Below are 144,179 nucleotides of genomic sequence, written 5' to 3'. Positions count from 1 at the left end.
GTCGACCTTTCTGTACCCGAGAAGGGATCTGTCAGAGCTGGCCTGGGGACGCAGAGCCGTAGCTGTGTCCCCGCTCGGAAGCGTCAGGCACTTGTGACATCCCTGACAGTCCAGACTCGCACTGTGTTGCTGGCATTGCACCCAGGAGGCCCTGAGACGGGCAGGGTCCACAGCTACTGTGCGGCCACGGCTGTGCCAGCAGGAGCAGGGGGGGGTGCCAGGGGACGCGCCGGAGCCAGTCACGGCGTCCTGCCACAGATTCAGGCCCAGCGCTGTTACAGTGGGGGTGACGGGGAACGTAGAGAAGACTCCATAGTAGGCGGTTAAGTAAAGGGTGAAAATAAAGGAGCCTTCCCTCCTTTAAACAAGCCCCTTTCAAGTCTCAACACAAGAGTTGAGCAGAGGAGTGTGTGAAGAAAGTGTGGTGTGCCCATACAAGCGGGGTACCGTCGGCTTCTAAAGACCAGAGATTCTGCAGCGTGCGACCACACAGAGGGATTCTGTGCATAAGCCAGATACAGAAGGACGGATACCGCATGGTTCTTCTTACGGTCAAATTCGTAAAATCAAAGACTGGAATGGCGGTCAGCAGGGGCTGGGGAGGGGAAGAGGGGAGTTGCTAATCAAGAGGCAAAAACTTTCAATTAAATAAGATGAAAAAGCTGTAGAGATCTGCTATGTGCCATTGTGCCTATAGTCAGTGATAATGTATTATGCTCTGAAAATTTGTTAAGAGGGTAGATCTGATATTACGTGTTCTCGCTACAATTAGATTTTCTTTTTAAAAGGAGCTGGGGTGGGGGAGCACATATCTCATGACGCGTGTTATGGGCTGAATTGTCACCCCCTCCACCGCCCCCTACAAAATTCATGTTGAAATCCTAACCCCTCATAGCTCAAAATGTGGGTGTGTTTGGAGACAGCGTCTGAAGGAGCCTGGGACACACTCCTCAAAATGTGCGGCTGTGGCACGTGGTTATTTGAAAGGAAGGCACTTAAAAGACAGCAGGTGCAGGGAGAGGCTTCCTCTGAGCTCCCCTCAGGTGCCTGAAGACACATCCTCCAGAAGGACCTCGGGGTCCTCGGTCCCCTCCCTGGGAGCTCTTGTCACAGAAGAGGAACTGAGAAGTGGGTCCCACACCCAGAAGACTGTCACCCTCCCATCTGTCCCTCTGAGGACCCAGCCATCCCCCCTAACCCGTTCACTCCCCCTGAGATGCCTGCACCCCTTCCCTCCTGTACCCGGATGGCGTGTGAGCTCTCAGACCCCACTGCCCTTTGGGGTATTTACCTTATGTCCTGGGATGCCCCCGTGCACATAATAGTAAAACTTAATAAATGTGTATACCTTTCTGCTGTTAATCTGCCTGTGGTCGGTGTATTTTATAGACCCAGTTTTCAAACCTAGGAGGGTAGAGGGGGGACGTCTTTCCTCCCTTGCACGTCTTCACAGAGATAATCAAGCTAAAATGAGGCTAGTAGGAAGGGTCCTAATCCAAGATGGCAGATGAACTAGCAAGAAGAGGAAATTTAGACACAAAGATATACACAGAGGGAGACCAAGTGAGGACAAGGGAAAAGACAGTCATCTGTTCTCCAAGGACAGAGGTCTCAGAAGGAACCGGTCTTGCCAGCCCCCAGAACTGGGAGACAGTACGCTGCAGTGAAGTCACCCAGTTTGCAGCACTTTGTCGCGGGAGCCCCAGCAGAGTGACGCGCCCTTCCTCCCCACGCTCCCTGGTGTCAGGGTGGTTGGGGGAGCAGAAATCCGCGCACACGCCCCTCTCTCCCCTAAACCCTGGAACTCGGGGCCCCCTGTGTTAAGGGGAAGGAGGCAAGGGTGACAACCAGGTGAGATGAAAATCACATACGAGATGGGAACTTGCAGGTGAATCCACTTAAAAATGACTAGAAATGTTTAAAAGTTGATAAAAGGCAGCAAAACACAGAGGAAAACCATCACGTTATTAGCCTCTAAGAGTTGAGGTTGCAAAATATACCATAATCGTAAGTTATCTTAACGTGTCAAAACAGTGAGAAACCAACGGAAGAGTGATGACTCCAGAGCTGTGAGTCCCAGGGCCCCAGGGCCCTCACGTCAGAGGCGCAGAGTGTGCGAGCGAGCAGGAGTGGGCCTCAGCCTGACCCTGCGAGTGAGCTCGGGCCCAACGAGAGAACCCGCCGCATTTCTTGGTTGAGGCTTCTAGTGCGTATTGAGACTTGATCTGTTAGTTTTTGTTTTGTTTTGTTGAGTAGGATACATGTCGGATACATACGTATTGGCCAGGCTCACTTCCTCTGACTTGTTCTCAGGCTCGGAAGTTCTGCGAGGGAGAACACAGTGGCCCGGGTCGGGTGGCGGTACTGACGTCTGTGTCAGAGCCCCGACCTCCTTCTTTCCCTTCCTTGGCCATCTTCTCAATCTTCGGCTCTCTGGACGTGTTCCTCCTCAGAGGCTTCCCTTTCTGCCTGTTACATGTCGACCTTCCTTGATTAGTCTTAGCAAGCCATTAAAAGTGTAGTTCAGAGCTATGTTCCCTGCTCTCCTTCACAGAACGAGTTGGCTATCCAATAACCTGCTGGTTTTTGACTTTTGTTGTTGTTGTTGTTTTCCCCCATCCTCTGTCTATAATTTGTTCATTCCATTACTAGTTCTCGCACCTCAACTGATCTCTTGTCAAATTGGTCAATGGTTCTTGGTAAGAGAAAGCATACGGTCTGCATCTCAGATATGTTGACCTGTTCCCCGCAGTGTGCAGTCATGTGCTGGGGACGCTATCAGATGTTGCTAATAATGCGGTGGCGATGCTGTTCCTTCCCCGTCTACGCTCCAGTGGAGCCTGCACATGCGTTTCCCTGAAGTGTTGATGATAGGATGTTTGCGGTTGTCGTCGGTGGCTGGGGGGGCAATTTGTATTCTTTCAGAGGGAAACTCCATAGGTCTCTTTCTGTTTGTGTTCCCGAGCAGGGCTCCCTGACCTAACTTTTTTATAGGATTTCTGCCAACTTCAACTTGTTGGAAGGAGTGATTTACTATTCTAAGCATAAATGTTAGCAAATTGTGGTGTGAATCTACACTTTTCATGACATTTGCCAAGAACATGTTTATACCATGAAGCTCTGTCTCCACCCATAAAAGGCCTCCAGGGAAAAGCCATTTCACTTCTGGAACCAATTTAGAATCAAATGTCGGGCTGGAACTGGTATCTCTTCCCTTAGCTAGTTATTTTCTTCTTTCTCATCACACAAATCCATTAATATTCTAATTTAAGAGCAAAATGAATTCTCAAGTGGTAGCTGACGGTTTCCAGCTAAAAATATAATTCTGCCCTAGCCAAATTTTAGGTCAGCAAATAAAGTTCACTGTGTTAACAATTAAAAGAAACAAAACAGGCAGGAGAGGTGTTTGATTGGATTAGGTTCAAGGCCTTTTAAAACTAGTTTATGTTCACAGGACAGAGTTATAATGTACTGGGAAATACATAAGGTCTAGGGCAATTGCTGAATTTTGTTTATAGTGGAGAAGGAAAAATGCTTTGGTGAATAAATGTATTTTAAAAGAATCAGATATTCTAAGCTTCTTCCTTGGTGTTTCTTCTAGAAAAGAAGTTTAAGATGCAAGAAGCAAGAAAACACAAGTTTTACATGATTTTCTTTCTTTGGAAGAATTTCCTAAGTTTCTCAAGTAGATAAAGACCCCTTCCTCCCCCTCTCCCTTCTTAATTGTTTATCTAGTTCTTTATTCTCTCGCTACTCAAGTTCATTCCACATCACAGAACAAAATATGATGCTTAAGCCCAGAGTTCCTGCTAACAGTTTGGAATTGGCCTATTTTCCTTAAAACATAAATTTGGAATCTCAACAACAGTACCTGGGAAATTTATTGATAATAGACAAAAGGGAATCTTATTTTCATTCGCGAAGCTCACGATATAGATTCTCACCTTTGTACACGGGCATCTAGTAATTTGCTTCCCTTGACCACGTGCCCTTTTTACTCAGTTGCGTGTCTTCTGTGGCTTGAATCTGAACTCACCAGAGAGCTCCGCTAACGGTTCCCAGGTCGTTTCTTAGCAGGTAGAGCAAGAACAAGAAACTTGTCTCTGTGGGCACGGACAGTTTTTCCCACCTAAATTCTGTGTGGAACTTCTGTATTCGCAGCAAGATGGTGTTGTTCTCCACTCCTATTGACTTCCTACGCTAATATCAGCAGCCAAGACGCTCTAAAGGACAGCACTCTTGAAGTTATTTATAAAAACAGCATAGTGTTCCCTGAAAGTGCCACCCTGCCCCCTGCTTATTATTTTGATGCTCTTCTTTTTAAAGCCTTGAAAAAAACTGCCTAATTTGAGGCTCTTGCTGGAAATGAAACAAGTCTTTTGGACTGGCCCCCCTCCTGCCCATTCCTTTCCTGCAGGCTTCCTGAGGGTGATGTCATCTGGACACATGGAAACTTATTGTTCCAAGAAGACTCTCTGAAGTGTCCTTTGTTGGGATGCCCAGGCCCACGGTTCACAAGCCAAGGAGATTGGGTGGTGATGGCATTCTGCCATTGGACCGGCTTCCTGGGCTGAACAGGACCGCACAGAAACATCTCCACGGGACACTGCCGCTCAGGAACCCCATGCATGACACCCAGCCACGGTTGTTTTGTTCGGTTCCATTCCCATAGATGTTACGTGAACCAATATTACAGCAAACACCATTTTCCCCTCCCTCGACCACCACCCCCAGCCCCATGCAGCTTGCCACATGCTGGCTGCGCTGTCCGACCCTTCTAATCCCCGGAGGACAAAGAGAGTCTGTGTGGTACAGACACAGCCTGGCTCCCTTCCTCCTCAGACTCACACCCATCTCCCCATAGGTGCTGCCCTGTCTCACAGCTACTTCTGCTGTGTACCTTCTTTGTGTTTTGTTTGGGTTTTGAAAGAGGTAATCTGTTTCTTAGAAAATTATCCTCGGGCCGAGAAAGGTGGTGCTCTGAGATCCTGCCTTTTAGCAGGGGCCCCGGGAAAGAGAAGAGCCTTGAGACTCTTCCGTGGAATAATTGCGGATGGGAGTAGTTTTTACTTCCCATGCATACTTGAGAAGTAGTGGCAGACCGTGAGGGACAGGCGTTAATGGCCCTCCTTGAGGTTGAAAAGAGGCTGAGTGGCCTACAGAGATTGGAGCCTCCCTCACCCATCCCGTTGCTCAGAACACCCAAATGATACAACGACTAGCAAAATCTTTAGGTGTAAAGGGATTTTCATTGTTTCTCGTAGTAATTTTTTTTTTGTTTTTATTCTTTCAACTGGAAAATTATTCCCACTGAAAATTTTCAATCATTACACATAAAACGATGTTTAACAAGGACTGTTCAGCACTTGGAAGCTGTGAAAATCTTCTCACACTCTCAAAACATCTGTAACCCCCCAGTGGAGTTTTGGCTCTCACTACTCTCCTCGCTTTCCAGTAAAAACACAGGAGAATGGCACTTTCCCACCAACACTGTGGTGCACAGCCATCATCTTGGGAAGAAACGAGTAAACACATTACTGAACGGCAGCATGAAGGAAGAGACACAGTTGCCTGGTTGTTTCAGCAAAAAACACAGGGACTTGGTGGACTGTGTTCAGGCAGGTTCGGGTTTACGCACCCCCACATACACACATGCGCGCTGACAAATATCTTTAAGAATAAAATTTATCGTTCTGTTTTTAGAGAGGAAGAATGTTAAGCTCAAAGAAGTGAACAGCTTCCCCAAGGTCATGTGCGTTTTTACAAATATATATTTATATTGTATCCGTATAGCCCGGTTGACTGTATGTTGATGGGAGGAATGAGTGGGGGACTGAATTCACATGTTTTGTGCTACTTAGGACTGCTTACACTTTGTCTGACACACTGACGACCAAGCCTCCATTCTTTATGATTTACCAATCAATGAGTTTGCTAGGAAAAAAAAAAAAAAAAAGGCAATGTAAGAAAGCCTGTCACATTTAAAATACTACTTTTCTGGGTATTTTAATGTAACCACATATTAATTTTACAATTTACAAATATTTTAAAATATAACTTGTTGTTAGGTAATGAATATTAACTTTGCATCTATTGCTTAGTAAGGTGTTTCTGCAGCTAACCCTAGCTGTAGAAAGCCCTAACTTTACCATATAGTTGAAGCTAGTATCTTGTTAAAGTTGTACACGAACAAGTAACAAAAGGATTAAAAATAGCCAGTTGCAGGTTGATTGCATATGTTTTTGTGATATCCTCTCATAATCTACCTAAACAAGAATTAATATTGTTTCATCAGATGGTTTTGCTTACTATGACCAAAGCCAGTTAATGCCTCAGAACTTCGACAAACAATGAAATTGTTTGCAAACACCATTGCAGGAGAAAACTGTCTATGTCTCCGACGCTGTGTTTGTCAACAGATCAATTATTAAAAGGAGGTGTACCTGAGGGGCTCAGTCGGTTAAGACTCCGACTTCGGCTCAGGTCATGATCTTGCAGTTCGTGAATTCAGCCCCCCATCAGGTTGTGTGCTGATAGCCCAGAGCCTGGTGCCTGTTTCGGCTTCTGTGTCTCCCTGTCTCTCTTTCCCTGCCTCTCCCTGACTAGCACTCTGTGTGTCTCTCTCTCTCAAAAATAAATAAACATTAAAAAATTGTAAAAAGGGGAATGCTCGGGGCACCTGGGTGGCTTGGTAGGTTAAGTGTCCGACTCTTGATTTTGGCTCAGCTTGTGAACTCCTGGTTCTTGAGTTCGAACCCTGCATCAGGCTCTGCACTGACAGCGTGGAGCCTCCTTGGGATCCTCTCTCTCCCTCTCTCTCTGCCTCTTACCCACTCTTCTCTCTCTCTCTCAAAATAAATAAATAAACATTTAAATGTTTAACTGACATTCAAAACCTGCATCGTGCTAACATTGGGAATCCACAATGAAGCAAATCTGAGGTGCATTTCACGAAAGGACCTTATGTCATTGGGATTCTGTCTGGGATCGCCTAGGAGCTGGGACCTGTATGAAAGGAAGCACATTCATCTCAAGCCTCCAGCAGCTTTTCAGGAAATTTCCTTTCTCATCTTCTTTCTCTTCTGGACTATTATCCTGCAACCGGATTCTTCTGCTCAAGAAAATCATACAGGGATCTAGTTCATCTTGTAGTGGAGAACAAGAGAGGATACACACATTCATCAAGGACTCTCTTTGTAGCAGGCATTTTATATACATTATCCTACTTAGCAACAAAACATACCTGAGATAATGGATAATGTAATAGTCTCCCCACCTTTATGCATGGCCCAGCCAAGGCTGATGTCATTTATATATTTTCCTTAAGTTACCGTCAAGTAAGCACTAAAGAAACCCTTTAAAACATATCCTATTTTTTTTCTCCAATGCTTAACTTCTTTTCACCATATCACCTAATTCGACATAAAGAATTTAATACAGAATTTTTTAGGACCACCTGGAAAGAACAGTATTTAACCCAAGGGAAACCATTTTGCAGAATGAAAGTTCAGGCTTTAGGACAACAATCTGGGGAGAACTCCTTGGAGGTCAGAGATTTCAAGGCTTTTTTCATGCAAATCATTTGTCAGCTCTCTCTCCTTTTATACACCATCATTCTCAAAATGTGTGCCCTGAAAACTCCTTTATAGTCTTTAAATTTATAGAGGACCTCACAGAGGCTTTGTTAATATGAGTTATATCTATCGATATGTACTGTATTAGAAATTAAAACTGAGTATTTAAAAATGTACTTATATAATAATCCACTTAAAAATACCATAATAAATTCATTATGGGTTAACATAAATAACATTTTCATATAACTATTTTCTAAAATACAAAAAAAAAAAAAGATGGTAAGAATAATGGCACTATTTCATGTTGCAAATCTCTTGAGTAATGGCAGATAGCTGGATTTTCATGTCGGTTTCAGCTTCCACCTGTTGAATGTGTTGCTTCTGTTGAAGTATGTAGAAAATTATGTCCCCAGAGGCACATAGTTGGAAATGTAAGAAGTGTTTTATTTTATTTTTATTATTGTTTTCTTAAAGGGTTTTTTTTAATGTTTATTTTGAGAGAGAGAGAGAGAGAGAGCAAGAGCAGGGGAGGGAGAGGGAGAGAGGGAGACACAGAATCTGAAGCAGGGTCTAGGCTCCAAGCTGTCAGCACAGAGCCCGACGCGGGGCTCGAACTCACGGACCGTGAGATCATGACCTGAGCCAAAGTCGGATGCTTAACTGGCTGAGCCACCCAGGCACCCATGCAAGAAATGTTTTAATATATTTGTGAATATTCTTTGATAATACACCAAAACTCAACAAGTGGTCATTTCTTAGAGATTAGTTCTGGTGTGGAAACTGAAACCATGTCAATGAACTTTTCACACTCTTTTCTGTGAAAACCCACTGATTCTTGCTGGTTTGATACCATGCATTGCTCGTTTATAAAACATTGACTCACTGGCTTGTAAGGATCTTCCTGGAGTTGAAATGCTTTTGTCCGTTAGTCATTCCTCAAGTAAAAGTGGCGTCCCATAGAAAGTGGCTGCCGGGCTTGCCACCAGGTACACAGAGCCTTTCCTCAAGGTGACTGCTGTGTTTTGGTACAGGAGAAACGCTTTCTGTGCACTTCCTAGTTTTTATTTCCAAAAAAGGAAAAGACGTTTTCAAGAATGAAGATTTAATTAAATTAATATTTTGTACAGATTCAGCAGGGGCATTCTTAAATACAACTGGCTTTTTATTTTTTCTTTTTCTGAGAGCACACCAATGGAGAACCCATCAACTACCAATAGAATTCGATGCCAGTGTCTTGATTTTACTCACCATTGCCTTTGGATTCTAGCGAAACTTTGTAAAAATACTGTGTCAGGTGCTCAATGTCTGTGTGTGTGTTTTTTTTCTTTATGAAGGAATGAATACAAAATATTTGTGTGTGCACCTCATCCAGTTATCTGACAGAATTACTGTGGGATCTCAAGGAAAATGCTATTTATAAGTGGCAAAAAAGTACACAAATGTAAAATACTTGAAAGTTGTCATGTCTAATCCATTTAAGGTCCTTTCAGTAATATTCAGGAAATATCTGGGATCAAGGGTATCATATTTAATGTCGCTCATTTGTTTTATATGTGACCCCTTACCTGCCCCTTATTTCCACTCTTGCCTGTGTGGGCTGAAGTATTTGTCCTACTTATTCTATGATCTGTTTTGAGCATTGAGTGAATTCAGAGCCACGAAGGCACACTTGCAACATCACTACGGATCCATTTATTGAATGCAACATGTTGTATGATCTTAGACAACGGTAATAATGAAGAGTAACGCTCCAATTATGAGGTTGGGGGGAAAGGACTCATAAAAGATAAGGCATTTGAACTTTTTGAGACTTTTTTTTTTTTAACTTTTTGAGACCTAAGCAATAATACTAACAAAGTCAAAGAGGTGTGATCATACGGAGTGCTGGGTAACAATGTAGGATATAGATTTTATGGGTGATTACACCTAAGTGGTGTCCATCAAGGGGAGATTTAAATTGAGGCAACCTGGACAGATCTAGAACAATCATGGAGAAAGGATGATATGATCCAATGTCTTTTTTAATCATGCTTCTTTTAGTGGCAGTGTGGGTAACAGATTAAAGACATTAGGCAAGAAGGAATAAAGAAACTATATTCCATACATGAAAGGATGGAGACACTTGTAAATGAAATAAACTAAAGTATTTTAACTTAGGTAGAAAATTATTACTGTGGACCGCTGAAAAATAGAAACACTATGGTAATACCCTTTCTAGATGATATAGGAACTGGTATGTTTAGGGTGTTGGACTTATGGGACTGCATTACACACATCTGGGCACAGCTCTGATTGGGTTTTGTTTTTGGTTTTTGTATGGTAGGCTAGAAGAAGAAACAGAAGTAGCGGTTACTTGGGGCACCTGGATGGGTCAGTCAGTTAAATGTCCAACTCTTGATATCAGCTTTCAGCTCAGGTTGTGATCTTGCTGTTGTGAGATCAAGCCCCATGTCGGGCTCTGCACTGATAGCAACAGAACCTGCTTGGGATTCTCTTTCTCTCTCTCTCTCTCTTCCTCCCTCCCTCTCTTTCTCAAAATAAATAAATAAACTTAAAAAAAAAAAAAAAGCAGTTACTAGTCACAGATGACAGAATCTTCCAGAAGACAAATGGTCTAGAAATCCTGTGTCTTTCCAGCAAACACCTTCATTTACTCACTAGCTAGTGAGAAGCGTGTTCCATCCCTGTTCTCTACTCCTGCAAATAACAGCACTGATAATTTCAAGATGTGAGGCTTCGTACTGGGGGATCTTAATCCTTGCTAGTTGTTAGCCCAACGTGTTCCCTCACTGGATTGAGAACTCTCCTGATTAGCACAACACTCCACAGCATGCTTTCAGCTGCAGATCACTGTCAGGTTCAGAGTAATTGCAGCAGCTATTTTTAAAATGCTGTAATTAAAAATAGTCTGGCAATAGGACTGCTGATTGTCCTAATGCTTCTCCCTTTTAGACATCCATCAATGTTGCTGTTTAGATTGCATCTATAGTGCATTTATGATCATGAAATTTTAAAAATATCTCATATTTATTGTTTTGTAGACATTAGGCAAGGGCTGAAGACTTTAAAGCCATTGTCTTATATGATGTTCACATGATGCCTAGGACCTTGCAGATGAGGACATTTGCAACAGAGAGGTTAGATGACTTTCCTGACGGAACACAGCGTAGGTGATGGAGCTGGAACCATATTCAGGTTTCTGATTCCAACAACCATGATTCCAACAACCTTCCAGAGAGGATGTGTCTACTATTCATGACTAGGCATGTGTGCAAAATGCAGATGAAGTAATGTGTAAATCTCAAGAACATGGAATACCTATTTTCACATTATTTTAAATAAAGTTAAATAATTACGTCTATTCAATGATTTAGACCAGTATTGCTCATAATAAAAAAAGACTGTATTTAGAAGCCACTGAGGACCTACTATGTGCCAGCCACTGTGGGGAGTGACTTTGCCTCTTCCATCTCACTTAATCCAGGAGCAGTAGAAATCTTTGCCAATGTTTTCTGAAGAGGAAAATCTACACTCAAGTGCTCACAGCAGAGCCAGGATTTGAACACAGAGGTTTCGACACCAAGTCTCAGTCATGTACATGATGTGAATATCAGCCATTTTAGGAACCCAGCGTATTTCTAGAACCATTCTCATCATCTTTAAAAAATGCAACCATGTAGGGTTGCCTTTACACATCATCAGAAACGAAGTACTCACCTCCTAAATATAAAAGTTTATGAATGAGAAAGCCAGCCAGAAGATCCAAAGCCTTCTCCAGGTGAGGACACATGGAACATGTAGGGTCCCCTTATGCATTTGCCCAAGTGGCCTTTGCAGATTTGCTGCAAATGATCCATGTTCTTTGGGGGCAAAAGGTAAAGAAAGAGAGATTAGCAGCTAAGTTAATGATTTCTCTGGAAAAAGTGCTCTTCACGGTAACCCTGTGAAGCAGAAAAAAAAAAATTCTGTCCAATTTACAGTGGAGGAGAATTACACAAGTCAATTCACCAAGCTCCCCGGACACGCCACTGACGAGGAAGTCCCTCACAATGGTGAATTGGGCCTCAAAATGTACATCTTGATTTTGCTTAAGATAGGCTTTGCATTTTATTCACCAGAACATGTAAAGTTATTGTTAAACATTAAACATAAGCGAGTGAAGTATATTGAGGTTTGCAAGAAGAAAGGAAAGAGTGAGAAATAGAAATCTCTCCTCGTTGGTTAAAATGATGAGTTGTGCTAGTATTTTAGAACTCGGCCTCTAGTGCCTTCTGCTGGGACATCTTCCTCTTCTGTAAAAGGGATGGAGTGGTTGAGAAATTGGGGAAAATACTGTCATACAGAAGATTCAGCCACAGCTCCAAATTTCCAAGAAAATTAAAAAAAAATTAAAAAGTAGACGGTAGCGTTGGCAGAGGCTCACCCGGCCTGCTTGGTGTCGTTCATCCTTCTGATGCAGTTATTTCATACCATATACCTCAGTTCTCTGTCAACAATGCCCTGAATTCCAAGCAGATGAGAGAAGTACATTATGTACAGTTTTGCTTCATATGCCCAATGCATTATTTATACTTCTATTTTCGGAACATAAATTATTTGCATTTTGCTACATTCTTTTGTCTACACTAAAAATATTTGTGGACTCAGGGTGCTCTCAGACAACAAGGAGGCGGGCTCACTCTACTCCAGCCTGGCCATCTGTACAGAAATCTCCTCTTACCTTGTGTTAATTGAGAGACATGTGCTGCCTCTCTCATCACTTGGATCTTCAAGACCATGGATTTTTTAAAAAAATCCTCATGCAGCCCTGTGCTGCCTGGAGCTCACCGTAAAAGTCCCCACCAAGGAGGGTGGTTTTAAGGAAACCACAGGAGAATAGAATTAAATTTTAATGATTTAAGTCCCCAGGACTTGCACACTTATTCACTCGGCAGGTGGTGGTAGGTCCTAGAATCAAGGCAGTTAAGAGTTAGGAGTAACACGGAAGCAGATCAGGTCCTCATCCCCATAGAACTTACATCCCGTCAGTGAAAAGAAGCTTCGTAACAGCTAACTGTGCATTTGCTTGCTTAGGATTGCTGTGGGTTTTCTAGGAAAATGAAGTGTTCTTCACAAGTGTGTATCAGGAACCATGGGGAAGTTCTTGACTATGAGTCACACATGTGACAGTTGATCTGAGATCTGAAATAAGAGTAGACATTTACCAGGAGAAGGTAAAAACATGGAAGAATGTGAGGGTTGTGTTCTGGATTGGGGAAGTAGCTTGTTTGAGGCTATAAAGGCTGGAACTGCACAGTGCTTTCAAAGAAAAGGGAAGAAGTATGGTTTGGGGGCCTGTTAGAGACTGAATGTTCATGTCCCTCTAAATCCATTTGTTGAAGCCTACCCCCCCCCCCCAATGCGATGGTCTTTGGAGGTGAGGCCTTCAGGAGGTATGATGAGAGTGGGACCCCCATGAATTGGTTAGTGCCCTGATAAAAGAGACACCAGAGAGCCCCCTCATCCCATCCACTGTGTGAGGACACAGTGAGAAGAGGTGGTCTGTGAACCAGGAAGAAGGTCCTCCAGGTCTGCAGGTGACTTGAACTTGGGCTCGAAGGCTCTAGAAGTGTGAGAAACAAGGGTCCATTCTTTATAAGCCCCACAGTCTACGGCGCTTCATCAGCCGATACCAACTAAGACGAAGGTCACAACCATAGAGCGTAAACACACAGCAGTTGGTTAAGCAGGCCTAGAACACCCAGTTATGGTTTCCTTGTCTCTATCTAGCAAGAAATGAGCACTCATGGAGTTTTCTCAGCTACGGCGGGACGTGGTTTGATTTCTCGTTTGAAAGCTTGCTCTAGTTATAATTGGAGAATGAGTTAGTGAGAGGCAAAAGTGAATGTAAGGATATATGTTAGAAAGCATTTGAAGAGGGGCGCCTGGGTGGCGCAGTCGGTTAAGCGTCCGACTTCAGCCAGGTCACGATCTCGCGGTCCGTGAGTTCAAGCCCCGCGTCGGGCTCTGGGCTGATGGCTTGGAGCCTGGAGCCTGTTTCCGATTCTGTGTCTCCCTCTCTCTCTGCCCCTCCCCCGTTCATGCTCTGTCTCTCTCTGTCCCAAAAATAAATAAACGTTGAAAAAAAAATTAAAAAAAAAATTTAAAAAAAAGAAAGCATTTGAAGAGGTGCAGCTGAAGAGAGACAGCTTGAGTGATGGTGGATATATTTGGAAATTACCTGTGAGAAGCGGCCGACAAGCCTTGGCGGACATATATACGGGGGTGAGAACACGGTACTTACAGGAATGACTCCCAGATATATGGATTGTCGGATGAGAATTGGGAGAGTACTGGTACCGATCGGCAGAGAAAAACTGGGGAGAGTTAATTCAGGAGAGGTGTGAAGGAGGACCTAACGAATGAGCTTTGGACAAGGGGAGTCTGATATGCTTATGAAAATTTATGAGGTAAAATGAGCCCAGAACAGTGGGATTTGAGTATTTGATACTGTGTTTTCAAGAATAAACTACAATTAAGTTTGAGTGTCAACCGAATATGAGGATACTTCATAGATCCACAAACTCGTATCAGTGAAACATTTATGCCAATGTTGTCAATAAAAAATAAAAGTAAGTTTAGGGATAAGTGCAATAATTTAAAAATATCCCTTCTTCATTAAATGAGTCTGGATGGTCATATTAGTTGGTTTTAAATGACATTCGTAGTGCAAATTTCTCTTTTTTAAATAAAAGAGAATAATGTGTCCATTTCATAAATTGTCATTGGATGGAGTAGAATTCTGTTCTGGTTTGAATTGTGTCCCCCAGAAATATATGCTGACGTGCTAACTCCCTGTACCTATGAATGCGACTCCCTGTACCTATGTACCTATTTGGAAAGAGAGACTTTGCAGATACAATCAAGTTAAGATGAGGTCATTGGGGTGGGCCCTAATGTGGTCTGTCTGACCTGTGTCCTTATGAAAAGGGGAAACGCGCCATGAAGACGGACACACAGGGAGAAGACCACATGACTAGGGAGGCAGAGACTGGGGCAACCCTGGGAGCCAAGGATTGACAAGCACCCCTGAAGCTATAAAGACGTAAGGCGGGATCTTGCTGGGTCTCCGAGGGACCATGGCTCTACCAACATCTGGATCCAGGACTGTGGGAGAGTAAATCTCTGTTGTTTTTAGCAACCAGGTTGTGGCCATTTGTTTGAGAACCCTAGGAAACCAATATAAAATCTATCAATGTTACAAGGGATTTGGGCTGTATTCTTTACTTCAGAGTACCCAGAAAGTCATCATGAAAGAAAAGAAAAAAAGGTGCAGCTCAGTAAAGTCTCAAACAAAAAAAAGGAAAGGAAGGGAAGGAACAGGAAAAGGAAAAACGACTTAGCTCCATTCTTGAAACTCGGCAACGAAGCCAGTTTGAACATGTTTGAAGCGACTTGCCATCAGTGGGTTTTTCCCTGGTTCTCCTGCTTCAAATCAGGGAGATCCTCAGAAAAAGAAGATATTTTAAATACGCTGGAAGTCTTAATTTGCCTCCTTTGGAGGTAGCATCTGAGGGCTTCGGAGTGCAGAATGATTGAATGAAGATCGAGCCATCTAACTCTTGGGCTTGTGAAGAAACATGTCACTGATAAGGAAGGGAGTCATGTCAACTCAATAAAATATTCAAACATTTTTGGGAGAATCAGTGCCATTTTAACAAGACTGTTTTTCACTTAGGAAGTAAAAAATACACTTTTTTTTTTTTAATTTTAAAGAGTATCTGAACTAAAGCTGGTTTTGGAAGAATGATTTCTGTTTCTCCTTAAAATGCTCACACTGAAAACTATTAACTAAGCATAATGAGCCGTTTAAATAGCTGTTTTTCTTCAACTAAAGGCTAGTATAGGAATGAAAACAAAATCATGAGAATTCTGTATTCTGTCTCCAACGTTATCAGTGTGTTTTATATTAGGTGGTAAATTGTCCCATTTAAAATGAGCTATGACTAAAAAAGAACTTGGTGTTGGGAATGTTTACTGTCTAAGTCATTCTCTAAACCAAATCACAGTTGTTTGTTGTGCTCTGGATTCCTAGCCCACCCGCGTGAAACCATTCCCGGTTCTTCCAGCAAAAAGCTCTTTCTAGGAGGGGAGTGCTGTCTCTTTAACGCTTCTCCATTCTAAATCTTCATTTATTATTTATCAAGCATCAAGTGTAAAATTTAGCAGGGCAACCTGGACCAAAACGCGCAATTCATTTACATGAGAGTAGGCTTCTTTGTAACTTTATCCCTTCCGAGAAAATCATAGGAAGGAAAAAAAAAAAAAACCTTTTAGAAATGAAGTAGCTGACACATCACCTTTATTGAAGCTACAAGGCCTTCAGAGTGATGACTTATGATTTTTCATCCTCAACAATGGCTTTTGCCAGAATGCCGCTAGACTTGGAAAGGCTGGTTAACAGAGCAGACACTCTGTGTCTGTGTTTAACAGCAGCATGCTACTAATTCGTTTCAAAATAAATTCAGATTTGCTAGCAAGAGGAAAGAACACAACAAGAAGACATTCTCCAAGTCATCTTTCTTCTAAAATCATCCGTTTTCCATATAATCCCAAAAGCTCAGACAAAGTCTAAGTCAGCCCCAAAGGGTCTATAAGTATAAAAGCTGACATATTGTAATAAAAATATAAACATTTCACCATGAGCCTATAACGCTTCCAACTATAGGACTCCGCATTTTCACCCAAACTGATACAATAGGTAAGCCAAAGCAAGTAAAAAATTGCTTAATGTGTGTAATTACTCCTCATTTTAATAGGTTGTTCTAATTTGTAGTTTAAAATGAGAGAGATGAAAATAATTACAACTGCAACAATTATATTAAGATGCAACCATTGTAATGCTATCAGTGCTGGACTGCTGATACCGTTTTCTAAAACACAGACCTTGATTAATAGGACAAATTATCCTAATGATAATACTGAAAAAGCCTTGACCTTAGGAAAAAACGTTTAATGACAGTGTTGGGTGAGTGAGGTTGCTGGAAGATCGATTCCAAAGGAAGAAAGTCAGCAACAAAGTTGTTGGGGAATGTCCTGATAAGCGAATACAGTCTGTTTCTAAATCACATGGACTTACATCTTAGAGAATCCAAGATGTTGGGCCAGTGAGCACAAATATTTGTTTTAAAAACTCATAGATGGAGGCACTGTTATCAAATGATAGGCTTTAGATGTGTGAAATTAAGAGACTAAATCTAATTTGAAATTAGGGGACTGATTCCGCTTTTGGCAAAGATGGAGTGACAGGGACCAAAATTACCTTCCTTTGTGAAACAACTAAAAGACTGAAAAGAACGTACAAGCACTGGACCTCAGGAAATGAAGCCACCCCGGAAAAGGAAAGACATTCAGGTGAGCCCTATAGTTTCTTCATGGGCGAGCATCCAGGCCAAAGGGCGGGGGTGGAGGACCCAAGCATAGCACTGGGCCTTCCCAGGGCTGAGGAACAGAGCTGAGATTCTGGGGGGCCAACGTGAGTCTATGGGGCAGAGGGTGGAGGGGGGACAGCAGTCCATAAAGAGAGTCTGTAGATCTGCAGAAGCCCCCTGAATGTCCAGCTGAGTCATAATGAGCTCACACGTGTAGAAAACTGCACAAAAGGAGGAAAGGAAATAATCCTTAGAGGTATCACAGGGCCAGGAAGACTTTGTATTCCCACCAGCAAAACTGGGAAACGCCATAGTGCATGGGCATCAGGTAAAGTTTTCAAAAGCATTGCCTCAGTAGTAGAGTAAAATTAGCCTAGACTATAGGCTGCCTGACAGTTTGGAATAAGACTTCAAAAGGATCCAATTCTTTTAACGTAACTCACCTGCATTCCAGAAAAAAAGGCTGTGAATATTACAGAAATAAAACAATAGCTAGGACCCAATAAAGTAAAATTCACAATGCCTGACATCCAGTAAAAATACTGGACAAACAAAGAAGCAGGAAGATATGACCCATGAGGAGGAGAAAAATCCTTCAGTACAAATAGATGCAGAAATGACACCAATGATACAACTAATGGATAAAGACATTAAAACAATATACAATCAAAATTATCTTCTGTTTGCTCAAGAAAATAGAGGAAAGATTGAGCATGCTAGCCAGAGACACAGAAATACAAAAGAGAACTACATTAATCATCTGGAATTGAAACTATGAGTTCAGCATTACTCTGAAACTAAAGACATGATAAGACAAAGAGACAAAACAACTGACCTCTATCCCTCGTCAACGTAGACGCAAGAATTCTTAATTGGATTTTAGAACATTGACTCCAACATTATGATCAAGTGGCTCTATCCCAGGAATTCAATTTGGTTGAACTTTTGAATAAATCCATCCATATACGTCACCATGTTACAGATTAAAAAGAAAAAAACGTAAATAGGATCATCTCAATAGATGCAAAATTCAGTTTGCATTCCCGATACAGATTTTCAGCCAACTGTAATAGGGAGGAACTTCTTCACACTAGTGAGGGAATCTATGAAATGTCTAACACTGATACCACACTTGACAGTGAAGCACGGAAACTAAGCACAGGAACAAAGATAGGATTCTTGCTCCTGCCACTTTTGTTCAACAGTGTGCTGGCACTCCTAGATTAGGCAAGAAAGAAAGAAAAAAAGGAACCAGATTGGAAACAAAGGCATCAAACTGTTCTTTCTTTATACATAACTCATGATCATCTACATAGAAAATCTTATGAAATCTATGATGGATTTGGCAATGATTTCTTAGACGTGACACCAAAGGCACACCCAACTAAAGAATAAATACACAAATTAGACTTCATGAAAATTAAAAACTTTAAAAAGAAATGGTTGTCGAGTTTTAGGAATTCTCCATATATTCTGGATATTAATTCCTTATCAGATATATGGTTTGCAAATAGTTTCTCTGCCTTTTCATTCTTTGACAGCATCCTTTGGTGCATAAAAGTTTTTAGTTTTCATGAAGTCCAATTTGTGTATTTATTTTTTTGTTGTGTGTGCACCCCAAAATAATATTGCATTGCATGTTAATTAATGAATTTAAATGAAAACTTAAAAAAATACCTCAACAACCAAAAGTAACCCAATTCAAAAGTTGGAAAAGGACCTGAATAGTCATTTCTCTAAAGAAGACACACAAATGGCCAATAAGGATGTGAAAAGATGCTCAACGTCACTAATCATTAGGGAAATGAAAATCAAACCTGCGCTGAGATACCCCTGCACACTCCTTAGGACAGCTACTATCAGAAACCCCAGAAAATCACAAGTGTTGATAAGGATGTGGAAAATCGGAACTCCTGTGCACTATTGGTGGGACTGTAAGGTGGTGCGGCCAATATGGAAATACTAGAGTGGTTCCCCAAAAAGTTAAAAGTAGAATTTTCCCCCCAGAAATTCTACTTCTGTGTATATAGACAAAAAAAACTAACAACAGGGTCTTGAAGAGATGTTTATACCCCCTTGTTCGCGGCAGCATTGTTCACAGTACTTAAAAGGTGGAAGCCACCCAAGTGTCCATCACACATGGATGGAGAAACAAATGTGGTCTATCCATACAATCAGTATTCTTCAGCATTACACGGGAGGGAAATTCTGACTCGTGCTACAACATGAATGAACCTGGAGGACATGATATTAAATGAAACGAAGCAGTCGCAAAAAAGACAAACACTGTTTGAATCCACTTAGACGAGGTAATTAAAGTAGTCAAAATTCTAGAGACAGAAAATAGAGTGGTGGATGCCAGGAGCTGTGGGGAGAGCACAACGGGGAGTTATTGTTCCATGGGTGTGGCGATTCGGTTTTACAAGACAAGAAGAGCTATGGAGCTGGCTGGTGGCGATGCTTGCGCAACGCATGACCGCACTTGGCACTAGGACTGCGAACTCAGAAGTGGCGAAGATGGTAAACTTTATGTTATGCCTATTTTACTGCAGTAACGAATTGGAAAGAGATGGTTGCATTTTTGTATACTAGGATGGAACATTCCAAAATAGGAACTTGGGGCACCTGGGGGGCTCAGTTGGTTAAGCATCTGACTCTCGATTTCAGCTCAGGTCATGATCTCATGGTTTGTGAGTTCAAGCCCCGCATCAGGCTCTGCGGAGCCTGCTTGGGATTCCCTCTCTCTCTCTCTCTCTCTCTCTCCCCCTCTCACACTCTCTCCCTCTCCTTCTACCTCTCAAAATAAATGAATAAACTTAAAAAAATAGAACTTAAAAAAGCAATGCCACAGTAGAATAAAAAATATGAAAACACTTAGAGATAAATCTAATAAAGTATATACAAGTGCTATACCCTGAAACAAAACATTACTGAAACAAATTAAAGAAGACCCAAATAGGGGCACCTGGGTGACTCAGTCGGTTAAGCGTCCAACTTTGGCTCAGGTCATGATCTCATGGTTCGTGGGTTTGAGCTCCGCATCGGGCTCTGTGCTGACAGCTCGGAACCTGGAGCCTGCTTCGGATTCTTTGTCTCCCTTTCTCTCTGCCACTCCCCTACTCATGCTCTGTCTCTCTGTCTCTCTCAAGAATAAATAAACATTAAAAAAATAATGATAAAAAGAAGACCCAAGTAAATGGAAAGATATACTCTGTTCACAGATTGAAAGATTCAGTGCTGTTAAAATAGCAATTCTCCACAAATTCATATTTCAACCAAAATCCCTGCAGTCTTTTGTTTTGTTTTTGTTTTTAGAAAATGACAAGCTGATTTTAAAATGTATGTAAATTACAAAAACCTAGAATAGCCAAAACAACTTTGGAAAAGAAGAAGAAAAATGAAGGAATTATAATACCTGGCTTGGAAAATTATTCTATGGCTACAGTAATCAAGAGAGTGTGGTTTTAGTAACAAGATAGGCTGATAGATCAATTCATCAGAGCACAGAGTTCAAAAGAGACCCACACACGTATAGTCAGTCAAATTTTGACAAAGATACAAAGGCAATTCAGAGAAAGGAGAATCTTTTTAACAAATGGTATTCTAGAAATTGGATATTCATAAGGGGAAGAGAAGAGAGAAAAAAGGCAAAGATTAATTCAAAATGTGCCATAGGTCTAAATGTAAACTTCAAACTTCAAAATTTCTAGACTAATGAAGTAGAAAATTTTTATTTCCTTGAGTTACGCAAAGATTTCTTAGGAAATCAAAACACAATACACACACACAAATCAAAACTTGGTGTTAGAATTGAGCAAAATTAAGAATTTTTGGTTTTGGGGGCACCTGGGTGGCTCAGTCGGTTAAGCGTCTGACTTCGGCTCAGGTCATGGTCTCGAGGTTTATGAGTTCAAGCCCCACATCGGGCTCTGTGCTGAGAGCTCAGAGTCTGGCTCTTGCCTCGGGTTCTGCGTCTCCCTTTCTCTGTGCCCCTCCCCTGCTCACGCTCTCTCTCTCTCCAAAGTAAATAAACATACAAAAAAGAACTTACGGTTTTTGAAAGATGCTGGGAAGATGGGAAATAAGCACGTGAAAAGATGTTCAACATCAAATAGTCATTATAGATGTGAAAATTGAAACCACATTGATATGTATCTACATATATGTGTCTACATACACACACTAGCATGCCTAATGTCAGAAAGACCAACCATCCAAAGGTTTCCAGGGATGTGGGGCAACTAATAAGTTGCTGATGGGAATGTACGATGGTATTGCTACTTTGGGTGACATTTTGGCAGTTTCTTAAAAAGTTAAACACATACCTACTCTATGACCACACTTATTTCCTCAAAAGAAATAAAAGCATAAATTGAAAAAAAAGAGAGAGATTTGTACACGAATTGCTAGAGCACCTTTATTTGAAATAGGCAAAAACTGGAAACAACCAAAGCCCCCGAATAAGAGAATGGATATATCCTGTATCTTTTCAGTGAATATTATTCAGCAATAAAAACAAATGAACTGATAGACACCAAAATGAGTAAATCTCAATATAGTTATTGAGAGGGAAGCACACCTTCTCCCCACCAGAGGAATATATACTCTGTGATTCCTTTTACACAAAATATATCAAATTCTGATTAATGCAAAGTAATCTTTACTGAAAGGAAACAGATCTGTTGCTGCCTGGGTATGAGGCATCGTGGGAGGGAAGGAGTGATTCCAAAGGGCACAGGAAATTATGGGAGTGATGGGTATGTTTATTACTTGATTGTGATGATGCGTTCATGGATTTATTCTTATGTCAAAGCCCATCAAATTGCATACTTGAAACACGTGCAGTGTATTGTAGGTTAGTTATACTAACACATAACAAACAAGTTAGCAAATAAATTAGGTAAAACTACAAGAAAAAAGAGATCTGACATCCAGTTGTGTGTATATATATATGTATACGTACATATATATATGGTGCGTACATGGCTTACACACTCACTGCATCATTACACACTCACATACAAATATAGAGTTCTCTCTGCTGAGGGGCCCTTTTCGAATGAGCAAATAGCAGGAAGGAAGTGAGGAATCTTCTGGTTGCTTTTAGTCTTGCTTCTTTCTAGCTACTTGACTCAATTTAAGCATTCATAAAATTGGAAGGAGAGGTTAGTTGAGTTCCGAAGCCACTTCTAGACCTGAAGTCTCTGTGTCCCACTGCTGAACACAATCCCTGATTTTGGAAATATTGAGGAACGAGAGAGTGACAAACCATAGGCACCTTCGCGTTTATGCAGTTGCTCACTCAGTACATAGGTCTATTCCGTTCATGAGGGTGAATGACGTGTAGCTGTGATATCAAGGAATACATACGCCAGCTCAGGAGTTGATCTGTTGGATCATTCTAGCTACTCTAAAATGTTAACTCGCAATTTTAGTGGCTTCATGCGTTTGACTTTTGTTTCTTGCTCCCATTATAGCCCACTATGTGTGTTGGGTCGGTGTCTGCTGATTCAGAGACCTTGACGCCTCTAGATTCCTTCACTGATGTTCTCTCGACGGGAAGAGCCACGAAAGATTGTGTGAGGGAGATTTTTATACGAAGGAGCTTTGCATCTTTAGCTTCAGTCTTGCAGTTCTGCTTTTGAGTACCGGCTTTATGACTTCATATCCTTTATTTAAAGAGAATAGTGTGGGGAGGTCCTCATTAGCTGCATGCTCGTAGCCCACGTTCCCAGCAATTCACGGATGTTTTGGTGAGATGTAGTCCTGTCTGCCACAGAGTCAGCTTTCACCACTCAACTCTGATTTCTCGTCATGCATCGTCAGGAATTGCGATTGCCTTTATGCCCGTCTTCCTGTACGTGCACAGCAAATGTGCACAGCATGCCAGAGGACTGCAGAGGAAATATTAGCGGTGGCATTTTGGTTGAGAAAGGCAAACATGTTTGAAAATAAATTTGCTCGTATTTTCACTCCTGCTTGGAATGTCCTAAACGCCCTAAGAGGAGATCCCCCCACAGGATCTGGCTGAGGCCCCAGCCTTCCCGAGAAGCCTACCTCCTGGCCGTCCCTACTCTGCTCTCCATGTAAATGCCTATGGTTTACTGGGTTTATTGTCCTTGGTGTTTTGGGTTTGTTTTGTTTTGTTTTCTGAGGCTTAATCATAGCTCCTATCACCATAGAAACCGCCTCGTAAATACTAATATTGATTCTTCCTGGGAATGTACTGCACACCAGGCCTTGATCTAAACACTTTGTGTTACTTTATTTAATTCTTGGATTCTCACAATAGCCTTGTTATTTTTCTTATTATTACCATCATTCTGTTTTTAATGTTTATTTATTTTTTTTTTAATTTTTTTTTCAACATTTATTTATTTTTGGGACAGAGAGAGACAGAGCATGAACGGGGGAGGGGCAGAGAGAGAGGGAGACACAGAATCGGAAACAGGCTCCAGGCTCCGAGCCATCAGCCCAGAGCCTGACGCGGGGCTCGAACTCACGGACCGCGAGATCGTGACCTGGCTGAAGTCGGACGCTTAACCGACTGCGCCACCCAGGCGCCCCTTTAATGTTTATTTTTGAGACAGAAAGAGTGTGGGCAAGGGTGGGGCTGACAGAGCGGGAGACCCAGAATTTGAAGCAGGCTCCAGGCTCTGAGCTGTCAGCTCAGAGCCTGATGAGAGTCTCGAACTCAGGAACTGTGAGATCATGACCTGAGCCGAAGTCGGACGCTTAACCGACTGAGCCCCCCGGGCACTCCTACCATCATTTCTAACTTACGGAAGAGACCCTCTTTTTTAAAGAGTTGATTTAGTTGAGATTGTGCATGACCAGGATTTCAACATGTAAGATTACTTTTTAGAATGAACAATACCAAGAGTTTGTAAGGGCACAGAACGGTGGAAACTTTCCCCCACTACTGAGAGTAAAGCAAACTGGCCCAGGCTTTGGCAAGCAGTTGGATGTGATCTAGAACTGTCAAAGACTCCACACGGACCCAGGTCTTCCCCTTTCGTTATGAACCCTAGAGAGACTCTTGTCCTGTGCGGCCACAGAAAAATTACACCAAGATTAATGCTAAGCAAAAAGAGAAGACAACTTAATAGGACAGAAGTTACTAAATGGATAAGTTCATTGTGGAATATTCCTGTAATGGAACACTATACAGAAATCAGGACCGAACAGGCAACAACAGGTTGTATATTCCACACATAATGTTGAGTGAAAGTCTGGATGTGGATGGAAGCAAATGCACAGTATGATTTCTTGCATCTAAAGTTCGAAAACAAGCGATAGTAAGAATGCTTATGTAGGTGGTCACTAAAAGGTAAGCCGAGGTGAAGGAGACTCAAGGTCTTTCTGGGCTCGTCATGCTCTGTACCATGACCTGGCCACACAGGGGTTTGCTTAACACTTGCTACTGTGTCCACGCTGTGCACCTGTTCATGACATTATATTTCACAAAGAAAAAATCGTAACTGGAACACATGCCCATCTAGTATATGGCACAATGCTAAACAGTCCTTCAACACCTGGTTGATTTAATTAAAGACAGATTGATGATGATCAGTGATTAATTGCAAAGGCAAAGTTGATTTTGAAGTAAAAACTACAGTTTTAGGGGCACCTGGTGGCTCAGTCGATTAAGGATCTTACCTTTGATTTCGGCTCTGGTCATGATCACACAGTCATGGGATCAACCCCTGCATTGGGCTTCATACTGAGCATAGAGCCTGCTTGGGATTCTCTCTCTCTCTCTCTCTCTCTCTCTCTCTCTCTGCTCCTCCTCTGCTCATGCTCGCCTCCCTCCCTCCCCCTCAAAAATAAATAAATAAGGTTAAAAAAAAACCCTACAGTTTTAGAATCTTGGACTGGAAGGGGACCTTTTCATCCCTGGTTGAATTCTCTATCTAGTCATGAATTCCCTCTACCATGTCTTTGACCAGAAATCATCTGACTTAGATAGGAAAATGACAAACTAATTCGCTAAATCAAGCTTGATTTTGGATCAGAGCTAATATTTAGAAGATATTCTTTTTTCCGTTAAATTAACTCATGTCTTGTAATTTCTTCACACTAATAGAAATTCTTCCTAAGATACAGGAAAACTGTTAAAAAAATAAATAAAATGAAATTTTACCTATATATTATTCTTCTGCCTCAAATTTGGGAAAGAGGAGGGTTTAGAGTATGGAATGTTGTACTGCAAAACAAAGAAATCAGATTATGGTCCCAATGTTTTAATAGAGACCAATGGGAATATATATGTTGGCCAAACACTATGCTGTAGGCTGAATGTTTGTGCCTCTACCCCACCCAGCCCAGACTCATATGTTGAAAGCCTAATCCTCAATGTGATGGTATTTGGAGATGGCGCCTTTGGGTGGTTATCAGGTCATGAGGGTGGGGCCCTCATGAATGGGATTAGTGCCCTTGTAAGAGAGACCAAGAGAGATGATCTCTCTCTCTCTCTCTCTCTCTCTCTCTCTCTCTTCTCTCTCTCTGCCTCTCCTTTTTGTGAGGATACAGCAAGAAAGTCACTGTCTGCAAACCAGAAAGAAAGCTCTCACCAGGAACCCAGTGTGCTGGCACTTTGATCTGGTACTTTCCAGCCTCCTGAACTGTGAGAAATAAATGTTTGTTGCTTAAGCCATGCAGTCTATGGTATTTTGTTAGAGCAGCTCGAGCCTACTAAGGCAACAAATGGCACAGTGTTAAAATGAATACACAGCTGACGTCAAGGTTAAAGGCGATTCTTCATCAGAATGAATCTCTGGTACACAAGTATAAATCTGAGCCTGCACAATCCCAAAATAATCACCATGGCAATTTTATTATAATTTTGTACCCAAATTTCCAAGTTAGATATTTTGATCAAGAATGGTAATACCCTATCCCGTCAGCTACAGATTTGTTCCTGCTGACATGCTTTTCATATTTGCAACACCAAATAGAGGCTCACTTCCAACTGGAACATTTATTGATATTATGAGCCTTTTGGTGCACAGCTGAGTGTAATGCAAGGGGTTTTCAGAAGAAAGTGATTCGGTGTTCATAGCAATCATTTAAAATTTATTTCATAAACTACAAGGAATTTTCTTATTATAATGATTGAAATACCATATTTAGAAGATTAATTGGAAGAATAAATATATTCCTCTTTTTTCCCATCATTTTGTTCTTTTTTTTTTTAAGTTTATTTTTTTATTTTGAGAGAGAGAGAGAGAGAGAGTGAGCGAGCAGGGGAGGGGCAGAGAATGAGGGAGAGAGAATCCCAAGAAGGCTCCGTGCTGTCAGCACAGAGCTTGATGAGGGGCTTGATCCCATGAACAGTGAGATCATGACCTATGGTGAAATCAAGAGTTGGACGCTCAACCAAATGAGCCATCTGGGAGCCCCTGTTCTTTTTAATTTTTCTTTATAATTTTTATAAGATATGCTTGATACTTGTGTTATATTCTTGCTATGTCTTTCCCATGCTAAATTTATCACGTATGGCATAAATTTTGGAATTTTTCTTCATTGAGAAAATTTAATGTTGCATACTTGTCATGTTTTTAATTTATCCTCATAAAATGTAAAACATTCCTTAAAGGGGATTTTTCCTTTCCTTTTTTTTTTTTCTTGGAGAGATACATGTCTAAATTAGTCAAATTCAGTATAATTTTTAAAGGTTACTTAATTTTCCACTATAAGTGCCAATACACCAAATACTTCTAAAGAGATTGGAATTGTAATTTAACCAAATCTCTATTACTCTACTTTGTATCATTATTCTAGGTATTTGATTTAAATATTGTAACTCAGAAAGTTATAATGGTCTTACTAAGGGAACATTCCAAAGGATTGTCCATTAATACTGCATTATTTTAATCTATTTTTCTACTCAACTATTCAAAAGTTCTTACAATTGTACCTATATATACAATTAATAGTTTTCACAAACATTATTACAGGTAGCAATAACAAATACATATTTATGCCTTAAATTCTCAGTGCATATTTGGATATAAAACACATAGGAGATTTTTCCCTAGAGGTTACAGCTGCATTTGACAGTCAATATTCAAATACTAACAATAAATCAGAATGACGTACCTTGTCTAAACCACTGATGTGCTTACCCTGTTTGGGTAGGGTGGAAACCTACGGGCTCACAGACATTACTCAAGCTCAGAGACATGAGAAATGATGAAGTAAGAACTTACTCTATGGCCTGAACAGCCAATGAACAGTAGCAGATCTTGGCAGAGCTTTCAGACTGACGCTGGACTTAGGTATTTCTTTATTTTCACGTATTTTAAAATACCTACGGCTCAATGAGAAAAAATAGTTGTGAAAACTTACATACTATACTGTGTAGACTTTGTTTTTAACCAAACCGAACCGAACCATAAAAACCTCACATTGAAACAATAATGAAATAGTGAATGTGGTCTGTGCTTGCCTTCAAAATGCTGCCAAGACTGCTGAACTAGAAGGAATGATTTTATGAAGATTTTACTCATAATGGTCACTAAATACTTTTTAAATAGAATCAATATGTATTAATTCATCCTAGCACTAGGCACTGCAGTTAGTCTGGAGGATGTAACAGTCACCAAAACTAAAACCCTTTTGCAATATTATCAATAGACTGATCTCCAGGAACCCCTAGTGTCTTATTGCTAATGCTTTGCTAGAGGGAAAAACAACCTTAGCTTGACAATAGCTAGGCCTCCAGCATCCTGGGAGTCTTCTTTAGCCTATGAAAATCTCCCTGGAAACTTCCTCTTGACTTTACCTCCCCCAGTTCCATAGTGTATAACCACTCACTCTTCACAACCCCAGTGCAACTCTTTCTGCCCTCGGGTCCTGTCCCTGTGCTTTAATAAAATCACCTTTTTTGCACCCAAAAAAAAACCCTAAATAAAACAAAACAAAAAAAAAAAAAACTCAAAAAAAAAAACCCCTCGAAACAAACAAACAAAAAACCAAAAATACAAAAAATAAAAACAAACAAAAAAACTAAAGCCCTTTCTTCAAGGAATTTCAAAATGGCAAAGAAATTAAACACTCTTAGTGTTTCATAAGCCATAACCCCAGCATTCCATTAGTTCTATAAACACATTTACGTAACATACAAAAGTAGAAGTTGCTTTCTGGATTTTTTTTTTAAATGCAAATAAAGCTTTTTGTTGGCAGCCATAGACAAATCAACTTTCCCTAAAAATAAAGTAGATTTTTAGTACGTGATTTGGAACCCATGGTGTAAAATGACTCAAAATTGGGCATCCCATTCCATGGTTCTATGAAAACAAAGTAACGCAATGAAGAAAGAGAAAGGGACAAGCACATGTTTCATGTTCCCCCTTCTCAGCGGGACCTGAGAAGGAAGCCACACAAGCACATGTTTCAGTCTCTAATCCTCCTTCAGATTCTTTGCTTTCTGTTTTGTTCTGTTCTATTTTACCTGGTTTGGATGTCTATCATCCCTGGATCTCCATATAAAGATAAATTCTAAATTCATTAGTACAGTGGGTGTGTACAAGCACAAACTTATGAATGAGTGACAGAAAAAAAGACAGCGAGAGACAGATGCTCAGTAATCTTAATTGTATTTCGAGAAGTATTTTCTCTTTTTAAAACGGATTGTTTCATGTATTAACTTCATATAGAAAAAAATCCATCCAGCTCCACATGTATGAATTTCCTAACGCTGCAATAACAAAGTACCACGAACTGGATGTCTTAAAACAGCAAAAATGTGTTCTCCCACAGTTCTGGAGGCCCGATGTCTGCTATCAAAGTTCAACATGCTGGTTCTCTCTTGGGGGCTCAGAGGAAGGGTCTGTTCCTTGCCTCTCTCTCCTGGCTTCTGGTCTTTGCCAGCAATCCGTGGCATTCCTTGGCTTATTGGTGCCTCCCTACAGTGTCTGTCTCCGTCTTCAGATGGCCTTCTCCCTGTGTGTCCATGTCTCTTCACACCTTATAAGGACATCGTCATACTCTAGTAGACCTCATCTTAACTTGACTATCTGCAAAGACCTTTCTTCCAAACAAAGTCACATTTACAGGTGCTGGGTGAGGGTTTCATCGTATCTTTTGGGAAGCACAATTTGTCTTAGTCCCTTCAGACTGCTACAACAAAATACCGTAGACATCCTGTTTAGATTTTAAACAACAGAAATATGTTTCTCACTGTTCTAGAGGCTGGAATTCTGCAGATCTTGTATCTACTAAGGACCCACTTCCTGGTTCCTAAATGGCATCCTCTCAGTGTGTCCCCACATGGTGGAAGGGGCAAGGGAGCTCCCTGGGTCTCCTTCTATAAGGATACTAATTCATTCATGAGGGTCCCTCTCATGACCTAATGACCTCGTTAAGGCCCTGCCTCCTAATACAATCACATCGTGGGTTAGGTTTCGACATGTGAACTGGGGGGTGGGGGGCACAAACGTTTAGACTATAGCACAATTCAGCTCACTCATTATAACTCAGTCAAGTCCCATATTATTAAATGTGTGTTACTTGCTGAAGTATTCACTGAAACTCAGATAATTAAGACCAGAGCATAGCAGGGGAACCACCCAAGATCAAAGGCAACCACTGATCAGGCATGAAGCTTGATGTAGCCCACATTCTGTGAGAATACTCTTATGTGAAACACAAGCAATACTCAAAAGATTTCACCCATTCAGAGACATAGCCATACTTCCTATGATACGTGGACAAATGAAAGTCACCTTGTTTTGTCCTAATGTTCCTACTCCAGAATTGATAAGATTAGTTCTTTGGGTGCTACCGATGAGATCATGATAAATAGCTTGAACCGTTTCAATAACCTGCCATAACCTAACGGTTTATGCATAGAGAATTATAAATGAATCATTTGTGCTACCACTTACCATGTGAAAACAATGATATTGAAGAATCAATTTCTCTTTGTTTGGGGACATAGTGAAGCATGGAACACCTTTCGTTGGATAAATTAATCGTTGGACTCATTCAGAGTCGAGCTGTGGAGCAGCTTGGAAACCTTTTGTTCAAGGGAGGCATTAAATGTCACGGGAAATTGTTTTAGTTAACTAGCTGTCCTCTAGATGCATCTCCAGCGAAAGCAGTTTGTTTTTCCTTTTTTTTCGTCCTATTTTTCTTGCCAAATCCTGTGAAGACAACCATCCCAAACATTTTGAGAGATACAGTCACCTTTTTAAAATGGTGCTAATATTTTAGTTTATTAATCTCCTTTCAGAAAAGCAATGATCATCTAGGAAATTAATGTCCCTTGAGAATAGCTTGTTGTACTTTCAAAGCTTAACCCATACTTTTTGTTAGTATTTTAGCTTCCACTGCCAACTACAGATATCCGCCCCCTTACCTACTTGGGGATGTGTTCCAAGACCCCAGGGGATGCCTGAAACCATGGACCCTACGTATACTATGCCTTTTTCCTATACATACCTACCGATGAAAAAATTGCATTTATAAATTACATTAAGAGATTAACAGTAACATCTGGTAATAAAGAAGAACAATTATAACAATATGCTGTAATAAAAGTTATCTCCTTTAAGCTATCTTCTTGTGTGGTGGTCACCCTTCTGCCTGTGATGATGTGAGATGATAGCATGGCTATGTGGTGGGGCGGAGGAGTGAGGTGGGTGACTGGGCATCGTGATGGAGGGTTAGGTTGCTCTAGGATCGTCACTTCTGGAGCCTGGTTAAGTGTGACTCACTGACGCCGTGGGAGGCAAACCTTCAGATGAGGGCGGCGGGGTACTAGTGCGTCTCCTTTTCTCTGAAGTCCCAGACCCAGTTCCCGAGAGGAGAATCTGTGTAGAAGTTGTAGGTCACACACCAGCCTGTAGCTTGCTGGCCTTGGATCAGGTCCTCATCCTTAATCCCCAGACCGTATATAAGTGCTTATGTGTAGCAGATATGACTGCCTTTGGGCTTCACTTCTTTTGAAAATGTTGTTTTAAATGTTTATTCATTTTTGAGAGAGAGAGTACAGCGGGGAAGGGGCAGAGAGAGAGAGAGGGTGACACAGAATCCGAAGCAGGAGCTGTCAGCACAGAGCCCGGCGCGGGGCTCGAACTCACGGACTGTGAGATCATGACCTGAGCCGAAGTCGGGCGCTTCACCGACTGAGCCCCCCAGGGGCCCCTGGGCTTCACTTTCAGTAGAACCATATAGGCATCTTGATGAACACATCTAGGACAGTTAGAGTTGGTGTTTTGTGTATGCTCTTAGAAGTGTGTTTTAAAAGATTTGTTCAACACGTAAATCTCCGGGATGGGACATAGAGTTCTGCGTGTTGTATTCATGCAAAGTGTACGTAAGGGGTTCCAGGAATGGTAGGTGCTTCATCAGCATATGGCGGTGAGGGCAGGGGGCGTAGTCACAGCGGGACCTGAGAAATACATTTCGCGTGGTATGTGTGAGAAAACTCAGTAATAGGATCACCTCAGCTTTTTCCCCATGTTGGACTCTGATAAGAAAGAACTTTTTTCTTTTCTTTTCTCTTTTTTTCAGTAAGCTTAGGAGGAAAAAGTAGAAACAGGAAAGACAGCATTTGGAAGGGTGGCAATTGCACTTTGCCTATTAAATCTGAGAGTCTATCGCCGCAGAGTAGCAGCCGGGCCCTAACAGTTAGGAAGATGCCCCAGCTGCCGGAGCAGGAATCTGAGGCTACAAGGAAGCCACGGTGCTGGGGGGGAAGCGGGGGAAAGAGTGAGGGGCCCTGTAGTTCTGTTGGCTGTGGGGGAAACCAGGAGCCCTCACGTCTCACATCTCACAGTCTCACGGAAAGAGAAAACCTTACCGTGCACGAGCACAGCTTACCTTTGACACAGGAGACATTTAAGAACGGTGACCTGATCACGCATGGGATGAAGAGGGAACAAGGTGGCAGTGTGGAGAGGTGCACGGCGTGGACATCCCAGGCCAGGTGCACGAGGACAGCCAGGAAGCCCCCGTGGCCACCGCCCACCCAGAGATGGACAGTGCCTGACAAGAGCTCACATCACAAGGAATGATTACAGAGGGACATGTCCTCGGGGTCCCGAGAGTCTCCCGGTGATGAAGCAAGCCTACTGCCCAGGAGGCAAAACCGCGCCGAAAACCAAGGAAGGACACAGCCAGCTGGCTACTGCTGGTGGCCGCGGGCACCCGTGAGCCCCGTAGGCTGTCCTCAAGCTGCCGGACGGACAATCTGATTTCCTTTCTTTTTCCTGCTCTTACTGTGCCCACTACCTCTTTGACCTTGCTGGCTTTGCTGGTGGTCCGTGGTTTACAATCCTCTGTGCCGACTGTTAAATTGAGTGTTGGGGTGGGTGGGAGAAAATCCCCTCCTGCGTTTACGATGAAAGGACTCATAGTCACGGTGGCATAAGTAAAACCATCATATTCTCTTATTATGAAGTGTTTCTGTTTGTTTGTTTGTTTTACCCTTTTCAATGCTAATTCAATTCTAGCTCACAAGTTAAAATGCAACGCAAAATAGTTAAATGTATAATTTGGAGGTTTTAAGGAACTAAGGAAATCATCTGAAAGCAACTAGAAAATAAGATTCCTACCAGTGATAAGAGAATATTAAAACCTTGATTGTCCTTCCATTCCATTTAAAGAATTTTGTTAGCTGAGGGGAAAAAAAAACAAAACAAAACCAGAATTCGTCCCATGGCACAAATCTCTTTTCTAAGGAGAGAGAACATCGTAATCATTTGCAGAGACATCTCTTTCGAATTACGCTGAAGCAGGGAATTATTACAGACTCAAGACCATTATCACAGCATCACCGTGGGCAAACTCAAAGGGGACACGGGGGTCGGCGTCCCCAGCTCTGCTCAGTGCCCCACGGAAGCCCACATTTTCCTCCGGCCACGTTTACGGAAGAAACCACGCAGTCACCACGTGAACCCCAGCATCCCAAAGCCCTTCTTTTCTTTGTAGTCACAAAGTACCTGTGACACAATACTGTTTATTATCAAGCATTTAAAATAAAGGTGTCACAACCCACTCGTGGTAAGGATTCAACGTAGAACTGAGTTTACATTCGCATCTGTTTAGACCCAGAGACATTTGAACAGATCCCTCACCACGTGTGGCCGCGCCCCAAGGAGATTTTCTCAGAAAGACAGAGTCTTCTGGAGAATTATGAGGCACTCCATTTATCATGCTAATGAAAGGCAATTGTTCTGTGTTGATTGGTTCCCATCAAAGCAGTAGGCGTTGTTTAGATGTCCAGTGTTTGCTAAAAAGTTCATACATTCCCCTAGGAAGCAGGTTTGGGGCGAAGAAAATGCAGAAAATGGATTATGAACAGTGAAGCCTGAAGATTTTGTATTTTTTGGTGAACCTAATCCTGATTAGAAGGAGAAAATGGTAGAGCGAGAAAGTATTATCTGGATTTTCAGGAAATTTATGTTTATTCTGAGGTTGTAACTTGAATAGTTGAGCACATTCTGTTTCCCTTGGGGACACTTCCACATGCTCGCCTCATACGAGAGCTGAGCAGCACCCAGTCTGTGAGGGCTCACTAGCAGCTGTGGGAAGGCTTCCATAGCTTTTTTAAAAATATTTATTTACTTTTGAGAGAGAGAGAGAGAGAGAGAGAGAGAGAGGGAGAAGGAGGGGCAGAGGGAGAGGGAAACAGAGAATCCCAAGCAGGCTCCGTGCTGTCAGTGCAGAGCCCAACGTGGGGCTCGAACCCACGGAACCCGAGATCACAATCTCAGCCAAAACCAAGAGTCGGACGCTTAACCGACCGAGCCACCCAGACCCCATTCCTAGATTCTGTATCTTAATTTGGTGATGCTTTTCTTGTGGACCGTCTCATCCTGGTTAATACACTTCCCGATGAACACCAGCTGCATGTGTAGTAGTAGACAATTCAGCCACCTCTAGAGTGTCCCTGTCATGAGCTCAGTGCTGGCCGTGCCTCGGTGCCATAATTGCCCACCAGCCGGAGGAAACAGGAGTGGCCACGTCGGAGTCTGCTGGTGATGGAGCCCTAACAGAATGCAGTAATTGCGAACACTTATTCCCTTGGTGCAGCGGGGGTCAAGGGCAGAGTTCTTGCACGCTGTTTATGTTGCTGCAGGAATTCTCTGTTCTCGACATTACCAAGGTTCATATAAATGGTCATTAGGAAAAATTGACTACACTGAAGAAAAGTACATTCTGTACTTGGAAGTGTTTTGCACGTATTCCAGAAGGGTTGAGAGGAAGGAGGAGGAAAGGCAGGCGGGGTTGGGGGTGGGGAGTCTCACATTTTTGGAAAAATCTCTCAAACATAAGGCTTTCATTAATGTTAAAAAAAAAAAAAAACCAAAAAACCACCAATCGTAATTAATATTTCACAGTTGTGAGCATCTCACACACTACACTGAGGGCCTCAGACCCAAGCATGAGAATGTGAAAATAATAAATTCCACAGGAAGAAATTCCCTCTATCTGGGATTTTAAGAAAGGATTCTTTCCACCACGCTGCCTCTCGTGATGACCTGACGGTTATTTGTGTTAATGATCTTCTGTGCAGTTTTAGCAATATTTAAATCAAAATACAGCAAATATCCATTCCATAGTCCAAGGCCACAGTACGCTGTTAATATACTGGTGGCTTCAGTTCTGTACAAGTTAACCGTGTCATGTAATCTGCCCCAAACAGTGTATCTGCGTTTCTAACTGCTCAGGAGGAACTTCCTGGCTCTGTGTTCTCACAGTACCGTATTCCTAATGGAAGCTCCAGTGACAATATTTGCTTTTTGTTTGTTCGTTTGTTTTAAATTTCTAGTAATTAAAGTTTAATTACCCTGAATAGCACTTTCAGGAAGTGTTCTTCTTTATACTAAATTCTACATGTAACTTGAACTATTTGGTGTTCCCGTGAGTGTTAATGATTTTAATAATGTTAACATACTACCTAATAATTACTTGCTTCCCTTAGAAAGTAATGAAAGAATAAATATGCCCGGGAAGCCTAAAAGGCATTGAAAAGAATCTTTGTGATATATATCGAAATACCGCTTTTAATTTTTTCAAGAGTACTACGCAGTGTCAGGGCGCACGGGTCTCAGGATCAGAAGGGCCTGGTGCCCGGGGCTCAAGGTTGCGTGTCTTGCTTCAAAGTCCTGCTGATTGTGCCTTTGAAGTGGTCCCTCCCAGAGGACCGTCTGCCTACCCTGCGATTCGCTCCCACCTGCGCCCCTACCCAGTGCCCAGAGCGAGGAGCCCCGGTAGGGTGGGGGTCTTGATGCCAACGGGACCCATTCGGAGGGGTTCGCATCGTTGAGCTGCTTGGACGGGGCATAGGGACAGGGGCGTGTAAGTGCCTCACGTGGTCTCTGAGCCTCGGCTGCCTCAGTTGCTGATGGAGTCCCCTCCCCGCCTCCTGGTGCTGTTGGGAGAAAGGGACGTCAGGTCTTCAGCACCAGGCCTGAGCCTGAGCAGTTGCTCAGTCACCATACCATACCACCATACCAGAGACTACCTCTGTAGTCTCACTTCCACGGACCTGGCCACCTCCTCTTACCTGTTTAGTTCACTCCCCCCAGGTAACAGTTTGGGGAAAAGTAATTCACATCTCTAACTCACAAGAATAATTAAAATTGTAATTTCAGTACTGAGCTGTACAAGGATTGCCTGCTTGGTGACAAGAAATCAAAATATGAATTAATTCACTCATTAAACTTTTTTGGGTGACTGCTCTGTGCTAGGTACCATGCTAAGCTCTGACAGTCCCAAAATAATTGGGACTTGAAGTCTGCCTACAGGAATTCGTGATCCAACCAGGGGGACAAAGCTACAGACAGACTCTGGGGGAGGGCCCGGCTTGGCATGCAGACGGGACTGAATACACGGAGAAAACCGGTGCCCTGGACCCAGACTCAGCTTCTCTGAGGCCCAGTCACGTCCTGTGGATGCCCAAGGGCAGGACCAGATACTGTGCAACAGCCTGGCATTCACGGCTCAGATCTGCCCTCAGGAAGCCCAAATGTCACATTTGTGTTTGGAGAAAGAGGGCAGTGGTCAGATCAAAAGCGTCCTTTTGCTAACATTGAGATATTGGGACCTGTGGAGGAAGAAAAATAATTCCTCTCTACTCTTTGGAGCTCTTGGCTCAGACTCCTGTAATAACAGAAAGATGAACAAGAAAAAAACAAACAGGTTCATTAATATGTACACCCCATGTATACATGAGAGAGACCCAGGAAAATGAGTAACTCTCCAAGTGCTTAGATTCAGGCTTAAATCCCATCCTAATGGGATGTGTGGGTATCTCAGGGGGGGGAGTGAACAGGTTAGGGGGGATGGCTGGGTCCTCAGAGGAACAGATGGGAGGGTGACAGTTTGTGACAGTCTTCTGGGTGTGGGACCCACTTCTGAGTTCGTCTCCTGTGACAAGAGTCCATCCTCCTGGTTGGTGGGGCTCCTGGGGAGGGGACTGAGGACCCCGAGGTCCTTCTGGAGGATGTGTCTTCAGGCACATGAGGGGAGTTCTCTCCCTGCACCTACTTTCTTTCAAGTGCCCTCCGCTCAAAGAAAGCCTTCAAAGGAGACAGAAGGAGGAGACCCGGGAGGGAAAATCAGACTAAAGCTAGACGAATGGAGAGTCATTGATCAGTGGTCCTTTTATGGAGCATTTCATGCGGATTTATGAGTCTGTCAGCCACTGAGAGGATCTAGATGGACTGACCTCTGGGAAAGCGTCAAAGATACTGAAAGGGGTTCAGACTAGGCCACCCCAAATTATGCCACTTTAGCAGAAGGGTTATTCTGAGCTGGGGATAATTGAGAAGAAGCAGATAGAAGGAAAGCTTTCTGCCTTCCCCTAATTTGCCTAAACACAGGACACAAATTTGTAACAGCGCCCCCTCCCCCCCCCCCCCCCCCCCCCCCCGCAGGAAGGACAGAAGTTAATCACCAGAGACAGCTCTAGACCCTGATCAGCCCGGAGACTGCACCAGAGGAGTCTACACAGCAAACCTCACCAACTAGGCTTTATCTCCCACTAGCTCACCAGATACTTGTTGCCCTATAATTTGCTGCCCCAGGAACTTAAAATTCTATTCCTTTGTCTTGTCACCTCTCTACAAACTTACTGTTCTTTGCTAAGATGCTCTATAAGGCCATGTTATAACCACCCCTTTGATTTACTCATCTCTGGTGTTCCTGTGTGTATGCATGATGCGGTGATCTGAGTCTTGAAGTTTAGCTGGGTGACCCAGCCGATGAGTGGTCTCCAATGCCACCTGTCTGCTCAGTACTGGATGAAGGTGGACTTCAAGTAACAATGATAGCCAGCTCCCATGACACTCTTCTGAGAGGCCAACCTAAGTCAAGCATTTCAAGTTAATACTTACACTGGGGCCCTCAAGCCTCTGATTTCCCCTTTCATTCTCAGAGCCTATCAACAAAGTAGGATTCACTTTTAGCTTAGTATTATAGATGACAAAGTCGAGGCACAGAGATGCTTAGGAGGTTCTCGTGGCCTCAGAGCTACTTATTGCAGCAGATCCGGGATCCCGCTGACTCCAGAGCTGGGATTCCTAACACCACCGCCTAGAAAACTAGACAGAGCACAATCACGGCGAGCAGTGAGCATTCACCCCAAATGCACTTGAGAACCACTGGTGATGTCAAGGAGTGGAAGGTCCAATTTTTGTTTTAGAAATGTCACTCTGGTTTGAGTTGGGAGATGGACACACCGGGGAGGCCAGTGAGCTGGTTACTGGAGTAACCCAAGAGAAAGTTGATGTCCTGAACCCAAGCAGATGGGGGAAAGGATGCTGGGTGAACTTCAGAATATAATGAGGTGATGCATGGAGCCATGAAACACTGTGGGTTTCAGAGCAACCAACGTATCTCAGCAGCCGGTCAGTAAATGTGTAGATTTCATGTGTAAAAGAGTTGATTATGGTACCTCCCCCACCCAGCATCGTAGCTAACACTGTTGATGATGCCCAGTGAAAAACTCCATCCCTTTTCTCGCGGACCCATTCATCTACCTTTCCCTCTCCCTGCTTCCCAGCTATCACTGATGGTTCTCCCATCTTTGAGAAGTACTTAGAGGAAATGCTTTTACAAGTCATGAGACTCCCAAGTTCCTCATTAGTGTTTAAGTGCCATGGACATTTATGGCTAAGGCTATTCCTTTGTCATGAATATTATCCCATTACATTGAAATGCTTTATAGGCCTTAGTAGGAAGGCGCTACAGACTGAAAGTCCTAATTATTATTATTGCCATTATTACTATTACGATTTTTAAAGTATTTGCAGAATGGTCCCATTAAAGGACAGTTTATTACAAGTTTACTGTCTTGCATTTCTCTTTTCTAGTGTTTCCAGTGCTCTCGATCTCTCTTACAATGTTTTATTTGTTCTCACTAATGAAAAGAGAAACTATTAAAAGCATGCTCATAGAATACAGAGTCATATATTTATTTTGAGTAATCCCTTTATAATAAACCTATTTCTTGCAACAATGGAATAAGAACATCTTGTTGATTTTCTATCTAAATATCTATCTAAATCAAGTAATACGTAACAAGCATCCTCATCTGTTACAAAAATGGGCTTTTCAAAGAAAGAAAGAAAAGTACTCAGATAATTGATAGTGATGATGTGTCTTTGGCATATTGTTATATTTAAGTTCCTTTCTACCAGCATATTCAGATATGTAGACACACTGGTAATGTCTATTAATTTTAGGCCAGTTAAATATTTTTAAAGATATGGATGTGTTCTCATATATTTTTTGACATACAATTTCAAGGAATTTCAAGACTCCTTGAAGACCATTCACGAAACTCCAAATATCCTTAGATTCCCTATCTCAGAACATCAATTTTTAGCTGACCAACATCCATTTTCCTACCTTTGGTCACAAAAGAACCCAACATTTCTTTGAGGAAACCTCTCCTTTTTCCTGTCTTGGGGGAATAGACTCCATAACCAGCTCCCATTGTAGGATCAGTCAGCTTAAATTGATCCCATGCCCCTCGAATGTAACGACCGGTGAAGAGACAGGCACCTAACATAGTGAGAGTCAAAACAATGAGAAAACGTGTGCTGATACTCGTGGTGTAGGGGAGCTTTGGCTCTTTCTCTGGGTTTGACGGTGCGGCCAGGAGGCATGGGGCAGCCCCAGGCGCCTTCGGACCTTAGTAACACAGGTTGAGCCCTGAATCGAGTCAAATCAAAAATAGCTGTACCCGTAGACGCATCTGTTAAATAAGCCGAGGTTTTCCCTTTTTTGTTAAGCCGGTTTAAGTTGGGTTTGTTGATGCATACATCACAAGTAGTCCTGAAAGATACGCACTAGCCTGGAGACAGTGACCCTGGTCTAAAAAGATGCTTCCTGGTTTTAAAACTTGCAACATGTTTGGTTTTGATCATGTCTTATCCAAACGTGGTGTTATTGAGGATTTTCATGAAATTTTTCGATTTTTAAAAAAATTTTTAAATTTTCTATCCTTCAGTGATAACTAAAAAGTTAAGAAGAGATTACAGCAAATTGGGCACATTGACTTTTAGAAAAATATTGAGTCCTGGAAAGTGAAGAAATGAAGCAAAGCTAAAACCTAGCAGAAGTGAGATGTTAGAAAAGTATTGGGCCAGTTGATATTACACAGCCAAAGCAGTAGAAACATCTGGACGGTCTCTTCCTGTAGGAGCTGGACATGAACAGAATTTAGTTGAGGATTTTACGTGTAACCCTTCCTGCTTCCATGACACGCATGTAATTGAAAGGGATGAGGACACGTTTTAGGTAGGGTTAGATTTCGGGGACTAAATGCCGGGATGGAGAAAATGGTTCCTGAGGGCTTCGCACAGGATCTCTTGTAAGGAGAGAGAGCTCGGTCTTCCTGTTGGTGCGCTGCTTACCTCAGATGGGGGGTCTGACGCAGATTCCAGAAGCACAGGGTAGGGAGAAAGCAACGACTCACCGTTTTAGTCCTGTTTCACTTTTCATTCTGTTGATCGGGGTAGGAGGCATGTGAGTAAATTGTTTCAGTTGTCAGAGTGACATCAAATCAAACAATACCCCAAGACTTTAAAGAATTAATAGACATTCTATATTAATATTTTGCAGACCACGTATGACCTAAGTTATTTTTTTCTCAATAGAGTAATGACCATTACTAATACATCAAGAAAGTAACCTGAGTCAATTCAAAAGCAATTATCACAGAAATTCTGATGTAGTATAGAAATGGTTAAAGTTTCGTTCTCTCAAGTAACCCGTTCTGATAATATTTAACAAATTCTATTATTCTAAATTGTTGATTTTTTTTTTTATTAGAAAATGTCCTAATGGGTGCTCTTTGAAAAAGAGGCGGGAACTGGTTAATTAGTTTTAGAAATTGTTTAAGATATATATACATTTTTACAAGTCACACTTTCAAAGCAGTTTCCTCTTTTAAAAATTTTACTTCCTTTATTATAGGGTAAAAGCCTCTTATGTACAGAGATGAGTCAATATTTATTTTCTCATCTCAGCTTCTCTCCTTGGACGTTTTAAAAGCGCAGAGTCTGAATCTGGCTTCCTTTAGATATTAATATTAAATGACTCTTGGATTAGAGTTCTCTAGAGACACACACCCAATGGGCTACACTGGGCAAGATTTACGACGGGGCGCTTGCTCCTGCTATCATGCGGGCGGAAGTCCCACGGTCGGCCAAGCTGGAGACCCAGTCGAGCCGGTGGTGTAAGTGCCAATCTAAAGACGTGAGAGGCCTGATGTCCCAGCTCAACAGCCAGGCAGAAGGAGCCAGTCCAACTTTCCTCTTCCTCCTGTCCCATCAGGCCCCGGAGAGATTGCATGAACCTCTCCTCCCTGCGCTGGGGGAAGCTGATCTGCTTTGCTCTGTCCACCCATGCACATGCCAGTGGCATCTGGAAACTCCCTCACAGACACACCCAGAGGGTTAGCTGGAAGCTGGGCAGAGTTAGGAGTCAGCTGAGTCCATCGCAAACTTAAGCATCTCCACGATTGTGGAGAAAGCTTTTGTTCAGGCAGGCGGGTCCACCAATTCCCATAGCTCTGTCAGGGATGCCTCCACGGTGACCCGTTCCCTGTGGACCACCTCTCGCCCCAGACTCCTTTGTCCGCGTACATGTAGCCTATGAAAAGCAGAGATGTCTTCAGAAGTGAATACTCGTGAAGAAACGTTGCTTCCAGTTTCACAGCAACAAACATGCACACATTGGGTTTTATGGTAATCAACAAAATACATGTCCAACAAGCTGCAAACAAAAAGCAAAACTGACAAAACCATTTTCTCCTATAAATTTCCCACAATAATTACCAAATATAATTTCTTCACTTTCTCAAGTTAAACTTCAACAGATATTAATATAGATAATGTAATAAACAAAAGCTCTCTCTCTTTCTCTCTCTCCCTATATGTGTGTGTGTGTATGTGTATATATATATATATATACATATATATATATATATATACACATGTATACACACACAGAAATAGATGATTTAGACAATAAAAATGAAAATCATTTCATAATTGAATTGCCTGATAAAAATAGTACTCCATTCAGGTAATTAAGTGTTAGCCTTTAATGGAATACTTTTGGCATGTATATGCGTGTCCATATGACTCAACAAGAGAATAATGATACATATGTTTCTGATTTGGTCCAAGTGAAAAATCTAGATAAAACTCAATCACATTTTATTTTAACATAACACAAATTCTTCTCTCATCTTTCAAAATTTACCACTGAAGATTTTTCTCAAGGAAATTGGATTGAATTCATCTTAATTAGTGCTAGTCTTTCAAATGAGTATACGTAGTCCTGCAAAGATATTCTTTCATACAGCTGCCCTTTAGAAATGCCAATAAGCATGTTTCTGCTTTCCCATGAGAATATTTCACATTTTATAAGGACGGAAAGTGCCAGCATGTGTAGTTGGAATGAGTCTGTGGTAGCACAGGGCTTCCCCATTCATGTAACTGGATAAATAGATCTATGCAGAGTAGAAACAAGAGAATAAAAGATCTTTTGCTGAAACTCGTCATACATTTCTTTTCAAAAGATCTAAAATGATGAATTCTATACACAAAAGCAAAAGAAAATCTGTTAATCCAACAGTATGCTCTGTTCGTATTGCTATATTAAAAAAGTGCGTGTGTGTGTGTGTGTGTGTGTGTGTTTGCGTGTGTGTGTGTGTGTATATATGCATATATATATATACATAAATTTTTATTTGAGTGAAAAAAATCCCCCCCCAAGCAAAATATGTCTTATCCAAGAAAGACCAAAAGTATACATTAAAGGTCTAAAATTTTAAGCAGTCGAGGAGGAGACTCTTAATGCTAAGGTACATCAGTCAAGAATCCGATAAAACACAGGATGTTAAAGGGAGCTGTTAGCCAGGGCATTGAATGTCCGAGGCTCATTCCCTGAGCCATAAGGAAGTCAGCGTGAAGGCATGGCGGTGCCATGTTGTGTCCTGGTCCCTGCTGATGACCAGCCCCAGGACGTGAGAGTGGTCACAGGGTGTCTCCTCTGCTTCTGACACTGACTTGGCACAGTCTCTTGGAGAACAGGTTCGCAGCATCCAGTAACATTGAAGATGGGCATTCAGTTTAACTGAGTAATTACATTTGTAGGTATCTGAGGAAAGCCTCAAGCTTCCTCTAGAAAGAAAACAAACAGGCAAACTGTGTAAAAGGGTACGTCTGGCAACAGAGGCTTAAAAGAAACAGAAGAAATCGTGCTTACAAAAAATGTATAAATATCCATAAAAATACGATAAAATGTTGCCTCTCTGAAATGAGGACAGAACCCAATAAAAGATAAGAGGAACAATCAGATAAGAGAGCCTTTCTGAAATGAAATGTGAGAGCGGAAATTTTTCTATGTCTGAAGTGTTGGAAGGTGACTGGGGGGAAATAGCCCAGCAAGTAGCATGTGGGAAGCGGGGCGGGACCAGCGGAGAAGGACGGGAACCGGGGGAGCAGGTAACCCACACGAGGACACAGGAGCCCGTCGGGTGTTTGTGGGGGGGAAGCCCAGGCCCAGAGCCAGAGCCTGGGTTGCAGCAGAAGGGCAGGGGGTGGCCCGAGGCCCCCAGTCCAGTGCGATTCTCATTGCCACGCTGCTGCAGCCAGCTTTGTGTTTCCCTCTGGGAGCATTTCATTCTTCCCTGAATGCTAACTGAACACATTAAAATATAATCAGCCAATATAATACACTGCTTTTAAAAAAAAAATCTTAACGGAGCATAAACTCAGTTGCTTGCTTAAAAAAAAACACTTTGAGATTTCACAGGTACAAAACTATGGGCCATCCCTTCATTTTTGACTCCTTTGATCGGAAGCTGCCAGAAGGATCACACCAACTCATGCTTGCGCATGTTATGTGAGCTGTGCCGAGCTCCCTCTGGCTCCTCCTTCCAAGACCAAGGCTGCAGGGGCAAGTGTGCTCGGCCATGCTGCTGCCTTAGTGGAGTGGGGCTCAGCGTGCATTTGCCTGCTTTCTGAACTGGAAGGGAGACTGCATACAAGTCAGCGAATTCTGGACACCTGCTCTTAAAAAAGGCTGGCCTGAGGAAGAAATCCTTTATTAGGAGCACTGTGATTGGAACCGGTCCACGTGAGCATAATAGGAGAACAGGCAAATAACTGGGGAAGATTCATACAGCAAAATACCTGTATGGTATTTTTGATGGTTGTATGGTTACCATTAAAAAGATTGCTCATGTTATAGAATAAATTCTCCAAAACTTGGTGACAAAAGCTATTAAGCAATGGAATATACAGCACACTAGTGCTTAAATTTAAAAATAGAGAAAATAATTTTAACCCAATTAAAAGTGGGCAGAGAACCTGGATAGATATTCTTCCAAAGGAGACATCCAGATGGCCAATGGACACATGAAAAGATGCTCAGCATCACTTGTCATCAGGGACATGCAAATCAAAAGCAAAATGAGATACCACCTCATACCTGTCAGAATGGTTAAAATCAAAAGCAGAAGAAACAAGTGTTGGCGAGGATGTGGAGAAAAAAGAACCCTCGTACATTGATGGTGGGAAAGCAAACTGATGCAGCCACCGCAGACAGCAATAGGGAGATTCCTCAAAAAATGGAAGACAGAATTACCACATGATCCAGTAACTCTACTACTGGGTATTTGCCAAAGAAAACAAAAATGCTCATTCAAAAAGATACATACGTCTGTGTTTACCACAGCATTATTTACAATAGCCAAGATATGGAATCAACCCAAGTATCCATCGATAGATGAATGGGTAAAGAGATAGGTATATGTGTAAATATATATACACATATATGTATGTGTATATATATATATATATATACATATATATACATACATATATATACATACATATACACACACACACACACACACACGCAATGGAATATTCGCCATGAAAAAGAATGAAATCTTGCCATTTGCAACAACATGGATGGATCTAGAGAGTATAATGCTAAATGAACTCAATCAGTCAGAGAAAGACACATACCATATGATTTCACTCATGTGTGGAATTTAAGAAACAAAAAAATGAACAAACAAGAAAAAAAGAGACAAAAAACAGACTCTTAACTCCAGAACACAAACTGGTGGTCACCAGAGGGGAGGTGGGCGAGGGTGTGGGTGACACAGATAAAGGGGATTCAGAGCACACTTACTTCTGTGGGCACTGAGAAGTGTATGGAACTGTTGAATCATATTTTAGACCTGAAACTGATATAACACTGTCTGTTAATTATACTTGAATGAGAAAATAAATAAAAACAGACAAAACAACTCAATATAGTATTTATGAAAACAGTGCATAACCAGAGCATAAAATAGGAAGGTGATGACAAATTCAGGTTGCTGGTTATCTCTAAGGGGGAGGAAAAGGCTTGACAAGGGACTTCAAACTCACCAGTAAATTATAATTTCTTAAAAACGTGTGAAACATGCATATCAAACTGTAAAGACTTGAGAAATCTGGGACTTTGTTATATTCTTTCCTATATCTTTCTCATACTTTATCATGAATACTGAAAACCCCAACCCTATGTAAAATGTAAAGTGGCCCCATTATTGTCACCACTGGTGAAGTTTGTGCAGTTCTGGGCACGTGTGCCCTCTGAGTGCCTGAAAGAAAGGCCGATTTCCTCTTTCATCTGTGGGCACAAAATGCAATGGATGAACTTTTTTTTTTTAATTGAATAAAACCCTTGACTTCAGCAGAACTGGAAACTGAAGTTCACATTGCTTCTTAGAATTATCATTGCCACCTAGAATTATCATTGCCATCCACATTGACAGGTCATTGTTGCCAGGATTTGTATGAATTCTTGCTGAGTGATAGTTTCCCACACAGAACTTTCTGTCTTTTGCGTGTTCTTGGTCTCTCTAATTCTCATGGCTGTGGACTGAATGTTTGTGTCTCCCCTCCACCCAAATTCCTCCATGGGGATCTACCTGCCCCCGGTGTGGAGTTAGGAGATGGGTCCTTTGAGATGTGATTATGTCATGAGGGTGGAGCCCCTGTGATGGGAGCAGTGCTCTTGTGACAGAGGCCCAGAGAGCCCCCTTGCCCATCCCACTACTTGAGGACCCACTTGAGGAGAAGGTGGTCATTGGCAAGCCAAATAGGCTTCAGAAGAAGCCAAACCCGCCAGCTCTCTGATCTTAGACTTCCAGCCTCCAGAGCCGTGAGAAATAAATATTTGTTGTTTAAGTCGCAGACTATGGTATTCTGTTAGGGCAGCCAAGCACGTGAGACATTTGTTGTTTCCCAAATGTTGGAGTCCTCTCGCTGTGACGGTCACTGGGGCCAAGCAGGTCCCAATCTGCAGTCCTGGGTGCAAATTATTGGTGCTAAACTCACACTCATTCAGCAAACATACAATGAAAGAAAGTTAAAGAAAATAGCAACATTATATAATCCTCACCCCTTTCCACCCACTCGTATCTTAGACATTGCTAACAGTTTTACAAAATATAGCTGAAACAGGGAAACAGTAGGTGCCTTTTCCAGAGCTGGGGCTGGGGGGGCACCATAAAATTCTCTGACGCCCATGGGAGAAGAAATACATCATACCTCCGTGTCTGAAATAATCCCAGAACCATCACAAATTGATTCGTTAAAAAGAAAAGCAACAGGGGCGCCTGGGTGGCACAGTCGGTTAAGCGTCCGACTTCAGCCAGGTCACGATATCGAGGTCCATGAGTTCGAGCCCCGCGTCGGGTCTGGGCTGATGGCTCAGAGCCTGGAGCCTGTTTCCGATTCTGTGTCTCCCTCTCTCTCTGCCCCTCCCCCGTTCATGCTCTGTCTCTCTCTGTCCCAAAAATAAATAAACGTTGAAAAAAAAAAAAAAAAAAAGAAAAGCAACAGAGAATTTCATTTCAAAGAAATTCACACGCTCATTATAACCAGGGATCATTAGTAATCGCTAACAGAGAGTCAAATGTGTGTTTGCGATTTTTAGATATTTTATCACCTGAAAAAGAAGCATTAAAAGAACTGAATTTTCTAAAACTTTCTATGTGTTCACACAACGTCCGTGAGCCCTCAGTCCCGTGGCAGTCCCAGCTTGCTGCGGGCGACTCCGAGAGGGCGGTGCACACGTGGGTTGAGGAGCCTGTGATAGTTCTGACATGGTCGGTCGCAGGTGCACTCAGAAGTCTGATCATCTCAGGTCTAAATCTTGGGCCAGCCTTAGCCTGATCTCCGAGTGGCTTTCCTCCTCGCTTCCCGCCCCTGGGAGAAAGTTTACTGTAAAGCCGTGTGATCAGCATCTGTCCACAACACGCGTGCGTAGAGTTTCCCTGCTATACGATGATAGGAGTTACCTGGAAACAAAAGAGTGAAATAATTCATCGTTCATAAGATTTTTCTATATCCGTTCTTTAAACCCAAGTTAGAATCTTATTCAACTAAGGAAATGGAATTCTCTACGCCGTCCTGTGCCCTAGAAGACGTGTTGGTTACGTATCTCCTAAACGTCCTCTTTGAACCCACCTTCCAGAGCAGCACGCTTGCATGAGGGGGGCAGGGCTCCGTGCCCCTCACACTTCCCTTCTCCAAGGGCCGCTGGTCCCCGGCCCTCTGCCTTTCCTGTGTCCTTCCTAGTGTCAGCCCTTACTGCAAAGGCAGCAGGTAGAAGTGGGTAATGTCAAGAAGAGGCGGATGGAGGGTAGGTCCCATCCGGTTAGGTTGCCGGGTACCGATGGCTGGTCATCGTGTCATCGTCACAACGAGAACTAAATTTACCACCTTACCCCGAGCCCTGAGGACCCCATGACCCTCTTTCCATCTCAGCCTGTTGGATACAGCTGGGGTTCCCGGCCCCTGGGGTTGCTCTGAAATCCAAATGCCAGATCCTGCCATAGCGTATACTTGTAACCTTCGCTTACGACCGCTTATCTTGCACATACAGCTTTACCGTTTGAACAACGAAGAACCAGGTTTCCGTCTGTTGCGACAAAGGTCTCCCCAGAGGAAATTCTGGTAAAACACTGGGATTTTAATCCTGCAAACTTAGTCTCCATTGCATTGGGTCCCTGTCTTCTTTTTGTTTTAGCTTGCTTCTTTCTTCTTCTTATCATTGTGCTCCAATCAGACATTTAACTGTCTGAAATCCCAGCTGATAGGTAACAGCAACTTTCTCTGAAAGTGGAATCTCACTGGGAACTGGGAACGTCCACATTCATTTCCTTCCTATTTAATACAGCTTTTTAGGAAAGACCTATCATCCACCCTTCACGGCATTGAACACACACTCCCTCTCTCTCGATTCTTACTCATTAGGGCACAAAATCCCAGTCCCATATTTATATTTCTTCAATTCCTTGAAACAGCCAAATGGAGTAGGTAGCACTTTTTATTTGAGTCGCCCAGAGAACAGAATATAACTCATTCCCAGGAGCTGCCGTCATAAACAGAGTTTGTAAAAGGGTGGCAAGATTCTTGGAAATGTTTCAAGCACTCAGCAGACATAAAGGAAACCTGGAGGGAGGCAAAGAGCTCAGATTCATATGCAGCTCTCCTCAGGTACTTACCAAGGACTTCTCCATTTCCTTTTTTTTTTTTTTTTTTTTTTTTTAATTTTTAAATCATATCCATTACAGCAAGATTTAGTGAGGGAGATTCTAGTCGGAAGCATGTGCTGAGTGCTGACCTGGGCATTTTTTTCAGAGGCATAGCACTGAGAAATTACAGAAAGATCCTGTAAAATGCACAGCAAGTACATCCAGAGCCCGTGCTCCACGGAGAGCACCTTGAAGCTTTTCCCTCTTTCTTCTGCCAAGTGACCACTTCCCGGAGGCAGTAGAATCCTAACACACTCGCGTATCCCGGCAAGACTCGAATGGGTTCATTTTAATGCAGCCTTCATGGTTTAACTAAGTATATGACAGAACTCACTAATCCAGAAACACGCAAAAAGAGCAAAACCCATTTAAAAAAAAAACAAAGACAAAAAAACCCCGAAAACTGGGCAACAATTCCAGAAACTAATCAGTAAGCTCTTTCTACTCAACACCCAGATTTGTCATCGACCTAATCACCATCCTTGGCACACAAGTACCAAGTGGCCCCTCGGAAGAAAGTTACTCTGTCCCTCCAGGACACAGGCTGGGAATGCACATGTGCCAGCGTGGGGGCATTCGGACTTCACAACATGCACACACACAGTCACACGCTTCACCCACACACGCACACGCGCACACAATCTAGTAATTGCATCCGTATCTTCCAGTCATCCCCGGGGTACCCTCCGCTTAATACAGTTGAGAAAGGAATTTGATTGTACGCCATCGTATTGCACAATGCTTGTGAATTAAAACCAGACAGAATTTCGGTAGAGACGGCAGAGAACATCGAGCCACAACTCTGGTTTCCTCCGGAGAAGACACGTCCGACTTTAACTGCTCCGGAGGAAAATCATTACGTGTAGTGCTCCTACACAGAATCTTTTTGTCATGCGGTGAATAGGTGTTTAATGTAAATCGTTACTCCTTAATTTATATGGTGAGAATGAGGTTTTCTCTCTTTCTATATTAGGTTTTATTATGAAGTGTCACCCTGGAATTCTACTGTACTGTCAATCTCTGGAACCCGACATTCTGACATTCCCCCGGGCGGATCTGTAACTTTCTAAAAAGCCCCTATTAGAATAACAGAAATTGTATTATTTGGTTGCCATTTACTTTTCTGCTAGTGAGGTGTGACGGCAACAGTTAAGTCTTACCATTTCACCTCATGAGCAATCATCTGCGTATGAAAATGGGCCCTCTCTCATTCTGTTGGCTGCTAAGGGAACGTACCTGGGGTGCTTTAGCCTTCAGCAAATGTGAGCCCGTTAACACAGCTCCAGCATCTCGCTCTCCCACAGCCCCACCGTGATGACAGGGCCTTTGCACCTACCATCATTGCTTCCCACGGATGTATGCAGGGACTGCCCCCTTGCTTTCCCTATGTCTGCTCAAAAGATGTCATAGTCCTGCTGCTGTCACTTTGCCCAGGGTGCCCAGGGCCTGCCTCCCCCCCATCCCCTCCTCCCCCAGGGAAGCGATGAGAACAGACGCCATGGTGTCTGATCTCCAGGACAATGAGCCTGGTCACCGGCCCCACCTCTGGCAAGTACCCGGGGCCCCGGGGGGGGGGGGGGCTCTCGGAGGTGCTTACCCAAGCTCACCAGTTCTGCTTGGGGAGAAAATCTCTGAGCTTGGCAGCAAATTCTTGCTGATTCTTCCACGATGGCTTATATCTGGGCACATGGAAAGGCAGTTGGGCACGTCTAACCGACGGCCGGAGGACATGTTTCCTGGCCTACTCGTTCATTCCCTGGTGAGTGTGCACTGATCGCAGGAGCCAGGACCACTGCTCCCCTTTCTCAGTTCTAGGGAGGAAGTGAGAGGCAAGGGGAGATGTGAGACCCCAGATAGAGAGAGGTCAATCTTTTTCCACTTGTAGACCATCTCTCTACCCAGCGGCCACTGAGAACCTGCCCTCTTGTGGGTCTTTTTAGGGACGTGAAGCACAGTAGAGAAGGGGAAGAAGTTACTGTTTTCACAGAGATGCCACATGGCAGGAGAACGCTGTTCCATTAAATGAGGCATAATCTTAGAGAGTATTAGGTGTCTTAAAGTGAATAAAACCTGACGATATAAAGCATGCAGCTCCGAGGGCCCCATCCTCCTGGATTCCCTGGGGCACCCGGATGTGTGAGCTACAAAGTCCCTGAATGGGGCTTACGGTAGGGAGTAGGAGGTGGTATTGGAGATGCCCAAGCATTTTGTCTGAGCTCGTGTTCCCCAGAGGTATGCCTGGAGGTGAGGATTATTTGATAGGATTATCCTTGATAGGAAATTCTCCTTGCAAGAGAAGTCAGTCCAGGAGCCCTGGAGCGAAATCAGGAGCCAGAAGAAGTAAAGCTCGGGGGAGTCCCAGCTCCGGATTGTTTTCTCAGGGGGGTCTGGAGACCACGTTGCCCCCCAGAGTTGGTTCCATGGGAGGGAAGGAAGCTGGGCTTCCCACACTGGCTCCAGCCCCAGGCTGTCACCGAGCTTTCTGGGGAGTCCCAGTCGTCCACGACAGTACCCTGAGCAAAGCTGGTCTGCAGAGAGCAGGGGAAGGTCACCCGAGGCAGGAGAAAATGAAAGCCCAGGTGCCCTGAGGAGGGAAGGAGGTGGGTGCAGGCCAGGGCAGAGGCTCAGTGAGTGCGGGAAAGCCACAGGGGGAGGGAGGGGTGTGGCCAGGGCTTTAGATTTGGGTCTGAGTCTGATGGGATGCCTTTGGAGGGCCAGGGACACTGGTATTTTATTAATTATATCAGAAACTAAAGGGAAAATGATTTGTAAGAAGGCAAAAGTGAAAGCTGGAAATACCACCCCCAGACATAGCAGATTTAAAGTAGTTCAGACTCTCTACTTTCATATATTTCTGGATGTAAGTAAGAGCCCAAACTTGAAAATATATGACAGTTGAGGTACTTTGAATGTCCATCTATCTGTCTGTCTGTCTATGTATCTACTAATCCACACGCACACACACAGATTATTTCATTGTGATAATTACTCACGGAATCCCACCTGATGCCAGACCGGATTTACGATTCAAATTACAGGATAAGCAAGATGGTCTATTTTTCTGAGATCCCAAACACCTCAGACATACTGTCACCAAAGATACGAAAGAACTTTTGTGAGTATTAGATCTAATATCTCTTGAAATAAACATGTTCAAGAGATTATAGAGTAAGATGTGTGTTCCTCAAATGACATATTCTCAAAAATTCTGGAAAATAACTCACTAAAGCTCTAAAAGATGAGGCTAAGTTACATTATTAAAAGCGGCTGGATGCCGTGACAGTTTAATATTTGAAAGTCAAGAAATAGAGAACTACTCATTATCTGTGTCTTCTGAACGGAAAAGAAACGTGCGTCTGTGTTTTCATGGAAGCATGGATACCCTTAGGTTAAGCGCTACGTTTCTCACCGACTGGACACCAGATCGCTTTGGCGTGAATCTCTGTCTTCCTCCGGAGCTGCTGGGATGCATTATTTGAGAAGTGTCAGAAGATATTTCTGTGGCCGTTACTATACAATAGTCATCCGTGACGTACTGGATTTCACTATTATTTTGTGATGTGTGTCTGTTATAAATAATATGAAACGTTAAACGTTCATAGCTAAGGAATACTTTATCGCCTTAATTAGTACCAAATGATATGTTATTTTTAACACAAGTGCACGTTATAACTTTCTCCTGATCCCTGTATTCTAAACCTTTCTCAGCAGCCTTCTGTCTTACCACCCGTGCCCCATTTTTTAGTTTCAACATAGTTAATATACTTAAAACCAGAGGCATCTATATTAGCCTATTTTCTGAAGATGACAGTAAGGGGTTGATTTGCCTAAAGGATTGAATGGAAACACCATTTTCTATAGGGTTGATTAAAATAATATTTTAGCCTGTTTATGTCTTTAACCCCATATAATATGGGAATATTAACTAAACATAGTGACTAAAATGAAGATAATAAAGACAAAAAACAAACAACAACAAGCCTTTGTTTCATCCATGCCTTTCAAGTGCCCCTTTATGCTGTCACGGATTTACAGCCTTCTGCTGCACTGGACGCATGCCTGTTGCAAATGAAAATCGAGCGCGTGCACGTAAACATTTAATGTCACGAGAGTGGCTCTGAGCACTTGCACTCTTACTATGCCCGCTAGTGCACTCCTGTGCAGACAAAAACAAAGCACCTTCCCAAGGCATGTGCGTCACCCCCAAAGTGAAGAAGGGGGCCTCGGTCCCACATTCCAGTCACCACAACTGTTTCCATGCTTTGCCTTCCTCTGGTTTTTGACAGCGAATCTTCACAAAGTCTGTGCAAATTACAGTAGATTTAAATTTTCTATTTTTATTTCCTTAATTATCCCTTTCTTCATAGATAGTTTAGATTTTAAAAGTCGAGTTTTGTTCAAAAAAAAAAATGTTTAATTGAAACTTTTTAGAAAGCGTACTTGTCACCGAGAAATTAATCAGCAAAATCAGTGAGCTAATTTTAATGATGATTACTATTTTAATGGGTGAATATTTTTAGCTCTATCTGGAATGCAAAACTGCTCTCTGACTTGGTAAGATTTAAAGTGAGTACAAGCTGCGTTTTGCCACATCTAACAAGCACAGATAGCACATTATCTTAATTCAAATTAGAAAGGTATTTATAGACTAGCCTACAAAGCCGCAGTATAGGTAATGAATAAATGATGCCGGAGGAGACCAAATCCTGGTAAGTGGGTAATGAGACAGTCCCTGCGGTGGCCGCGGCCAGCTAGCCGTCCTGCCGAGAGTCACGAAGATTTCCAACCTATCCCACTTTTCTCGTTTTATGAAGAAGAAAGCATATCTCCCAATTTAGGCCACGGCTATAAACTACCGTATTATACCTGTTGGGGTGTGTTTACGGCCTTCGTTAATCAAAAGTGAATGCTGTATGTCTTGTGTTTAGTCTGAGCAGAGAAGGGAAATTTCTGAGCAGAGAATGGAACGTCGTGCTACGAATTGCCAAGACTCATGATATGTTCCCGTAAATAAGCCCCCTACGAAAGTGCATTGTATCAGTCGCCGTGTGGAGTGTCTGCGCCGACAGATTCTGACCTCCTCTCTGTCTTGTGAACTACGCTTTCGCTCATCTGTTTGCACAGTTGGGGCATTAGGCGAAACCACAATATTTGCTGCTGTGCACTTGGTCCCTGCCGCGGTGACGTCTCGTGAGGCAGAGCCCTGCTCTGACGGCGGGGGGCAGGGGGCGCACAGGAGGGAGGGCCTCAGCGACTACTCAGCGTGGCACTTAACAAGGCAAACGCATAACTCGCGTGTTTCAGCATGCCCGGGCGAGGGACATCGGCAGACTGAAAGAGTTTATTTTTAAAAGAGTGAAACCAGTGCTTCGGTGAGGAGCCTCCTGGACTCACAATCGTAATCGTAATCACAATGACGGGACAGCTGTGTCTTATCCGCACCCGGGCCACTCCGTTGCTTCTGGGCGTCCCACACCTTCCTCGGGGACAGAAGGCCTCTCTCCACCAGTTCCGGCCTCGCATCACCCAGAGGACTGTGGATAAATGAACAATTAGGGCTTTTGGCTCCAGGAGCAACTGGCCTGAAACTAAAAATATTTCAGCTTTGGCAACTAGCATCCATCAGAGTGAAGGAGAGGCATCCACGATCGATTTCCCTACACTCAGCCCAGAGAGTGTCCCCAAAATGAACCTCCAGTGGCAGAAATGGAATACAATTAAGTGGGATGATTTTCCTTTCCCTGAGAGACATTCTCGTTAGCACTTTCTCTCACTGAAAGTATTTATTTAACCTTTTATAATAAAACAGCCGCCTTATTATTAGATAAATGCACACTTTTATTTTCAGTGCCATGATTTTAAATATTTCACAGCCCCTCATTATTTGCAGAAATATCACAGGGTCACTGCTCTTCGGGTTTCTGTTTGTTTGTTTGTAACATACCTCGGTTGCCACTGACTATACTTGCTGGATGTCAGAGATACCACACGTAAGCGTGTCCTCAAATCCACCTGCCCGGACCTACTCCCCCCTCGCTTGAGAGATAAAACTTACCTTTTATACCACAGAAGGGAGATTTTATTCTTTCTAGACCCATGCCTACCGGCAAATGGCTGTATTTGTATGTGTCAGAATCGAAGTGTGGTTTGAAATCAGAGGGTAGGTTTCAGTGCTTCTAAAAATAGAAGAAGGAAGGTAATGTCTTTGGTCACAGCTCAGCTCCTGTAGACACACGTTGTTTTCCAGCACACCAGGGAAGGGTTGTTACTTTATAAAAAGAGGTGCCCTGGCCATTCTTAAGATCCTGTGATTTCAACTTGTCTTGTGCAGCGTGCATACGCAAGGGGTGCCGAGCGCAGAGGGATATAAATATTTATACAACAAAACATCCCCTTACCTTTGAAAAGTCTGTTGGAAAACCAGAGGTAGCCAGCCCCACCCTGACATCAGGTAACGCTTTTCATCCGGGTTGCCCGTGCTGCCATGAGATTTTCACCTAGGAGCTCAACATTTGCCCACACCCATTTGTGGTTCCCAACGTCTGCCCGGAGGATCATTTTTTACCCTGTGGGACACTCTGTATAACCAGCTCATGAGAATCCAGCTTCCACCCGCCCCCCAGATTCACACCCACTACACCAAACGGGGGGGGGGGGGGGGACAGGAGTCCCGAAAGGACTTCTAGACTTTCATCTGCCTTGCTCGTGCGGACCCCTGCATTGTCCATTCTTTTCACCTGCACTGATCTTGTGTGCCTCGACTTGCTTCTTCCCTTTTCCTCTCTTGCCAGAAGCAGCCCTTGGAATGAGGAGGGTTTAGGGCAAATATTTATTACAGAAATTCTTCTGGGAGAAACCGACCAGTGAGGGAGTGAGGGAGATGTGTAACAGCGGGGTCCACGTGACCCCACAGGGAGACCCAGCCCTGCAGACTGTGTTCCTGCTAGAGACAGAGGAGGGGCTTCCGTGCTCCGGGGATCAGTCCTGGAGGTGGGGCTGTGCAGAGAGAGAGGCCGTGGGGGCTGGACTCTGGGTTCTTCCAGGGCAGCCCTCGGAAGGAGGCCCCCGTGCAGCGGGGCAGCAAAGCAGTGGGAAGCGCACAGCCTGTTGGCGATGAGGACTGGGGGGCCTGGACGGGCAAAGACAACTTGCCGTCGCGCTGTTGTTCGGGTCTCTTGAGCTGGCCAATTAATACGTTCACTGCTGCTCCTTCCTGACTAAATCAGTGCATTTTGTGATGCTGCGTGTACCTCAGGCAGCAACGAAGGGCCAGAACCCAGTGTCCCCTACGTAACGCGTACCATTCCTTAGTCATGCTTGTGCTGGGGGCATTTTTCAAATGATCGGCCTCCGGGAATGTGTAACAGAAGTTGGGAAATGAAACAAGACTGAAAAGTATCCTGTTTACATCAGCCCAGCCCCAGCACCAATTGAACAAGTTAGTGGCATAAATTAAGTTTGACGTTTAGGTTGGGTATTTTTCTTGAAAAGAGAGAAACAGGGAAGATGAACAGAAATAGCAAGCCATAGGTTTTCCTGGTTAGATATTTATGATAAACTTAAGAACTCTTCTTAAGGAGATGGAAGAAACGAGTAAGCACTTAACATATATTGAGAATCTCCTGAGTCAGTGCTTAGAACGGACCTCATTAATCTGCACAATATCATTATGGTTGAATTAAACTCTTTATTCTGTTGACGAATAAACCACGGCTTAAATGAAAGTACTTGTCCAAAGTCACATAGCTTGAATAAAGCTGAGATTCAAGTCTGGGTTTTCCTAACTCAAAAACGGCTGTTGTGTTTTTTAATTTACACTATTTGCATAACAGAACTTACGTTATGCACACGTAAATATCTAATGGAGAGGAAAATAGATACCGGGTGACACAAAAATATTCTTCGGGACACAAGTCCTTGAAACCTGTTCCTTTACCCAAACTAACAACATTAACCAGATACCTCAGAATATCTTCATTTTGTCAAATATTTAAGTGGTGTTAGACTGTACCCTATAGTCTTAAAACCATGTGTTTTTACCGTAAAAGATGGCAATCACTGAATCACGATCGAGAATCCTGTCACACAGTTACACATTTATGCGTTCACTCAACAAAGAATTATTTAAGTGTTCACTATGTTTTCTGGGGAACAGGGATAAAGAGATGATTAAGCATAATCTCTACCATCAAAAGAGCTTCCCAGCTTGGGGATGAAGTCAGATTAGTTTACTGAAATGCTGTAGGACTCAACAGGAGATGTGCTTTGTATCACAGACAGCATGAACGATAGAATGGTCAATTCTGTCAAAACAGGCCTCATAAAGAGGATTATGTTTAATAAAGTATTTAAAATTAATAAGTATTTATTAGCCAGAGGGGCAAAATAGAAATTCTAAGAAGAGGGGACATAAGGAGAAAATCAAGAGGATCCAAACATGGGACTCAGCATGCTTTGTAACCAGAATTACAAGCGACATGTCATGTGCCCCAGGATAGCTGTGGTACATATTCGAAGCAATAACATATGTAATACTGTATATAACTGAAAATTTCAATTAGTTATAAAACATTTGAGAAACTGTCTGACATAAGGTGACTGGGTGTGTGTTTATTAACCTTTTTACTGAAGTAAAAATACCTGCAGGAAAGTGAACGAGTTATGTATGAAGACCACCGGGTCAACCAAAGAAGTGTCACTGCCCCGCCACCCAGCCTGCGCGTCCCACCGCAGCAGACGCACGCACTTCTCGGCCTCCACCGGCTTGTGGAAATGTCAGCATCCACCTCAATCTCCCAACATCTCCATAGTCTTTATTTTTGATTACATAGATTGGCCTCATCTCAGTTTTCTTTACTTTTATAGGCTTGTAACACTCCACATTCACTGCGGCTGCTCAGACAAAAACCCTGGTTTACCTCTCTTTCTGGGGCAGATGGTCACACGATATCTCCCAGCCTCCCTTCAAGGGCAAGGTGGCCGTGTGATGGCTCTAACCAAGGCAATGGGGACCAACACGATATTTGTCACTTGGGCCACAGCCATACAGAGTGGGCCTGTCTTTCTATGTTTCTTTCTCAGTTTCACCAACAACATGCAGATGGCAGGGCAGAGCCAGAAGATGGAACGAAACGAGGTCCCTGAACATCACGTGGCTTCCCGACAACCAGGAGTGCCAACCTGACGTCTTTGTGAGGAAGAAAGAAACGTTACCGTATTCAGCCACCGAACTATCAGTGTCTGTTTGTTACAGCAGCTGATGTGGCTCACATACCAACCAGGAGCTGACCCAACGAGCAGGAAAATGTTTCCCTTTGATGAATTTTGACTTGCTTGCGTGGCCAAACTTGAACTGCCTGTAGGGCCAAGGGCAGGGCAGACGATGGAGGCCCTGGGAAGTAAGAGAGAAGAGGGAAGCCGCTTGCAGAAACGTGATACCTCGTGTGTCCTTGGTCCTTGGAAAGCCTCTAGCTTTCTTTGGGGACAAGAGTCACACAACTGGAGATCCCTGAAGAGGAAAGAAACATGGGAACATTTCTGTATTGAGATGATTACCACATCTGCAACTGGGTCTGAAAGATAGAAGCAAGAGACAGAGCCTATAGTTTCCCATAAAGATGGGCGGGGGGGGGGGAGTGAGGAGAGAGCATGAGTAAGACAGCAGCCCACAAGGAGGAGAGGATGGGAGGTCATGGAAGTGGAAGGAACAGGGTCCATTTGTCACTGAGAAAATGGAAAGCAAACTCTAGAGACAGGAGACAGAACAGTGGTTGCCTGGCTTCGGGGGATGTGGAGGAATAAACAGGTGAAGCACAGAGCATCTTCAGGACAGAGAAAATACACTGTAGATACTGCAGTGGTGAATACACTCCTCAAGACCTATAGACTACACAACATAGAGTAAATCCTAATATAAACTATGGACTTCGGTTCATAGCAATGTATCATCAATAATACTGGCTCTCCTGGCACAAAATTAGACACATAGATCAATGGAACAGAACAGAGAGCCCAGAAATAAACCCATGCTTATGTGGTCAATTAATCTACGACAAAGGAAGCAAGACTATACAATGGGGGAAAAGACAGTCTCTTCAACAAATGATGCTGGAAAAACTGGACAGCTAGCTGCAAAAGGATGGAACTGAACCACCTTGTTAACACGACACACAAAAATAAACTCAAAATGGATTTAAGGCTTAAATGTAAGACCTGAAAGCATAACACCCTGAGAAGAAAACATAGGCAGTAAATTATTGGACATCAGCCTTAGTAGTATTTCTCTAGGTACGTGTCCCGAGGCAAGGGAAACAAAGGCAGAAATAAGCCATTGGGACCACATCAAACTGGAAAACTTCTGCACAGTGAAACCATCAACAAAATGAAAAGGCAACCTACTTAATGGGAGAAGATATTTGCAAGTAATATGTCCCATAAAGGGGTAATATCCAAAATATATAAAGAACTCATACAACTCAGTATCAAAAAGACAAATCATCAATCTAAAAATGGGCAGAAGACCTGAATAGACATTTCTCCCAACAAGAAATCCAGATGGCCAACAGACACATGAAAAGATGCTCAGCGTCATTTATCATCAGGGACATGCAAATCAAAATTACAATGAGACATCACCTTATACCTGTTAGAATGCCTACAATAAAGAAGACGAGGAATACAAGCGTTGGCGAGGATGAGGAAAGAAAGGAACCCTCCTGCACACGTTGAGAACATAAATCGGCACAGCTGCTCTGGAACACAGTAGAGAGGTTCCTCAAAATATTAAAAATGGAAATACTATGCGGCCCAACAATCCCTCTTCTGGGTACTTACCTGAAAAAAACAAAAACACTAATTCAAAGAAATATGTGCACCCCTATGTTTCTCGCGGCATTATTTACAATAACAAAGGTATGGAAGCAGTTCAAGTGTCCACTGATAGATGAACGCATAAAGAAGATGTGGTGTACGTATAAAATGGAATATTACTCAGCCATAAAAAATACGAAAGCTTGAAATTTGTGGCAACATGGATGGAGCTAGAGAGTACAATGCTAAGTGAAATAAGTCATACAGAAAAGACAGATATTCTGTGATTTCACTTTCATGTGGACTCTAAAAAAAAACCAAAAGAAATGAAAAAACAAAAAACAAAATAAAACCCAGAAACAGACTCATAGATACAGAGAAGAGACTGCTGTTTACCAGAGCAGAGGGGTTGAAGGGATGGGCAGAATTGGTGAAGGGGATAAAGACACACAAACTTCCACTTATAAAATAACTTCCACTTATAAAATAAGTCACAGGAATTAAAAGTACAACATAGGAAATACAATAAATAATATTGTAATAACAGGGGCACCTGGGTGGCTCAGTCAGTTAAGCGTCCGACTTTGGCTCAGGTCTCATTCTCCTGGTCCATGAGTTCGAACCCCGCATCGGGCTCTGTGCTGACAACTCGGGGCCTGGAGCCTGCTTCGGATTCTGTGTCTCCCTCTCTCTCTGCCTCTCCTCCACTCATGCTCTGTCTCTCTCTCTCTCTCTCTCTCAAAAATAAATACACATTAAAAATAATAAGAGCATTTGTAACGTTTAGAATTATCACTGCTCTACACTTGGAATGAATATAATATTATATGACCACTGCGCTTCTATAACTATGCTCAGATTCTGTTAAAAATAATAATATTGACTCATCAGCTATTCCACGTTTACCACATTAATACAAGATGTTAATAACAGAGGGATTGTGGCAGGGAAAGGAGGGTCGAATGGGAACTCTGCAGTTTCCACTCAACTTTTCTGCAAATCTAAAACAGCTGTAAAACGTAATTATCAATTAAGAAAAAAAAAAGCAAATGGAGCACTTCCGTGTTATAATTACCATCTGTGTCTAAGACGCGGTTCTAGATTTCCACCCTGACTTACCGGTGCGGGTCCTAAGTCTTACTTTCAACTTGTGCTGGCTCCTCTGCCATCGAGAGACGTGGAATGGGGTGTGGACAGAGTGGTGGTGTGTCACCTTGCTGTTTCATCTCACAGTATGAAAATCCACAGCCATAATGCAAACATTCGATCCCTCTACGCAGTGGGCCTCTACGCAGTGCCCACAAGTTCAGTGGGGGGGAAAAACCGGTTTTCATATGTACAGTTACTACAACAAAGGAAAAGCAAGTGTGATGTCTTAACCACAGTCTCTTTCCAAGTATGTGGATGGATAAGCTGGCTATGAAATCGTCTCTAAGCTCCAGAATGTTCTCTGTGGCAGTCGAGCCAAGGTCCCTCTGCCAAGGAAAAGAACTCCCTGATTCGGGTTTGTGTGTGTCCCGCGCCATTCCGGGCCGGCGTGAAGCCCTACAGATACAAACCACGAGACGGGTTTTTTCCCTTGGCTTTTCTGCGGCTCCTGACAGAGGAGAGCAGTGTCCCGCAGCACCTCCTGACCGTGCTCCTGGGGTAAGCCACTCCAGAGGCACAGCCACGGCTCCCAGTGCAGACAACTTTTCCCCTGCGTGGTCACCGCTCTGGTCCCAGAGCCAAGCAAGAGGAAGCACAGGAACGTGACCGGCAGCCAAAAAAGTCACACGTTTAGAAATGGCTCCTCTGGGTTGTCACGTCGCCTCCACCTGTGTGTCTCGTGGCCGTCCCCGGCGGACTCAAGCACCGGGGATCATGAGACCCCAGAAGTGTTGCGAGTAGGTCACGGGCGACCTGCCTTTCCTCTGAACTGGGAGTCATAAGTCCCTGTTTTGTGTGTGGATGGAGCCCGTGCTGGGGTCGGGGACAGTCTCTGCGGCAAGACGGAAGGCAGGTAACCGAGATTCGTCTCCTGCCTCCCGGGACACGAGGAACCTGTTAGAGTGCAGTGCGAGTTTGCTCAGCCTGTTCCGTTCGTACTTTTGGGCCTGATGGTGCCTCATCGTGGGGAGCGGTCCTGGGCGCTGGAGAACGTTTAGCAGCGTCCCCAGCCCTCCCCCGCTAGACGCCAGCAACGCGTGTCCCCAGGTGTGACAATCCAGAATGCTTCCAGACATTGCCCAGTGTACCCCGGGCAGGCGAGATCAGCCCCTCGAGAAAGACTGGTGTAGTGGGAGAGGGATTTGTTTGGGACAGGAAAGTGTTTCCCGCATTCCGTTTTCACTTTGTAATTTGCGGCTGCCACGCAGAGCCCCAAGAAATCATCAACTGGATTCTTAACGTTGTGACTTCTCCCTCCCTTGGCCCGGCAAATGAGGGCTGAGAGCTGACTATTCATCTCTTCAGCACATCCAGCAGGTGAGCCTGAAGGATCTTCCCAAGTTCCTGAGCCCGACAACCGAGGGGCCGGTTCTAATATACTTTACATCTGTGTGGGGAAAATTGCATCAGAATAGTTCAAATAAAAAGGCCAAACTGCATGATTCATTTTGGAAGCGTAGTTCAAAAAGTGAGCCCTATTTTAAAAATTCACATTTTTATTTTTATCCAGGACTCTGATCGTTCCACGAGAGATAAATGATTCCTTCTCAGAGGGGAATAAGAAGCAGTCTCATCTTGGCCTTCCATCGCTTGAAACTATTCCACCTCTGTGAACTCATTTCATATTTTAAGCTCCCAAAAAAGGACGGAAGAATTTAGCAAACTTCCCATGTGACCACATATTGTTAATAGAACAACTTGTCATTTGGAAAATTTCCACCTTTCTGGGAAGACACGCAGTATTATCTACCTTAGGATCAATTTCAGTGCAGTGTAGTCCCTGTTTTGATCTTGTCCAAAAGCACTAATATCCATCTATTCATTTACTGAAGGTACATCTATTAAGGTCACTTGTTTTTTTTCTTCCTAGCTATTAAGCACCGGGAATGACTCTTTGAACAAAAGAAGGCATAGGTCCACATACAGCTGGTGGTTCCACGGAGTTCCCTGGGAACTGAGGCCTCATACCGCAAGGGTGGTCATGGAAAGTCAAGGTACCTCTACGTGATGGGCACGGGATGCGGGTTCAGAGCCGGGCAAAGCTCCAGGGGAAGCGACATCCAAGTTGAGGTGCGGGGGCGGGGAGAGGCCAACAGGATAAACCGGGGAGAAAGGTTCTAAGCACAGGCACGTGCACCCCCCAGAGGTGCCATCGTGAAAGTCTCCCTGCCACAAAGTCTCACGTCCAGCCCTCAGAGTTGAGAACTCAGGGACTGGCAGCCCAGATGGGTTCGCCTGGAAGTTTCTCTCCTTCCTGAAGAGACACAGAAGGGAGAGACACTTCAGGTGGAATATCTCCTCCCTCTCCTGAGCCAGGTACAGTTTGGGTTCCCCAGCCTGTACACACTTACAGCTCTTCAGATTTGACTCAAGGTCCCTTCTCCCAGAAACCTTGTAAAGGCCACTCCAGCTTCTATCAGTCCCTTCTCCAAGCTGCTCTGACTTTCTAGAAGGTTCTGATTTGCTTTCCAATCAGGATTTTAGACCCTGTCAGTATTATTCAAATAGGCTCTTGGTAATATACTTCATCACTTATGTGTTTCCTGTGCACGTGATTTTGGTTTTCTCAACGAAAATATGGAATGTTTTGGTCTGTACTTTCCAGTGAGCTGTACCCAGTTCTACCAAAAAGTCTCGTTCAGATCTGCAAAGTGACTTAAGCAAGTGTTAGATGAAAAGTAAAGAAGAATGCATGAGCAGGGTGAGGGGCAACCTGATATAACAACGTGCCCTCCAAATGCGATGATTCACACCAGATGGAGGTTTCTTTCTCTGTCAGGGGATGGTCCAGGGTGGGTAGACAGGCTCCACGCCAAGGATTCGCCTCCGGGACCAGGTGAGTCAGGCAGCGTGCCATCCTCAAGCATGTACCTCCCCGAGGCGCTCTAATCTTTGCAACTTACGTCCCGCCAGAAGGAAAGAGAGGTCCTTTTAAGTACAAGTTGAACATGTCCTCTCATATGTTTATATTTTACTGACTCATGTTCTACTGACAAGAACTTAATCACCAGGAAGTCTGGGAATTACAGTCCAACTGGACGCAGGGACCAGGAAGAATGAGAGATCCAGGCAAGGAGACAGGGAGACTCTTTTCTACTAAGGGCATCCCCTTTATACCCAAGTCTGTTTGCTCTCTCCCATCGACCCATTGTGAGCCCCTTCTTTTGCATCTGTACCCTAGATGGGGGGGGGGGGTGGGATGGACAATATTTTAAGCAGAATGTGCCTTTTGAAACAGCCCCAAATGTTCACCCGGGATTTGTGCATCTGGAGTAGAACAAAGGATTGTCCCACCACCCCTCTTCCTGTGTCTCCACTGTAGGCCACAGAAGGACAGTTGGTTAGCTTTTTGGGCTAAAATGAAAGAAGAAAAATGAAGTAGCCACTTATAAATACAATATCCTTTCCTCAGTGCTTCCAGATAGAAGACATTTATCCACGATGGTGTATACAATCTGCAAAGGTAATTTATTGCTGAGAAAGGACAATGCCCATTAAGTTAATTTTTCATTTTAGGACTTTCAAAATATCACAGAAGATCAAAAACAGACAAAAAACAAACAAACTGCTTTGAAAATGGACAAAGGACTTGAATAGATGTTTCTCTAAAGAAAATGTTTCTCCAAATATCCCAACAAGCCTATGGAAAGATGTTCGACATCACTAATAATTGGGGAAATGCAAATAAAAAACACAAGGAGACACCACTTAACATCCATTAGGATGGCTACTAATAAAAAAAAAAAAAAAACAGAAAATAATAAGTTTTGGCAAGGATGTGAGGAGATTAGAACCCTTGTGCACTGTTGGGAGAAAGGTAAAAGGGGGTGTCCACTACAGAAAACAGTATGGCAGTTCCTCAGAAAGTTGAAAATATAATGACTGTATGACCCAGAAATTCTCCTTCTGGGTTTTTACCCACAAGAAGCAAGGATATGAAGAGATCTTTGTAGAGCCATAGTCACAGAAGCATTATTCACAAAAGCCAAAACGTGGAAGCCATCCAAGCGTCCACTGAGAGATGAATGGTTAAACAAAATGTCGAATATTATTCAGTCTCCGAACGGAAAGAAATTCTAACCTATGCTAACATGGAAGCACTTTGAGGACATCATGCTAAGTGAGATAAGCTGGTCACAAAAATGCAAATACTGTATGAGTCCACTTATGTGAGGTACCCAGAGCATCAGATTCATAGAGACAGAAGTAGATTGGCAGTCGCCAGGGCTGGGGGAAGGGAAAGAGGGAGCTCCTGTTTAGAGTTTCGGTTTCCCAAAATGAAAACAGTCTAGAGATGGGTTGTATAACATTATACTTAACATGACTAAACTGTGCACTCAGAAATGGCTAAGATGATAAATATTATGTTGTGTGTTTTTTCACTACAATTAAAAGTGTTTATAATATATTACAGGGGAAATATACAAGAAGCAGAAATTACACTAGATGGGGGAATGGAAATATTTGGTTGAGCTAACATACTTAAGATTTAGGTAAATTTATTACGTATTGGTCAGCAGATCATTTTATTTACTAGAGCAAATGATTTATAATTTACTTATTCTTTCTAATAATCATTCGATCAAAAGCTTATTTGTTGAACATCTGTCCTAGGAGACCGTACTATACTAGAGAGATATTGATACACCAAAATAGTCATGCTCCCAAGCCCAGTGGAGCTTATCTTCCTGTGGAGGGAAAAGGCATCAGGTGTAGGATCCCTTCAAAGCAGTGGTTTTCAGGGTATGGTTCCTGAGTCGCAGCATGAATGGGAGACTTGTTAGAAATGCAGATTCTCAGGCCTCACTCCCAACCTGCTGAACCAGAAACTCTTGGGATAGGTTTCAACATTCTGTTTACATTTTTTAATTTTTTATTTATTTTTGAGAGAGAGAGAGAGACAGTGCGAGTAGGGGAGGGGCAGAGAGAGAGAGAGGGAGACAGAATCCGAAGCAGGCTCCAGGCTCTGAGCTGTCCGCACAGAGCCCGGCGCAGGGCCCGAACCCATGATCTGTGAGATCGTGACCTAAGCTGAAGTCGGATGCTCAACCTACTGAGCCACCCAGTAGGTGGCTTGTTGAAAGCAGCCTTCCAGAGGGTTGAAGGCATGCTGGCAGCTCTGGGGAAGGACAGTCAGAGACCGAGGCGAAAGGGTGAAACCCAGGTCAAGGAAGACAAGTAGCAGAGCTGGACAAGAGGGCGGCTGGTGTCCTCCTGGAGGGACTTGGGTCTGAGGGATGATTTGAGGTTAACCAGAAAAGGGGCCGTTGGGGGTCGGAGGCAGAGAGCTGATGTGCAGACACCTTCGGCGGGGTGAAAGCTGGCACACGGAAGGAACCAGAAAAGAGCAAAGTGTGTGAAACACAGAAGAGAAGGAGTAATGAGAAGGGCACAGCCATAGAAGACAAAAATCAGACCCTAGAGAGGCATCTGGGCCATAATCAGGCTCTTGGTTTTTAGACGGATTTTAGAAGAATGGTCACATAATAACAACTTTCATCTTGAAAATCCTTCTGATTACAGCATGACGTTACTAGACGGTCATTAGAATGAGCGCAAGGACAACAGTTAGTAGCTTTTGGGCATTTGGGGAAAGAGACGATGGCAGGTTTGGACCAGGGTGGGAAGCTAATAGGGATAGAAAGTGACCCAAGGTGAAACATGGTGGAGGCTCTGGGTGTGCAGTGTGGATGGGTGCTTCCCAATCTCCAGAGAGTGGTTCCGGCTACTTTCATACATCAGACTCACTGATGTTCGGCTGACAATCGGAACCACCTGAGTGACTAGGGAGACGACCTAGGATAAGACCAAAGACCTAGTCTAAGAAACCCCAGCACGAGACTGACTCCTGTTCACAGATGGGATGGAGAAGGAGGTTGAGAGACCAGATCGGTGATACGAGAAGATTAGATGGACAAGATGGAGTTTCCCAAAGTGAGAAGTCAGCGGCAGTGATAAATGCTCTTGAGTGGCCCAGGAAGCTGCATGGAGGTTGTCATTGCATTTGCTGACATGAGGGCCAGGCCGACCTTAGGATATGTCCGCGGAGTAATGGGGTTTTTGTTTTCTGATAAAAACATGTATTTCAAAGTGGGAACAGTTGTACGGTACAAAAGTCACTGTGAATCTTCAGCCAAGTAAACATGCAAACGTACAGCCTCAAAGATGCAGAATTTCATCTGTAGCTGAACGGTCACGTTTGACTTTGTTTCACTCGGGCTCTTAGAGTAAGTGGTGCCCTGCTCAGCAGACAGACGACTTCACCATTTTCCCCCCTTTCTTCTAATAAGGAGACCACATTCTGTCTGCCAAACACTCTAGCCATTCCTAAGACACCTTTGGAAATCAGGCGAAAGGGCGTTAACGAGTGGGAAAATGGGGCAGCACGTGGGTGGTTCAGTTGGTTAAGCATCCGACTCTTGACTTAGGCTCAGATCATGATCTCACGGTTTGTGAGTTCGAGCCCCACGTTGGAATTCTCTCACTCTCCTTCTCTCTATCCCTCCCCCCACCCAAAAAAATAAATAAATAAAGCTTAAAAAAATAAGTGGGAAGATGGTAAGGGAATGGAAACAAGCCATATAATCAGTGTTTTTGAGAAATTTGCCTGGGACAGGAGACACATCAGTCAGTAGGTCAGGAAGGATTTTGTCTGTTGTTTCTTCAAAGGACATAACAAAGATATATTTGGAGACTCTTAAAGCAGAGGTTTCAGTCACATGTTACAAAGATGCTGAATATCAGAAAGTTTAGATATTTAATCCCAACTCCCCCCCGCCCCCGCCTCTCAAATTACCTTCTAAGCAATTAGTTTGAGACTTTGTGTTTGGGTTCTTTTTTTCATGTTGACATTATGCCTTTTGCCTTTGCCTAAACAAACTCTCTAACTCTGATCCTGGAGCAGAGGGCCTGTCCTGTGTCTCAGCTGCCTGCAGAGTTTCTGTCAAGTGAAGCATAAACCTGTGCTTAAGCCTCATCTTCTTAGAGCACATTTTAAAATACCCTCCCTTCGTCAAAACCTGGCAGCAGGAAGTGACCCCAGTCCCGCTGTTTACCTGAAGGTCATTAGCAAGCAGCTCTGGGTTTGTACTCTGGCTCAACTTAGGCACGTGGTCTGTGGCCATTCACAGGCCATCACCTTCTTTTGGTGGCCAACCTCAACACAAGACCAGCACAAGGAGAGCGCGGAGCCCACGCGCAGGTCCTAGCTGGGCTCCTCCCCGCTGCCTGGGGTCTTTGCTCCCAGGTCCTCAGGCTACGCCCAGCTGCATGTGCTTCTTCTTCGAGTTTTGTTATTTCACTGCTCTCCCAACCGCAGCCCAGTAGAGAAGTGACAACCCAGTTCCAACTGTGGCAATCCAGTGACTGACCGCGTCATCGTCCGTTCCTCGCCTGTCAGATCAGGACACAGACAGGGATGCTTAAACGGTGCACCTGGCAGTGAAATGTTATCCATCATGGAAGGCCAGGAAGGGTTCTTACATGTGAAGCTAGCCCAAAGCCCATCTGTGCCATGTGCCGTGCACACGTTATTTTGCAAATATTATGTTGTTGCTGATGGACGATGTGACCAAGAAAGATCCGAAAATAACTTTCTGGAAGAACAACCAAAATGTAACAGCTGTGGGCTGGTTTTTAAGAATGCTTCTAAATGACTTAAAAATAGCCATTAAGGGGCCCCTGGGTGACTCAATCGGTTAAGTGTCCGACTTTAGCTCAGGTCATGATCCCGCAGTCTGTGCGTCCCAGCCCTGTGTTGGGCTCTGTGGTGACAGCTCGGAGCCTGGAGCCTGCTTCGGATTCTGTGTGTGTCTCTCTCTCTGCCCCTGCCTCTCTCACACTCTGTCTCTTTCTCTTTCTCAAAAATAAATAAACATGAAAAAAAAAAGCCATTAAGCAGTTTCCCTGAAGAAATTAGAAAACCCGAGGAGAAAGTCCTGGCCATCTGGTCAACAATGCAGATAGAGTGCCATGTCTGCAGTTCCCCCATGCGACCATGCCCGGGGGCCAAGGCGACAAGAAGGACGTGGATTTCAGTCTGTGTTTATAATCATCTTCTTATTTCCTCCATCCCATTTCCATTTTCCTTCCCGCCTGCCCCTCTGTGAACACTAAGCTCCAACAACCATACAGAGATGGCCTGTCTCCCACCTCTGCAGATCAAACACTCGAACACAAGCCTAGACAGTTGTTGTGCTTCCCTGACTTAAATTTGACTAATGCAGAATGTGGTATGGAGAGTGGTTGCAGAGGAACAGAATCTTAAGGATGAGCTCTCTGAGTTATCTCTGGGTTTTCTAGAACTCGTCTCTGGTCTGATTAGATGTAAAGGCACTAATGACCCTATTTCCAGTGGTAAAGGAGTGTGTAGAATATAGTGGCGAAATAGCTCCTCAAATTTTCACCTTTATGTACGTGCAAGTAAGTGCCTACTGAGGACCAGGCTCTGGGCGGCCAGGCATTTATTGAGAACATCGTGATGAGAACAAGGAGTATAATTGGATCGGTTGGTTACTTCTAACTATGCTAACTTAGGAAAAGAAAACGATGAGCTTGGGGCTTTAAATTCCCAGATTAAGGTCTATATAAGGAATCCAAAAGTGCCTGGAATTACCATGTAAGAAATCCTATCTCCTGTAGCCAGAGGGCCAAGATTTCTGAAAATTAAACCCAAAGTCTCATCCTGCAGGTGGATGGATTACAGCCCAATTTGAATTCCCAAATTCACAGGGTCTCTTTTATTAGAATTAGGACATTTATTGGAAAGAAATGGGATTTGGAAGTTTGGTTTATATGAGGAAATTCTGATGAAGCTAGGGATCTTGACTTCCTAATTCTGGCAGCCTCCTTTGCCTTCTTTGCCAGTGGAATCCTCAGGAAATTTGTCCCCTTCTCATGATGGAGCCCTAAGGCCCCCGGCTCTGAGAACTCACTGATAATCCTTGTTAAGATCTGCTCTCACCATTCTCCTTCCATCGTGGCCTGTGAGTAGTCCCAAATCTGTGATGGGGTGTGGTACACTCCAAAAGAGCTGCACAACGGACAATTTGTATCAGCAGCAATCTGGAGAATAAGAATGGCAATTATCTTAACATATGGGATTAAGATGGGACGAATTCGAAGTTTGGCTCATGGTGAATCTACTGAGAGTGGTTCACTGGCTCAGGGTTTCTGTTGAGGGGTTAGGAGTGCCTCCAACAATTTGCTTGACAGATCGACTGAATGATGAACCCAGAGTGGATTTACCACATGAGGCCAGCCCCTCCCTGCCCCCCCACCCCCACCCCGGGATGCCTTTCACCTCACGGGGCTGCAATAGATAATATATACCTGATTCTGAGCCATCAAGTTACCAACCAGCCTAACAGGGTATCCTGACCTAGCTGTTGTCTGACCCACCAGCACTGTTTTGTTACTGTCCGAGGACTTTCAAATATGTTGTTACAACTCAGGAAGATAAAGAAGATGGATTCTATTCCTCTTTTTGTGAGTTGAGAAAAGTTGAGAAGTTCACTTAGCATTATGCATTTTTTATATTCATACAACAGTACGTATGTCTATACAGCCATCCCTCCAGATGGCTAAGCCATCAAGAGAAAAATAGATCAATAGTAAATTTTATTTGATTATAAGTCATGCATTTAATCACATCTATCAATAAATATTAAGTAAGAACAGCTCAAGTTACAAACTTAAAATACCCTAAGTAAGTAAGGTTATATGAGAGCGCATTAAGAATATGTCTGTGGTAAAAATACATCACAGCCCACATTGCACAGAGTAAGTGAGATGTGTGGGAAATGACCTGCCCTTTTCTTCCATTAAAGGGCAGAGTTTTTTGAAAAAAGATGGTTCAATTTCCTCTCTCCAAGCTGCCTTTTTAAAATAACATAACATCACACATATCTTGACACAACTCCACATGATTCAGAGGCCCTTCTTAAAATACGACCAGACCACATTCACAGAGACTGAATCACCTCTAACCTTCCGAACTTGGTGAGGATTACTAATCAGGATGTGTTTTCATTCCTCAGATAGTATGGGAAAGTTCTGATTTTGACAGTGAAGCTAACATTCAATCAGTTATCACTGCAGCCCTAAACAAGTCCTGTGTTTCTTCTTCTCTCGTTGCCTCGCCAAGACTGAGAGACATCCCGTGTGAAACCGCGTGTTTGCCGGTGGAAATAAAAGCTGCCCGTCTCCGGAAAAATGAACGATTCCCGAGATGACATTTTAAAAAGGAATAAAGCAGCCTTATGAGAGTATGTGACATTCATCTACATCAGGACCTCCGTCAAGCCCTCTAGCTCCCAGAGACACGCACGTCTTCTGAGTTAATTATGCCGGAAGACAGCTCCCGCTCCAGGCCCGAGGAAACTTGTTGGTAAAAGTCAACCATGATTTGGCATTTTTCTTCTGACTAAAACTCGGGGACTCACGGCACCTGCCGCTAGCACGCGCGGACGAGTCTGACCACGTGGCACAGCATGACCAGTGCCTGGCCTGCGCTGGCAGGACTCTGCGAGAAAGCTCACAGAGGCCCGCGTCTAAGCCAAAGAGCTCTAAGAGCAGAAGGAATGGCACTCGAACTTCGAAAGCCTCCATTGGAATCTTCCTTCCTGCCAGACTGAGGCTCTCGATTTCTTTGTTTGAAAAATGGGGCTGGGCTGTGTTTACCTCAAATGTGCATCAAAGCGAGCTCGTGCACACGGACTTGTGCTTTAGGTCTGCAGGTCTGTCCGCTCGGTAAATGCGGTCGCTATTAATAACAGCAAACACGAGCTGTCATGACTGACTAGCCTGAACTCCAAAGGGACTGATTTCTTTGGCTCACTCAGTCAGAATTTCCTTAGCGACTGGGGCCCAGAAGATAAAGAACTGTAATCACTTCCTGTGAGTGATGTCTTTCCCTCCGCTGTACCATGAGTAACATGTATATCATTCATGTTTAAGCGCCAGCCTATCTGAGAGCCAGATTTCCCCCTAGGCATTTGGTTAAATCGGCCCCAGAATGGTGATGGCTCACGGTTCTCCCTCCCCTCGCCCTCACCCCCAAGCACACTTAAAGACGGTCAGGCTTTTAGCGGCCGACATTCTCTCTCAGCCCCTCCCGGACAGCCCACTGAGGAAGCCACGGAGGAGAGGGGAAGAGTCTTGCCTGAAGTCGTCAGCTTCCACCTCTCCCACATGTGCCCGCATTCAGGGCTGGTCCAGAATGTCACATCCGGTGGGAAGTGAGTGCGTGTGTTTTGTTTGTGTCCGTGGTCCTGTTGACAAAAGCCGGTGCTGCAGGTGTCCTCCAGAAATGATTACACGGTGATTCTCTTAGCTGAAAAGAAGCATAAATATTATTGACTCCCATCTCCTGGCGACCTCCGAAATCCCTACTTTCCAGAGACCTCAGGACTCTGTTTCTCTGATAGATTTTTTCCTGACATCAGTCTGCGGGGACAGAATTTGATGAGAGCGGTCATAACCGCATTCCTCTTCCTGTTGCCCACCTTCCCAGCCCCATCTCTTGGTATTTTCATAGCGGGGCACAGCATCCGACATGCCTCTCCCTCCCCCCTGCCTTCTCCCGAACCCCGAGTCTCCCTGGCCCCACATTTATGCACGTAAAATTCTCAGTAGACACTCCAGCTCCCTCTTCCCAGAGGCAGACTTTTCTTCACGGTGTAACTTACTCAGATGGCAACAACAGAAAGTAGAAGCAAATCAAGAAGGCAGGGCACAGAAGCCCCCTGTGGCTGTGGGGCAGGACGCTGGAGAGCGACCTCAGGACCTCACGCAGCGCCCGCACCCCTGACAATGCCAGGCTGGACGGAGCGCAGAGGCCACCCTGGGAGCCAGCGTGGTGTGTAGATGGGGGTGGGGGCCTCGCACACGTCAGGCATCCACCCAGACTGTGTGCTCCATGCAGAAGGACAGAAAACCTGTGTTTAGAATGCCACTAAGGAAACCCAGATGCATTATCTTTGCCAGAGGACAAAAGGCAGTGTGGTTAGTGCCTGACTCGAAGCGACTGGGCCAGAGAACATGTGATAAGGATGTTGACCAAGTTGGGGGGGGGGGGGGAGGGTTGAGGAAGAAAAGAGCGGCCACAGTTTTTATACAGTAGAAGAACGCTTCCAGAAGAGTTCCAGAAGAGTTCCACGGCTCTTTATCATGCTGGTGGCTTTTTGCAGGCAACGAGCAGTCGAAATAAAGGCATTTCAGTCTTTCCACTCGAGGATTTAGGCGGCCATAAATTCATCTTACAAATACCAAGATTTTTAAGGACTGCTTTTTGTTCCTGCTTTGACACCTGCAAAACATATTTTATTTCACTATGTCGTGCACAGTCGCAAGAGTATGTTTTGACCCCAGAATTATGTTTGACCTCAGGATTTTGAAAGTATATATGTATTTTTTCAACCTCCAAACTCTTACAGCAAGAGAGCGTATTGTGTGTGCACTGATGTGTGCGTGTGTGTGCGTGGTGGGTGTTATGTGTACTGTGCCCTAAATTTTATTCGGAAGCTTAGTTCCATTTTAATGCCAGTTAATTTTTAGCACCATTAACAACACAGAAAGTTACTCTCTAAAAATAAGTTGAAATATGTTTATATTTGTGACGTTTAGGCAATAATACTCTTCATGCACGATACCCTTTAACAGATTACCATCCATAAAAAGATAACAGGAGCCTTCACTTATCGTACCATAATAACTTCCCCGCTACTCCTGAGGCGCGTGCTGGGGACTTATTTCCACGTGGGTCAGCCCGGTTTCGACCTGTGTCAGACTGGCGTCTCTTCTCCATGCGGTCACGCACATTATTTTCTCTTCCACTGCCGCGTCTTGATTATAATGTTACGAATTCAGGCTATTAAAATATAAAGATAGTAAGTCATTTGAATTGAAGAGTCTACAGTCGGCATCTCGATCTTAGATCATGTAAGCGAGGACCCCACAGACCGGGGAAGGACTTCACACCTGCTAAACACAGTTGAAGTCATGGTGGATCTTTCTGTTGTTACTTAAAGCAACAACAACGATTTGGCAGTTTTTACACACACACGTACATGGGCACATCTTTACAGATTATGCTCATATTTTTTATTTGGGTATTATTTTTTTTGTTTTGTTTTAGGCTGACAGCATGAAATAGATGTGGTTCTAGGAAGCCAGTGTCTAACCCATGGGACTCAACACCAAGTAGATAATCCAAACCTCAAAAAACCATATTCAGTAGAAATATTTGGCTCTTGTGATGGACACACCTGGAATCTAATCTACGTGACTGGCATGAGTCATCTATTGATAGAGTATGAAAGAAACCAGTGCCCAAAAGTTTGAAAACAGGCTAAAGAATGAATTAGTCGTTTTTTTAAGAAAAAAATAGAAATGAGCCAGGACGATAAGACAAACTTTGTGGGTAACAACAATTGCAAATTACAGACTCCGAGATGCAGATTCAAAACCCTTTCACTAAAGGAACTGTCTCTATTTCCGTTAACCCGTTTACTTTAAAGCACTTGTGCAGCGTCTACACTGTTACAGCTCCCATACGATTGACACACAAACACAAGAGAACATTGTTCAGTGATTGGAATTGCAATAGATAATTCTGACTGCCTAGTTACAAGTCGGAATTCGATACAGCCAGAAGACAAATCCTAGAAATCTTTTTTAAAATGACACGTTTTGCTTGTAATCATACTGGGTGTAGTTGCATTATCTAAAGGGAGATCATTAGATTGTGTGTATTAGAGAGAGAAGCAGCATGGTCTGACTTGGAGATAAACTTGAACATATAGCACAGAGAAGCACTTTTTTAACGGGCCTTTACGGTACTCAGTAATCACCGTCTAAATACGTTGAAATAAATTTCAAATAACGTACTTCAAATTCAAGACTGTGCAGAATAAGGCATTTTATTACCAATATGCATCCATTTAACATCATATCATTACACAATTGCACATTTGTACAAAAACATTTAAAATAGCACTGGTTAAAACTGTCCTCTCTCTGAAAATGCAAGACCTAGATACTTTCTTTTGAGAGAGAGAACATGTGAGTGTGCTTGCACGGGGGAGGGGCAGAGAGAGGATCTTAAGCAGGCTCTGTGCCCAGTGTGGAGCCTGGCTTGGGGCTCAAACCCATGACCCTGGGATCATGACTTGAGCCCACATCAACAGTCAGGCACTTAACCGACTGAGCCACGCAGGCGCCCCAGGAAAGATTCCCTCAAGATTCTTTAGCTCAGACCCTGATGATATTTTTTTTTCCTCTATTAGAACACAAAAAAACCCAGACGAGTACAAGCACTACAAAATAAAATATTAATAAATTTTTAAAAATCATATCTTGGGGCACCTGGATGGCTCAGTCGGTTAAGCATCCCACTTGGGTCAGGTCATGACCTCACAGTTCATGGGTTCGAGCCCCGTGTCGGGTTCTGTGCTGACAGCTTGGAGCCTGGAGCCTGCTTCGGATTCTGCATCTTTCTCTCTCTCTCTCTCTCTCTCTCTCTCTCTCTCTCTCTCTCTCTCTGTCCCTCCCCTGCTCACACTCTGTCTCTCTCTCTCTCTCTCTCTCTCAAAATAAATAAGCATTAACAATCACATCTTGATTCTAATTATTCTCCTTGAGGCACAAGCAGCTCTCTGTAAATCACATCTCAGATAAAGATAAACTAACAGAGCAGACAGCCCCACGAATTAAATAGGCTTTTCCCATCCAGGCTTCCCACCTCCTATCCAGGTGTCTGAGGTCTTAAATATATCTATTTTAATATCTGGGAAAGGGTGAATTTTGACGAGCATCTATTCATATAAAATAACAATAACGATCAGTAACATAATCCACCATAGTCAGTTTTGCATTTATGATACAAAACTGCTTGCAAAACACCTCTAACCAATACAGAAGTATGCCACCCAGTTGGTGCCTGCAATAAAGGCATTTTCTATAAGCTTGCAGGGCAACACGGGTCAACTCTGAGAATTCATTTGCTAGCCAGCTTTCACTAGGATGAAAGGAAAATGCATATCTGGTATTTTGCAGCAAGCAAAGGACACAGGCAACTAATGGAGGGGTGGTTAATCTTGTCGATGATGTACAACTCGAGGTACATTTATATGTTTTAACAATATGAAGTTAATTTTTGCAGAATGGATAAACATAGAAACACAACTCACGATTTTCTCCATCCAACCTGGATCAATACACATCAGAGAACACGTACATTTGTCACTGTCGGTTAATTCCCATCACATGTTGGCTATCCATTTAAAAGTCAGAAAACATAGGGGTGCCTGGGTGGCTCAGTCAGTTTAGCGTCTGACTTCGGCTCAGGTCATGATCTCACAGCTCGTGAGTTCGAGCCCCACGTCAGGCTCTGTGCTGACAGCTCGGAGCGTAGAGCCTGCTTCAGATTCTGTATCTCTGTCTCTGTCTCTCTCTCTCTCTCTCTCTCCCCCCGTCCCCTGATTGCTCTCCATCTCTCAAAAACAAATACATATTTAAAAAAATAATAAAAAAAGTCAGACGACGTGTCTAGAGTAATAGATCGTGGTGGCCACGGCGGATCAGTCAGGAAAGACACCGGGAAGAACACCAGAAAGGACACATGGGCACAAACTGGCTGAATGCTAGCCCTGCCTCCTACCAGATTAGTCCTCAAACAACATCTCTTTCCGACTGCCATCCTCGGGAATGGGCGCTGAGGAAGTCGGGTGCTGTGGCCAGGATGCCTGCAATCAAAACCCAATGCAGTTTCTCTCTGTTGTGCGATTCCGGACACACCCGGAGACTCACCTAGTAAATTTTATGGGGCTCCTAGAAAGTAGTATACCCTTCACGATGTGGCCAAAAAATGAGGGATGGATTCATAGTTACGTTGTCTTTAGGATATGTTTACTTGGACTGAGCAGTGGGAAGGCGATGCCAGCATAAACGAAACTAAGGACAAAAACAGGAGTGAACACCCAGCACCCCCTGGCCGGTTCTCCTGCACCTGCCTTCACACCCCTTGGCCACAAACATATTCTTTGCAGTATGTCTCTTGGCAGGACTGACTGAGAGGGAGACAGGACCAGAGCCAGAGTGCACAAGGCTCAGTGTGGCAGACGTCTTCAAGGTCACCGCCGGCTGCTGAGCTGAACGTCCCCCAGTGTCCTCAAAGAAAGGAGTTCCTGGATTCCTGGAATGCTAGGATAACCCTAGTTCATACTCAGAACTGGCCACGAAGACGGAAATACATCTCAGTTTTATTGTAAATTCTGTCCAAAAACCTGTGCGAATGCTCTTACTAGACAGCTATCATCAGCATGACCTAATTCATAGTATGAAACAGTAAGGGCCTCGGGGCTTATCCGAAGTCTAAGGTTTGCAATGTCACAGGAGCAGTAGGGACACCTGAGTACTCTGGTAATGAAGGGGACGGTCAGCGGGTCTATGAGCAATGAAAGCAGTGATCACAGTAAAAACAATGGGTGTCTGCTGGGGCGCCTGGGTGGCTAGGATGGTTGAGTGTCCAACTCTTGTTTTTTTGACGTTTATATATTTTTGAGAGAGAGAGCACACGAGCTGGGGGAGGGACAGAGAGAGAGGGAGACAGAATCCAAAGCAGGCTCCATGCTATCTGTCAACAGAGCCCGATGCGGGGCTCAAACCCAGGACCCGTGAGATCAGCCGAAATGACTGAGCCACTCAGTTGCCCCACGAACATCAGATTCTTGACCTCGGCTCAGGTCACGATCTCCTGGTTCGTGGGATCAAGCCCCTTGTCGGGCTCCACGCTGACTGTGGAACCTGCCTGGGATTTTCTCTCTCTGTGCCCCTCCTGCACGTAAGCTCTCTCTGTGTCTCTCTCAAAATGCATAAATAAACTTTTAAAAAGGCAAGTATCCATTGACAATATATTTCCTAACATTTAACGTCGCTACACAGCCATCTTTCGACCTCTACTGGGAATAAGCAATAAAGCTCTGCATTTTCGAAGCAATGCCTGACTGACCTCCTGGGTGAAAAGCATCTTCCTGGCAGAAAAGTCGTCAGCGTGATGATGGGCATAATCAGAAATACAGCAGCCAGTACGGGCAAAGGGCCCAACTCACCTGCTGTCCACGGAGGACACGCCTGTTTCCGGCATCCAGCGGCACAGGGCAGGAGCAAACGTTTTCCTTAAAGGATCCGTAGGAACTGTTTGCAGTGTTGTGGGTCCTCCTGTCTCGGCTGTAACCCCTGGACCCTGCCACTTCAGTGTGCTGCCCTCTGCCAGCCGATCTAGCCAGGGATTCATCAGGAAACCTGTGACTCGGGAACCCACCCACCCCCCCTCCCGCCCCGGGGCGCTTCCAGAAGTCGCTGCCTTAACATAACAAAAGACACCTTGAAGCTCTTTTGGCTTAGAAGTTCCCCAGGGTTTTAGGAATTCTGTGCCAGGAACAGGGTGAAGACCAAATGCGTATTTCTTGTAGCTCAGCACTAGCTTGGCTTTGGCGTCCTGTAGCCTCCCGGCGTGGCCGTGAAGGCAGCTCTGCTCACGGAACACATGCATTTTTCCCTGCAGGCCCAGAATGCGGCTAGGCCCGGGCGCCCCCTCCCCTGCTGTGTGCACCCCGGAGACGCCAACCTTGCAGCTGACAAGAATACCCCAGGATCGCGGTTCTTAAGGTACAGTTCTCTGGAATAGCCTGTGAGGAGTGCGCGTTCTCTGGCCCTCCCTCAGGCTGGCTGAGGAGAAATTCCGGGGTGGCCCAGCAGCCTCCGGCCTAACAAGCCTTGCAGGGGGGACGGGTCCCTGGTACGTGAGAGGGAAATAACGCGCCTGCCTTCCGTTCCCAGGGTATTGGGGTTCTCGGTCAGGGTCTTGTCGGGTTTTCCTCGGACCGAGACACCTCCCGATTTCGGTTTCCTCGCGAAGCTCTGTGGGCTGTTGGCACAGGGGGTGAAGCCTCTCCCGGATCCGCGTCAGGTTTCTGCAGAGGCAGAACGTCGGTTTGCACACATTTCTCGGTGCCGACGTGAGCGTCGAAGGTGCCGGTCTGCCTCCGGGCACGGGCCTTCGGGGCCCACGGGAGTCCTGGCCCCCAGCCGCCCCTGTCCCCTGCTGCACCTGGTGTTCGGTAGGTGTGTCCCACACGTGTTTGTTGAACACATAAAGAAAATGTTGTCCCGTGGGTTTTCAACTCGAGACCCTTCCGAGACAACAGCTTGGGTTAATGGGCTTGGCCAAGTGCGTTCGTGCATCTAAGCGTGCGTCCTAGCCACTGTGTCACAAAGCGAGAAGTGTGTTTTTGTTTCTGTTTTTGAGAGAGCAAGCAGGGGAGGGGCAGAGAGAGAGAGAGATAGAGGAGGGAGAGAGAAAGAGAGAGAGAGAGAGAGAGAGAGAGAGAGAGAATCCCAAGCAGGCTCAGCACAGAGCCTGAATTTGAACCACAAACCGTGAGATCATGACCTGAGCCGAAACCAAGAGTCGGATGCTTAGCTTAACCGACTGAGCCCCCAGGTGCCCCGAGAAGTGTGTTTTTGGATTTTCTGTCTGTAGTTGGCGTATTCCCGGTGCTCAGCCTGGAGTTGGGGAAGCGGTGTTGGGCTCTGGGAACAGTGACATCGATGGAAACCCCTGTGGGGTGACCCCAAATCTGCCCGAGAAACAGCGCCACACATCAGAGGTCTGTGTGACATGAGCCGCTGTGCTCAGGGCCGTGTGAGTGGCCTGGGCCTTCTGTGTCCTCCTCAGGCTCCCCGCCGTGACGCCGGCCCCCAAGGCACAGTCATGGCAGGAGGGCGTCCCTGACCAGGCACGGACACCTTGTCCTCACCCCCACTCTGGCCTCCACCCTCCCAGTGCAGCTGCCCCCCCCAAACCTCACAAAACACCCACATGTCACGACAGGGAACGGGTTAGCTCAGCGCCCAGCAGCACCCACGGCGTCCATTGCTGACCGCAGCTGCAACGGTCACCTCAGGCCATCTGGACACCGCTCAGGCCGGTCCCCAGCCTACATGCCCCTCCACGCCTCCCCCTGCAAGTCCCCCTCACTCTGCCTCCTCCTCCCCCCCAAGGAGGCTCCACTCTTCACCAAGTCAGGCCAGTCCTCAGAGCTTCAGAAGGGGGCTAGACATCTCATTTGACCTCTCGGAGACACTTCAAACCCCTAAGTCCTAAACCCCCCGCTCACTCCCCAGACGGAACCTGCTTCACCCTTGCACCTGGTCCCCACCCCTCAGGGTATCTCGGCTCCCCCCGATGCCCCTCCCAGGTGCCGTGGCCTCCAGAAGCTTCTCTAAGCCCCCTCCCCACCCTCCCGCCGGGCACACTCCTCTGCCCTCAGACTTGTGTCTGGCTTGGAGCTGCGTGTTCCCTCCGGCGGCCCGTCTCAGCCTTGACCGCGACTCTGAGGAAACCGGGATCTGCTTTGCTCTTGTTCTCACCGCTGTATCCACATAAAGTAAATACTGGTTAACAAAACTGGAAATGTAGATCATAGTGGGTTTTTTTTTCCACACTGATATGCTTTTACAGTAAAAGCATATATATTCAGTGTGAGGAACAAAAAGTCTACACACACACACACACAGAAATATAAATCCACACATAACCTGCCCACCACCCCAAAACATGCCACTTTCCAGAAATCATAACCTCAGACTATTTGACTTTTGTTCTCCGCAACTCAGATATGTTTGATGTTCACAAACGTTTCTTTCTTTAAAAAAAAGAGAGAGATCACAGCACAATACTGTTTTGAAACCTGTTTTGTTTTCTACTAGACCGTGGTGATAGTAACACAAAGTGTACATATAGGTCTTAACACATCATATTTTGTACATTAATTGTGTTCACCTTGTGTAGACCCGTCATACCTCCATGAAGCTGGAAAATAGTGAAAACACAACACACGTAACATAGCAATTCGATGCCGACATACGCGGACCCAGTCCACACTGCAGCGGCCACACGCCGCTAGTCTGTACTTTGGCCAAATGAGTTTCTTGTGTCTCGGTTTCTCCATCGACTCAGATAACGCACGTATTTGTACGTTGCATCATGTTTGACATCGGGATGCGTCTTGTAATCCATAGCCACTTAGATGTAGCTCAGTGCGATACCCCCCCTCCTCAAACCATCAGTAAATAGCTGTAGCTGCCAATATGAGGGTCTCCTGGAGAGACGTGGACATATGCTCACAGAAAACTAAGACACCTCGATGGACCCAGGCATCCTGTCCACCCCCCTCAGGTGACGAGATGCATACACATCTACTCCATAGCAAGACGGTGATCACCAGGCAGTGAGATACTGTGCAGACAGAGGGGAGACAATCAGGGATTCCAGCGAAGTAAACGCGGAAGAGAATCCCGAGGCCACGGGAAGGGCCAGGATCGCACTGTGCCGGCTGGTGGGAGACCTACCTCCAATCTCCCCTGTCGTCGGGCTTCTTTTTCTGTTCCGATTGGATCGGGCACAGTAATTCCTCCTGCGTGGTGCCATGGCACCAGGTAAACCCACGTCTTCTTCTTGGGTTTGATTTGCATTTTAAGACTAACAGAGTTGATCAGCCTGGTTCCAGAGGACAGGCTACAAGGTCCCTGGAGATAATATTTACCAAACGTCACCTCTAATTCGAACCGTACGTCAAGATCCAAGAGGTATGTTGTAGAACCAGCTTCTCTTAGAAACATTACATAGGGCAGAGCAGCAAAGAGCATGCTATGGGAGAGTGGGATTCAATGTTCATTAGTGAAATTACAGTTTTGGTGGTTGTACTTGAATGGTGCCGCCCGGCTTCTAGAAGATGTTCCTCATCGAGGGTTATGGTAGTCAAACCGCTGTTCAGCTGTCCTCTGTCGCTGTGCAGAGGGTGGCCTCTCCGACCCTCGGCCACCCTTGCCTTTCCCAGGCTGGATGCCCATGGGGCTGATGGGGAGGCTCCCTGCCCACTGTTTCTGGTGGGATGGAGTAACGCCAGGACAGAGGGTGATTGTCAGCCGTATCCCTTGCTTATTCCTCCTTTTTACACCTTTCAAAATCATCATTTCCTTCCATTTCCAGAGCAAAGCTTCAGGGTACTTGCTACTGATTAAAAGAAAACCCCTTTCCTGCACTTTTACATCACTTAACTTATTTTTCCCCAATTTTCCCCCTCGTGGATCTCAAACCTCTCTGGACTAAGACTCCTTGCAACCCCTAGCGGAAAAATGAAAAACCCGGAAAATGCGACATAAAATTACATAGAGTTGGAGATTCTTTAAAGCTGGGTCAGCAGCCCATCTGTTGGAGCTGCTCGAATCCAAGCTCAGGAACATTCAGGCTGTTGAATTAACCATGCATCAAATATGTGATACGGTCAGAGGGTAATACGTTTAAAAAGGTAGGTGTGTTCTAAGGGACCACTTTTCTTGTCTGCTCACTCTGAGCACCGCTGTTTTACCTGTAATTTTCAAGTTGAATTCTGCCCGAGGCAGCACAATAGAAAAGAAAGTTCTTGAATTTGAGGTTTTAAAAGGACATTGAAAGTAGAATCATTGAAAGGTCCCTGAACTCACACTGCAGAAGGACTTCACCAAATGCTTAATTTAATCATGTGTTTTATAAAGGCAATGATTGCAGTGACACATGGGGAGTGTTTGGTACTGACTTTGATCTCTTCTGATTAAAGAATTGACGGAGCGAAAGTGTCGACGTGGCTAATGGAAATGTCCCTAACCTCATTCAGTCTAGCTTCTCCTATTCTTTGATTTTTGTTTCTGTGTCATTTAATGATCCTAATTTGCACCCAAAAAGGCGTTTCATTGTATCAGAGACTCTGGTATTGTGTGATGTCATGCAATCTGCAGCGGACCCTAATCGGATAATGCATAGCATTTCCATTAGCTCCACACACTTTAATTAATTCAATTCAGGAATATAAGGTTCCTTTTCTCCTTCGGTGGGCTTCTGAAGCCACCTGTTCACCCTTTTCCAAGAACTGTCCTTTTACCTGGCCTGTATTTGACATTTTCTTGGCCAGCTTTGACATCTAGATTGTGGGGATGTAATGGTTAATTTTATGTGTCAGCTCAACTGGGGTCCTGCCAAAGCATTATTTCCGGGCGTGCGTTTTTGGGGGAAGTTAACAGTAACGAAGATGGTCCTCTGCAGTGTGGGGGCCTCATCCAATGCCATGGGGGCCTGGATAGCACATAAAGGCATATGAAGGGGGAACCTGTTTTCTCTGCCTGAACTGGGACATAGATCTTCTCTTGCCCTTGGACCGGGGCTTACACCATCGGCTCCCCTGCCTCTTGGGCCTCCGGGCGTGACCGGAACTGCTCCAGCAGCCTCCCTGAGCCTCCAGCTTGGCAGACATCCACTTTTCTTAAAAAGAACAGAAGACCAAGGAACCTATGACTCACAAAAATGAACACATAATCCAGATATTTGAAAAACAACTACAGTATCTAAAATGAAGGACCAAGATGAGCCAATAAAAGTATGAATCTGGAGAAAAACAAAGCTAACTTAAGGAACAGAAAAGAATTATTAAAAAAGAAAAAAAGAAAGAAAAGAAAACAGAGATAATGTAGTAGATAGTTTATTCATAAACAGGTTGCTGTGAAAACGAGCAAGTAAGTGTATTGAAAATTTCAAAACACAATTGTGAAAAGGAAAAACATTCAGTAGCAGGGTTTCCAACCACTCTTGTACTTCCTGAAATAAAGGAGGAAATATCTCAAGATGTATCCAAAACAAGAAGAAAGATGATGGGTAGCACAAGTGAAGTATTAAGACGTATGAAAGATCAATTAAAGAGTTTATGAATGTGAGAACAAAACAAATGAGAAGACTTGAATTATTAAAGAAGCAACAGAAGCAGTGTTGCCACGCCTGCAAATGGGCAGCCGAGTCCAGAAGACAGAGCATCTAAGTTGGAATCATCTACAAGGAATCCCAAAGAATATGAATGCTAACAGAGTCCCACCCAGGGTACCCTTCTTACAAGTTTAAAAGACTAAGTATGAAGGGAAAAGCCCAAAAGGTACCAGAAGGAAAGAACAGGTCAGCTTCAAGTCAGAATTAGATCTTCCTCAGACTTTCCATCAGCAACCTTAGGAAGAAGAAAAAAACAGGCAGAAATGTCCACAGGAGTCTAGGGGCAGGGAAGAAATCATTTTGAACTTAAAGTTCTAGACCCAGCCAAAATACCATTCAAGTGTGAGGAGTGATAAATACTTTTTCGGAAACACCATGACTTGGGAAGTCTATCTGTCACCTGTTGCCTTTGAAGAATTTGCTGACCGATGTTCAGATAGGAAACAGGGCCCAAGAAACGGTGATCTGTTGGGCTAAATTGGCATTGAGACCAGCAAGGATGAGGGATTTAAAGGAATCCCAGGTGGATGGCTTCATAGGAGATCTAATCTCCAGTAGTGGGGGAGGGTAAATGTTTTAGACAAAAGCAAATTCTCTGTAAAACAATAGGGTAGCTTATAAACCAGAATCTCATTATTTATGATAATTATTACAAGTTGTTAATAATAATAACTGCCTTGTACAAAAGGAATGTGTGAGACACATAGTAACTTAAACTGAGGAGTCAGGAAATAGATGTTAAAGTGTATTTTTTAATAACATAATAATGACCAATGAAGAATTATAAATGAAAATAGGACTGGCAGGAATTATTAGAATAAGTAGAAGGAAGCCAAGTACTTCAACTGAGATATTTCTAATCTGTTCATGCAGAGGAGCCAATAGATACTGTTTACATTTAATAAATAAAACAAAATACCAAGTTATCGCCTCTGACCATGGTTAAAAAAAAAATCAGTGGGGTATTTAAACCTCCAACTCAAGAACTTCTGGGCCAGATGGAGAGCCCAGAATTCTCCTTTTTTTTTTTTTTTTCATTGTTTAATGTTTATTTATTTTTAAGAGAGAGACAGAGTGCAAGTGGGGGATGGTCAGAGAGAGAGGGAGACACAGAATCCAAAGCAGGCTCCAGGCTCTGAGCTGTCAGCACAGAGCCCGACGCGGGACTCGAACCCACGAGGCGTGAGATCATGACCTGAGCCAAAGTCGGACGCTTAACTGACTGAGCCACCCAGGCGCCCTGATTAGTCCCTCCTTAAATACTCGATAACATTTAACTCACTGAAGATTTACCTGCTTGAGGGTAGGGCTCATATAAAGTACCTACCATTGGATGCCTGCAAAAGAGCATGGATTCCATGTTGGTTTGTTACATGAGTTTCACAAACCATTGCTGCTGGCAGTAATCTGCAGTCCGCCAGATTAACCGACAACTGCTTGTCGTCTAAGCCATGCTGGAGACCTGTAAGGATCTGCCCCTGATTGTTTAGAAATCTCACTGTACATTATGCAAAAAGACATTGATACATTTCTTCAGATGGAAAAACCATAGAGCAGGTCTAATCTAATGGTCTACTTAGAAGAAGTTCCAGGGTCTTGCCTTCTCGGTCTGAGGGCCCCTTTCTTCCAGCTCTTCTCCCAGAGCATGGTCTCCAGTCGCCATTACACCCTGTTGCTGGCATCCTGTGCCATCCCCTGGGGGAAGCTGGTTTGCAAGAAGACACCACTCACCAGGCCTGTCCCTTGGGAAGTGTCTTCGTGTTCTCTTAGCATTCACACCTTTTGATAGACGTGGCCAAATATCCACAGCCATCATGTTCCCAGCAGGCACTTGGAAACCATAGGCTCCCTTGCCTGATACAATCGATATCCTTTCATGGCTGTCTCAGAAGTTTGCCACAAAGTAAATATGTATTTATAGTATTTATTCACCAAGCATAGGTATTAAGAAATACCACACATTAGTTAGTTTAAAAAAAAATTATAAATAATAACTGACAAGAATTGAGCCATACACTGCCAGAAACCCTTATATTCTTCTCAAGATAAGTTTATTTTTGTTTAATTTGGAATAAACAGAGAATATCCTGAAATGCTAAAATTGGAGAGGCAAAGGTTGCTATTCTGTACGTCGGACAATAAGTTTCTTGGTAAAAACCCTGCGGTTTTTCCTTAATGGACACATAAAAATGCTTTGTCATTAGTGCACGAAATGCTTTCTTGAAAATGCTTTCTTGAAAATCAGTTTTTTTCTTAAGTAGTATTAGAACTTTTCTCTTAATTCTGTTTTCTTTGTCATACAACCATTTTTTTGCATATAGAAAAAAATCTGTAAGTGTACTTAAATATAAATATAAAATGGCGCATCTGACATCCGTGGACTGCTAAGAACATAACACAACGCACGAAAATTCTTTCTTAAATACAATATGCTTCTCGGTAGAATGCAGCTGTAATGTGGATAAGTTAGAATAATCGCTTATGATTTTATAATCAAAACATAGATTTAGTGTTATTGTTAAATTTTAAATCTGAAAACATTCTGATATAACTGTGTGTATTTTCTGGTTTTATTTTTTGAGGCTCGAATGAACATATTACTATGAGTAGATTTATAGATACAGATATCATCTCAGAACTTAAGAAATACTCCGCAGACACTGACATGGGCCCTGGTCTGTAGGTCAATTGGAAATATTTAAGAGCTGAGAATCAATCTCACCACCCTGTCCGGGAATGAAAACCGTCAAAATCGGTAAAGCTCACTGATACTCTCTTTAGAGCCCATCAATGTTGTAAAACCTTCAATGACCTTCTGTTCGCTTATTTCTTCTCCAGAAACTTTGACACTCTCTGCCTCCCTCCCCGCCCCGCCTCAAGAGGCCCTCATTTACAAACATCATTTTTTAAATAGGCTTTATGAAAGTAAATGAGGCCGTTACATTTAGAAATTCGATTTTAGAGCACACCCTTCGCTTGAAGTTGGACACAGCTTCTAATTTTCGATACTGCTGGTTAATTATCTAAGTACCCTCCTAGAGCGCGAAGTCTCTTGGGTTCTGTCGTCAGCTTCCAGCTGGATGACACAGAACGACGGTTTACGTGCATTCTCATTTGTACTATTACAGTTATTGTTATTATTATTTATTCAGAGCATTTTTACGCCTGATTAGTGACGGGTCCTGAGAGGATTTGACATGACATGCCGTCAGGAAGACAAAAGCTGCTGCCATAGGGATGTGTTACAGGCTCGCTGAGGCAATTTGGAAGAATAAGGACTGTCAAAAGCAATCAGACCCACACCAGAGTCTCTATTAACTCTGGAGGAAGACACTTGGCAGAGCTGAGCACAGTGGCCGCCCTGACGGGTGACAGCAGCGGGGACCCGGCCGGCACAGGCTAACCTTTCAGATCACGATGTGGACCAGAAGACTCTGCCCACCTGCAGAGATCCCGAGATCCCCTTTTCCCACCAAGTAGCGGCCGGTCATGCAAAACCCAGGGCCCGGTTGGCTCACCAACTTTTAAGGGAATGGTCAAGTCTGAGGGAAAAGCAGACCAAAAAAGACTTTGCGAAACTCCCACTTGCTCCATCAATCTGTGTAGAGAGAGTTCTCCTCTTGAACATGTTTTTGTTTCCTGGGGTGGAACATTGCCACGTGCCCAAACCGTCGTTATCCAGCCGCACCTTGAGCACTGTGCTCTCCGACCGATGTGACATGATCGATGGTGGAGGTTAAGAGGGCGGCCGTCTGGAAGACGGCCCAAGTTTAAGAACAGACGGCGGCGGAGCTGGGGTTGCAACCTGGTCAGATGCCCTTGAAAGTGAGGAATGTGGCAGCAGTGGCACCCGGTGTTTGGGATCAACAGAAGGTAAGGTGTTGGGTTCCCCGCGTCCTCTGCTCTGTCTCCACTACTCATGGAGCCTCACCAGCCGGGAGGGGGGTCACGTGTGCGTGAGCTTATGGATAAGCAGAACCAGCATGACATTAGATTTATGCAGCCATACAGCCACTGTAGGGAATAATAATAACATCATTTTGAAGAGCATTACATTTTTAAAGTCGATAAAAGAATTCCTTTGAAAACATAAAATTGTATTTCTCACTTGCTAATACAATTCCAACACACAATTTGCTTCATCAGAAGCATAGGCTAAATTACACCAAGGGGTTTCTACTTGCAGTCATTCACATATTATTTATAATTTACTCTGCATAAGGCTCTTTCATGTACAATTTGAACGCTTCATTTTTAGCTAAAGAACATCAAACCATTTACTATTGCTATTTCGCATTTACCCCCTTTTCCAAAATCGGACGACATATTTTTCTTGGGGCGCAGTGTTTCGCACAGGAATAAAAGGTTTAGCTAGCGACGGTAAACCAGAGAACAGATTAATAAATCGTTTGGAAGGGTCGAGAAAACCCACGTCCTCCATGAGGTTCCCATGAGCTCTTGAGGCTCTCCGTGAGCGCTCCACGAAGAGAGCTGCGGACGCTGGCTTCCCTTCGGTTGATGATCAGATGATGGACTGCACACCTCCCGTATCAGCAAGCCCGGCTCACGCACCCCTTCCAGGGGAGACACAGGCGGGGAGCAACTCCCCCCAGCAGGCCCCAGCCAGACTGGGTCTCCCCATGTGAAAAAGCCCAAACGTTGACCGTATTGAAATAGTTTTGTTTTTAAGTGTGGGATGCACATTGAAAACATTGGGGGGTGAACCAAGGCACTAATATGTGGCGTCCAGTCTGCTGATACACTTTGTGGGTCAGCGGTAAGGGAAGAGTCACAGCTTGAAATGCTTTCCACGTCTTCCCACACTCCAGTGTGTCTCATTTGATAACGAAAATTCGTGCTGACAAGCAGTGTAATATTTTAACAAAACAATACTTTTAGACCTATATTCTACCGCCCCCTCCCTTTTTGTTAAGTTTTAAACGAATGCTGAAGACTCCGGGCTTCTTGAACTTTGAGCATTTTCTTCTCCGGTTCTCATATCAAGTTAAATAAAATGAGAGCAGCCAGGGGCACCTGGGTGGCTCAGTTGGTTGACAATGTCCAACTCTGGATTTCAGCTCCGGTCTTGATCTCGGGGTGGCGAGTTCAGGCCCCACGCCAGGCATGGAGCCTACTTAAAAAAAAAAATTAAAGGAGCTCACTATTTAAAACAAAATCATTCTCTTCGTTAAAAAAAACTGTACATTTTTAACTTTTATTTTGGACGTATGAAGCGTTTAGTGAAACGTCTTTAAACATTCCATAAAAACCTCTTAACCAAAGGATGAAAGCTCTTTTTTTTGTTATACCTTTAGCTTTTTCAAGGTGCATTCACAGTCGTAAACTTCATAGGTGGACCATCACTGTGGAAATGAGAGAAAAACAGGATTGTAGTACAAAGAGAAGGAGCTTTCTTGTAAAGAGAGGAGAAATTCATGCACAGTCTTGCCCCTGATAAATCAACATATGATCATCTGAAAGGCAATTACATCATATTGGGAGCTTCTCTACAGCCCCAGCCAAAATACCAGAGCTGCTTCGAAGGCAGCAGTGTTTATGTAGTAAACATGCAATTGAAAGTAAAACTCATCTGCAGTCAAAGGAACTTTTTATTAAGAAAGAAAAGAATCACTCAAAAATAACGTCCCGTTCTAAACCAGTAGGATGTCACTGGGGTTCTAAGGAGGCTTTGTAGGGTAATGTATAATGCAACATGGACAGTTTCTCAAATGCAACAGGACAGGAGCTAATTATATAATTAGTCTTTGTTCATTATACATGTGTGATATAATCAGATTTAGGGATAATATGAAACTATGAAACCACAGGTCTTGTCACGTTAAATTGATGAGAAAAATTATTGCTTAAAGAGACCTTATGACATATTAATAAATGGGTATAGTCTGTAAGGAATATTAACAAAACCTGTCTGAACGAGATTATAAATCTCCAGTGAGTTTTTAAATTACTCATGCCTCCAGGACACAGAAACACCAACTACTGGATTGTAGCCATGTCAGATTTGCAGCTACAAGGCTTTAAAAAAAATAGCAAGATAAAAGGCAATGCTTAATTAAATGTGTCCACAGATAAATCCCAGGTTAGGTTAATTTTGTGCCTGTGCAACAAAAGTGCGCCTGCGGGCATTGCAAAATGGCACCGGCTCGATCTCAAACCGTAAGGAAGGCCCTCCAAGAGCAAACTCGAAGCACAAATACATCCAGTATTTATTTAATATCTTACTAGACATACTTCTTGCAGGAAGAACAAACTTACATGGATGATTTACAGTTTCAGTTAGAAACTGTTTTCTCAGGCACTTTGTTGATTTCTGCAAACGCCAATCACGGGGGACGTATTTACAGCAAATAGTAGAGATTTGGTTTATTTCCACATGCTTTAGATTTCTTAATTCGGTTTGTCTTTACAAATGGTGAAGCTCAAGCCTGCCCAGATGAAGTCCCTTGGAGCAAGTCATGAATCTGGTGAATTCTTCCTATACCATGGGTTTGAACCCAGGCAGGAAACTGGCTGTAACTCAGTTTTACAACTGCAAGCATACGGATATTTACGGCCTCTAATGGTCTCTAAGAAAAGTAGCTCCGTTGAACAAAAAGCAGTTTGGGTAAACATAAGCATAGCAATAAGAACTTCAGCAAATCATCAAAGAACGTGAGAGGTGACTTAGCACCTACTTATTTTAAATACCCCACCCTTATCATTTTCCTTGGCCCTGCTGAGAAGTAGAAGTCTACATTCATGAATGAGGTCTGTGAGAAAGCACGCAGTTCTCGGCTTCTGTCACGTGAGGGTGACGTTAAGAGGAAATGTGATTGGCCACTACGTAGAAGAGGAACGTTCACTGCTGGGTGAAGTGGTATTTCCAGAAACTTCTACCAATGCCTAAGAATCCATTCTTCTTAGGGAAGGTGATGCCGCTTTACCTTTCACGGTTCTGGTTTGGGTATTCCAAGTGACCTTGGATGGCGTTTCGTGGGCGTGGTTGGTGAGGAACAGTGGCACTGATCTAGCTCCTGTCTCCTAGTAAAGAGCTGTGAACTCCCCTGGGCGGAAGCTGGGCTGTACCACCCGGCCTTCCGCAGAACGCTCACGGCATTCAATCCACCCTGCAGACCAGACTGCTGACTGCTGATTTAGAAAACCTTCTTGAAAGCCTCATGACCTATAGCTTGGAGATAGAATTGGCAACTCAGATTTCCTTTCAGATGGATTTGTTGACTGTCCCAAGGAAGATACTAGCAAGATTCCTCTCATTCGTTCATTCCTTCATTCACTCTAAATTTGCACTATGTGGAAAAAGCTTTCATACGCTTCTTCCAAAACGTGCAGCCAGTTAGAGGCATTCCAGGGTAATTGTTTGTCTTAGAATCAGTGGGTAGGGCTCCGAATCTCCATCCAGAGCTCCTATGTCCATTTTACCCCATGTTTTATATCATGGCACGGCTTGAAGAAGCAAGGACAGGACCCCTTCGCTTAAATAAAAGTTTTTGCTTTTATGTTTTAAACAATGACCCAGATTTTTCCAGCCTTAAATCCAAGTTTAAGCATGGCGCTACCCAGTTGGTATCATTAAGCACACAGCTGCCAATACTATTAAAAGCGCTGGCATACATTTTTTTTTTGCACAGAAGTATATTTCTTTGAATATTATTTACAGTTACTCGCTTTGTTGTCTTTTTCTTCCATACCTATTATGCTATATTTTGTCATATCTAATCAGTGCTATTATATGTGCATCTTAATTGACAATATAATAGTCAAAATTATAGCAATTCAAAGTTTTTAAGGGCACTAGTTAGTTTTATTATTTAAAGAAACTGCTAATATTTTTGTCCCAGGTATGTCAGGGGCAACAATTGGTGAAGGAGCAGAGGACTGTGGTATAGGGCTGAGGGTGGTTGAAAAGAGCAACGGGAAAGAATTAGTTCATGCTTCAAAAACGTGGCTAGCACTACTCAGGTTCAACGTAGGTAGAAGTTACCTCCTTGGTTCAATAAATATTTGGAATATTGTCCATCATGTTATTTTGAACTTCTCCCTCCATTTAACTCCACCCTCCTCCATCACATGTAGCTTCCTCACTTTGAGTAGTTTTTCATGGACCAGCTGTGGAACATCATCAAGATCCCACGGCCAAGAGTGAGGAAGAAGGAATAAATTATCTAGATGCCCTTATATGACTAGGAAAAAACAAATTCAGTTATTTAGACCTTAGTCACTCCCTTATAAACATATTCTCTTAAATACGTCCACTACCTATATCAATGTTCTTTTCTTCATGAAGAAATCTACATATTTTTCTAAATATTCCTTTGGCTAACCCAGTTTTGACACTTGCTTTCCCTTGTGCTGAGAAGTTGCAGGAGAACATGTCCCTACACTCTGACACTGGGATTCTCTGCACCTAAGCTGTTAGAAGAGTGAGGACCCTGCCTTCCTGATGGAGACTGAATTTCTTTGGTCCAAGAAATTAATTGACCACAAATCACTGCCTACGATAGTTTACAACCAAAGCAAGTAAATGTGTACTTACTTGTGCACCTGTTTATTGTCTATCTTTCCTCATAGAAGATAAAGCCCAAGATAGCAGAGCCTTTGTTACTTCATTCACTAACACGTAGGACAGAATGGAACATAGGTCCTGGCATGTAGTAACTGCTAATAAACATTTGTAGGAATAACCACTGGATGGCTAGAGGCACACGTGGAGAGATAGATGGGTGGGTAGATGAGTAGATGGACAGATGGATGGATGGATGGGTGGATGGGAAGGCAGGTGGATGATGGCATTCCCTGCATCACTTTCTTGGAACTTTGGTTTGAGGAATTACATTGACTGTCTTTGAAGACTATTTTGATGAGAGAGCCGCTTCGTAGACAAAACTAGATGTGACTCTTCTAAAACTGTACTCTGCTTAATATGGGAAGAATGATGCACCAATATATTGGTCCTAAAATGATCTTACTTTTCAATAAAACAGCTTTTGTGCGAGTTTTTGCAATGTAAAAGAGATTGTCGTTTAAATAGCAGTGCTGATAGACTTTTGAGCTAAAATAGCTCAACATGCTTGTCATTATATCTTCAGGTCATTTAAAATTAACGTTCAGTTGGGGCGCCTGAGTGGCTCAGGCAGTTAAGTGTCCAACTTCAGCTCAGGTCGTGCTCTCGCAGTTCATGAGTTTGAGCCCTGCGTGGGGCTCTGTGCTGACAGCTTGGAGCCAGGAGCCTGCTTCGGATTCTGTGTCTCCCTTCCTTACTCATGTTCTGCCTCTCTCTCTCAAAAATAAATAAACATTAAAAAAATTTTTTTAATTAACATTCAGCCTAATGATCTATCATAGAGGTCTCAAGCTGTTACCCTAATGTTTTCACGATTTTATTTTCCAACCATTTTCCTGGAAGTCATCCTAATTCAGAGATCTTCATAATGCTTACTTGAAAATCACTCTCTGAGGTGCCTGGGTGGCTCAGTTGGTTTGGCGTTTGACTTCGGCTCAGGTCATGATCTCGCGGTTGATGAGTTTGAGCCCCACATTGGGCTCTGTGCTGACAGCTCAGAGCCTGGAGCCTGTTTTGGATTCCGTGTTTCCTTCTCTCTCTGCCCCTCCCCCACTCATGCTCTGTCTCTCTCTCTCTCTCTCTCTCTCTCTCTCTCTCTCTCTCTCTCTGTCAAAAATAAACATTAGAAAAGAAAAAAAGAAAAAAAAATCACTGCCTAATCAAGTTAGTGCTTGCCTCTACTCTGTAACATAATTGCAAATTGTCTTATGAGATGTCTTTGGACAACTGGACCGTGAAAATCATGTCCACAGCCGCTGCAAAAAAGACCTTCACTTTTGCATTTGGACCGTGATGGAAGATACATTCAAATTGCTCTCTTTAGTTAGTGATACTTTACTTCTCTACCATGAAGTATTATATGCTGGGAGAAAGTTAAGAGAAGGAGCCAAAGAGAGAAAGTGAAAAAGCAAGTCTTGGATGTTAAACTCAAATCAAATCTATATATTTTGTTAAAGCCTTTGTTAAAGTGGTCCTGTTTTTAAATTTTTTATTTAAATTCCAGTTGGTTAACATACAACCAACAATGATATTAGTTTCAAGTGTACAATATAGTGATTTAACACTTCCATCCATCCCCCAGTGCTCATCACGACAAGTCATCCTTAATCCCCATCACCTATTTCCCCCAACCCTGCCCACCTCCCTTCTGGTAAACATCAGATTGTTCTCCACAGTTAAGAGTCTGTTTCAAGGGGCACTGGGAGGCTCAGTCAAGAGTCTGTTTCAAGGGGCGCTGGGGGGCTCAGTCAGTTAAGCATCCGACTTCGACTCAGGTCATGATCTCATGGTCCATGAGTTCGAGCTCTGCGTCGGGCTGTGTGCTGACAGCTCAGAGCCTGGAGCCTGCTTCAGATGCCGTGTCTCCCACTCTCTGCTCGCCCCCCCCTCCCCCCCCCCGCTCACTCTCTGTTTCTCTCTCTCAAAAATAAATAAACATTAAAAAAAAAAGAGCCTGTTTCTTGGTTTGTCCCTCTTCTTTATTCCCCTTTGCTTGTTTGTTTTGTTTCTTGAATTCTACATATGAGTGAAATCGTATGGTATTTCTCTTTCTCTGACTCACTTACTTCATTTAGCATAAAACCTTCTAGCTCCATTCGTGTCATTGTAAATGGCAAGATTTCATTCTTTTTGATGGCTGAATGATATTCCATGGTGTATATATCTACATCTTCTTTATCCATTCATCAGTCACTGGACACTGGGGCAGTTTCCAGAATTTGGATGTTGTAGATAACGCTGCTATAAACGAAAGATGGATCCCTCTGGATTAGTACTTTTGTGTTCTTTGAGTAAATAGCTAGTAGTGCAATTGATGGATTGTAGGGTAGTTCTATTTTTAACTTTAGAGGAACCTCCATAGTGTTTTCTTCAGTGGGTGCACTAGTTTTCATTACCGCTAACAGTGCACCAAGGGTTCCCCTTTCTCCACATCCTCACCAACACCCGTTGTTTCTTGTGTTGTTGATCTTAGCCATTCTGACCGGTGTGCGGATCTCACTGTGGTTTTGATTCGCATTTCCCTGAAGATCAGTGACGTTGAGGCAAGAGAACAAAAGCAAAAATAAACTATTGGGACGTGATCAAAATAAAAGGCTTCTGCACAGCGAAGGAAACAATCAGCAAAACTAAAAGGCAACCTACGGAATGGGAAAAGAGATTTCCAAATGACATATCTGATAATGGAATTAGGATCCAAAATATACAAAGAACTTATAAAACTCAACACCCAAAAACCGAACAAGCCAGTTGCAAACCAGTCAGAAGACCTTAATAGCCATTTTTCCAAAGAAGGCATACAAATGGCCAACACACACGTGAAAACACGCTCAACATCACTTATCATCAGGGAAATGTCAGAATCGTACTTGTAATTTTTGTTTGATGTGTATATTTATATGTGCATACTTTCAGGAGTTTTACATTTACCTGGTGAATTATGTCTTTTGTCAATAAATAATTTTCTTTTAATCTAATATTTTCTTTTGCCACAATGTTCATTATCACGAATATAATATAATTATATCTTCTTTTGTTGGTCAGCATTTTCTTGGTATGTATTTCTAAACTTCAAACTTCTGTGTTAATATATTTTAAATACTTTTATCACAACAATATATATAGTTGTTGTATTAGGTGTTTCAAGGGTAATGAGATAATACGATATAAATGTATACACTTTAGAAAGTGGAGCTTGTTAATGGCATTAAGCATCAAGTCACTGGTAACATCTACATTATAAGTAATCGGGTGGCATGATGTTGGAGCCTGGTGGCTAGCCCAAACTGCAAGGTGGACATTAGGCTGGAGGTCTAGAACTGAGGTTCCAGTTTGAAGGCAGTCTACTAGAGAATTCCCTCTCAGAACAGAACAGGTTCTGTTCAGGCCTTCGACTGGTTGAACGAGGCCCACCTACACTGTGGAGGGCAATCTACTTTACTCCGTGGATTGAACTGTTAGTCTCATCCAGAAGTATCCCTTGCAGAAACACCCAGAATAATGTTTGACCAAATATCTAGGCACCCCGTGGACCAAACAAGGTAACAGAAAATTAACCATCACCATTGTTTTTATCCATTGTAAGAATTTCTATCTTTTAAGACATGATTTTAATTTTTTACATTATGATTAATGGTATATTTGTGACCCATACAGTTCATTTCTGTGATCTTATGACTGCTCTTTTTTTTCTCATTTTCTCTTCTCTTTTTGTTTCTCTTTCCTTGCCTCCCTCTGGATTCTTCCAACTCCTATACTTGTTATCTGTCCTCTGTAGGTTTAAACAACCATCTTCCTGTGTGGTTGCCCACAATGAGTTTTCATTGCTACACTTTTCAAAGGTATCTTGTAGCATTTACCCTTATATATCAGCATGCCTACTTGTCTAAAAATGACTAAAGTTAACTAGTATCCGTATCATTTTCCTGAATAATTACAAGATATTTAGGTAACTTTTCCATCGAGCATTTCGATTACATCTTATGTGTCATTGTAGTCCCATATTTTAATGCCATTTCACAACAAGGACAATGAAATTATTAATTGCTGTTATCAAATTTCATAACCAATGCTTAGTCAGAATTACTACTGTTTTTCCTAGTTTATTTGCTCTCTTTTGCTTCTTGGTGCTGCATTAGAGCCTCTCGCTGTATCTTTTATGTCTTGAGGTTTCTTTGGATTTGTTTTTTTATCCTTAAGAATCTCTGTGCTATATTTTTAGCCAAGGATCAATAATGTTTTTTTGTAAAGGGCCAAATAATAAATATTTTAGGGTTCTTAGGCCACGAAAATCTAACATATTTTTATCTGTTCCTTCTTCTCTGGTAAATCCTAACGGTGAAATGTGGTTTCACCATCCGTCGAAGCCAAATGAAGGTGCGTGGCAGATGGGAATACATGGAAAGACTTAGAGCACAACTGATGGATGATTTTCTTTAAAAAGAAATAAATTCAGTGCTTTTAGATATTATTAAAAACAAATCACCAGGAGTTATGAAATTGCATACTTATGAAAATGAGGGATTTCAGTATAGTTGAAACCAGCTTCCTTCAGTGGCCTAGTTCCAACGTGTGCTTTGTTGACACCTGTATCCTTTCTACTCTCAACTTGCTATGGCCAAGAATAGAGCCTGAGAGCCCGAAGCACTCCTTCATCCCATGCAGCGTGCGAAGCATCCTGTGTGTGTCTCCCAGCCCTCCCTGAGCTGATGTATGTGGTCAGCCTCACTTGAGCCTAGGCATACATAGGTACTGGGAAAATCTTGTTCGATCTCTCCATCGCTTTTTACAGTAATAATCCCACTTGATGAAAAGCCACCTTAGAAAGTAGAACGTGTTAATGACGTAAAGCTGTAAAATCATTAGGGTGCCTCTAGCTGTATTGTTTTGTAATTTGTTGAACATTGCTGTGTTTGCCTTAGGCTCATTCTCTGCAGCCTGGTCTAATTATTAGTGATTAAGAAAAGCTTTGGCCATCATCGGCATTGTTGGATACGGATGTGCACTCAGACAGAAAGTGACAAACCAATCAGCAGATCGTGACAGTATCTGTTCATTCACTGATTAAGTCTTTCAAAAAATGTATTGGGCATCACTGTTCCAGGCACTGTTCCAGGCACTGAGGCTAGGTCAGTGAACAGACCAGGCAGGTTTCTTGCTCTCGTAGAATTTTTCTTTTTAGCATTGAATCTACAATACTTACATATCTTGCTTGAGCAAGTAGTTGCCATATGGGTTTTTTCTGAGTACCTTATTTTTCTCAGGAAATAAGAAAATGAGACAAAGTAAAGTGAATATTTTTATTTACCTCAAGCATAGATTAAGTATATTTTCTCAAATGTATATCTGACCAACCTATATTCGATCCACGTATGAATGCATAAAATATTCTTAATACTATCTGAAAGTTGAATAAAAACAGATATAATTGCATAAAAAGGCAGTCTCAATGCTTTTAGAATAAATGAATAATATCTACTCTAAAAAAGCTCATTTGTAAGAACAGAACCAGCTAATTATTTTCTAGGAGAAGGAAAGTCTTTTCTGAGGATGGCTGATAAAACTTCCTTCCTTTGAGTTTTCTAAACTTGTCCGACCCATTTTAAAGTCTATTTTAAATTTATGAGTGAACTTTCAATTTTATAGATAAGTAGTACCTGGCAAATGTATTTGCATCAGAGTGTATATTTTTGCTAGCTTTGACAAAAAAAAAAATTACATTTGAACTAGATAAAAACGCTTCCCTTTTATTTAGGCTTTCAGTGTGATAATCTTCACATGTGACCCCCGCGCACCCTCGTCACCAGGCTCGAATTACTCCCTCTGTTAGTCATGATGGATGCACACCTGTCCCTCCGCGTCACCTGATTCCAAATAAGTTAGAGGATGTTTCTGGCGAAAGGAATGTGTGATTAATAAACAAAGCACAGCTTGCTACCCTTGAGCAAGCCGCCAAAAATCATGATATTAGCACCTCTGGTAAGAGCTTTTTAACTCAATCAGCCAGTTGGCTTTAGCTACACATTTAAAAACACAAGCTGAATTTTTCGCAGATGGAAGAAGAGGGTTATCAAGTATGCTCTGGTCACTGCGCTGTGGAGGGAGGACGGAGAAACCTGGGTATACACAGGACGCCTGTGCCACGTCCTCCCCCCGAGCTCGTGTTCCTGGTGCTCACGGGCCAGTGTTCACCACTGCCCGACGTTTTACAGCCCTTCGCCCACAGCCTTTGTCTGTGTAAGTTTCTCACTCAGGAAGTACACACATGTTCATTGCCTCAGTGAGGCCATCTGAGTAGGATCTCTAATCCTCACCACCTGCCCACACGTGGGTTTCGATATTTTACTGTCAATTTGGTATTTGTGTAAGAATGTCCCCCACTCAGGGCTCACATGTTCCTGCACAGCATTTTCTTAACAAACCTAGAGACCCTTTCTGCTCCCTTCGTGGCACAAACAGGATCTCAGTTCCGCCCTGGGAACTGTGCTTTCTTTTCTCCTTTCCTTCTTTCTCTCTTTCAACTCTTCTGTTGACATGTCACGGTCGGTATATCATCCTGTGTCGTTTTAATTCGGCCCCTGGATTTCCACGTCTCTTGTAATGGGCAGAACACGGACTCCTTTATTTCAGGCGCTTGCTCTCCTTTTCGTTTCAGGACCCAGCATGGTGCCAGAGAGAAATTAAATACTCAATAGTTGCTTCTTGTGTGGACTGATGAATGCATACAGAAGGCCATCTGCATGTGCAATCACCCAACTTGGTTCACCCTTCCGTTACAATATTTTTTTGGCTTTGTTTCTTGCCCTTCTCCGGCCACACCTCCCCAAACAACTCTTGTTTTGATGACTACAAGTACTGTCATCATGTACCTCCTTCCTGCCCAAATCAACACCTGGCAGTCCATGGAAAAAATCCTGCTTTATACTTTGGTAGCCACCGATGGCTATTAGTGACTAGAGATCCCAGAGCACCGGGCACCAAAGACTTGTGTGCTGTATTACCACTACAGGCAGTGTGTTACCGTGCATTCACAGGCAGCGTACTTTCCTGAAGACGTTCGCTGGGGCCAACAGTTGGGAGACAGCAACCTGCTTCATCTTCGTTTCTGACTTACTCATTAAGGAAGGCTTAAATCCATTTCTTTTTGAAGAAATTCTCTCAGGAAAGCACACAGCTTGCCTGAGCTTCTCTCCTCCTCAAGAATCCTAGAAAATCGCACTCTTAAAACAGAGATGGACTTGGAACTGACTTAAGAGGGACTTTTTTAATGTTTATTTATATTTGAGAGAGAGAGAGAGAGAGAGAGACAGAACATGAGCAGGGGAGGGGCAGAAGGAGGGAGACGCAGAATCCAAAGCAGGGTCTAGGCTCCGAGCTGTCAGCACAGAGCCCGACACGGTTCTCGAACTCACCAACCACGAGATCATGACCTGAGCTGAAGTCAGACGCTTAACCGACTGAGCCACCCAGGCGCCCCGGAATTGACATTTAACACTTGCAGCAAACAAGCGTGAAAGATTGTGTCTTACACCGGGATTAGGGCGAAACTTCGTGAGGAGAGCTGACCAGGAGGCCAGGTCCGTGAAGCCCCAGCTCACATCTGGGGTATGCCACTGGGGTGTGCGGTCTGGGACGCTCGTCTTGGATACACGTCTGGGGTGCACATCTGGGCACATGTCTGGAACGCACGTCTGGGGTGCACGTCTGGGGCGCACGTCTGGGGCGCACGTCTGGGGTACATGTCTGGGGTGCATGTCTGGAACGCACATCTGGGGCACACGTCTGGGGCACACGTCTGGGGCACACGTCTGGAACACACGTCTGTCAAGTATCAACTGAAAACCTATTACAGACGATCATGTATCATGACGGAGGCATGCTGAGCACTTGACTGGATATATTTGTCTTCAAAGATCTTTACAAACTAATGAATTAATTCTTACAGTATTTGCCCTATGATTAAACATTAGTCACCTCTGTATTATGTTTCAGGGAGGAGTGGATCAATATAAGAAGTAATATTTTCACAGAGAGGGAGGAAAAAAGTTTTTTGCGTATGAGTTAAAATGGAAAATCTAAGTAAAGGCGGACCTGAAGTCTTAAAGATATTAACTCCTTGTTGCCAGTTCCTTTGAGAGTTACCAGTTTGAAGCAGAACTAGTTTCCCTTCGTATCTGATAAAATTCTGTTTTAATCTCTGCTCCAGATACAAAGCAACAAAGCTCCTCCCAGAAGTGGCCAAGTGGACAGTGACCTTGAGCAGAGAGAGGTACTGGGCAGGCACCTCACAGCCAGAGGACAAATGAGGTCTGTCCCTTAGAAGCCAGCCACTTGACCTAAGGGTCCTGGCACGGCCTAGAGCCCAGGAGGGGATCTTTCACACCCAGAATTGTGTGCTGAGGGAAAGCATGTGAGAGGGGAGGCCATATACTAGCATTTGCTCTACATTATTTCATTGTTGTTGTTGTTGTTTAACTTAGAAATCGTGGGTTTTTTTTTTTGTTTTATTGAGATATTATTGTCATACATCACCGTATAAATTTAGGACATACAACATGGTGACTTAACTTACATTTAGTGTGAAATGATTAGTACGATAAGAGTAGTTAGCAGCTATGACCTCATATAGTTGAAAGAAAGAAAGAAAGAGAGAAAGAAAGAAAGAGGAAGAAAAAAGAAAGAAAAAAGGAAGAAAGAAGAAAAAGAAGAAGAAAAAAGAGAGAATACAAAAGAAAAGAAAAAAGGAAGACAAGACAAAAGCAAGAAAGCGATAATAGAAATAAATGCAGCTCGGCCTCTTCCTCCCCACCGACCCCACGGAATCCCAACCCACGCCTCACCCCCACGTCCAACACTCCGCCATCACCACCATAAAGCATCCATCAAGAAAGAAAAAGACACGAAAGAAGAAAGAAAGAAAGAAAAAAGAAAAGAGAAGAAAGGAAGAAGGGAGGGAAGAAGGAAAAGAAAAAATGTGTTTTCCCCTATGGTGAGAATTTTTAGGATGGTTTTAAGTCTTACCTCTGGCACTGATGGTCTGTGTGGGGGCTTTCAAGGGACACCCTGCTGCTCCTGAAAGCACCAGCAGAGGAAGGCACAGCTGACACCCCTCTGCAGCGAGGGGACATCACACATGGCTAAGTGCTCACATCCTTTCTGAAGCTGGGAGCCCTGATGTTTACCCTGAACTCCACGGCAGGCATCAGGGCAAGGCCAGCGCCAGCTCCGGACCCCTGCCTCTGATTCACAAATGGATTCAGCATGAACCCAGAGAAGCAATCAACTCAAGGCCTCAATTGCATACACACAAACATCAGACTTAAGTAGAATTCTTAAAAATCCAAAGGTCAACAAGGGAACAATCATTACCCCCTCAACCTGGAGGACAACATAAATAAATCACCTGATATTGGGAACAAAGCTCCTATCCGTCACAATTGCACAGACTCACAGGTCAAGAGTCAGAAAATAATGACCCGCGAAAACTTGTAATGATTGCACCAGTCAAAAGGCGCTGGCCAAGGTGCTTCCATGTCAATGAGATGTGGTTGACCTAGAGCCACTAATGGCTTAGAGAGTGGCACTCTGGCAACATCGAACAGAGAAGCGTTTAATTGCCTGCAAGAGAAACCTGGGTTCTGTGCTGTAAGACCACTGACAATAATGGGGAGCGTGTTACGATGAGGCTCGCAGCCGTCCGTGCATCAGAAACGTGCGTTTAAAGCATTCATTTCTCTTGAAGACCCGTTTCAAAACCGTTTGAGGGATGAGTCAGTCGTGCATTTGTTGTTGGTTTGCTGTATAATGTCGGCACGATGCCTTCCCTTATGAACATCTCCGTGTGTTAATCGTGAAGACCAGTCTGGCGTTCCCGCACTCACAACATCAGAGCACACTACTAGGAAATTGCCCATGAATCCTCACATTTGACAAACTCAGGCTTCACAATTATTATTTGAGTCTTTAATATCACTTGTGCTTAGAAGATGGCTATTTTGATTGTGAAAAATGGGACATGAACGAGAACTTGTCTCTCGCCTTATTTGGTTTTCCTTTTTAGGAGGGTCAAAGGGAAAAAACAAAGATTCATTTCGGGAGAAAGATGAATGGAGTTTGTTTTCTTTCGCAGCTACTGTCCATTTCATCAGCACGAGAGAAGACAAAATGCAAATTTAAAGATCGGACAAAACGAAAAAGTTAAATAAGGGTCAATCTAGTTCTTTTTTTCCTTCCTCCTTTCCTTCCTGGTCTCAACTAATCATCCGACAGCCAGGAGGGATTTGTTGCGTGTTTGGAATAGTGGGACCCCACCGTGCAGGATGACATTTTGCCTTTTGTGTGCGCTGATTTAGGCCGGAGGTGTAAGGGGTAAAACATTCCCTTAGATTCGGGCCGTGGCGTGCACTAGTTTCAGAGGATTTCTGTGACACTTTCTAGCAGAATAGACCATCCAGTTGGCCATCAAGGTGTGTGTTCTTGACTCTGTCTTGGAGTAAGTCGGCTCACCCAAGTATTTGCATACCTAAAATGAGATTCACTTTTAAAATGTATGTTAATGAGGGGCGCCTGGGTGGCTCAGTCGGTTAAGCGTCCGACTTCGGCTCAGGTCATGATCTCGCGGTCCGTGAGTTCAAGCCCCGCATCAGGCTCTGTGCTGACTGCTCAGAGCCTGGAGCCTGTTTCGGATTCTGTGTCTCCCTCTCTCTCTGACCCTCCCCCATTCATGCTCTGTCTCTCTCTGTCTCAAAAATAAATAAACATTAAAAAAAAATTTTTTTTTAATAAAAAATAAAAAAAAAATAAAATGTATGTTAATGAATAACACCGTTAGGGTGCCATTTTGCATTCTGATTGATGCCATTCAGGGGCCTTCGAGTAGGCAAAGGACAGCCACAGTTTACATCCTATTTAAGAAAAGGACATTTGGTTATTAAATCTGACCATCTACAGCTGCCCACCTCTAGGGAGTAGTATCAGAATAACCATGTTTAATAAGATTTATTAGTTAAAGATGTGCAATTAGATATATTTTGTATCCAGCGAACTCATATTAAATATTTCAGCATTTTTATTACTAAATACATGAAATGCCTTAAAATAACACTAATTCACATCTATATGAGTTTCCATTTTGTTGAGTCATTGCAATTAGATCAGTAATTGGAATAAGATAGTTGCTCCCATCAGATAAAGACTGTACCTTGGAATAAATCATCTGCTTCTTACGTGCTGCAGGGAAGTATCTGATCCATTTTGCTCTCTGGCTCTTCTCTATGCAAGCGATGAAGACATTTATGAACATGGTAAATTTTGCTGAGTAATGGAACTGCACGTAATCAGAAAAGAAATGATTAAGAGAAAAAGGTTTGAGGGAGGGTAGGGAAATGACCCAGGTGAGTATGTGATATGGGCACATGCGGTGGGGGCAGGATGAAAGCCAACATTATAGGCAACTAAATGACCAGGCTGAGGCTGGCGTATCTTCTTGGTTCAGGATTGTTTATGTCAAACCTATTAATAGGCTCTCAGAGCCCAGAATCTGGCTTGGAAACAGAGGTTCATTCCCCCGGGGTGACGGGTTTGCTTGAGTCTGTCATCTCAGTGGCTGCCTCTGGCTTTGGGAATTGGTGAATGAGAGAGAAGCAGTTGATGGTGGAAAGATTTCATTTCCCCACAGAGGCTGAAAAAATGAAGGAGATGAAACCAGCCCTGTGAATGCTCACACTGAGATTGAAATCCGAAGCTTTCCTTCATGCCCGTGCCTCTCCTGCTGATCTCTGGGGCGGTCTTTGCATCCCTCAAAATAACTCTGTAATTTGTCTCTGGCTTCTAATAGAGACTGAGTGGGTGGCTCTCAAGACCCAGTCTAAAAATAGATCTCCCATTTCAGAGAGAATGAAAAGAAATGCAAGCAATAGGTATCCCCATTTGTTTGCAAAACAAAGCCTCCTTTTACCTCGGACAAAGCTCTGCATCATCTTAGAAGAATAGTTCAGAGTAGATAAGGTGAGCTTAAAATGGGTGACAGGTAGATCATGGGTGAGGGGGTTGGGGGAGGTTGGGGGGGAGGGGGGGATGGAAATCCCTCCCAGGACTGGCACAAAGTCAGTTTCTTCCTGACCCCATTGGACCAACTGGATTACTGAATGATGTTCAGAACAACATTCAAAACAAAAAATTCAGGAAGAGTCCACAAGCTCTTGGCTCTCCTTGGGAATCATGCACACAGCAGGAGAATTTTGCTGACTGTTCCTACCGTAAATTGTTTGAAAGGCACACAGCTACAGTTGCTCATGGACTGCTCCTTTAAAAGAATTCCCTAGTGTTTCTTATTGTTTTATTTTTCCTGTGTTTACCCCAAGTTGGCATAGATGAATTAGTAAAACAGTTTGCAAATTGTGCATGTTAATAATGTCTAAGTCCTAGGACTGGAATATATCAAATTAGCAGAGTCGTAAATTTTCAGATATTCCAGAAAGACAGAGAGGAGACAGCAAGGGAGAAAGGGAGAGAGGAAGGCCATCACATTATTATTGAGGCGATATTCAATTATGTAAGAAATCTCAAGTTATACACAAGCCCAGAATGGGAACCTATACTGAAATGTAGCTACTTTAGACTAGTTACGATGGGGTGCACTGGGAGAACATTCCTCAGCATGGGGCCTTGTGTGGAGACGGGGTCATTAACAGAGGTGATCAAGTTAAAATGAGGTCACTTGGTTGGTCCTGCTTCAGTATGGCTGGTGTCCTTATAAACATGGGGACTCTGGACTCAGAGAACGCCACATGAAGAAGAAGTCGGAGTTGGGGGTGGGAGGAAGGTCAAGGATGGCCATGAGAAGAAGCAGGAGAGACGCAGGAACCTCCCTCGCAATCTCAGGAGGCACCAGCCCTGCCGAAACCTTGAGCTTGGACTCCCGACCTCAGAACTGAGAGGCAGCCATTTCTGTGAAGTCACCCTGCTTTGTGAAGGCAGCCCCAGCAGACTAACATGAGGTGATTGAGAAGTTGGCGGACTGTTAAGGTGAAAGCTTGGAAGCATGCCAGGAGCAAGGCAAAAGCTCAAAACCAGTGGGTGAAGATTATTGTTATTATCAGTGCGATGACTCAGGTCATTGTAAGTTTTAATGAAATATGTTCTGTGTCTATTTCCCCTAAATTATGTAGCTGCCCTGAGTCAACTGATTTCTCAGGTGGCCCCTTGCCAGATGGGTCAAATTGACAGTTGCACGCAACCGGCCAGTGGATTCAGTGGGGAGAGGTACGCAGAGCCCTTTGGGGAGACATTCCTAGTGCACCTGACTCCACGTTCTGTGAGGACAGAGGCTGCCCTCCGCGCCCCCGCCACCGGCTTGCCCCGTCACCTGGCCCATCCACACAGACCATTCCTTGCGCAGCAGCGCAAACGCCGGCACTTAGATTAAGTCAACGCCCTTTCCTTCGTTTCCACGCAGTAAGATCAGACGGGGAGACAAACAGAAGCAGAGAAGAAAAGCGGCGTCTGTATGCCACCTGCACAAGGGCTATGCAGTACCGGGTTTCACGGATGGGCCCGCCCAATATTTTTCACTCTTGGCTGCATAGCATGAGCAGAGAAGCTTATTTCTAGACTTGCCCAAGGACGGAGAGCATTTGGAGAGGGCTGTTGCATGCGTCACGCTCCCACTGGCACTTGCCCCTTGGCGTTGAGGCCTGGAATATTCTGTGGTTTCCTGCCTCCATCAAGGGTGCAGACGTTTCCTTAGTGGGCATAAACCATTATTTCCGAGTCACTTCCTCATGCTCCGCTGTGGATAGCTCACATGCCAAATACTTGCCTCAAAATCTTGGGCTGAATTCTTTGGTCTTTGGGATTCCTGTTTCTCACCTGTCGCAGACCTTCACTTGCAGAAGAACTCTCTGTGGCCCGCAGCTGACACATGGTACATGGCTTCCTTAGGAGTGAATGGAAGCTGGGTGCCAGCTTGACCAGACAGGAATTCTGCACAGCGAGGCGTTTCCAGCTCCCGCACCCTCCCGTGTCCCCACCCAAACACATGTAAGGACATTCCTCAAGAGGGCTGGGATGGTGTCTCGGTGGGCGCCGGGCTTCCCGAAGGATCATCTGCTCAAAGAAGTGTCAGATTTCCCAAATGCTTGAATACTTTGCTTAAAACATGTCCGAACAGTCTTCTTAAATATATTTTCAGGCGAGATACAGTCTAAACACTCCTGAGGGGGTTAATGTAGATGTCCAAATAACCTATTGGTTTTCGTGGAATTTCTACTTGATATAAGGCAGCACATGAGCGAATTCTTCTTTGTTTATAATACACAGTTCTTGTGATAAGTCATATAGTCTTCTCAAATAAACCTATATTACTGAATGACATGGAGGTTGTTAAATTTGCATATCTTAGACAATAAGTCAGCATTTAACTTTTTGATATTAATATCAACATTAAATAGAATAGATAGAAATACATACACAAACAAATCTATTTTAAAAAACACCATCAGGGGCGCCTGGGTGACTCAGTCAGTTAGACGTCCGACTTCAGCTCAGGGCATGATCTTGCAGTCTGTGGGTTCGAGTCCCACGTCAGGCTCTGTGCTGACAGCTCAGAGCCTGGAGCCTGCTTCGGGTTCTGTGTCTCCCTCTCTCTCTGTCCCTCCCCCACTCATGCTCTGTCTCTCTCTCTCTCTGTGTCAAAATTAAACATTAAAAAAAATTTTTTTTAAAACACCATCAAATAGTGTTCCAAGGGATGTGCAAAATTGCCTTTGCTCTTAAACGAAGGAAAACATTCCAGTGACGTCCAAATAACTCCCAGGTTGGGGCGCCTGGGTGACTCAGTCGGTTAAGCATCTGACTTCGGCCCAGGTCCTGATCTCACGGTTCGTGGGTTCGAGTCCCACATCGGGCTCTGCTGACAGCTCGGAACCTGGAGCCTGCTCACATTTTGTGTCTCCCTCTCTCTCTGCCCCTCCCCTGCTCACCCTCTGTCTCTCTCTCAAAAATAAATAAACATCAAAAAAAAAAATTAAGCCAGATAACTCCCAGGTTGTCATTGGTCAGGTTGAGTTCTCAAACATGCAAATGTTCTCCCAGTTTCTATGGCACATGTCAAACTTGCATTGAGTGCTGCTATATGTCAGGCTTTTTAAAGATAAAAAAGTGCATAAAATACCTTTTGCCTTTCTGGGGTTCAAAAATAGAGAAAATACAGCACCATCTAATGACTAGCTAATGAACGGTTGTAAAATGAGTTTAAAACAAGTTACACAGACACAGGTGAGGTTTTTCAGGAACATCATCCTTAGTGTATAAAGAAAGTTATGTGATAAGATTGGTACCCAGGGAAACAAGTGTGTGCAAATCCATGGAAGACTTCATGAATTTCACCTATTAAATAGTTAAGTTAATATTATACTTTATTCAGTAGCTGTCCTAAATATGTAAAATTTAATTTATAATTGGAAGTAAATATTTAATACATGATCATGCTGTAATAGAAATATTTGTAAAATATTAAAAGAGCAGGAAAAAAGATAAATAATTTTGCTCGCAGGGGAAAAGAAAGACTTTAGAAAAAATGGCCTTTGATCAGTGTCTGGAAGAATGAGAAAATTGTAAAATGTAAAGTTCAGGACGCTGGTAGAAGGGTGTTCTGGGAAAAGGAAGGGTAGTGGTCAGGCATGGAATTGTAAAGTGACGAGGAACATTCTCCTGTAGTAGAGGTAGTGCAGGCGAGTGTCCAACATCCTTCTACCTCTGGAAGGTAATTGTTTCTCTTTTATCCTCCATCCATCTACCCACCCACCAACCCACCCATCTACCCACTTATCAATTCACCCATCTATCCATCTACCCACTTACCAACCTACCCATCTATCCATCTACCCACCTACCAACCCACCCATCTATCCACCTACCAACCCACCCATCTATCCATCTACTCACCTACCAACCCACCCATCTACTCACCTACCAACCCACCCATCTATCCATCTACCCACCTACCAACGTCCCATATACTCATCTAGCAACCCACCCATCTACCCACCTACCAACCCACCCATCTATCCATCTACCCACTTACCAATCCACCCATCTCTCCATCTACTCACCTACCAACCCACCCATCTGTCCATCTACCCACCTACCAACCTACCCATATACTCACCTACCAACCCACCCATCTGCCCACCCATCTAACCATCTACTCACCTGTTTGTCTATCATCTGTCTATCCATCTATTTATCTGTCTATCTATCCCTAGCAAGCTAGCTAGCTAGCTAGTAAAGAGGGTTGAATCATACGTGAAGGGTTAGTGGTGTGGAGTATGTTAACAACATGTTTGGTCAAGTTCACCCAGCACTTGGTGGGCCCGATTGCTGGGCTCTGTGAATATAAGACAACCCCACCATCATGTTGCCCATGTGCCATGGCACTCAGTATCTACCGATCATTTAAGAGGAAGAGGCTAGGCTGATACATACGGACTTCATTTATTCATAGAAAGTAAAAAAAGAAGGAATGAAGTACCTTCTAGTTGCTCTTTGCCCCCTTCTCTTCCCAAACATTGTATTAGGTGGAGATTCAGCTGATTGGCCACACGATCTTGGATCTACCTTATTATTCTACACCCCATGCCCAAGGCAGAGTTGTAATTCTGCCTTGGCGTTCTGAAGGCCTGGTCAATATAATCTGACAGTCAGGACTAGGGCTCTGGGAGCACCCCTGGGTCTGGTGGCGATCCCAGATGTGCCTGCTGTCTGCAGAAGGGACAGTCTTGCCTTTCACCCCAGACTTCTACATCTGTCTGGTTATTTGTGGTTCTATTTTCGTTGTCTCTTTTAGTACCGTGTATGTGTGTGTGTATATATATATATATATATATATATATATATATATATATATATGTATGTATTTTTTTTGATAAGCCTAGTAAGTTTATTGAAGAATGGGCATCTTGTATGTAAAGTGATTGTAGAGGATATGGAAGCTATTATCTTTCTCTAGAAGAGACCACCCTATTTTCTGGTCTCTGGACCAAACCAGAATAAAGGCCCAGCTTCTAAATCCAGCGATGGGCTTCTCTGGACTGAGGCCAATTTCAGTTTTTATATGACTGGCACACTAGCAGTGTCCCTGGGGGCCCCACTGAGAGTCACAGCGTGTCAAGGCCTCTCTGCCTTCATGAATCTGAGCACCAGTAGAATGTCAAAAGGTCTGTCCACCTTTACGGAGGCCCTTATGTGCAGATCCTTAGCTCCTACCCAGTGCAAAAGTAGGCAAATACCTTGAGAAAGACACTGGTGCAGAGGCACGGTCCTTCACATTCTGATGACCCTAGCGTGTCTAAACTCTAGTTTTATTCTTGTTGTTTGTTTGCTGGCTCCCAACTCCTGTGAAATGTCCAAAAGCTCTGCTTTTGGATTTCTTCTTGGTTTTGCTTGGCTTCTTGGCCTCTAGGCCCGAGCCACTTAAAAGCCAGCAAATGCCTCGAGGAAACAAGTCTGAAGAATACATGGCTTATCTCCGCAAACATTCTTCCCCTCTCTCTGGACTCTCGGTTTCTCCTCTCAAATCCTTGGCTACTTTGGAAATCCCAAATGCCTTCAAATTTTATTTAGACATTTGTCTTTCGATTGCTTATTTGGGCTTCAGTCTGGCCGTTCTAGCTATTTGTTGGGAGCCCAGCTATGCCCAGCATGGCCTGAAGTGGAAATTCCCCTTCAGTGTGGTCGAACAGAACCAAGGGAAACTGCCCGCTGGGGCCTGGATGCAGAGGAACGGAACTCACTCCCGGCTCACCCTTCCCTAAAATCCTTGGATGTTTGTGGACAGAGGGTCAGGAACGGTTTTTATTGGTTCAGGATTCCTGAAAGCCTCTCCAGAGTTGTATACTCTCTTAAGGACTCAGCCTGCCAGTGACCCGGTAGCTGTGTCGGAATCCTAGATCATGAATGATACGAAGGAAATGTTTTAAAAGATTTATACAGGGGGGTACCTCGGTGGCTCAGTTCGTTAAGCGTCCGACTCTCGGTTTCGGCTCAGGTCATGATCTCGCAGATCTGCGCAGACGGTGTGGAGCCCACTTTGGATTTTCTCCCTCCCTCTCTCTCTGCCCCTCCCCCACTTGCTTGCTTTCTCTCTCTCAAAATAAATAAGTCAACTTAAAAAACAAACAAACAAAAAAAGATTTCTAAAGACCAGGACTTTTAGAATCAGTTCAGCTTCTTTGGGATTCAGGTAACGTATCAGCGACTTTAATTATTTTCGTGCAGGTGCACTGTGCCCAAAGCGTTCTAAGGAACTGACACCTGTCCTGTTGCTGTGCCATTTTGTCTCCATTTAAGGGTGTGGCTACCCACGCAAACAAGTCCCATCACATTAAGTCTTGTATGCGCTTTCTAAAGGTTGAATTCAGTGGAGAGATTAGATTTGATCCTTTTGAGCTGTAATATTTCAGACGAAGGTGGATTGGAGACTCTGCTCTCTAATGCTGGTTGAAATGTATGTATGTCACTTTGGGTTAGGAAGGTGACATGGCCCAAGGGGTGTGAAGTCGGCTGACGGAGGGCGGGCAGCCTGAGCACCCGCCGCCTACATGAGGACGGTCAATGCTGAGGCACTAGCTGTGTGAGGCACACCCTTTCCTGCCGGTTGGTGTTTCTTCGCTTCCACTCTGCATGCGGGAACTGTGTGTCTGGGGGGTGGTGGCTCCATCGGCATCTGTGCTGCTCTGCGCCCGGTGGGATCGCTGCTAAAAGGTATCTCATCCACGAAGAGTCCATCAGTGTTCACTGTCTCTCTGTCCTTAGAACAGCCGAGCTTGCTGTCGTCAGACAAGCCACAGCTGTCTCCTTCTGCTACAAGCAGGCCTTGTTAGACACATCGCTGCCTTTTACGTATTAAAGGCAGTGGCACTGGGGCACCTGGGGGGCTCAGTCGGTTAAGTGTCCGACTTTGGCTCAGGTCATGATCTCACGGTTCGAGCCCCGCGTCGGGCTCTGTGCTGACAGCTCAGAGCCTGGAGCCTGCTTCAGATTCTGTGTCTCCCTCTCTCTCTGCCCCCCCCGCCCCGCCAAGCTCGCTCGCTCGCTCTCTCTCTCTCTCTCTCTCTCTCTCTCTCTCAAAAATAAGTAAACATGGGGGGTGCCTGGGTGGCTCAGTCAGTTAAGTGTCCGACTTCGGCTCAGGTCATGATCTCACAGTTGGTGAGTTCGAGCCCTGTGTCCGGCTCTGCACTGACAGCCTGGAGGTTCAGGTTCTGTGTGTGTATGTGTGTCTCTCTCTCTGCTCCTCCCCGGCTTGTGCTCTCTCTCTCTTTCAAAAGTAAATAAGTAAACATTAAAAAGTAAATAAAGGCAGTGGCACCTCTACACAGAAAATATATATAAAGCTTGTAAGACGCACCCATGCTCCGAAGAGGGACCTGTGATCCCTTCCTTACCGGCGGGCTTCCAGCATGTTTAGTGATCAAAGAGGAATGAATACAACCACACTTCAGCCGTGTGCCTGAAGAAGCTTTCTGTAGTTTTCCCTCAATTTATACCTTTTTACAGCTGGCATTTATTTTTAAAAGTAACAATTAGCTTTAATGGTTTAAGCATATGGCATCTATATTCTATTTTATTTCTTTGAAATGGGTTTCAGAGTGTTTTCAATTTTGAATTTTTTAGAGGATGCACGGGTTAATCATCTTTCTGAATCATTTAGTACTCCATAACCCGGTCCCGTCTCACGGTAGTATATTCTAATAGCACCTCGGTTTAATAATAAATGAACTTTGTTCATCTAATCCTGGGTAATTCAGGAAACAGAATGTCCTCCTCCTAATGTCTTTTTCTGATAATGATGGAGATTTATTTTGATAAAATTGCTTCCACGGAAGATGAAGGCCTCCCGGTGGCTTCTTTCAGTCTCGGATGGGGCCAGGGAAGCGTGTTAGGTTCCTTCGGGCGGATGAAGCAGGCCAGGGAGGACGCAGGCTCGGGCTCAGACGAAGCGGGGCTCCGGCGGCCATTCTGGGGACTCTGCGAGGGGCCGTGGGACACTTTGGGTAGAGAACGGATGTAACGTGCATGGACTGCTTAGACCACAGGGGACGATGACTTAACTAGAGCCCAGCGAGGAGGTAGATTCCGAGGTGGCTTGGACCAGAACAAGAGCAGCAGAGACAGTGAGAAATGGCAGATGTGTCTTCAGAGTTGCACAGGCAGGATTCGCTCATGGGTCAGGAGAGGGTACGAGCTGGAGAAGCGGAGGGTGAGTCCAGCACGTGCTGTCCGAGCAGCTGTTGCCCGGGCTGGGCAGGGACAGCTCGCGACAGGAGGTTGGAAGAGGACCCGGGGTCAGCTGTGGGCGAGGGTCTACACCGAGTCGGCCCTGGCGGAGGGTGTCACTGGAAGAGGCGGGGACACCGTTCGCTCGCAGATGATGCAAAGTCAAGACAACAAGCATCTCTGATAGGGAAGCAAAGAACTGAGGGACAGTATTCAACCCTGACTACCTGTAGGCGAGGAGAAAAATAGTTTTTCTTCTTTTTTTTAATTTTAAAAATTATTTTTATTTATTTGTTTTTTTGAGAGAGAGAGAGAGGCAGAGCAAGCAGGAGAGGGGCAGAGAGTGGAGAGAGAGAGAGAGAGAGGGAGAATCCCAAGCAGGCCCCACGCTGTCGGCGCAAAGCCTGATGTGGGGCTTGAACCCATGAACTGTGAGGTCACGATCTGAGCTGAAACCAAGAGCCAGAGGCCCAACCGACTGAGCCACCCAGGGACCCCAAGACATTTTCCCTTCTACCTTCCTAGGTCCTTGGCTGGGGCCCCAGAGGACGAAAGACACATGAGCAAGAGAAACACATACACATCTGTTTAATGGAAATTTTACAGGAGGCTTCATGAGGAAATGATGACCCAGAGAAGCAGAATTGTTGAACGCATTTATATGGGGTTGGACGAAGACTAGTAAACTGTGAAAACGCAACAAGACAGACAGGTTCCACTTAATGGTGGAAAAGTAACTAAGAAGATAGTGTGTTAGTTCACCACGGCTGGTTTGTACAGGTCTCTCTCGGCTTCCTTCCTCTCGGTACAGGGAGGGCACTCTTCACGTGGGAGATTTCTCTCCTGCTTCCGGGAAGAAAAAGGAAAGCCAGTGTCCTTCCTGAACCCACTCTTTTTCAAGGGTCTTATGCCAAATCATCATGACCCAGCCCCTTCATATTCTACAACACTATTTGCTCAGGACCACAGCTTGTGGGGACCCTCACCCTGCCCTACGTGTTGCCTATGAATTGTGAGCCACTGAGATCTGCCACCGTTTGAAGAGGGGGTGATGGGGACATATTATTTCAAATGACTCAGGACGGGGCTCCCTCCCCGTGTGATGTGGAAGGCACTCGGCTTAAAGGGCACTCGCAGGGGCTGCACTCTGGCTGTAGCCGCCAAGGACAGAACAGGGTTAGGAGCGCACTGAAGCCTGGAAGGCGCGCGTGGTTCTGGAACAACCTGAAGCAAAAGTGGCCCCTTTGGGATGCCCTCAGGAGTGTGCCGAGGACAGTCTTCCCAGGCTCTGAAACAAACAGGGGACCCCTTGGGACAATGGGCTGGCCTTGAGAAGAGGCCCTGGGGAGGCTAGCTGGTCCCCAAACATCTCTTTCCCCTCCCTTCAAAGACAGTCTTGCTGGAGCACCTGCGCGGCTCAGTCGGTAGAGCATCCAACCCTTGACTTCGCCTCAGGTCCTGATCTCATGGTTCATGGGATCGAACCCCACATCGGGCACTGCACTGACAGCACGGAGCCTGCTTGGGATTCTCTCTCTCCCCTTCTCTCTGTCCCTCCCCCCCCTTTCTGTCTCTCAAAATAAATAAATAAACAATTATAAAAATAAATAAATAAATAAACAAACAACTTAAGAAACAAAACCAAAGACTGTCTTGCTGAGCAAAATGCTAGTATTATAAATTCATTCCTTTCTAGGCCTGGAAGGATTTATGGTTTGAGGGGGAAAGTTCTTAACAAACACTGTTTTGGGAGAAGAAACTCATTACACATTTCTCACCTAGCACCCCCCAGTAGGAATTGATTTCTAACGTAAGTTTGCCCAATTCTGGGAACTGGGCAAAGGCTGTGTACTTGGACTAGGCTAGGGTCAGCCATCAGGAACAGACAAAACGGTGCTGATGGGGCAAGTGATAGGGCCCCACGGACTTGCATGAGTGACTGTGTTTTGACTGCAGCCTTCCTGGTGGGGGTGGGGAAGGCCCTACCACAGTTGGACTCTCCAGCCTTGCCTTGTGTATTCGTCTTTAAAGCTGACCCAAAGAAACGCCTTTAAAATGGAATCGATTCCCTCCTGGATTTTAAATGATACCGAGAGGGAAAAAAGTCCTTGGTAACAGATAGGACTGGAAGGAGCGACATTAAGAAAAGCAAAGGAAAACGATCAACCATTATACGTCTGCAGCTGTGCCTACAGCCGTTCAACACTTGAAGCAAAATATTTCTATTACGGAACATGGAGCTCTCTTCATCTGTGTTCCCTAATATGCCCCTGGCTACCTATTAACATCTGGGGCCAATTAAGGCTGTTGATTTTGTTCTAAAAACCTCATGCAAAATCGAGCTTCTGATTATCTTGGGGTTTACCTCTCCCGGTTCCTCCCCACGATCCTTTGCTTTTCACCGAAACTCTTTGAGAAATTGTATTTTTCTCTAAATAGGTCAGGACAGGATTTTGCGTTGCATCTGGTTCCAATTGTTTTTATGGATGAACTTTGGGTTTTTATTTTCACCTGCCAGCTACTGTCCCCAAGCCACTAACAGTACTGAGCACTTCCTGAGTAACAGAAGGTCTACCAGCTGCCCCACCTGTAGGGGCCCTGCCTGCCCCTTCCGCTGAGTGGGTTGCACTGACCTGTGCCCTTTCATCTCAGAGGGTCAGTGTTGCCTCCAGAGGATTTCACTGGGGGAGGAAGACTTAGGACATTAAGCTTTATTTTTTTTTTTTAAATGGACACTCAAAGGAGCTGAGAGACTAACTGATGGAAACTAAACTGACCCCAAATACATTTATTAATGAATTGTGTGCCACCCTAGTGTAGCCACCAGAGCACTGGAAGGAAGACCCTCACTTCACAGCTGGTCACACACCAGCTGTGTGACCAGAAACTTTCTTCTCTTCTTCTTCTCCTTCTCCTCCTCCTCCTCCTCCTCCTCCTCCTCCTCCTCCTCTTCCTCCTCCTTCTCCTCCTCCTCCCCCTCCTCCTCCTCCCCCTCCTCCTCCCCCTTCTCCTTCTTCTTCTAAGAGACAGAGAGGGCACAGAAGTCGAGGAGGGGCAGAGAGAAAGAGGGAGAGAGAGAATCCCAAGCAGGCTCCATACCCAGTGCACAGAGCCCAACACAGGACTCGAACTCACGACCTCAAGATCATGACTTGAGCCACAAGCAGCTCAAGACGTTTAACCGACTGAGCCCCCCATGCGCCCCTCAAGCAGCCTTTCTGAGCTTGAGGAGAAGTCAGTAGTTGTGCCATGAATTTGTGCTACAGACACTTTCATTTCCTTTGTGTGTAGAAGCCACTGTGTCACACAGGTAAGCCGGGACCTGAGGGTTCTGCAGGGCAGAGTGTGAAAACCAGGGGACTGGGTTGTTTCCAGAGTCTGGTGGGTAAACCGCAGGTCCCGGTAACAAAGAGGGGGTAGCGTTGGCAACTGCACTCCCGAAGCACTTTCTCCCCTAAAGGACGGCATGTCTCACCTTATTTGCTAGGGGACATGCACACACTGGGTGGCGTTTTAGAACCTCCATTTTCTCATCTGTAAAACGGAAGTATTGCAGCCTGGCCAGGAGAATTCATTGGGGGGCAGTGTGCAGACCACTCGGCACACACTCTCTAAAGAACCAAAAATGTGCAGAGAGCTCATCTATTTTCCCGCTGTGATTTGTCAGGGGACATCGTATTGCGTAAAGTCTGCTTGAAACCATTCTTCCAGGCTAGTTGTGTTAGTCACCAATAGGTTTAAACTAGAGAAAGTTTTTCTCATTGTGATTTTCCATTTTTCAGTGCCTTTTCTGCAACAAATGTATTTGTAAAAAGGATTCATTTTAAAATGTCACTATTTTGGAAATTTCCGACTTGGAAGCAATTCTGTATTGCAAGTCAAAGGATTAAAGGGGGAAAAGGTTAATCGGGGCAGCAGCCTACATTGTATAGAAAGATTTTTTTTTTTTTTTAAAGAAAACACGGGAAGTCTAAGCTAAGGGTAGAATTTAAATTGGAAGCATTCATTCATCAGCCTTTATGAGGAGAAAGGATTGAATTGTGTCCAAATCAAGCATCGTATTTCCAGGGAAAGCAGATGAGAAGTTAGAAAGTGTGCAGAAAACAGCAAGAATGTCTGTTAAAAGGTTATTACCTTTTTAAAATTGACAAGACTCTTTGGTCGGATAACAGAACCAAGAGCTGGAGGTCTTAATTCAGGCACAAAGATGGGAAAGGAAGAGGCAGGAAGCTCACAGGACAAAACAAAACAAAACAAAGTGCCACTGCTAAGGGTCATCTGAGCCTATTTGGAGTTACCTCAAATCTAGTTTAGGTAAAAGATTGGAAGTCGGGAATATATATCTGTGTTATATATGAATCAGCAAAGCAGTGAGGGATCATTCCCAGGGTCCATTAGATGGCCTCTCACCCAGCAGCATTATCTAGGACTAGGGCTCTGGGGATCTTTGAGCTTTGCCATTGTCACCTGGGCAGCCTAGAACCACAGGCTGAAGTTTCCATCCCAAGCATGGCCTTGACAAAGACCGTCCCCTTGACCAAATGAAATAAGCGTCAAGCTACTCTGAGGTGGCTTCCCGACCAGACTTCCACCTTGGCCCCCATTCTTGCCGGGCCCACACAGCTCATTTTCAGCAGAAATTCCTCCACCTTTGACATCTGGTCACCTGCTTTCTCTGATCAGATTCGTCACCCCCCACCGTGGCGGCCCGATCACTCTGGTCTGCCTTCAACAAGAGTTCTAGTAGGTTGGCTTGGAAAGAATCCCCCTACCGCCCGCGTCTCCCGTTGGTAATTTTCCATCTGCCGACACTCCATTCTGTTTGCCGTGTTCCGTGCTGAGCGCCGGTCCTGGGTGTTTTGTGACCGCAGCTTGAATGACAGACAGCGACCCTGCGGCCCACACCTCAGTGACGATGTGGTGTGAGTGAGAATTCAATCTTTGGGCTTCGGTTGGTGGTGTTTTGTTTTTTTTTTTTTTTTTATTGCAGCACGGCAGATTCTAGGCCTTATCACTGGATTGTAAGACACAGACTATGGATCACAGTAGTCCTTCCTCGAAACCATGAGCCCATCTAACTTTAGTTACATTTCACAAACATCTGTGTCTCTCTCAAGGTATCATTTCTTGACCAGAAAATTCTTTTTAAAAATGTGACTAGGGGGAACTCTTTTAAGAAATGGGATTTTCTCACACCTAGTGTGACATCTATCATTTAACCAGACCCCTTCTGCCCAGTCAAGGCAAATTATTTTGTGCTCTTTACGCATGCCTGCCGCACTACCGGTAATAAAGCCTGCTTGGGTCCTCATTCCGTTACATTTTCCTGGTCTTTTGGGCTCATGTCACTGCTGTTAAACCTCCTGGCTGTCAGCACAGTCTCTCCAAGCACGCTAAGCTGCTCTGGGACCTCCACCACCTCAGCCGTGAAGGGCACTTCCTTCTCCCAAAATAGGCCAAGGCCCCTTAGCTATCTCCTGCCACTTCCCAGGGCTTGGAGTAGCTATAAATCGGCAGTGGGTGTAGAAGGGTTCAGAAGATGCCACCCCTGCGGCGCCTGGGTGGCTCAGTCAGTAAGCGTCCGACTTCAGCTCAGGTCATGATCTCATGGTTCGTGAGTTCGAGCCCCACATCAGGCTCTGTGCTGACAGCTCAGAGCCTGGAGCCTGCTTTGGATTCTGTGTCTCCCTCTCTTTGCTCCTCCCCCCTCACACTCTGTCTCTCTCTCAAAAACAAATAAACATGAAAAAAAATTTAAAAAAAAAAAGAAGATGCCACCCCTAAATATGTGGAATTAACATAGTGATAGTTTGTGCGGAAGGCACTTGCGGATGTGGGAAGGGCTTTCTGAACCCACTTTTTAGCTAAAGGCAGGTTGCCAAATTTCCCGTGAGAAAGTGCCTTCTCTGATGCCCAAATGGACCTGTGTACACGCGCCTACTAAAATCATTGTGCTCCCTCATTAGTCCTCACCTCCCTGTAGCTCCTAGTCCCCATCCCACAATTTACTGCCCAAGCCCTTTGTCTGTTACCTGCCCCCAATTTGCCATTTTTTATATAAAAAGCATATGAACTTTTGGCCTGATGGCTTCTCTGGTCTTCTTGTTCCTTCTGCAGACTCCCCTGTACATGCAAAAATATTAAATAACTTCGTATGCTTTCCTCCTGTCAATCTGTCTGGTGTCCATTTTTCACATTTTTTTAAATGTTTATTCATTTTTGGGAGACAGAGACAGAGCATGAGCAGGGGAGGGGCAGAGAGAAAGGGAGACACAGAATCTGAAGCAGGTTCCAGGCTCCGAGCTGTCACCACAGAGCCCGATGCGGGGCTCGAACCCACACACCGTGAGATCATGACCTGAGCGGAAGTCGGATGCCCAGGTGCCCTTGTCTTGTGTCAGTTTAATTTTTAGGCCAGCCACAGAACCTAAGAGGGTAGAAGGAAATTTGCTCTCTCCTGCAGGTGTGAATAACTGATGTCATCTGAAACTCTTCCAGGGCCTACAATGCTGTAACTCAGGGGGGAAGTGGTTTATCATACTCTCCAAGAGGAATATTAATCTTGTAATTTTAAGAAACTGTAGCCAGCTAGTAAGAAAGAGACTATTCTTCCCAAAGGGTTGGGTGTGCAAAGCACACATGCCCATCTGTTTGTAAGACAGTCCCAGGCCTGGGAGACCTACTCTCAAGGAAGAAAAGAGCCCGTCTGTCATCTTCTGTGTAAAACATGGAGGCTGAAGGTAGGACAAGTGAGCAGTCAAAATTATCTCCAAGAGGAAAACACACGAACAAGCATCAGGTTTCTAAATACAAATTATCAGCATACCCCAAGGTCAAGGAAAATCCATGAGATAGAAGCACATGGGTGAGGAGCTTGGATCTTCCCTCGGTCCTGCCACGGTGGAGACAATGTTAGGGAGAGACAGAACTAGGAATTGTTCTGAATGCGTTACACCCTCCTTCGTTAATTCTCCCAGCACCCACACGATCACTTCACTGCCATTGCTGTACAGGCGAGGATACCACAATGATAAGGAAAGGCCAGGATCACAATCCACCTATCTGATTAGCAGGAGCTTGGGTAATACATTCAGTTCCTTTGTCTTTAAACTAAGAAGCTTACACTAAACCATCTCTGTAGTTTCTTGAAGCTCAAAAGTATATGATTTCATGAGCTATGATCATAATTTTAAGGCAGTATTTACCAAGACTTGTATGAATCATCACTCCTAAGCGATGTTAATGCAATTTAAAAAACAGGATTGCTTGGTCGAATGACTTGGAGCAAGGATGAATACTCTTTCCTGCCCTTGAAAGATTTGTGACACAACTTATTGTATGAAGAACTCGGAAATCTGGCTGTCAGGCGAATGGTTCCACATTGTTTTACCCAGTGTTTCCTAAGTAATTAACAATATGCCTTTTGTTTAAGTCCTTATTAATTCTTTGGAATGAATGTTTCATAAAACATATTTTCCAAAATTGGGATTAAACTTTCATTTCATGTCATAATGTGAAACAAGAGATTTAGATACCAAAAATAAAGGTTTTGATCAGTTGTCCTTGGTCGCGGCAATCCAATACTAACCAGGTGTGATCTCTAGGCATTAGTGGTCGACACCAAGAGAGTTTTCCTTTGAACCAAAAGTGCTGGTCTTAGTGGCTGCTGATAAAGAGATATAAAAACGGTTATTTACGATTACTCACAGCTCCAGGGCCAAATATCCTGTCTCTGAACTCTCAAACTCAGCTAGCATCTGATGACACACTTCCTGTTGTTTGCACTTTCCATGTAGCCTTTTAATAACTTTTGTGTGTTAGTTTGGCTCTTCCAGTGGATTGCAAGTTTCCCCTGTAACTTTAGTTTCTCCTGCAGTGTTTACTTGTGGATTCTCACCAGGAACATAATATCAGTCACTGGAGAAGTTGACACACCCGCTTAGGTAAACGGTACAAGAGCACACAGCTGAGGAAAGTCGCTGGTCAGCTCTCCCAGTCACTCGAGGACCCGGTGACATCATTTCCCCACATGTATGCCTCAAGGACATGTACAGAGTCCTCTATATCCTTACTGCAACTGATAACAAGGCTGGGAAATGGATGTGAGTCAAGTGAGTTAACTAGCCCATGAGCGAGAATTCCAGTCGCATCCACATCGTTCGTAATGTTCAGAATATAATCTCTATTTTGTGATGAATAGGGAACCATCAAAGTGGTCCAGACATGAAACCCAAAAACGTCACACAATATTGTTTTCTAGGTGTCTAAACTAAATTTTAGAATGAAAATATATATTGATTTCTATGCATCATGCTTTGGAGGACATCTAACATACTCTGAGGCATTGTCTTATCATTTCTTCCAGTTTGAATTAAGCCTTTCAAGCTTTTAATTTTGTGTTCCCCCAAATCAAAGTATACATTTTAATATATTTGCAATCGTGTGTAAGATCTTAAAATCGTGAAGTGTTTGCTCTACTCTGATTAGTGGAACAGACATGGAAGAATGAAAAATATATAATATATAATATATAATATATAATATATAATATATAATATATAATATATAATATATAATATATAATAAATATATGCAAATATATTTACCTAACATATCTACTTATCATATTTTTCTACCTACCTGCCTATCATCTGTCTTTCCTTCTTTTCTTTCTTCTTTCTTTCTTTCTTTCTTTCTTTCTTTCTTTCTTTCTTTCTTTACATGTGTCTCTCTGTCTGTCTATTGTTTAAGAAAAATGTTAAAAGACCAGGGTGCCTTTCCCAAGATTTGCATTTTCAACTATTCAGGCTTGTACCGTTTTGTTTTATCTCCTCTTATTTGGGAATTTGGAGGAATGACATGTTGGTTGTGTAATAATCCCAAAGAAACAGTTATTATGGCCAGGTATCTGATTTATTTTTTCCACTCAAACTCAGTCATCTATGTAAGTAAAGAGACATGAGTTCAGAATTATTTCAATTCAATTTCATTGGTAAAACCATTTTACATAGTAAGTGTCACTGGATTTTATTACGTCATTGAATATAGTATTTATTATTAATATGCGTTAACAGTAAAAGTAGTATAAATAATAAAAAGAAAACAATGTTCATAAGCATAATCATTTATAAAACATAAATGATATGCTTATATTATTTATTATGTACTGTTTATATCACTGGATTTCATTTATTAATTAAATCGACTGCCTTTTTGAAATGAATTTAAGATAAAAATATATGCTTTACAAGAATTAAATATTCTTTATGAAAGTGGGTGGTGATTATTTGGGCAATGGGAAATAAGGCATAGAGGATGGTGTTGAAGGCAATACACAGAATGTGTGCCATGACGGCATAATGTCAGACTTTGATGCTGGAGATTGTGGAGAGCCACAAATCTGACTAGCAGTTTCTGTTGAAGCCAAGTAAGAAACATGATGAGTTAAATGGTTCTGAGATTACACAGGGAAAGAAAATTACTCCCTAGGAGAGACACATCTATTTCTAGTTCATTTGGAAGGTGTCCCCAGTTGCTTTCCCTAATGAGGATAGTGTGGAAGGCACAGAGCACCATCCACTAGAACACCCTCCCCAGGGACCCAGCAGGGGGTTCCCTCATGCCCCTCAAGGCCTGGCAAGGGCACAGCACCAAAATACCATGTTATAGGAACAGGCGTGGGAGGGCATCAGGAAGGCTGTAGAGTCGCTGGCCGCCTTGAAGGGCACTGTCCCACAGGGCAGCTACCTGCCGGGCTAACGTGGGGCATCCTAGATTGTAGCATGGGCTACATACCCCTCGGGCCGTATTCCATGTGTTTCTTTCAAGGAGCCTTTCTCAGAATGAACCGTTTAGTAACTGGTGAGCATCAGTCCGTTACAGGCTAGAGGCCACGGAACAACCTAGAAGGCAGCTTTGTCCTGTTGCTGGCTCAGTGTTGATGGGATGTGCCGTCTTTTACGTGCTTTAGCGGGATGTGCGCTTTGAGAGTGTGTAGCCCCGTGTGTATGTAGCGGAAGGCCGAGTTCGCACAAGAGGACAGAGGGCGGCAGGGCCCAGGCTCTGGGGAAGTGACGTGCAAATTCTTCTCACTCACAGATTAAGAGACCTCAAGGGTGCAGAGTTCCATTCCAGCGAATGTGATTTTTTTGAAGGGAGTGTGACTGAGAATCCTCCTCCGTTTTACAAAATGCACATGGAAATGACGGAGTGGCTAAATTCCCATATAAAGCTGTTAACTTATCCCATATGGTTACGTGTTGAGGAATATTGGCCATACTTTACAAAGGTACATGGAATAATTGGTCTACAACCTCTCTTGTGATAATGATTCAGAAAGAGTTGAGAGCCAAGAGTCTACGAACCCCCCGCCTGGTCTGTGGCAATACAGCCTTCTGGTCCTTGTAAACAAATGTCTTAAACTCTCTTCTTTCTGGTCAATGCAAGAGAGAGACCAGGGAGACTTCTCTTTACCCCAAAGTAATATCTAGTCCTCAGTATACATGCTAATATTAGGAAATGTTCACACAAGGGGAGGGGAGCAAGCATTTGTCTTTAACCCTCTGCGAGTTATCATCACATCTGTCAATGAACATCCCTACAGATCCCAATCATGGACTGCCATGGTGTTAAACGGCAGGTATACACAGAAATACATGATTGTGGACTCTCACTAGGGGGATAAGATCTGTCTTGTCTCCACCTAAATTCCTGTAAAGTATGATCTGACTGGCCACCATTCTGTACCTTCAGCTTCATCTCCAAACTCCCTCACGTTTTCTGCTCTGATAACATCAAGTTATTTTGAGTTCCCAGAATCCCACATGCTGCTTCTGCGTCCTTGCTGGTACACGAGCTACTTTCTTCCCATCTGGAATGGCCTCCCCTTTGCACCTAGCCAGCCCACCCTCCATGCCTCGAGTCCCGTTCAGGCCCCACCTGTTCTGGAAATACCCTTCCCACCCTCCCTCCGCCTTCTGAAGAAGCATGAATTCCATGTTCCAAGCAAAAAAAATGGAGAAGACCTCTTTAATATTCCTGATGGAAAAAAATCAATAGATTTATCGTAGCAAGGGGTCCTCCCGTTCAGTGCGAGGTCCTCTCTGATTATAATTATAGCGGGCTGTATTATTTCAGGTAGAGTCACATCTAAATCAAATCATATTTTCTCAGCGTAATATAACCAATCCTAAATTAGGACCAGAGCCTTACCGCTTTCTATCAAGCCAACACAAGTTTCTCAAGGTCTAAGTGTAGGCATTTTAAGTACGAAGAGCAATGCAGATTCAAGAAAAGCATGCTTATCCTGTCTTGCTAATCTGTTACACTTCTCTGTGCCATACTTTTTTGCATAGGCAGGCAGCCTGGCAATATTCAACAATTTATACTATAATTCACTCTCTTCAGGTTTCAATTGTATTCATCCCAAAGGCTCATTTCCTTGAGTGTCCTCCAGCTGGAATTCAAAATCTTCAATGAAAGTTTAGCAAGGCAACTCAAGAGGTGCTGAAGAAATAAGTCCATTTTTTTTTCAATGAAAAGACGGCTTCTAGGCAAACTCACAAAATACAGTTACACGGATATTAGTTGTTAATAATGGTTGGGCACTCAGTCTACTGCACGTCGCCTGTCAGGCATCAGCTTTGATGGATGGGCCACACAGCGCCTAATATGATGTCGTTGAGTCCTTCCTTTAAAGGATTAAAACACCGACATCTGGTGAATGAGAAACAGCTTAATATTTCACCAAGATGCCGCCACCGTGATTCATTACGGGTAAGGTGTCATTTTCATAATCGTGAAACTAAAACTACATGCAATTCTGTAGTAAGTATTCTATCACATACACTGCAGTCCCTCTTCTACAAGCATATCCTGAATTTCTTTTAAAGCAAATAATTACCTGAGCCCAGGTGTACCCAGTGGCCAACAGTTATTTTGAAAATATTCCCGTGAGCATTTCTGCACAACAAAAATGATTCCATCAGTGGTGATACTTCCTTTGGAAATGGCTGTAAGCTGACTCATTCTGTTCTGGGGAAAGGAGAGATCTAGAGAAAAAAAAATGTATCATGATTACTATGTACTTAGTTCAGCAAAAAAGATAACAGACTGATATATAAAACAGGTCCCACTGGGCTCAAGTAAATTGTGGGATGGCAGGATCTATCAGAGCCATACGGTTAGATGAGCAGTGCCTTTTTTTTTTTTTTAAGTTTATTTATTTATTTTGAGAGAGAGAAAGGGAGAGAGAGCATGGGCAGGGGAGTGGCACAGAGAGAAGGAGAGAGAGAGAATCCCAAGCAGGCTCCGTGCTGTCAGCCCAGAGCTTGACGCAGGACTCCATCCCACGAACCGTGAGATCATGATGGGAGCCCAAATCGAGAGTTGGAAGCTTAAGGGACTGAGCCCCCGGCACCCCCGCAAGCAGTCCTGGTACAAAGTATCTAATAGGAGGGGAAACATCCTCAGAAGCACCAGGTAGTACTTCCCTTTTAGTTCATCCTTCCCAAAGCAGTAGAGGAGGGCTCTCTTCCTGTTTCGGCTCATCTGAACTAAGGTGAATGAGAAGAAACTGGGAAAGTATCAGAGGACAATTGTGATCATGATTAAAATTTGGAAAAGAGTAAAGTTTCAGTCATAAAGGCAGAGTTGAATACGCTAAGGCGGTAAAGCGGCGCGTGAACTTAGTGACAATCTTATCCTACGTTTTGTTTCCTGTTTCACAGTCGAAGGAGATAGAGCCGGAAAGGCCAGATGGCTTATTCGCTGCCACACAGCTGGCCAAATCCAGAAAAGGACGGGATGCACTTTCCTGCACTAGTACAGTGCTTGGTAAACGTTAAGAGGCGGAGAAGCTGTCGGACCAGAGAATGGAAACATTAAGCAGTACCTGGTTGGCAAATACCTTTGAAGGGCAAGGAATTTAGTAATGAGTCTAAAGGAAAAGTTGGTAATTGTAATTAATATAAGTCATTATGCACAGCTGGTTTGACAGATTTCCAGAGGGAACGTTTTTAGGAAACCACCATATGGCTTTGTTTTGTCCTCATTTACTTAACCCAGGCTGCCTGATTTGGTTCTGTGAAGACACGGCAGGTGTCCGGAGGTGGGCCACTTCACGATCCGTGGAAAGCCCGGGCACATATCAGGGACTGGGGGGACCCCCCCGGTCTCACTGGGCACGCGAAAGTGCACCCACCTACCGCACGGGCGCGGAACTCGCTGTGTGAGTATCAGCTCTTGGAATTTTTTGGCTGTTAAGTCATTCAGTTAGCAGTTGGCTCTGATTTCCAAGAGGCCCATGTAGTCGCAGCGCTCCAACTGCTGTGGTCTGCTGCTGCGTGGGATGCTGGGAAGGTTTAGGAGGCAACAACACACTCAGCGGATGCTAAGTGGCAGGGTCCACGGGAGCATGAGCTTGCAGACTGGACGTGATGTCCTGCTCGGACACAGGTGCCCAGGCCTCCCCAGATCCCCGTGCTCCGGGTGTTCGCCCGCAGCACGCCTGTGCAGACCGGCGTCTGATCTTGTCACGGCCGCGTGAAGCCCCCTCCGGTGCTTCTGCTGCCAATAAGGCCTTTCACAGCGTCTTGGGCTGCTCAGGCCGCTGTAACAAGTACCACAGACCGGGTGCTTACAGAGAACACACATTTATTTCTCACAGTTCTGGCGACCGGAAGTCCAAGATCAAGACACCAGCAGATTCTGTGTCTGATGAGACCCAGCCTCCAGGTTCATAGATGGCATCTCTTTGTCCTCACATGGTCTCTGGGCTGCCTTCCGTGAGGACACTGATCCCGTGATGAGGCCTCATCACCTCCCAAAGACGTCACCTCCTACGCCAGTCGCCCTGGGAGAAAGTGACCAGAGGGAAGCGGGAGGGAGGGTGCGAGGGATCTCTGCAGTCCGGACAAGAGACTGCAGAGACACATGCGTGAACATGTACACGCACAGCATATATACGATGATATATATTGAGGGAAAGTAGCCAGAGTACATTTCGAATGAGGGCCCGCAAGGTATGACATGAGACACGAGGAGGGGGACGAGAAGGACAGATGTTTGAGGTGGGCAAGCTGGGTGAGCGCCCACAGTTCACCCTGCAGGATGGGCTGGAGTGGTGGGCGAGCACGGGGCAGAGGGAAGGGGCTGAGGACGAGCCAGGAGTTCTGTTTGGGATCGTTCTCGTCCAAAAGGGCTGTAAAGCAACCAACCGCAACGTGGAGCTGACAGAAATAAGCACCGATGCTTGCTTCGAGGTCGCACGCTTGTTCCAGAGCAATCCGCTTATCAGGGGAGATTGGGGACGTCGCAGGAATCTCAGATTTCACGCTTGCTTCTGCACAATTCTGTACACAACGAACACTGCGTGAGTGTCGAAAGCAGCACCCCCCCGAACCCAGCACGCGGGAACGCACGCAGCTCGGCCCTCACCGCCAGCACCACGAGCTCACGCCCAGCATGGTGTCACGTCTTCCGTCCCCCCTGCCACTACTTGCCCATAACCCCTGGTCTGCAGGCCCCAGGATGCCCCCTCCCGAGAGCAGACAGCAAGCGGGTCTTTTCAAAATGCAGCTCCAGATTCACTGGTAGCTAGTTAATCGTCCTCGCCCATTTAGCCCGTGTAAAACTGCAAATGTTCTGTTAGTTTCCTGACCTTCTTATACACCACTGCTGAATTGTTGGAGCATCGGGCCTCGCCCGGTTCCCCCAGGAGCCTTGTGGTTTGGGCTGCATGACTTTACACAGTGCGGTGGGTTTTAGGACGCATATGCTGGGGGACAGGAGAAGTGAATATCAGTGAGTGGAGTTCAAGTGAAAAGACATCGCTAGAGCGGGGGCCGAGGGGGCCTTAGACGTCAGGCTGCAGGAAGGGGTGTGTCTGTCACAACTTCCTCCCCTGGGGTCCTAGGTCTCCATTGCCCCCGTGCCAGTAACCTCCGCTGGGAGCGTCTTGAAGGCGTGAACGTGAACTCATCTTTATAAACATATCTCAACTTCCCGCAAAGAGCCTGGCTTTTAAGAGCCGCTTGACAATTTGCTAACCTAGCTGTTCCTAAAGCAACGTTGGCCTTTCTTCAAAATCTTAATCGTTATGGACAAAATGACATTTGCTGCGAGTTTGACCGAGAAGTGTCGAGTCATGTGCGGGCCTTAAGCTCATTTCATTCTCAAAGCATGTGTACAAATGCTGGGCACTCTCTCTCTCTCTCTTTCTCTCTGGGGGTGCACTTTGTGTCATTTTGGAAGCTCTATTAATGGCTCCCCTGTGAAATTCTCCAGAATCCTTCCCACCTGCCTGCTCGCCCACAGGGTGTAGTTCTCACACGCCCACTCAGGGCCCCACATGATGACTTCCTTCCAAGCCAGTTCCCCAGGCATCTCTGTGGCCCACAGGAAACTTGCTATGGACCCAATGTTTGTGTCTCTTCCCAAAGTCCACGTTGAAGCACAAACCCCCAGTGTGATGGTGGTAAGAGGCGGGATCTATGGGAGGGGATGAGGTCATGAGGGTGGGGCCCTCATGAGGGGGATCAATGCCCTTATAAAAGAGACCCCAGAGAACCCCCTTGCCCATCCCACACCGTGAGGACACAGAAAGCGAGTTGTCTATGAACCAGGAAGCAGGGCCATCAGCAGGGTCTGAATCTGCCAGTACCTTGACCTTACACTTACCCACCTCCAGAGCCAAGGGAAATAAAGTACATTGTTTATAGGGGTGCCTACGTGGTTCAGTCGGTTAACCGTCCGACTCTTGATTTCAGCTCAGGTCATGATCTCCCGGTTTTGAGGCTGAGCCCTGAGTCGGGCTCTGTGCTGTCAGCACGGAGCCTGCTTGGGATTCTCTCTCTCCCTCTCTCTCTCTCTGTCCCTTCTCCCCCCACCTCTCAAAATAAATAAGCTTAAAAAAAAAAAGGTATGTTGTTTATGCGCCAGCCGAGTCTGTGGTATTTGTTGTAGCAGTCTGAACAGACTAGGACAGAACTCACACATCTTTTCTACTTGTGTGGTCAGAATTCTGCCCCAGGGGCACTGTCCCGCCTTCTCCTCAAGGCCCAGGAGTGGCCTCGTCTCTGGCAGTTTGGGGATGGTGTCCGCTGAGAGGGTAGAATTTTCTGGGCGAGAGGAGGGAGGCAGAATGGACTGTGACCTGCTTCAAAATTACATACCCTCTCTCTAGTCATGAAAATCAAAGGAGGGAGGTCCACTCAGTTGGCTTTGTTAGACTTTTCCCTTTTAGAACATTTGCAGTGAAATGCCTGGCACACCCATGAGACAGTTCAGATTCTGAAAGATGAGGCTTTAGGGTTTCTGTTCTGGCCGTGGGCAGCTTGCACGCCTTCCCGTCGGGTTGTTGGGAAGCCTGGGGAGTGTGGGTGGAGGTGGAAACACCTTTCCTGGGGTCCTTAAAGACTCCCACCTCTTTCCCTGCAGATAAATACGCCCGGGCTCCGGTCACACTCCCTCTGAGGTCTTTTAAAGCGCTGCTTTCTCTGAGTTCTGAAATTGGCAATTGTCAATAGAGAAATGGCACCCTTTTCTGACTCCTAATCCATTTTTTAAGACTTCCTAGCATTGTACCCTTCGGTACCCTTAACAGACCGGTGCAAGCATTTTGTGACTGGCTGTCAGGGTGACCCCCTGAGTCTGAAATCCTTGGCAAACAGGCCTATTTGGCCGCCTTCCTGCTGTGGTACGTAAATTTCCATGCGTGTAAATAATCACACCCCCATCCATTCACTGGAGGGAGGTTATTGTATTTCACACGCTGTGCAAAGCCCAGAGTGTCAAAACCATGCTTTATGGCATCATCGCAGGCAAATAGATCACTGTCAGAAGGCTTACTCCCATAAAACCTCTTTATGGGTGATAGATTTTATTTGCGAGTTTATGACAAATATGTCTGAAACATCAGGTATTCGTGTTGTAATCACCTTTTATGGGCTTTAGTTTTCTTCCACGCTCGGAAAGGGCACGCACCCCCATGCCTGGGATTTACAAAGGCTGATACCTCCGATGCTGGTTCCTCAGGCAGCCTTCTACCAGTTGCCCGATTCGGCTGCGTGGCACCTTTATAAAACCTGCCCTGCCTGCGTGCCATTAATTGGGCATTCATTCTCATGTTCTCCGAAGATTTGCAAGTGCTCTGTGTGGCCACCTTTCCAGCTGCTTTATGCGTTTGGGCCCCATGTATTGGTTTTCACTGATTGCTTGATTATTTTTACTCCTACCTTAAAACTAACCCCTCACTGAGAATCTCCCTATTGGACATCCCAGTTTGGAAGAGAGACCTTCCATTCTGGCAACGGAAAGTGATGGGAAAGCGTGCCGTTCTGCGCGCTAGTGGGTTTGCCGCGTTTCTTTGTTCTCTGATATTGAAGCGTGAGGAATCTGCCCTGTACAGAAGAGCTTCAAATATATTCCAAAAAATGGAAGAAGTGCCCACTGATGTGTCTAATTGGGCGGTCATCATGCTCGAGCACAAGCTGGGCTATTGACGAATAGGTTTATTTCCATAGGGATGCAGTGAAGGAATGTCCAGCTGACTGCTAATCTTTGAGGAGACAGATGTCCCCAGTGTGGTCTGTCTTTCTGGGCCGGCGGGGACATCGGGCAGACAGCAGACGGTTCGGTGACCCTGGCTCTTCCTTCCCGTTCCCTCTGGAGGTGCCAGCCAATGGACAGTCCACCAGACACAGTCATAAATGCCACTGGGTTTCTTCAAAGCAGACCCTGTGAATGGAGGGCAGTGGGTTTCCTCTGTGTCCACACAGACCGGGACAAGCCAGGCTTGCATGCAAGACAGAGAAGTTTCTAGAAAATTCCAAAATGGTTCTGGAAACTAGCTCTACCCACGCACCTGCTATATAATCGTGAGTACATCTTATAAATTGTCACACCACTGTATCTTCACCAGCCAAATAAGGAAAAGAGTATCTCTTCTGGCTTTGAAATAAAAACGTAATATGTTTACATTCCACATTGCATATTTTTAAGTGGAGGCAGGTAGAAAGTTAAGTTTTTAAAAGCTGGACCTAGAGAGTATTCTGCTAAGCGAGATAAGTCATACCGGAAAGACAAATACCATCTGATCTCACTTATATGTGGAATCTAAAAAACAAAATGGGGCGCCCTGGGTGGCTCAGTTGGTTAAGCGTCCGACTTCGGCTCAGGTCATGATCTCGTGGTTTGTCAGTTCAAGCCCCGCGTTGGGCTCTGTGCTGAGAGCTCGGAGCCTGGAGCCTACTTTGGATTCTGTGCCTCCCTCTCTTTCTGCCCCTCCCCTGCTTGCACTCTGTCTCTCGCTCTCAAAAACAAGTGAACATTAAGAAACAAAACAAATGAATAAACAAAGTAACAGAAAGCAGAAACAGAGCCATAAATACAGAGAACAAACTGGTGGTGGCCGAAGGGGAGAGATGGGCAAGATAGGTGAAGGGGACAGGGAGATCCAGGCTTCCAGTTCTGGAATGGGTAAGTCGCAGGGATTAAGGGAACAGCACTGGGAGTGCTCAATGATACTGTGATAGTGTCATATGGGGGGGGGGGTCCTCGTAACATTTAGAGACATCGAATTACTATGTTGAACACCTGGAATTAATGTAATGTTGTGTGTGAACTACACTCAGGTAAAAAAAAATTTTTTTTTTTTACAAAAGTTCAACCATCTAACATGGTGAGGAATATTTAAAAGACATAGACGTTGCCTGAAGGTGAGTTAGTCATTAAATTACTTTTGGACGTGACTCCAAAATATGGTGTCTCAGGAGAACTGCACACTTGAATTCACTCTGACACGCTCTCCACTCAGCTCATTTACCCCACCAGCAAACAAGCTCCCTGATTCCATTCCAGAAAAGCGTGCTCTCCATGCAAAACCATGCATCTCCAAATTTGATGTTGATGAAATATCTCTTTAAGGAGTCCAAATATGAAAACCGAGAGATGCTCCTGAATTTCCCACATATCTGAAGGTAAACCTCATTTGGTTGAACTCATTCCAGCAGTAAAACTCAGGTGAATTTCCAGCGTCAAATCCGGAATCTGCAGCCACTGTGAAACCTGCCGTCATCGCTAAAATTAAGAGTGCCACGTATTCAGACATGAGGTAGTAAAGGTATCTGGTGGTGGCCTCGGAATGTCTACCAAAAATGAAAAGCCACCTCAGCTATTTATTCCCATAACATGTTGGTGATGCTTGAGGAACTGAATGACATTTTTAAAGACCTAAAACATTTTTGTTGTGTTTTGCCTCTAGCCTTCTCCCTGCCAAGGTTCTAGAAAGCGAGCTATGTTATTTATTTTGTGAGTTTTTACTCTGCATGTAGATTTCACTAAGTGAAATGTGCATGTTGACACCATCAACCAATTAATTTCTCAAGACCTATTCTTTTTGTCCAACGTGTAAAATAAGGAAATTTAAGACGCGATTGCAGCTTACAAGGGACTCTGCAACGTATTTTAGGGAGTGAGAGTGGACAGCACGATCCTAAGTGGACAGCAATATATGTGTACCTGCAGTGTAGGTATACAAATCAAACAACGGGCTGTCTGTGCTGTTGAGACCACTGTCAAGTGGAAACGAATTAAATAAAACCCAAAGGTAAGAAGTTAAGGATTAAATGGACAGGAGGCAGTCAGATCCCAACAGGCTTGCACTGTTAGGATGCCGGTGGCTGAGAACAGAACGGCTGGGGTCAGAGCGAAGCCTGAGGTTGAAATGAACGTGCAGGAGAACGCAGCTGGGAGCCCGCCCTCCACACTCCTGCCATTGTTTCTGCGTGATTCTCACCCCCGTGAAACAGGAACCTGGCAGAGCCCAGAGTGTGCAATGAGCTGCTCTGAACAGAACGTGGGCTCGGGTTCCTGATGCTGATTACAGAAGATCTCCTTTCCACCCAAGCTTAGTGGAAAAGAAAAGAAGAGAACTCACAGTGAGGAAGAAAGTGCAAGTGCAGAGAATCAAAGAAAGCGTGCTCCATGTGGGTGCGCCATTTTGAGGTTCACATGTTGCTTCGGGATCGAGATGGCTTCGGGTCCAAGTCTAGGAGGCTTGCTCTATGGACCCTGACGTGACTCTTTTCTCCTCTCTCCTTTAGCGAACCAGCTTCTCCCTCCTGTGCCCGTGCCATTTTCTCTATCCCGAGAGCCCCCCTCCTAGCATCCGGTCCACCAGGAACCATTGGCTGAGTTCTGGTTCCCCTTTGAAATATCAGCCTAATGTCACCTTCTTATGGTGGTCTTCCCTGAGCTCTTTGGACCCTGCCAGGCCTCTCAGTTCCAGGCCAAAAGACCTTGTTCCTCAAGGTTCTCTGGCAGCATCAGCATCCCCAGGGGGGATGGGTATGTTAGAAACGTAGAGTCCCAGATGCTACCCCAGACCTGCTGACTCCGAGCCTGCGTTCTCACAAGACGCCCAAAGAACTCTTCGCCCATTGAAGCTTGAGAGGCCCTGGTTTAGAGCACCTGGAATCCTTCTTGACCACATTTACCATTATTAGCAGCTGAGAAGGCGTGGGCAATTTCACGCGGCACGCTCAGACCTCATGGCTGACTCGTGGTGCTGTCTCGCTTCCCCCGTCAGCAAGTTCTGTGGACCAAGGGACCTCCTTTGTCTTCACCGTCTTTGTGGCGCCTGGCCTAGTGCCTTGCCCAGCGTGTTGTTGAATGAGTGAGTGAGTGAGTGAGTGAGTGAATGAAACCTTTGGGAGGAGTATCCTACCTCTCCATTTCTGAAGCTGTGGTGCCCACTGAGGGGAGCATGACAACGTGGGCAGGAGAGGAGTGACTATAGCAACCCCCGCCTCCCCAGAGAGGACAGGCAGCCACAGGGACTGCCCCCACCCCCACTCCGCAGTCCTCGAGGCTCAAGGTGAAAGGAAGGACTTTTGGACCAGATCTTGGACTGTTTCCGGAAGAAATAGAGGTTACGATTGTCAGGCTTTCGGCTCCAATTAGCCACCTGTAGTAGAAGAATACCACCTCTGGGTGGGTCACTCTCTGGAAGCTCTCTCGACCTTCCAGAAAAGCTTGAACCATCTTTACATACCCTTGGCAGTGCATACCGGAGTATTTTGTGCATACGTATTTCTCACCATACCTCTAAAATTAGACCGAATAGAATTTCTCGGTGGATCCACTTGTGATAGGATGTACCCTGCGGGAAATCTTGAGACTTTGGTCACTTCAGAGAAGCCTCCACGTAACGTTATAAAGGAAAACATTAACTTCATATCAGCAAGACATAGAAAGACTTGTAAAAGTCATCATACAATGAATGCACGTGAAGACACAATTAAAGCTGCGATATAAACATGCCCCATGCTGATTTTACATCTATCTGCTTCTCCCCTGAGCCCCTCTCCATGCAACTATCAGTATTTCAGCAAAACACCCGCGGGTTCCCTTTTGGTAATACAAATTGTTCTTCCTGCCTGAGAAATTCAGTGGCTGCTTATACTCCATGCCTTAGACCATCCGGAGAGTTAGAAGCAAGACTTACTTGATCAAGTGAGCCTCAGTGATGTTGTAAGGATACAATATAAATAGAGAATACAGGGTAATCCATAAGGATGCAATCCCCTAACAGAGATCAGTGTTTTCACCCACATGGCTTATTAATGAATGCGCAAATTCAGAGGCAAAATAAGGCAAAGAAAGGAAAAAATTCCTGGTTGAAAGGACCCTTTGTAGAGCATTAGGACAAATAAGGAAATAAGGAAACCTACCCTCTTTGGTTGTAGCTGAACCAAAATACTGTTTTCAGAAAGGCTTTTCTTGCATAACCAAAATAATACAGGAGATGAGGGCTGATTAAACACAACCACTCTTTTACATCTTAGAGGTGTTAAATGTGAAAAATCGTTATCATCTATCTTTCAACTGGAAATTGAACCAGCGGTTTGTGAAACCAATTCACATCTGCTTGGTCTAAATAGCTAACAGTTGCTTTGCTTCTGAAATCTGTGAGTCTATCTCACAGACTCCTCTCACAGTCTATCTCACAGACTCCTCTGTTTTTATCTTTTGTTTGGTCCTTTCGGATCCTAATAGCTCTGGAGGGCATGGCCAGACCACATCTGCTAATATGTGTTTGGCTAAGTGGAATCGTAATCTTCCAAAAAGCAAATACTGAAAACACACCACTGTAACCAGACCTTTTCGGTTTCCTCTGACTTAGCAGAGATGAGTTTTCATCTCTGGTCACATGCTGTGTCTCGAAAACTAAAAGAAGCACGTGGCGTTGGAGGGCCAGGGGGTATGTGGTGGAGACAGGGGAACGGCATGTGGCCACCACAGAAAGATCTTCAAAGTTTATTTTTTCAGCTTTCTGGAGTTAGAAAGTCCTATGGTGCCATCATGAAAGAGGAAATTCTATTCTTTCCATTAAAAAAAAAATCTCAAAGAACTAAAATGCAAGGGCAATTTTTAAAGGAAATGTTGACAGCAAAGCTAGGTGGGCAGGTGAGCATTGGGGTGCATTAGAACTGGGGAAAAAATCCCCAGGGGGAACATTGGTAGAGAGATATGTCATAAACAAATGTCCTTCTGTTTGTTGAGGTATTCGGATGCGGGAGCGGAGACTGTTTTAGATTTTTTTCTTTGCTCAAAGTCCTATCGGCAATTCGGCAAGGAAAGCTAACAAGAAATTCAATTCTGTTTTTCTCGAGAATCGCACATCCCATCGATTTGGGCTTGAAGCCACGCTGTCTCCTGGGTAGTCCCCTGAAAGTCGCCTTTCGCGGGATACGGTTGTACAGGCTGCACATTTTAGACAAAACAGTCCACGCTGGAAGGTCCATCTTCCATCAGCGGGCAGAAAAGAGAGTGTGGTGATCAGAGAGGTTTGGTGGCAGAATTAGGACTTCTTCTCAGAAGCAGTGATTGGGAAATAAGGAACTTTTAGGAAAGATGAATAAACAGGTCTCATTAGGGATTACTCTGGGTGCTGTTTGGCCTCACCTGCATTTTGGCCTCCTTACAAACAGTGTAACTGTGGTGTAGCTTTTTGCCGGAGAATTCAGTCCAAACATGATGAAACACACCTTTTCTTTGCAAGGCTGGAGGCACGCACCCTGCCTCATTTTTTTTCTTCAAGAGATCAGTATGAGTACCATCTATTGATTGTGGCTTAAGGTGTGAGTTTGAAACTTCTAGCCTGTGCATGAAAGGATTAGACCAGAAAACAGGGCAGAGCAAAAGGTCTCTGTGCAGTCAGCTTCCTACATTGTGGAGAAGAAACTCAGTCCGTGCATGCAGAGGAGACGCTACTGGGGTTTATTTTCATGCGGGAACAACGGCGTTTGCAAACAGACCTTCCAGATTCTCTGGAGGCAAAGTGTCACCTCAGAAAGAACACGGGATTTGGAGTTAGAGACCACTGCTTTGTTCCAAGGTCACCTACCTGGGAGAAACCACACCCAAGGTCATGGTGAACAGCTCCCAGCACCTTCATTTACTCCTGCACTGTTTCATCACACCGTCCTCCATGGACAAGGGCATTACCATTTCTACGGCCCTGATTTCTTACAAATCACGAGGAGGACTCTCTAGGCTCAGTGACCAACGTGGATCGCTTCATTCGGACAGTGGGGATTCCCTGTAGTACATAGAGTACATACTCAGATAATATATGGCAAAAAAGGTTTTAATTGCAGAAGTCCCACTCGGGTCAGCTCTGTGGCTGTGGTGAATATTGTCACAAGCTCCCAGTGGAATTTGACTTGGAAATTCTTACAGTATAAGTAGGAATTCACAACCATTCTGCAATTCCCTAATCATGTGATTTGGGAAAAGTGTAATCTGATGCAGGGGTGGGGATCTGGCAGAGTCTTGGATGCTGAATCATTTCTCTCTAACTTGCCAGTGAACTTGGGCAGTAGGGTATGTCCTCTCTATGTGTCTTTGTGTACAGAGATGATATATCATTACCTGTCTGTTTAGTGAGTAACAGAGCAAGGGCAAAAAAGAAGCCAAACAAATGTATTAAAGCACAAATTATTTTACTAGTTTAGCATAGTTATTTTATTGATGAATATATCAATTACCTACATAATAATATATTATTACTATATTAACGACCTAGAAAAAATAAATCCATATCTATGCATGGGAATGAAGACCATCATTTCAAAAAATGTCAATATTATAAGTTGTTGCCTTTTTAATAAAAAGTGTTAGATCAAATAGTTGAATCATTAACATGTTACTGAAATGGGATAGAAACAGAAAGTTGGGTTTGAGTAACGAACTGAAATCTCAGAAACAAAATACAGATGACTCAAACTGTAAACACTCTCTAAGTGCAGTTACTATACAAATGTCCAGAGTGATTCAACAGGTATTTTCAATAACTTTCAAAAGCTATTTAGCTTGATAAAAGATTTTTGCATCCTACTTGAGAAACGAGTTGTTTAACAGGTCCAGAAGAAACGTTGTAGCTTTTCCAAATTCAGGAAAATTCAAAACCCCCCAGATGAAAAAAACAATGGGAACAAACTAATTTCTTTATAGAGCATTAGTTGAAACAAAATTAATTACGAGTGAATCAGAAAAGATATCTCGTAGCTAGTGAATTTTTTGCCCACGTTGGAATTAGACAACACAATCCCCGCCAAGCTCCGAAATGGTCTCCTGTTGGGCACTCCCAGGATCTGGAATTGTTTTCTCAGACTAACAGGAAAGGGAGGAGAGTTGAACTGAAAATCCCATCTGGTTCTCATTCCACATTCCCAGGAAATGCTCCTGCATCAACTCCAGAAGACGAAAGCCAGGTTATAGTGGCATTGCTTTGAGGAAATTAGCCAAATGACTCTAAAAGGCTGGAGCACAGCTCTCTGGTCACTGCACGTCTGCTGCGCTGTGTATGGCGTGGGTGGCCACCTGGGGGAGGAGAGACTGTTTTTAAGTGAGCATTCCAGGGTGTCTGAGAAACTCATCATTCGTAATATCTTGTGAAGCTTCTATCTAACCTGAAATACAGCCTCCTCAACAGGCATCCCACTTGGAGTTTCTGGCACCATGAAATGTGCTAAACACCTGTCAAGAGAAGCCCCCTTCTTGAGAAGCCCCTACTGGGCGCCATTACTGGACCCACCCTCCCCATGACCATTCCTTTCCCACCCAGGACTGCGTGCCCAGCGTCTGTATTGATGCTCAAGTTCCACGCTGCCCTCATACCTGAGGTGTTTTCTAATTTTATCGGGGCTTGGGAGAAACAGGATGAATTCAGAAACATAGCAGAAGATTAAGATCTCTTTGGTCACTGATGCTTTGCTCCCATGTCCATGAAGTTTGGGTTTGGGAACACTCCACCGTGTGCACAGCGAAGGCAAAGATGTGTGCGTACACAACAGTGTGTAAGTTTTTGGAGCCTGACCTAGTGAGTTATGTGTCTTTGGCAGATTAATGGGCTATCAAAAGATATGTGTCCTAGTGTGACAAATAGATTACATCTATGTATCTGTGTATAATACAGATTTTTGTACAGATATTCTCTAATGAGTTCTCATGGATTTGTACAGAAATGGGGAACACAGTAAAGATTTAAGGAAAGCACGCAAGAGTTTTTAAAAATGAAACGAGGGGCGCCTGGGTGGCGCAGTCGGTTAAGCGTCCGACTTCAGCCAGGTCACGATCTCGCGGTCCGGGAGTTCGAGCCCCGCGTCGGGCTCTGGGCTGATGGCTCAGAGCCTGGAGCCTGTTTCCGATTCTGTGTCTTCCTCTCTCTCTGCCCCTCCCCCGTTCATGCTCTGTCTCTCTCTGTCCCAAAAATAAATAAACGTTGAAAAAACAAAACAAAACAAAACGAGACAAAACTTGGGTTTCGCTCACACAGAGGTGTTGTATTTCTTCAGATGCCAGTGTCTGAATTGGCAAAGTGAAAGGAGCTAGGTGGTATAAAGGACCCCTAATTCTTCGGTGAATTATAACAGTAAATCACGCTTTACTATAATTGGAAAATTAGTTAGACTCTATCTTTGAATAGCATAAACGTCTACGAGAGGGTAAAGGCAACCGTGGACAGAACCTAATACCAACGGGCCCTCTGGGGTCAAGTTCATTGCATGGCATCTCTTTACAGGATATTGGCACAGTCCCAATGTGGGCCATCGCTGATAAAGCTTCAAACGCCACCACCCAGGGCAGAAGGTCCCAAACAAAGATGTATCCATAAAGACTCTCCTACAGCGGGGCGTGATTACGACCAGAGCTAGCCACACATCCCCAATACTTTCTGAGTTTTACTATAATTGAAGATAATATTCTAGGGGCGCCTGGGTGGTGCAGTCGGTTAAGTGTCCGACTTCAGCCAGGTCACGATCTCGCGGTCTGTGAGTTCGAGCCCCGCGTCAGGCTCTGGGCTGATGGCTCAGAGCCTGGAGCCTGTTTCCGATTCTGTGTCTCCCTCTCTCTCTGCCCCTCCCCCATTCATGCTCTGTCTCTCTCTGTCCCAAAAATAAATAAACGTTGAAAAAAAAATTAAAAAAAAAAAAGAAGATAATATTCTAATATTTTTCTGAGCCAGAAGGAAGGGTATATGACAAGGTTGATGGGATCTGAATGGCATGCCCATGTAAAGTGAGGTTTTGACAATGAATGATGGGCAGTGTGAGAAAAATAGAAGACCAGTTGAGAATAACACTGTAAGAAAAAAAATAATTCATTGCCTGACTTTGCTCTGACCCTACTGTTGAGTGACTCAGGTCCCATTTGTTGCCCAGGTGACAGCATTCACACAAGATAACTCTTTGTATGAATGTGTTCTGACAGTGCAATGAAATATCAGTGATCATGTTTCAGAAATGAATCCAGGCATTAGAGATCATTTACACACGCATAAAAAAAATGAGTACGAGTGCTGAATGTCAATGCAATGGGTTCTTTTTCCTTCTTACTCAACATACATCAAATTGGTACCCCTTTTGAATTTACAAAATATAATTTAAAAAATTTTTTTTAACATTTATTTATTATTGAGAGACACAGAGAGACAGACCATTAGCAGGGAAGGGGCAGAGAGAGAGGCAGACACAGAATCCGAAGCAGGCTTCAGACTCTGAGCTGTCAGCACAGAGCCCGATGTGGGGCTCGAACTCACAAACCGAGAGATCATGACCTGAGCCAAAGTCGGACGCTTAACCGACTGAGCCACCCAGGCGCCCCTACAAAATATAATTTAAACACAATCTCCTAATTGTTTCAAGAAAAAAAATGCATAAATTCCCCCAATGTCTAAACTCTTATTTCTATGGTCAAATGGCAGTGTGTCATTTTATGGTACCCTATTTTAATTAGTTCAGAAAGAAAGTAATTTTTTATTGTTTCTTCTGAATGAGTTTCAATTTACCCAAAACACTGAAGAGTTCTGAATCAAGATTCACTCTATTTCCACTTCAGATTTTGTCACGTAGGCTGCATTGTATACACTTAGCATAAAACATGTGTAAACTATAGAATTTTGTCTTCCGTATAATACGAAACCGTTTGTACAGCACAAGTAACGTCATCTCCCCTGGCATCCTTTGGTATAAGAATGCTAAAGCTAGCACTATGTTTTGAAGATTTCTGGCATTTATATCATATTTGCATGAGACATTGCTGAGTACCACATTTCATTTTGTCCTTTCTAAAGCTTAAATAACACATAATCCTATTACTAAAACAAACCTTACGCTTTTTTTCATCAGTAAAACAGTGCTTGTGTTGTAAGGAATTGAACTTTAGTTAGTTAGATCATCAAATTATTACTATTTTAATGTAATTTTTTAAAACCTAAACACAATCCATCCCTTTTACTCAAAAATAGACAGTGCCCACAGATGTTCTAATTTCCCTTTTTTTTTTTTTTAAATCACTTACATATTTGAAAGCGATTCGTAAACCCCAGTGGTTTTTTGGAAAGTGCTTTCATGGTCCTGTAAGAAAATGTTCTCTATGTCGGTAGTAAATGGCAGTCATGGAATTTTGGAAGCCAATGTTTCAGCCGTCCACATGAAACGGGTGAATGTTCCTCTGGGTAGATTGGCTCCTGTTATACTATGTTACCGCAGAGAACGGTAAGAGAATCCCCCCTGTGGGGTTTGTGCTGTATAAAATATTGTATCTGTTCTATGACATTAGACAGGTGACGGAGATCAGACGGTATTTAAAAAGAGTGGCTTCAGAACTGGTGTCTTCAAAGAAAAATGTAGTGGGAGCTGTGATATCTTTTTTTAAAAAATTCCCTTATTTTCAGCCCGGCTCTGCCTCCTGTCTCAGGATGGCTGCTTTCACAGTAGACCTGGAGACACTTGGTTTTAAATGTCCACATGTAGAATAACTTGCCACAGATTGGGTCAAGTTCACCCTAAAAAAGAAAATAACGTACCTGCAGAGACAAGCCTAACCATGCAATTAATATGTAATAATTCTGAAGGGTTTTTTTTTTGAGGGATTAATTGTACTTGGCCAACCATGCTGAAATATGCCTCCAACCCGTTGGCACCAAGCCGCTTTGCCGCCAGTGTGGACCAGCCCCCCTCACAGGAGTCACGGTCTACTGTGCTGTGCACCAGAGCATGCCAGCGCACTGGCTGTGTTGGTTTGGGGGAGATGACACCCTACAGCAGGCTCCGTGGTTCCAGGGTCACTCGACTAACACACGCACACGCACACACACACACACACACGTGCATGCGCACATGCACACGCAGACTCGAGGGCGGGCTCTCTATCCCACTTACTTCCAGATCTCTAAGGACTCTTCTTTTTCTTTTTTAAAACTGATTTGGCTTCCTCATCAAAATATTTAAATGACTCATTTGTGTGCGTGTGTCTTTTTTTTTTTTTTTTTTTTTTTCTTCAAAATTTCAGTTCCCCATTGATTGTAATCTGTGATTCTTCGGAAACAAACAAATCGACCACACTGCGCGTCCTGTGTCGCCAGTTCCTGGAATCCTTCATCTGTACACTGGAGACCCGGCAGGGCAACAACGTTTGCCCTCCCCGTGACAACAAGGATCCTTTGCTCCCCTGCGTCCGTCCGTCCGTGCAGTCTTGCCGCTTTTGAAAACGAGAGGGAAGGGGGACCGTTGGGTTGCACCTGCTACCACTGTTCCGCAGGGCACCCCAGCATCCTCACCGGCCTTTCCCCTACTTTGCGCTGTCTGCTTCTCACCTTCCAAAGCCGTCGCCAGCGCCCTGTGCTTAGATAGGCCTGGCTCCAGTCACCCTCGCCGCTGCCTTTTCATTCCCTTGTTCCTTGTCCCCCTCGGTCCATTCCTGCTGAACTGGAGTCCAAGAGGACACTTACTTCTTCTGCTGCCCAAGTCATGTTTGCAACCCCAGAGGCAGCTGAGCGGAGCCAGCTGAAGCTGTTGTCACCCATTCCTCTCAAGACCTGGGGTCCGTACCCCCCCCCACCCCGCCCCCATCCATGGCAAGTTGCCACCCAAGCCCACATTGACATTTGCAGAGTGATCATGGCTCTTCTCTTAGGACCCTCTACCTGGACCCTTTTGGATGGCCTGGGAAGCTTCAGGGCAGGGGTTTCCAAACTAGACAGCATATTGGAACCCCACTGTCTGAGGCTACGCAGAGTGTGTGCATCCTGATCTTGTCCTTCACGTCTACACTCGTGCGCGGCGGGAGTCCCACACACCTGGGTTTGGATTCTTGCTCTGCCCCTCCTTAGCCTGGTGGCTTTTGTCGCAAGGTGACCATTCTTTGTGAGGTGGTTCCTTCTCTTTGAAAATGGGACTGACAGCCTCAGGAGCTAAATAAGACATTTTTGGAAAAAAATCCAAAGTGGGGGGCATCTAAAATGAGGGAGAACGGCTTGAGGGGACACATTTGAAAGCACCAGTGTATGTAAACAGAGTTTCTGCTAAGTTTCATCTAACGCTAGCGTGGCGTGGGCCCAGAGGAATATGGCCAGAAAGGTCTCCGCGCAGAAACGTGAGGCCGGTCAACCAGGTTACAGGAAGAAACAGACTTCATTTCACTAAGTTTGTTGGAACAATCACTTTGGGGAAGATGTGTGAGGGTGACGTGTGATAGAGAAGAAGCCAAAGTGCTCATCCTCTCGGTTTCCAGTCTTTTCCACCAAAGGAAATAATCTCCGAAATGGAAAGGTGACGGGAATTGTTAGGATGGGTGTGAGTGGGTGTGGGCTCCCCCCGCCTCCTAGATGGCAGCTTGTGTTAGAACCTCTAGGTGTGACAGGACACCGCTGAGGACTGGTGGATGTGAGACATGCCGTAGACCAGCTGTTCTCCTGGGTTTTGAGGAGAAACCCTGATAAAACTCGATAGCAGTTTATTAGAGCACATAAAACAATTTATTGGAGTTTGTAAAAAAAAAAAAAAAGCAGGTTTTGCTAAAAATACATGCCAAGCTATCATTACTTTCTGATAGCAGTGCCAGAAACACAAGAGTAATCTCTTCAGAATCCTGTTTTTAAATTTAAAAAAAAATTTTTTCATGTTTATTTTTGAGAGAGAGAGAGCGCGTGAGTTGGGGAAAGACAGAGAGAGAGGGAGACACAGAATCCGAAGCAGGCTCCAGGCTCTGAGGTATCAGCACAGAGCCCAACGTGGGGTCCCAACCCACAAGCCGCGAGATCATGACTCAAGCTGAAGTCGGACGCCCGACCAACTGAGCCACCCAGGCACCCCTGGTTTTACATTTTATTTTGGTGCTTAGCTGAGAGGCAGTGAGTGTGTGGCATGGCTCCTGGCCCAGTCCACGGGGTGGATTGACCCCCAGCAATGGACTCGGGACACCTAGGGTCTCCCTGCCCCACCAAATAATGGCAGAGACTGGTAGGAGGTGAGAAGGAGAGGATTCTGTTACAGTGACGTAAATGCACGCGATCTGAAGCTGACCATATGGCTGGGATTCTGTCTCATGCCAGAGTTCCCCGATTTGGTAAGTGGGCCAGCTGGCTGCAGTGCCTAGGAAGGTGATGACCAAGCCATCGTAGTTGAGTCATCTCTAGAGCAAAGTGTTTCAAGAAGGAGAGAGTGATCACTTTAGGATGCTGGTCAGAGGAAGGTGCCCATTGGATCTGGCAATATGGAAACTACTGGTGAATTGGGCAAGAGGTATTTCAGGAAGCGATGCAGGGAGATGCCACTTGACCTGGGGTGAGGAATGAAAGAGACTTCCATGAAGTGATGGCAGGATGAGCACAGACATCAACTTCCCCATCTGAGACTAATTAAACTGTAAAGAGACTCTATTGGACACAAACCCATAACTTAAAGGACAACGTTAATGGCCAAGACAGCAACATGCTTTAGGAGCTTCGGAGCATATGGATGGCGGTAACTACCATTCCAGAAAGCAGAATCTAAATCTGGCGGCAGAAAAATTATTTAGTTAATTCTGTATTTAATTACGATCAGACAGCAAAATTATGATCAGACAGAATCTTCAGACATCTGAGAAAAGCCTCTAACATGAAGATAATAGAAACCCATACAAAAACAAACTGCAAAAAAGAAAGCAAATGAACAATAACAAACATAAAAGGAAAGCCACTTGGAAGAAACAGAGATAATGAAGGGAGAGGGAAATTTCTCAACATGTAAACAAACAAATCATTAATGTCCTCAGAGATTAAAGAAAATGTCACATCTAGGAAGCAAGAATGTGAGAAAGTTATACTTGTGTGTGTGTGTGTGTGTGTGTGTGTGTGTGTGTGAAATATTCAGAGACTAAAAGAGAGTATTTAGAAATTTAAAACATGATATAAAATTATTCATCAAGAAAATGTTTGGAAACATTTGCAGCAAAACAAGTAGCTAAATTGAAGACAGGGACAAGAAAGCTGGAGAGCCAGTTTAGGGTGCCCAACTTATAGTTAATAAGAATAGTAGACAAAAGGGAAAAAAGAAAAGGCAGAGTTAGTATCAAAGGAAAACTCTGATCATATTTCCAAGAACAGAAGGATTTCCAGACCAAAAGGACCCAATGACAGCTTACAATAAGAGATGAAAATAGACTTATACCAAAAAATTATGTTGTGAAATTTCAGCAAAGAGAGGATGCACCAAACGTCCAGAGGATGGGGGGTGGGGGTGGGGTCTAAAAATAGGTCATACGCAGAAGATCAAAGACCAGAATGACTTTGGACTTCTTAACAACAACTCTGAAAGCTACAGAACAATGGCCAACTTCCTTTACAACCCTAAAGACAAAGCAAAACAAATGAACAAAAAATTTCTAAGATCCTGTGCTCAATTATTAATTGTGAATGCTAGCAAGTCTAAAGAAAATGGTTTTCCTGGCATTTATCTCCAGGTCGTGCTTAGAAAATGTGTAAACTAGGAGGAAAGCCGCTGTGGAAATGAGAAAACATGACCCAACCCAGGGGACAGGTGAAGAAATTCACAAAGTGGGTTGCAAATGAAGATCCCAGGAAGAAGGCAGAGGACCTCACGTGGAGGCAGCCAGCCCAGAC

The sequence above is a fragment of the Lynx canadensis genome, chromosome B4 (assembly GCF_007474595.2).
Source record: "Lynx canadensis isolate LIC74 chromosome B4, mLynCan4.pri.v2, whole genome shotgun sequence".
Lineage (NCBI taxonomy): Eukaryota > Metazoa > Chordata > Mammalia > Carnivora > Felidae > Lynx > Lynx canadensis.
Note: the sequence above shows the minus strand (reverse complement) of the source record.